The 125,929-nt window shown below is 34.5% G+C and overlaps 1 protein-coding gene, 2 long non-coding RNA genes and 1 pseudogene across 12 annotated transcripts; 1 reads left to right on the top strand and 3 right to left on the bottom strand.

Annotated features, from left to right (window-relative positions):
• Window positions 1-257: 257 nt before the first annotated feature.
• LOC129924412 (uncharacterized) lies at window positions 258-11,132 on the bottom strand. 3 transcript variants are annotated; one of them, XR_008776334.1, is made up of 9 exons: window positions 10,460-11,132; window positions 8,291-8,471; window positions 6,517-6,645; window positions 5,115-5,232; window positions 4,583-4,721; window positions 4,257-4,346; window positions 3,517-3,605; window positions 2,913-3,053; window positions 258-2,172 (listed from the first exon to the last, which is right to left on the bottom strand). It is a non-coding gene; the product is annotated as an uncharacterized LOC129924412 (long non-coding RNA). The 3 variants fall into 3 exon arrangements; XR_008776333.1 differs by lacking the exon at window positions 5,115-5,232 and having other exon boundaries at window positions 10,460-11,115; XR_008776335.1 differs by lacking the exons at window positions 5,115-5,232; window positions 6,517-6,645 and having other exon boundaries at window positions 10,460-11,105.
• Window positions 11,133-22,785: 11,653 nt separating this feature from the next.
• LOC129924413 (uncharacterized) lies at window positions 22,786-35,988 on the top strand. The gene is made up of 6 exons (XR_008776336.1): window positions 22,786-23,116; window positions 26,576-26,771; window positions 28,159-28,311; window positions 28,865-29,040; window positions 29,792-29,920; window positions 34,805-35,988. It is a non-coding gene; the product is annotated as an uncharacterized LOC129924413 (long non-coding RNA).
• A 3,959-nt stretch (window positions 35,989-39,947) lies between these two features.
• Window positions 39,948-65,328, bottom strand: LOC106077034 (uncharacterized; annotated as a pseudogene).
• A 5,038-nt stretch (window positions 65,329-70,366) lies between these two features.
• On the bottom strand, window positions 70,367-102,208 carry LOC129924414 (uncharacterized). Of its 8 annotated transcripts, XR_008776342.1 has the most exons (15): window positions 90,034-90,135; window positions 89,830-89,938; window positions 89,100-89,216; window positions 88,870-88,928; window positions 88,698-88,761; window positions 88,479-88,607; window positions 83,389-83,507; window positions 82,580-82,655; window positions 82,370-82,450; window positions 80,341-80,403; window positions 78,337-78,388; window positions 75,178-75,287; window positions 74,647-74,741; window positions 73,026-73,134; window positions 72,361-72,393 (listed from the first exon to the last, which is right to left on the bottom strand). XR_008776342.1 is itself a non-coding variant. In XM_056018645.1 (14 exons), the coding sequence occupies exons 6-14, from the start codon at window positions 88,494-88,496 to the stop codon at window positions 72,323-72,325; spliced, it is 699 nt and encodes a 232-aa protein (XP_055874620.1). In that variant the 5' UTR covers window positions 88,497-88,607; window positions 88,698-88,761; window positions 88,870-88,928; window positions 89,100-89,216; window positions 89,830-89,938; window positions 90,034-90,135; the 3' UTR covers window positions 70,367-72,322. The 8 variants fall into 8 exon arrangements, 2 of the variants coding, with proteins under 2 accessions (XP_055874620.1, XP_055874621.1); XM_056018645.1 differs by lacking the exon at window positions 74,647-74,741 and having other exon boundaries at window positions 70,367-72,393; XM_056018646.1 differs by lacking the exons at window positions 72,361-72,393; window positions 73,026-73,134; window positions 74,647-74,741; ... (1 more) ...; window positions 78,337-78,388; window positions 80,341-80,403 and adding exons at window positions 80,625-81,024; window positions 90,259-90,280.
• Window positions 102,209-125,929: the final 23,721 nt, after the last annotated feature.

Below are 125,929 nucleotides of genomic sequence, written 5' to 3' on the forward strand. Positions count from 1 at the left end.
CCATTCTCAATCTAATCATTGACACTAAGACATTACCATTCTCAATCTAATCATTGACACTAAGACATTACCATTTTCAATATAATCATTGACACTAAGACATTACCATTCTCAATCTAACCATTTGTAGTGTCTTGAATGGTGTGAATGTTGATTGAATGGTATTAAGGCCTCTTCTGGCCTTGATGTAGTGTTCTTGTATTCTTAATTAAACACATCACATATTATGGATAAAAAAATAATCACAAACACCTCTCTGTCAGACAAATATTTATTACATCAAATAATAGTTCAGAAAGTAGGCAATCTCAGCCATAAAATAGCATCACGAATTATTTCATATCAAATACAAACTACATCCATAGAAAAAGCTCCAATTAGGTACTCATATTATTTAATCCAATTTCATAAAACAGAGACACCTCCGTCTCTTGATACATCATGGCGCTAACTTACTAAAAAAAAAGTGGTCGTGTGATCAAAAATGGTACCTCTTTGCTTGACAATGTGTAAGACCCATTTTCACGTGAACTGAAATCATCTCGTCCATCTCACTCTAATCATAGTGTTACACCATTGACACTAAGACATTACCATCCTCAATCTAATGATTGTCTCACTGTTATCATTGGCACTAAGACATTACCATTCTCAATGTAATCATTGACACTAATACATTACCATTCTCCATCTAGACAAAATTTACATGGTCACAGTTTAAAAGTGAGGAAAGCAACAAACAACAATTAAATTTAAGAATCTATATTCATTACCCAGCTCAAATACAAACAGATGCTTAGATAATAATAAATAATTAATAATATAAATAAAAAATTAGTATAAAAAATATCAATAGTGCAACAACTTGTATTTTTTTTTTTTTTTTGCATTTGCATAGTAACAGAACTGGTATAATAGAAAAATACAAAAGACATAAATGTGGGAGCCAACGCTGAGCCAAAGTAAAAACACAGCATATTTGTATTTTTTTAAGCATTGTTCACCCCAGCAGTAAATCTCTACATGGCAAAATAACAAAGCAAAATTTGAGTAATGGTTTAATAATAATAATGATGCTGAAGATAAAAGATGAGTGCAGTGTTTTCAGAAACCCTATTACAACCTACTTTCCTCTATGGCAAAAAGGTGCCTGAGTTAATCTTTATAGTGCTTACAGGAGCACCCCGTTATGCCATCCTTGAAGATACCATTTGGCATGCAGTCGCCCCCCATGTGGGATAATTATCCAACTCATCACAGCTGTTGAATGATAAGTATTTCTTCTATACTACCCACACCAGCCTCCAGCAGAACATTTTTTTTTAAGGTAGTTCTGCCAGCGTATGAAAGTTTGGTGAGAACTACTGCTTGGATATATATATATATATATTTAATTGTGAAACTTGAAAAATCTTCTTTTTATGAAACAAAACTAAATATAACTTTTATTACAACATAACACTAACCCTAATACTAACCTAGATGAAATGAAATAAATCTAGTAGCAATAACATAAAATGGTATTTTAAACAAAATCTAACTCACTACAAAAAACCTGTCTGTACAGTTTCAGATCCCTGGGTAATTTGCATTACACTAGACCATTTTTGTAATTTCACCATCCTCACTGCATATCCACCAACCAATCGCTAATTTCTCAACGTTACCTTGGAAACACCCACACACACACTCCATAACACTGCTATACACATTTTTATGAACATACAAAACATAAACATTGTATAATTATGTCTTTATATAACTTTTGTTTTATAATTATTTTATCTAAGTAATTGACTAAGTAATTGTAATCCTCGTCCTAAATATAATTTTGAGATCTTGTTTTCTAGTCTTAACATTACGAAAGATAACAATCTAAAAGGTTAATAGTTATGGTTCTACAATGCTAAATTTCAGCACATGGAAAGCTTAATGTCTAATTAGAAAAATAAATGTGAAGGTGGTTCTGTACCACACACAGTACCAGAGTGGCAAGGAATTAACTGCAACATGGCAGACGTGCGTTTGAGTTTTGAAGAGCGGAAGCAGATAATTATCAAAATCATCCAAGCCATAACTGTCTGCGCCAATAGCTGCAAAGCCAGCTGCTGGAGATGTGGGAATTGTTGCATTGAACAGAACACCATCAAAAGCTCCAAGTGCATTTGTACCCTAAAAAATAAAAATAATTACATCTTATTTATATACCACAGCTTTAATCATTAAAAGATTCCTTCCAAAAAGTTTCAAAGAGAAATGTTTAGGATTCTGAGCAACACAGAGTAAGCTTAGTTTTTTTAAGTATCAGTCTAATTCATTTTATATAATGTTTTCTCAAGCTCAGTTTACTAACAGAAAGTATTTTGATAGGTTAGTTTTAAAATTGCAGGAGATAATAAGAACAGTTTCATTACATTTTTGGTTCTCTGCAGTGGCAATGGACAAAAATATTCACAATGAAAAGCCAATTTCATTCAAGGAATAATTATGTTGGACTAAGTTCAACTCTAATTGCCTTTTTCAACAGCTCTGTGTACATAAAAGTTTTGGGAATTCATCTATCAACATGTGACATCAGCATAATGTCATAAACTCTTCTAATATTTTTTTTCATGACATAAGAGATGGCAGATGATATAAAGGTTATCTGTTTCTGTGGCCTACGGTTAACAAGGGTGTCATGTGGCCAGCACAATGACCAACCGCCTTTACTTTTCCCCAACTTATATCAGGTACCCATCAGAGCTGTGTGGACTCAGAGGCGCCCAAAGATCCAGAAATTAAAAATCTTAGTCTTTACCAGGATTTGTACCCAGGACCCATGGTTTGGAAGCCAAGCTCTTTACTGTTTAACCATGGCGCCTCCATTTTTAAATTTTTTTTTTGTGATTTTTTTCTCAAAAATTGTATACCTTCAAAGTCATCAAGATAAGGCAGAGAAAATGGTTGGGAGGGAGGGGGTCAGAACATGATCCTTTTTGTCCAGTAGATATAGTGGTCAGTTTGTAGACTTCATCAAGCCCTAACTTGAGAACTGCTAGGTCAGACACAAACTGTGAAAGATGGAATGTGATAATATGAATATATATATGAATACAATATTAAAGTGCTGACTTATTTATTACTAAAGCATCTCCAGATTTTCTTTTGCTAAGTCTTTCTTTTAACCAACTGGTGTGGCACAGCAGTAGGCTCTTTTTTTTTTCATTGCAAGTCTATGGTTATTTTTTAAAAATCTTTTTGTCTACCAACACTCTTTAAACTATTTCCCAGGTGGATTCCCTACTTTAAATTTCTGTCTGTTAACATTTCAGCAAAGGTACAAGATATGAATACATTGCTTATGTCCTGAGAATGTTCTGCATTAGACACTTTAGGCCTACTCTGCTACTCTATCACCTAAATAAATTAAGTTATGCTTCTTTTCCTTGGTCTTTGTTTCACTGCCAAGTTTGATTAGTAATACAAAAAGAATTCATCAGATTAATTTAATATTTAAAAATAGAATTAACTCACCATTAGCTGTCCCAATGAATGAACCATAATGTCAGGTTGACCATTAACCCTATCTTACTGTACCAGACATTCATGCTTGTTAGTTTAGCCTAAAGATAACAATGGTAGTGATATTTAGCTGCAAACATTTTACTAAATTTATATAACTGGTAATAAATTATTGTTAAAACAAAAGAAAGTCCATAGAAAATAGATACAAATAAAACATAAAACAGTCTAATTTAAAACTAAATAAAATAATTAATTAACACATTCTTTTTAAGACTGGATGGCTGTCTGGTTGTGCAGTATGCACACTGGATTATCTTTCATAATGGTGGGAAGCGTGGTCGAGAGGCCAAGTGCGCTTGAACTTGGCTTGGCTTGGCTACCTAGAAGGGGGCTCGAGGTTCGACACCCGACTCGGGCAGAGATGTGTTTACTGAGCGCCCAAAGGCAGCACGGAAAACCAACTCCTAGATACCCCCTCCCCCCCACCGGTCCACAAATGAGATTGGACCAAAAAGCGCTCTGAGCATGCTATAAGCATGAAAGTAGCGCTATATAAAAGCTATAATAATAATAATAATGGTGCCAGGTTCATATTCTGCCAGCTGACATCAAACTTTTGAATTCATTTGTCAGTAATTATATTTTCTTTTTTTTTTTTTAAATACAAGCCTCATGCAATAGCAGTCTTTAACTTTTTCTTTATTGTTATAAATTATTTTAAGCAGAAGAATCTAATGAAATATACTTACAAAACTTCCTTTAAGATTTCAAGTTAAAAGTTGTGGGTGAACATCATCCCAGGGTATACCAGGACCTATACAGATAGAGTGGTCATGAGTCTGAAATACAAATAAAGTGATTGTGTCTGAAAAACTTTTTTCTTTTATTAATCAGAGTTAATATGTCATCTAGGTATGTCAAATAGATAAGTTTTCCAACCTGTAGGTATGTCTGACAGATATGTCATAAAGAGTCTTACAGTCTAGTAATGTAACATGCTGACAAATTTTTTCTTTAGAATCTTAAGGGGAGGGGAGGGAGGTAAGAAGAGTGCTTTTAAGAAATTATTACTCACTATGGTTTCAATTACAATGGTCAGGTCAGTTCATCAGGGCTGATCAATCCAACATAAGATCCACTATTTGGTAATTTACCTATGCCACTGTCATGCTTTAAATATTTCCAGCCAATAGAAGTAAATTGAGTTGTATGTGCTGAGAAAGGAAGACAAAAAAATGTTCGTAAAATGTTTCACATATCTTAGTTGTTCCTTCAGAGTTGAAGATAATTTACTTCCTAGTCCTAACTTCCAGCAGGATGACAGCAGGCAGGGTATTAACCCAGGACCATCGAGAAGTCCAAATAATATACCACATGACCAGGCAGCCAGCCTGTATGTATTATAAGTGTGATTCAATATGTTATAAATCTATATTTTATATATGTTATAAGTGTGATTCAATTTGTTTAAAACTACAAAATTCATTTTTTTAGGTTTACTGTTTTTGACAGTCAAAATAGTGGTTTACATTTTTTTCCCACCATTTAAGAATTCCGATTACAATACAAAATTTAAAAAAAATAGAAAAAAAAAAACACATACACACATACAAAAGATTTGTAAAAAGCCTTGGCAGTCACATCAAACATTTTTTCAAAACCAACAACATGCATATCCTTGATACAAAACACACACACTGGTCATTTTAGCCATAAGAGATGTACCTGTTACCAGATGTACCAGTAAGGTTGATTGGCTGTATTGTTAAAGATTAAAAGCAAACCATTATCCATACAGATCTAGTTTCACTAGAGAAAAGATTTTTTTTCTTGGTATCCAAATTCTTATGTATAAGATTTCTATAATGTGTCTTCTTTCTACTATAACATGCTCAGTACACTTTTATTGTATAAATACGGTAAGGGTTATATGATTTGGCTCTAAATGAAAGATTTACCTGCTTTCCATATGAAGGGAGGGAGGGGGGGGGGGGCAAACATTATAGTTTCGGTTCTAATGCAGTCATAAGACCATATCTAGTATGACAGTCGACAGTAGAAACTTGCAATTAGATTCCATTATAGTTTCGGTTCTAATGCAGTCATAAGACCATATCTAGTATGACAGTTGACAGTAGAAACTTGCAATTAGATTCCAAGCAATAGTTCTACAAGTATATAGTGAATTTAAGATGTAGCACATAAATTATAATTTCCAAAATCTAAACATAATTTTTCTATTGCACAAAGTTATCCAGCTAGAGCTAAATTTTAAAGTAAGAGGCAATTCACAGTTGGAAACATATGAAAATATAAAGTAAAAATATTAATGTCCATCATGCATCAGGTTTAATTACAAAATGAGGATACTGAACACTTCAAGAACTTTAAATATTTCCTTTTCCACAACCAAGGTAACCAATCGAGCCTAGAAGGAAGCGTGGTCAAGAGGCCAACTACGCTTGAACTTGGCTTAGCTTGGCTGCCTATGAAGGGGGCAAGAGGTTCGACACACAACTCGAGTTGAGCTGTGTTTACTGAGTGCTTTAAGGCAGTTAGAAAACCTACTCCCACTGGTCCACAAATGAGATTGGACCATAGTGCTCTGAGCATGCTATAAGCATGAAAGTAGCACTATATGAAAGCAATAATTTATTTATATAGTAAATATTTAGGGTTAGAAACATGCTTACAATTCAAGTAGATTTCCTTATTGAATGACACTACAAAATGTAATCATGTATAATCTGGATATTCTTCTTTGTTTTTATTATTCATTAACTTCAACAGACCTACTTTTTTTTCAGTGTCAGAGCAGAAGCACCAACAAATGTTTCATTTTTTAAAATCTTTTTAAAAAAAAAGACTCACAACATAGCAAGTAAACTGCTTTACTATCGAAGTTAGTGGAATTAATTTAGGTGAATAGATAGTTCCAAACAGGATGCATGCCATAGTTTTACTTCTTCTAGACTTAAGCATTATTTCAATTTATCAGACAATATTTACCCAGATAACGATCCTGACTGCCAGGTCGTGCAGTTTGCGCGCTGGACTGTCGATCGGATTTATCGATGGTCTCTAGTTCAAACCCTGCCTGCTCCCATCCCCGTCACCCTGCGGGAGGTTTGGACATGTCTGAAGGGACATCCGAAACATGTAAAACAATTTACAAACATTCCAAAGATAAATACATGTTAAATTAGTTATAACTTATGAAGACATATAGCTATTGACATAGTTTTGATTTAAATTTGAGGATAAAATGTAAAAACAAAAAAACCTTAATTAAAATTATAACAAATAGATAGTTGTATATTCTATAGCCCCATTTTCTAAAAGATCAATAGCAAATATTCTTTTTTTATGCTTTGTTTAAGCCTGCTTAGCATACTTTATAAAAGTGCATAATTTGACTATAGTAAGTATTGCTTATAATATTAGCCTTTTCTTGCATCAAAGTAAATCAGAAATATTATTTTAAAATCAATTGTTGATTTAACATAATCATCAATTTAGTGGCTCAGAAAAGAAAAAATGTCTGAAAAAATGATTATAATTTTTAGAATAGTTGCGGATTAAAATGTAATAAGAATGCCTTTTAAAACTTGCAATCTATAGGGCTTGCTAATAAAAATACCAAAGAGTGGAGATCTATCACAATGTGAGAAATGGCGAGGCATCACTTTGCTGTCAGTACCAAGCAAGATTTTTAGCAGAATCCTACTAAACAGAATAAAGGGAGCATGTGATGAACACCTAAGGGAAGAACAGGCCGGATTCAGAAAAGGGAGATCTTGTGCTGACCAAATAGCTACACTCAGGATAATTGTAGAACAATGTGTCGAATGGCAATCTCCTCTATATGCAACTTTTGTTGACTTTGAAAAAGCTTTTGATAGTGTCGACAGAGAATCTATTTGGACTGTAATGAGACATTATGGGATCCCCAATAAAATAATAACCATAATCAAGAACCTTTATGATGGTTTCACCTGCCAAGTAACCCACTGTGGCAAGCTGTCAGAGGAATTTCCAGTCACAACAGGAGTCAAACAGGGATGTCTTCTTTCACCACTCCTGTTCCTTCTAGTAATGGATTGGGTCACAAAAGAAGCCTACTCTAACGCAGGGAAAGGAATCCAATGGACTCTCATACAAAAGCTGGAAGATCTGGAATTCGCTGATGACATAGCCCTATTATCACACAGACTACAGGATATGCAAGAAAAGGTCACAGCTTTAAGCGAAGTAGGAAAAAGAGTAGGCCTCAAAATAAACCACCAAAAAACTTAAGTACTTAAAGTAAACAATAAACAAAGTGGAGACATAGTATTGAATTCTCAGACAATAGACCAAGTAGAAAATTTTATATACCTTGGGAGTGTAGTCAGTATATCAGGTGGAACAGATGAAGACATTAAACGCCATATAAATCTAGCACGTCAGACATTTACACAGCTAAAACCAACCTGGAAATCTCCTTACATCTCAAACAAGACTAAACTAAGAATCTTTAATATTTGACATCTTTATCTCGTGCACTTCTAAATACACAGGCCAATGTTTTCATTCAATAATTGGATCTAGATATCTAGGTCGTATAGCTATTTTTAATCTCCATTCCTAATATTTTTATAATCTTGAATTAATGCATTCGCTTTACTTATATAATTATTATTTTCTTGAATTGTTTTTAATGCACTATATCAATATGTTTCGAATTATTATTACTATTATTATTATTATTATAATGTTGCCAATGGTAACTCTTACAACTCACCTTTAAGGATGTTTTCCTTTTTAACTTCTCTGCTTCCCTTTTCGTGGAAAAAGGAAATGATAACTTTCGGCCCGTGATCAGGATAATCATATCCTGTACATCTGGACGATCCCCTTTCACTTCTCTCAGGACATAGTTACTGGTTAAGCCTAGTGCCTCACTAGTATAAGTGACTTCATACCTGCACAGTAAAAAGTGTTGTTAGCATATATATATCTAATAATTTAAAGATGAAATGTAAATTTGGTTTATAGGAAATTCTCAAAGTTACAAAATAAAAATTTACTATATTGTGGTTTTTGTTTGTCGAATCCTCTTATTGGCTTTCAACACTAGCGGACCCAGAACATTTGAGTTGGAGGGGAGCGATTTTTTACAATATATATATGCATATATCAGTCCTTAGATTCTATGGGTATAGCCAAGAGGGGTTTGTGTTTAATTAAAACCTCTCCCGAGGGCTTTAAGCTAAAACCCCATGCAATGGGTTTTGAGTTAAAAAAAAAACCTCCAGCTGGGTTTTAAGCTAAAAACCAACCCTTCAATAGAAAACAAGGTTACAAAGACAGTTTGTGTGGTGCCCCAACAGTCCAGCAGACCAAGGCATTGTTGAAAGTGAAGGCGAAGTTAAATATGAGCCTGGTCTAACTGATGTCATATAATGATTAACTAATTAATCTAATTGTTTGTAAAGAGCCAATCTCTTATTCAAAGCCTCACGAAAAAAAACATTCCCGTAAAAACTAATGTCCTTTAGTTATCTGTTGTATTTATATGATGGTAGGATATTTTTCACGCGATAATTTGAAAAATCTACTTTTTAATTGCTGTTTTAATTTATGTTCCACTTTTATGCATACTTAATGGATTCTTTATCTTAAAAAATGTAGTAGTTAGTATGACAGAAATTACTGTATTTAGCAAAACAATTGTAAAAATACATTTTTTTACAAAAAAACTAAAACCGTTTGCATAAATTTGTTAACAATATAGTAAATAGTGATATCCCTTATTAAATGGCCTCCCATGTTTGTTACTATGTTTGTTACTAATGTCAAGGCTGTCCTACTGTATGGTTCTGAAACATGGAGAACAACTGAAGCCACAACAAAAAAAAAATACAGACCTTCATCAACAGATGCCTGAGAAATATCCTAAAAATACACTGGTATGACAAAGTAAAAAACACCAAACTGTGGGAGACGAGTGGACAGAAAAATATAGAAGTGCAGATCTTAGAGAGGAAGTGGAGATGGATTGGTCACACCCTTAGAAAAGATACCAGCAACAGAGCTAGGCAGACCTTAGAGTGGAACCCCCAGGGAACAAGACGCAGAGGAAGACCAAAAAGAACATGGTGACGCAGTGTACTTGAAGAAGCAGAGAAGACCGGGAAGAGCTGGGACACCATCAAAAAGCTAGCAAGAGACCGTGGAGAGTGACGTGTTTTTGTCGAGGCCCTATGTTCCATGAGGAACTCAAAGGAGTGATGATGAAGACAAGGTGACTCACTAACTTGCATGCTTTTCAATTTGACACTGGAGAGTTATAAGAAATATACACATAAACACGAGGGGAAATATTACTAACTTTTTAAATACTTCAGGAGTGAAAATATGGGTCCACAACCAACAGGGACGATATACAGATAACCTCTACAATACCTTGCTTATGCCAATGACATTGCCTTATTGGGTAAAGAAACCTCTGACATTGCTAGTTTTTTCACACAACTAGAAGAAGCATCTCGACCAGCAGGACTTGAGGTCAATGACAGTAAACCCAAGTACATCGTAATGACAAGAGACAATCAAAAAGATAGGACCATATATTAAAATCATAAATCACAAATTTGAAAATGTCAAAGCATTCAAATATCTAGGAAGTACAATTGATTTAAAAAATGACCTACTAACAGAAATAAAGGAAAGAATAGCAGGAGGCAACAGAGCATTTTATAGCACCCATCATTTACTTAAGAACAAAACAATATCAAGAGAAACCAAGAAAATAATATACAAAACCATAAGACCAGCTGCAGTGTATGCAAGTGAGACCTGAACGCTGACAAAGACAACCGAAAATATACTAAATACTTGGGAATGAAAAATTCTTAGAAAAATCTATGGTGCTATACAAGATGAAACAGGGTGGAGGACATGTACTTACCATGAGATATATCAACTGTATGAAGACCCACAGATAGTGACAGAGATAAAAGGCTAAGGAGAGATCTGAATGGAGGGATGTGTTGAAGCCAGCTAAAGCCCTCCATGGGCTGTAGTGCCATTGGGATGGATGGATGGACAGTGTTTCCTGCAAAATGACTGAAAAATAATGACATTAAAACAACAAAAAAAATTTGCTCTATTCATATTTTACGATGTCTTTTAACAGTATTTCTTTCAAAATAACTATTTTGTATTAAATAGGTTAAATAAGATCTAGATGTAGTGATAAATTTCATCATCTTGACATCATATGTGATAAATATACATGACTTGATCATCATATACATAAATCATACAGGAATGGACTGGATTTCTGGATGCACTAAGATTCTAAATCATGCAACAATACAGGATTACAGGCAGCACTTTGGCTTTCTTACTGTCACTAATACCGTAGTCTTACTGTAATACTTGATCTAGATTCCGATCTAGACTCTAGTAGACTGTCCCTTAGTTTACTCATAGTCATAGTCACCATATAGATCTAGATATCATAGTTTGGTCAGACATGAAGACCTCCCGCAGGAGTGGGCATGGTTTGAGCCCATGACCATCAATAAATTCAAATGACAGTCGAGTGCGCAAACCGCACGACCAGGCAGTCATCCACAAATACTAGATCTAGAGATATAAATATATATATAGAGAGAGATAGATATAGAAACTAGAATCTATATACTAATAATGTAATATAGATCTAATATAATATCTAGAGTAATTTATTTAATCCGGACATTACATGAATTCAGACACTAGCTGTTTTTGTGGTCATTAAATCTTTTTTTTGATATTTAATATGAAACTAGCATGTCCATTTCCAATGATTCTGACCCAATTTCCTTCCATTTAGTTGTCTTTTTATGTAAAAGAAAAAAGAATTTCAAATGTCTACATCAGGTTTTTGTTTTTTCCTATGTTACCCGGATGACTTTACCTCTTCCTAGGGTTAAGACTATATTTTTTGGTTGGCTAAGTCTAAGCTAATGAGCCCGGCAATACTTATTCTGTTTTTTGGAGCTGTTTTATTTGATTCATAAGCCAAGTTGTTTGATTTTATACAACAAAAATAATAGGGTGTTTGAATTAAATTACGATTTTCTTACCAAAATTTATTTCAGACAGCCAGTTTTGGACATCAATGTTAATGATCTTATATTATATTTGTTTGTTTGTTTTTTTCATAGAGAATAAATGGGCAAATGTTTGTAGTGAGCTTGGTACATTGAATGTAGTTAAATGCCTAGATCTAGACCTACTTTTTTACCTTTACCTATCCCTTAGTCTGTTGGACCGTTGGGGCACCAGGCAAGATTTGTCGACTGTCTTTCTCCATTCCTCCCTTTTTTTTGCCTTGTTTAAAACCTCTCTCAATGGCAGGCCTGTCCATTCTTTAATGTTGTCCTCCCATCGCTTTTTCTGTCTGCCTCTTCTTCTTTTCCCTGGCACTGTTCCCTGAAGGAAGGTCTTTGCGAGCCCCGTAGATCTTGTAATGTGGCCAAAGGTTTTAAGCTTTCGTCTTTTCACAATAGTTAGCAGGTCATCATGGGCTCCGATCGCTACAGTAACCCTGTCTCTGATTTCTTGGTTTGTGATGCGGTCTTTGAATGTGATGCCTAGGATCCTTCTGTAGCATCTCAATTCCATTGCTAGGATCCTCCTCTCAAGCTCTGCATTCAACGTCCATGACTCGCAAGCATATAAAAATGTGGCCATGACCAGAGAGCGCATCAGTCTGATTTTGGTGCTGAGGGCTAAGTCCTTATCTTTCCATATTATTTTAAGTTTCGAAAGGGCTGCTGTGGACTGTGCTATTCGGGCCAATAATTCGGGTTTTGTTCCCTCATCTGAGACAATAGCTCTGAGGTATTTGAAGCTGTTAACACTGGTTAGCTTTTCACCTCCAATACTGAGCCTCTTTTAAAGCCCTGATGGCTATTGGCCATAATTTGAGTTTTTTCTGCATTTATTTGCATGCCATATGCTGCGGCAGTCTTGTCAATGCGCATCACCAGGACAGCTAGTTTTTCTTCTGTCCCTGCTAGGCAGTCAATGTCATCTGCGAAGCGCAAGTTAGTAATTCTTCTTCCTCCAATGCTAACAGTACCTTCATAGCCCTCGAGGGCATCTTCCATTATCCTTTCAAGAAAGATATTGAAGAGTGTTGGTGACAGTAGGCAGCCTTGTCTTACTCCAACTGTGGTTTTGAACCAGTCCCCAATATTATTGTTGAAGTACACCGCACTGGTGGCATCCTTGTAGAGGTTCTGGATAACTTTGATTATGTTTTTATTAATGTTGTACTTTTCCATTGTCGCCCAGAGTGCTCCGTGCCATACTTGATCGAAAGCTTTCTTGAAATCAATAAAGACATGGAAAAGATTCTCTTGGTGTTGGAGATATTTCTCACAGAGTATTCTGAGGTTTAGGATTGGCTCTGTTGTGCTGTGACCTTGTCTAAAACCTGCTTGTTCCTCTGATATGATGTTGTCTGCTATCAGTTTTAGCCGGTTTAATATGATTTTTAACAGTACTTTGCTGGGATGACTTATGAGGCTGATGGTGCGATAGTTTTGACAGTTGTAAGTTGCCTTTCTTTGGAAGGGTTATTATGAGTGATTGGGTCCAGGGTTTGGGCCAATCTCCAGATTGCCAGATCTTGTTGCAAATCATATAGAGTGCGTTTATCATAGTTTTTCCTCCCGCCTGAAGAAGTTCGCCAGGAATGTTGTCAACTCCGGCTGATTTTCCCTTTTTCAGGGTTTTTACTGCTGCTGCTACTTCTGAGCGAAGAATCAGATAGTCATCAATGTTGGAAACTGCCGGGACATTTAGTATCTATGGATCTCCTGAGATTTCAAAGTTATACAACTCTGAACAGTATTCCTAGGTCGACTCTATTGTATTTTTTTCTATTATAAAAAGAATGTTTTTGACATTTTTGTTAGGTTTTATTAGATCTAATTAGTTTTTTCCTGTGAAATTAGTCATAAAATTGATTTTTTAAAATAACTGATACAGAGTTATATATCCCTTCTCTAAGCCTGTCTTTGGTGATAGATAGTTTCTGACAACTGTTTAGTGGTGAAAGGATTACTATAGACTAGATCTATTATATAATAATATATAGATCTCTAGAGATAGATTAGATTGATTAGATCTAGATCTATAGAAATCTATACTAAACTGACTAAACGGTATAATTATAATACTATTATAATGTGTATAACTATATAGATCTACTGACTAGATGACTACATTGTCTAGATCTATAACTAGTTAGTAGTGTAACTATAATTTAATAAAGTATAGACTCTATAATATAAAAATATAGTATAAATAATATTAATGGACCTCATTCACCAATCGTAAATAAACACATTTAGCCATGGCATAATATTGATAAAACAATAAAAAATATGTATCACGTGACAGCCACTATGGATGGCATACTTTGTATAGAGGATATAGATAATCACGTGGCTAAATGTTGTTTGTTTACGATTGGTGAATGAGGTCCATTAACTATATTATAATTTTATTTAGTATGAAAAAATATAGTATAAAATAGTAGTATTTTAATTAAGTATAGTCAAGTGACAATAGTGATGGTATAGTCAGACAAATAGTATAGACAGATACTCAGATAGTGTGAGATAGTCATACTATTTTTGTATTATAATTAAGTATAGTCTAGTGACTATACTCAGACTAATAGTATAGACAGATAGTGTGAGATAGTCATAGTATAATGATTATGATAATAATGACTATTGTGATTGTCTAGATCTATAGAATAGTAATATATTCTATTTTATATAAATAATAATAAATTATAATAGATCTTTTATAAACTAGATCTAGAGTAGTTTATATATGCTATTTGGACAACTATAGGCTAAAATTTCAAAGTTTGACTTTGACAGCGCATTATTTGACAATGTTTCGACATAGAAAAGAAATAAGTATCAAAATCTTCTTTAGTTTAAGTTTAAGGAGAATAAGGATGACTACCTATATTTGTACCCCTAACCTATATTTGTTATATTTAAGGGCAAAGAGGCCATGTGTTTTCATTTCATCATCATCATCATCACTCCTTTGAGTTCCTCATGGAACATAGGGCCTCGACAAAAACACGCCACTCTCCACGGTCTCTTGCTAGCTTTTTGATGGTGTCCCAGCTCTTCCCGGTCTTCTCTGCTTCTTCAAGTACACTGCGTCGCCATGTTCTTTTTGGTCTTCCTCTGCGTCTTGTTCCCTGGGGGTTCCACTCTAAGGCCTGCCTAGCTCTGTTGCTGGTATCTTTTCTAAGGGTGTGACCAATCCATCTCCACTTCCTCTCTAACTCCGATTTTAATTCTATATTAACATTAACTAAATTTTTGTTTTTTGTTTATTAAATTAATTTAATAAATTTCTAATACAGATGATCTTTTGTAGTATAGTACAGGTTAGGATAGTCATTCTTGCCTAAATAGCTGAATCCTCTATATTCTCTCTCTATAAATCTATCTAGTAGGTGGATGGACTTCATCATGGATGTAACTGGCAGTGGTGTGCTACTAGGTGGTGAGTGTGGTGACATGATAGTCAGATGGATGGCTGCCTGGTCGTGCGGTCTGCGCGCTGGATTGTCGTTTGGATTTATCTATGGTCCCGCGTTCAAACCCTGCCCGCTCCCTCCCCCGTCGTCCAGCCGGAGGTTTGGACTAGGAAGTAACTATCTTCAACTCTGAAGGAACATCGGGAACATGTAAAACAAACAAAACATACACTGATGATGCAGAGGCAGGGAGCAGTAGTGGTGTAGTTAAGATGTATTGGATGATACACTAACTTTGACACCTGGCAGCATCGCAGAGCTCAAGAAGTAGATGTGGCTGCGGTGTGACATGATTGTCATACACACTAATGTGGCAGCAACAGACAGGGATGTAATTTAATACTTTTACAGATTCTGCCACTATCATTGAGGGCAAGCAAAATAGTTCATATTGATTGGAAAATTATTTTCGACCTGGTGACTTATTACATTTACTTACTGTTGCCACAGTTCTATAACCAAAAAAAGTTTTGTGCTAACTTCAATCTCAGGTTTCAAAATAATGAAAAGAACAACACAATTAAATTCATGCATTTGTGCTGAAAACTGTATTCATATATCTCTGAAAATTAAAAAAATTACAGCCTTTTTAACAGAAAAAAAAGTACTTTTTCTGTCTTTTTTTTTTACACGTGGTGCCTCGTCATGAAGTGTAAAATATTTTCTTGGACTTCTATGTATAATTTAAAGGTAAAATAAGTAGTAACAGGTAATCAAGCATCTCTGTTTAAAATTGTATTCAATTATCTCTTATGGTTCAAAAGTTACAGTCTTTGAAATGTGAAAAAGTACTTCTTCGTCGATCGTTTCTTTTTTACAAGTAACCTCACTTTAAAAATTAATAAGAAAATTTCGTCAAAGTCTATCCCTTGTTTGAAAGTAAAATAAATATCAGGACATAATCATGCATTTCTTGTGAAATTTTCATGCAAATAACTCAAATAGTTTATAAGTTACAGCATTTTTATTGCAAAATTTCCCTTTTTCGGTCACGAAATATTTTTAAAAATATAGGCAAAATTTTCGCCACTAAAATTGCTATAACTTCTGTTCTAATTATCTTATCAATAAATTCAGTTTAAAGAGCTCTATCTAACTATATCAGTTTCATTACAATATATTGAGTTTGAAATTTTTATCAAAGTACCTAGTCTAGATCTAGTCTAGACCCTGAGTAGACACCTAGCTTAGTCCCGAGACCTAGAATAAATTGAAATTCTAAATTAAGTTTAAATAATTTTAAATACAAACTTGATTTGGCGGTAATAGTTTAGATACGCAGATACCTTTGCCGACCACCATGTTGTTTGTTAAGCATATTTATCTCCCTTACCTATATTGAACTTTCAATAACTTTTTTTAAAGAGAGTTTTTGTTCTTATGCTGTCAACTTATGATTTTTTAAGTGTATTTACTGAAATGAAGGTCTAAATAAAATGTTATTAATAAATTGATGAACTTGTTGTTTCTTCTTCTTTTTTCTACTTATGAAATTATTAATTTAAAAATATATGTTAACAATTAGATCTATAATTAATATATTAACTCACCAAGCAAAGCGAAATAATGATAAAATAAAAAACAAATATGCATGAATAAAATGAAATGAAACACGCATCTATATCTACATGTTATGTTTAATTATTATTATTTTTTGAACAAAACTATACATTATGACTTAGTGATCTATTTAGAGCAATGACAATAAATGATATAGATCTAGTACGGGAAACTTATTACTATAAGAAAAAATACTTTTATTTTTATCTATTGATGATTAAGACTACAGTTAGATCTATACATTTCTAACGAATTTAAAGCGCTCTCTATTTTCGTAAAATCTCTTTCGCCGTGAGGTCTTCTGAGTGGAGTCTACTGTCTACCAGAGATTGTTTGGCGTGTGTTTTATGATCAAATAGGACTAATGTCTGTGATTATAATTTTTACAACTACCTCTGGCTCCACCTCTCTTGGAGGGAGGATAGGTCGAGTGTAACTAGATCAAGAAAGTCTTTGTTAAACGTAACATAGCACCTGTTAAACTATTATGTTCCACAATCTGAAATTTACTTTGGGTAGGGTGGGGATCAAAAGCCAATGTATAAAGAAACAGATAAGAAGCATATACACTACTATTTAGATAATTTATGCATCTTTACTTTCGGAGTTCATTAAGAAAAAAAACAACTCCTCACCTATTACACTAAATTTGTTTAAGATGTGTAGTTGGGGGGGGGGGGGTAGCGACTCCACCTACCAACCCTTCTCTTCACGTGGATCCACTAGCGCCCATGTATTACATTCCGTTACGGAGTCCAAAGCAAGTTTTTCTCTCCCGCCGTACCGTACAGGTGGCGATTTTCTCCGTTTATTCTTACGTACCTTTAAACCCTCGCTGCGCCGGCCGTCACACGCGATCTTTGTCTTTACGGCAGAACTAGGTGTGATGTAATCACCTTCCCCTGTTCGGAGCTTCGCCGGCGCCGTGGTCATATTAGGTCATCTACTGCTAGGATCGCTGGTATGCTCATAAAGGGAGAAGGGCAAGGTACGGTGTTTTATTTGGTCAAAATTTATCCTTCTTTGTTTTCTTTGTCGGTTCGTTTCACCGACATGAAGTTAAACTAAGGTCTACGTCGGATGAGACTAAGACTGAAACGTGACGCAACATAAACGATGTCACGATCAAAACTCTCTTGGTTGTATCCTATAATGTCGGCCAGCTTCTACAGATAGTTATGTACGACAAAAACTCCCGTGGTTGGATCATATCGGTGGTTGGATCATATCGTGTCGGCGGGCAGTCTATAAGTAGTTACATCAAGAAGTAGTTACGTATGACAAATACACTCTGATTGTCATAGAGTCTAGTCCCCCTCCCCTATTTGGTCCACAGAAGTAGTGACCTATTATTTGATCTTGAAGCTCTTTCATCTCATTAAAGAGATTTGATAAAGTCTTTGATTTTCATCGCCCCATCCCTATTTGGAGCCATCACAAGGTTACTAACTGTGATGCCATTGTAACATTTCCCGAATCTGTTATAAAAGGAGTTCCCTTCCACTCTTCAGTCCTATCATTACTTTCTCTACCTTGTTGTAGATATTGCTTATTCTTATATTGTGCATTGTTTTTCATTCAATAGTTCTACTATTTCTTTTTGTTCAATTACGGTTTGTGTGTAGTTGCGGTTTGTGTGTGTCAGGCTTACCGGTATATCTATTTAACTCTGTGCATTAAGCAGTCATTTAAAGATAGACATATTTTATTTATTATTATAAAAACAACGAAGATTAAATTACATTATGGCTACATCATGTCAAGATTGTGTTTATCCGCTTCAAGATTTCTTAAATATGTGTGACGATGAAAATTCATTAAAAAATTTTTTATATAGCCATGGTGTTTTAAGTGAAAAAATGCTTTGTAGGAGGTGCAATGCTGAAATGACCCTAGACAGCAAAACAAACACCTTTAGGTGTACTAAAAGAATTAAAAAAATTAATCCTAATAGGAAACGTGTTTGTGTTCCATGTAACTTTAAAGTATCACAAAACACTGGATCTTGGTTTGAAAAAGTCAAGATACCAAAAAACATAGTTTGTAAATTTGTTGCATTTTGGGTAACCATGCCATTTCCTCGTGTAGACTTTCTTCAACTTGAACTGAGACTGTCAAGGAAAACCATCATAGACTGGTCTTCTTTTTTAAGGGAAGTGTGCGAACACTATGTTCACACTAACTTTGAAATGCTAGGAGGTGAGGGGAAAATTGTTGAAATTGACGAAGCAAAGTTCGGAAGAAGCAAGAATAATAAAGGTCGCTTTTTAAGAGGTACGTGGGTCTTTGGAGGCATCGAGCGAGATTCAAAAAAGTGTTTCGTTATACCTGTGAAAGACAGAACAAAGGAAACTCTTTTACAAATCATAAAAGAGAGAATTTTACCCGGAACGACCATCATGAGTGACTGCTGGCGTTCTTACGACTGCCTGAGCAGCGAAGGGTATCGCCACCTAACTGTAAACCACTCTTACAATTTTGTGAATCCAGAGACAAAAGCTCATACTCAACATATTGAGAGGCTCTGGAGAGAAGTTAGGTGGAATATACCGAAAGCTGGCAACAAAAGGCATCACATGTCTGGACACTTGATGGAGTTTTTATTTCGGTTTAAGAACTCTATCTATCAAAAAAGGTTTCATGAAATCTTCAAAAACATTGGTACTTTATACAGGCCAATATCAACTGACTATGATCCAAAAACAGCACAAGAAACTACACCACCTGAAACAGAGCCTGTTGGTATAAGAGAAACAATGCCTCAAACTACCATCACAACCCACTCACTAGTTGAACCCATTATGACAGCAAAAGAAAGTATGTCAATGTCACAAATCACCACCATCACAAAACACCCTGATATGACACCATCATTAGAGATTACATCTATCCCCACAACATTATTGCCCATAACATTTCCACAACTGGAAAAGGAAATGATTAAACAAAAAAGGATGATCATTAAAATAGCTGCTGATGGCAACTGTTTTTTTAGGGCAATTAGTCAAATTATCTTTTTAACTCAGGACCAACATAGGAATATGAGAAAACAAGTCACTTCCTTTATGATCACTCATGAAAAAAATTTTGAGATGTTTGTGGATGGTGACTTCAAGGTAAGCAGCTATTGATTTTTGCTTCAAAAAAACAACAACAAAATTAATTAGTATATAATATTTATTACTAACATTTTAGTTTACAATATGATTATAAGTTACATAATAAGAGAAGGATAAAGAACTTGTACTTATAGCTACCATATTTTTTTTTAACAGCAGCATATGGAGCTGATGAAAAAAGATACAACATGGGCCACAACTGCAGAAATACTTGCAGCTGCTACACTACTGCAAAGAGATATCTACACATTCTCACCAAACCACAAAAAAACGAAATACTCATGGTTGTTATTAGAACCTTTATTTCATGATGCAAACACATACATACTATCTCACACAGACAACCATATATGCTGCAACATAACACTATTGCATACAAATGGTAATCACTTTGATGTGGTTGTACCACAAGAGGCCACATGTAACTGTTTTTTGCCAAATCCACAGCTTGGAGTATGATGCTTTAGCCTAAATTTTTAAGTTTTGATTAATATTTCATCTTACAATATGTACATATTAGATCTATTTGACTATTTGATTTTTTTCTTGCATGCTTTTTAATATCTTAAATAACATTTAATGTCTATTATTTTTATGTATTTAAATGCCTATTTATTTACTGTCAATTTTTAAATTGCCAATAAAGATATTTAATTAAGTATAGAGGTTTGTATATTTAATGGGGTATATGTTTTTAACTTAAAATTTATTAATTAAATTCTTTTTTCTTGCCTTTGTATTTTATTACATAAAAAATACAAATATACCAATTTTTTAAAAAGATACTACATTTTTCTTTTGCATGTCATTAATTTCATCATTAAATAATTTTTATGTCCATTATTTTCATGTATTTAAAGTCAGGGTACCAGTATCTATTTATTTAATTACTTTTATTTTGCCAATAAAAGATATTTTGTTAAGCTTAGAGTTATTTTTATATTTTTCTATTTGTCTGTTGTTATTACTTTAACTACATGATTTTAATTTCGATTTTTAGTTATTTTTCAAAGTACAAAAGATTGTTTGCATTTTAAATGAATTTTAATATTAGATCTAGACTTAATAGCTGCTAGAAAGAAAGACAAAACAGCAACAGAAAAAAGTTGGCAAGTAATTCAAGGGAGATAGTCTAGTACTAAGCCTTAAGATCAAAATGGCGTATTTCCAATGACAATATATGGTAATAAGAATTAAAACTTAAAAATATATATTTTAAAAACTATTTATCTCCGAGGAAATCAAATTACATATTTGTAATCTGCATTTTTTTCTGCATATTCTGAAAATATAACAGAAACCTAATTTAGCGTTTCTAGTGTCGTATACTAATACCCTTAAACTTAATTTATTATTGTTTCTGTTTAATTAGATCTAGAACTTGTTGATGCAAATAAAGCGTTCCTTTCAATGTGTCAGTTTATTTCTAGACTCCAAACTTAAACTTATTTTATTATTGTTTCTGTTTAGTTTAGTTCTAATTCATTGACATTGAATGATTGATTGAGTTAATTGAGTATGATTGAGTCACATTCGTGATAAATTCGTGGTATCTGACGGTTTGTTTCTGTTTAATTAGATCTAGAACTTGTTGATGCAAATAAAGCGTTCCTTTCAATGTGTCAGTTTATTTCTAGACTCCAAACTTAAACTTATTTTATTATTGTTTCTGTTTAGTTTAGTTCTAATTCATTGACATTGAATGATTGATTGAGTTAATTGAGTATGATTGAGTCACATTCGTGATAAATTCGTGGTATCTGACAATTCAGACATGCTCTCATCTCTCTTGTTCCATGTCAACTGATGTTAGGTCAAAACCCCACAAAAAAAATATCATAACTTTCTGTTAAACTTACAGACATAATTTATACATCATTGGAAAGTTCTGTTAAAGTATTTTAATGATGTACTAACAAAATATTGTTTTTTCAAAGATAATTTTTTTTTCTCATCCCTACTATTAGTGTCACTCTATCAGAAGCTTCTTTTGTCATACCATACATCCTAATGCTCCCCTCCCCAAGCCATGAATTTTAGTATCCCATGCCTCCACATGCAACAAAATTTAAAAGCCCTATAATGGACTACATACATTTCATTTTGTTTTTAATAATTAGTTATGACTCAGTGGTATATATATACAATTTAAAATTCTTGGTCCTGACCACAAATGCATTCACTCATTAAATCAATAATTCTCACACTTGCAGTGGATGATAAAATACAAATATTTAACCTATTCTTTTTAACTGAAGCCTTAGACAACTTTTTACTATTGTCTAGATTGAAACTGCAGCTGTTAAATTTACCATAAAAATTTATTTGCAATTTCTACAAGCTTATCTATATTTGAGAGCCAGCATTTTAAACTTTTTTTTGTTTTGTTTTTCTAATCTGTATGAAAGCATGTGTGTGTAAAAAAAACTTTATTCTAAGGAAAAAATTTAAAGTCCTAAAAATTGTCACAGTGAATATAAGGGCATGTTAAAAGTGTAAAGGTGTATGTGTTTGGTGGGTGGGTGGTATAACATAGTTTGTAAAGATGGGTTATTCTAAATAAGGTGCCTCTCTAGATCCAGATCTATGACAAAATAAAAATCAATAAGTAAAGAGTTGACTAAGTAGCAAATAAAGAAATGATTGTAGTACTGGTTGTTCCACTGAATATACAAGGGCCAAAAAGTGTAGTGTTGGGGGAAGGGGGGTTTCTTTAAAAATATTATAATATGTGTGTTTGGGGGCATTTTAATGTAGGTAGATAAGACTACAAATGATGAACTTATGAGTTTTCAGTTTTCAGGCCATTTGATTGAATGATCAAAGAGACAAAAAATAAAGGTGACTTAGAAATCCAAAGGCTACAAAGTTGTGTTAGTTGTGGGGTAGCATTGTTATGCAGGCTTTATTATTGGTGGATTCAAAAGTAGTGAATTAAAAAAATTCTTTTTGTGTGTGTGTGAGGTTTTTATTGTAATGGGAAAAAAATGAGCAGGCCAAATCTACACTTATCTTGTAGTTAGTTAAGCACCACTAGTGATCTGCTGAGTAGTTCTATTCATTTCTTTTATATTCCTGCTATCTCCCCTCCTTTGTTAGCCATCCATTCTTGAAATTCTTTTGTTTTGATCTCTTGCTATGTCTTGCTTTGTCACAAGATTATAAGAAGTTATTTGCGGCAACTGAACTAGATACTTTTATGTTTGTTTTTAGGTACATCTTATGGTGAAGAGTAGTTCAGGCAAGACCAGTATGTGGTCCATAATACTTGCTAATTGTATTGCAAGGGACACAAGAAGAATAGGTGCAACAAGTAAGTTCTACCTCACACTCATACACACTTAATACTAATGTTTTCATGGTTTGCCAAAGGTTAGGCCATAGAGGCAGTTAAAATTGTTCATATATCTTGTTAAATCAATTGCCTGGCTGGCAACTATTTCTTGGATAACTTAAAAAAAAAATCATTATTATTATTTTATTATTATTAAAGATTTTATATAGCGCTACTTTCATGCTTATAGCATGCTCAGAGCGATTTTGGTCCAATCTCATTTGTGGACCAGTGGGAGGAGGGGGTATCTAGGAGTTGGTTTTCCGTGCTGCCTTTAGGCACTCAGTAAACACAACTCTGCCCGAGTCGGGTGTCGAACCTCGAGCCCCCTTCTAGGTAGCCAAGCCAAGCCAAGTTCAAGCGCACTTGGCCTCTCAACCATGCTTCCCACCCATTAAAACATTTGACTATAACAATTTCACAGTTTTATCTCCTTTTATCATCCTTTTTCTACTATAATAGTAAAGATATACTGAGTAACTCTATATTACAAACAGTATACCTATGCTATATATATTAGGGGTGCACCGGATAGTACTTTTTGATATCCGGCCGGAGCTGGATATGACCGGATAGTAAAATTTGATATTTGGCCGGGGCCGGAGCCGAATACCTAAGTGTCTTGTAAATAGCTTGTATTGCTTAACATTTTATGAAACTGTTAAATAACATACCTATATTTGTTGGTATTATTTTTTTCCTTTTATTTACCTTATTCTTTTAAACTCTGTTACTGATTGATTTATTAAAGCTTAACAGTATTTATAAAAAAAAATTAATCTGTGTAGCATGAGCGTCTCTCTGTGTATGTACGAGGCCACCAACTATAAAGGTTGTGTGTTGAAGGGTCAATGTAAAATATGTTAGTAAATATTTAACTAGTTACTAATGTAAATCTCTCATATGGCTTGTATGGTGGTTGGATGTATGTGTTCAAGAATTTCTGACCAACAACTGGTCATCAGACTTGTAATTTTAAGTTCAAAGACTGCTTCTGGTTATGGCTTCAAGGGCTTAATACTGATAGCTGTTAGTTAATAGTTGGAATCTGAAGCATAGTAGGTCATATATTTATTAATCCATTTGCGGCAAACGATATTTTATTAACAGCAGGAACATCTATTATACCTACTCATAGCCAGAGCCTTAAATGTTGCGAAGCATAGATTTAATTGTAGTCTGTATGCCTATTATTGATATCTATGTTTAGATCTACTGTTATATAGATCTAAGAGAATTAGGAAAACCAACTATAGAAGAAAAAAAAATCACCCACACCCTCCTTACCAAAATAAAACACAACATAAATAGACTTTATGTTCGACTGATTGTAACAACCTGGTCAGATAGACGTAGTGAGCCTACACATGTAGTCCTAATGTAGTGTGTATAGATGATTGTGTTGACCTTCACACGTTTTTTTTTACCTTGGGCTAAGGCAATAGTGTTTAGTGTGCAGGCAACAAAAGATAACACATTGGCATGGTCAGTCAAGCATATAGATAAATTATATCTGTACCTTAGTTACAGAGGTCAAGTGTTCCTTTATGTTCCAGCATATTTTTTCTTTGTTTGCTAGATCTAATTGTGGTGCTTTAGATCAATTTATTTTCTGCAATGTTAAATTTTACTGTAAGGTTTTCCTTTGTATAATCAATAGAATTAAACAATGAAATTAGTTTTCTTTCTAAAGGTTTTAATACAAGGGGGAACAATACATACACACACATATACACATATTTGTTTTTTTTTATTGCGCAATGAACATGTGTTCAGCTCCCTAAATGACATTTCTTTCCAAGTAAACAAACTTAGTCTCATCATCTAGTCACCTCTAGACATTGTCAATATTTCTCAACAATCTGCGTTAATCCATTCTGGCTTAAGAATGGTCAATGTCTATCAATACATTGTCATGGATTAAACAAATAAGAAGTTGGGGGTGTTGAGTCTCTTGAGCCCTCCCTTTAAAGATACCCTTGGTCAGTGTCTTTTTGGCTTGTAGTCCAGCCTCCTAATTGAGACTTAAAGTAAACAAACTTATTGTCCCGGAAAATAGTATAAAAGGTGTGGCTTGTGGTCCAGACCCTTGATTGACAACCTATCTCATAATAAACAAACTCATACCAGATTAACCTTATAGAGATTTGGCTTGTAGTCCCGCCCCTAATAAAAATTCATCTCCAAGTTAACAAACTCAGTTCCCTCATAAGAAGTGGCCTCTAGACAGTGTCAACACGTTGACATCTGGCCTAATGTGGTCAGCTGCCTATCTGTGAACTCAATGTTATGGACTAAACAAACAAAAGGAGGTGGGGGTTGCTCATCTCTACCTCTAGAGATATACCCACACATCTAGACAGATTATCAGCGTGTCGTATTTAAGGAATATTACATGTTTACTAGACCAATCAAGGGTCAAGACAAGCTTTTAAAATGTGCCAGACATCGCTGCTACGTATGTAATGCGAATTTATAATGTAAAGTCTTATTTCTATTTAGATTAACACGCCTTGTCTTTGAACTAAAAAATATTTGATGCATAGTCATAGTTTATAGTTTTAAAAACAAATTCTTTTATTTGAAACAAAAACGTTAATGTATTTCAGAACTGACATTATTGAATCATGTCCACTTTATGAGTATTGGTATATTTTATTAACATGGAGATTTAGTTTAAACTTCTTGTTGGACATCGTTTATCAGCGTCAACTATTGTTTGCCTTTCGCCTGTATTGTTTCCATATTTAAGTGTTACCTCCGTTTGGCGTATCTGGAAAAGACAGCACGGAGGCGCATAACAATATTAATAGAAATATAGGTGTAGCTTTTACTATCCGGTTTACTATCCGGTAGTGATATCCGACTGGAGCCGGATAGTACCGGATAGTAAAAAAGTGCTGAATATTCTGCAGAAGCCGGAGCGACTATCCGGTGCACCCCTAATATATATACATTTTGAAGTAGGACTGAGAACTCCTGAAATCTTTTTGTTGTTGTTGACTCTATCTCTCTTCTACTACCTCCATTGATATCTAAGTAGATTGCTTTGCAACCTTCTCCTCGGCCATCTTCTTTTTTAATCCTTCAATCATTTTCTTCCCTTTAATTATTGACATTTTAAACTAAGAACCACCATCACAGTCTAAAGCCCATATCATTAGGTCTGGGTTGTGGCCACTCATGTTGTGGGCTACCTATATTTTTCTAATAATAAGATTTTTAAGTCTTGACTATACTTTAGTCTGACATTGATGTCTGCAGTTGGTCTATCAGGTTTGCAGACATCAATGTTAGTATGTGGGAGGAAATTGGCTAGGATCAGACAGACTGTGCAGTGCTGGTGAGACCAGCAAGCTTTAAACTTAAGTTTTGAAAAGTACCCTTCAGTTAATACAAAGACCATATTATCCTTATAATCTAATGTTTTTATTTCAGTTTCCTCTTCTTATGATTGGGAAATTCCCTTTGAAAGTATCACAGATCTCCAGTGGCTGGGAAGTGGAGCTCAGGGAGCTGTATTTCTTGGCAAACTCTGTAATGAAGAAGTAGCAGTCAAGAAGGTCAGAGATGTTAAAGAGACAGACATTTGGAACTTAAGGAAACTGAATCACCCAAACATTATATCCTTCAAGTAGGTTCTATTCTAGTATTTTTGCATTTTCCATTGTCTTTTTACTCATTGACTGCAGTGTTTTTTTGTTTTGTTTTTGTAAAGATACTTTTTTAGACAATGTTTTTTTCCTAACATGACTAAAACAAAAATTTGTAATATAAGTACTAGCAATAACAATCGACACCAGTACTAAATCTGTTAGACTTCTTTTTTAATTTAAAACAATAAGTTTTAGACATTCCTGCTAAAAAAAAACATTTACTGTTCCCTGGATGTGATCAGTGACAGCTGGGTTTAAAGTCAATTTAAAATTTATCTTTTTAAAAATGTATGCAAAGCAGCAAGTTATAATTTTCATTATATATTAAAAAATCTCTTAGCAGTATATTTATCTCTGTACATCATCCTCACCTGTCCCTTAGTATATCCAGTTTTTTTTTTGCCTTTTGCCTTGAATAGAATCTTTTCAGTGACAGACCCATCCATTCTTTAATGTTGTCTTCCCATCACTTTCTCCTTCTGCCTCTTCCTTTTTTCTGGTACTGTTCCTTGAAGAGAGAGTCTTTGCAAACCCTGAGAACCTTGTAATTGTTCATTAAGTTTTAGTACCCATTTTTTTGACAGTAGTCAGCAGGTCATTGTGAGTGTGATCCAGTTTTGAATCTTCTCATAGAAAATAGTTTGTTTTTTATTGTGTTATAAACCAAGGGAGGTGATGGGGCAGACAGGAAATTAGCAAAATAACTGTAGAGGATAGACACAAGACATCAGTAAACATTGTCAGATGTAAAATGAGAATATTTTACTTTCTGAAGTTTTGAATAATTAAGCAGCAGTAAGGACTCACATAAGATTGAAATCTTGATTAGATTGTATCACATTCTTAGCTGTATGGCTTGATAATTTTATTTGCACAACTACACATGCTCTGTTTTTTTTATCTTAATCCTCTAAATCTGTTTATTTGAATCTATCTCCAAACCTTTATATTATATTATAAAAGATGTAATAGTAATAGCAATAAGTTTCCTATGCTGAAAACTAAGTTTATTTTGTTACAAAAACATATTGTTATATTAATTGTCCTATGCAGGAACGTAAACAGATTATATACTACAGTAGCTATGTTCCTTTGTCAGAGATTATCATTCATACTTGAAAGTACAGAGAGAAACATCCTTCTTGTTTTAGAAATTCTTCAAATTCTTTAATGATGTAGTGGTAAATTGTTTTCTTAGTTTCACCTGAAACTGGGTTTTTCTCTTGGTGCAATTAGCTAGAACTAATATGTGTGTTTCTACCTACTTTTGGAATGCTCTCTCTACCAACCTCTCAGCAATCATTTTGTGATTATGTTTAAAAAGAATTATTTCAAAAATTTTTTTTTTCTTTTTTTTGTCTGCAGTGTTCTTGTGGCATCCAATGATATTGTCAGGAACCAGCTGAGAGTGGAATGAAAAAAAAAGCACTAAAATGTCATTTACTGGCACTGTGGCCTGAATGGCATCAGAAGTCATTTGAAATAAAATGTGCAGTGAAATGAAAAAGTAGACATTTGGTAAGTAGCCTGGTGCGATTTCTCCTGCCTAAAAAAATAATTTACCTGTATTTTATGATATGACTTTATGGTCTTAGCATAATCACAACAAATTTCCATAAGGATCAATAAAGCAGTCTTAGTCTTAGTTTTAGTATTGATATGCAAAATATGATTCCTTAAGTTTACATCATTTCTTGTGTGTTGTTGTTGCTGTAATTTCTTTTTTTAGATAAAGATGTATATATAATTTCAATGACATTGTTATAAAGCCAGTCAGAATAAACATTATAATTGACATTTTAGAACCAAAAATGAGAAATAATATTTTTAAGATGACCCAAAAATGATCTATTTAACCAGCAGACACAGCTGTACATTAGTTTTCATGTCTGAAATCTTTGTCATGTGTGATACTTTTATGCAAACAAGGTTTACTACTATTAATTGACTAAAATATGTGCAATATTTACCACACACTCTATATAAATGAAATTTATAAAATCATCAACACACTCCATAAAAAAAAAAGACCATCACCAAAGAATAGTAAATATCTTTCTCTTTTTTTCAGGAGTGCAAAGCTCAAAAATAGACCATCATTTAGACAAATTCTCATGCACCTTAAGATTGCCTCTGCTAAATTACTTTGGTTCAGTCGGGAGGACTTTTCTGAATCTCAATGAAGTCCTTAACTGAAAGACACAGATTCTGTCATTATCATCAAGATATTCTAAGAAAGGATCTGAGGTATTCTCATTTTCTAATTACAATATATGGATAAAAAAACTGCAAACAACAACACAGCCTATCGATAATGCTCTAACCTCTAGACCATTGGAATGTCCAAAAAACATTCTTTTGGTCCAGAGTCATTCGCCTATATGCAAATTACCACCCCAGTGGTCAATTGTCACTGGTTCGATCCTTGGTCGGCGCAGTCCCTTTTTTCGTCACATTTAATTCACTACTTTCTCTCATTTAAAAACTCGGTCCCATGTGCTGCTGTTTATTTATGTATGTATCATTAAATGTATCCAAATAAGTGTTTCCCAAATTTTTGTAATAACAAATTTTTGCACATAGGAAAAATTTAGCTTAACATTTATCTTGTTTTTAAAGGTAGAATGTTCCTCACGTGTAACACATTTGAAACACATTTTCTATTTTGTATTAGAATTTATGTTTAGCATAAACTTTGTTGTTATAATCAAAATATTGAAAAAAAATGACTTTATGACTTTGGGTCCTTGAAGTGCATACCCGGTATCTTATGTAAATTAGACCCAGCAGTGGTAAGTTCAATGCTAACAAATGGCTTTTGAACCCAAGAACCCAAGTTATGTGAAATAATTTTAGATCTTTTCACCTCTTCATTCATAAGTTTAAATACCCTCTAACCTGACCCTTACTTATTTATGATGTTGATGTTTTATTTTCTGTATGATTATTTTGTATCATGGCAAACATTCAATTTTAATCATGAATTTTTTTTTATCAGGTGAGAACAATTACTGACTATGTACAATAATAGTAGAAAGAGTATAATTCGTCCAATCATAAAAGTTCTAGAAAAGCTAGATCGACTTGGTAAAAAACTGACACATAGGTCGGAGTCTGAAGTCACCATGTAAGTAAATTTTCTTGTTGTGTGAGTGTATCTTTATTTCCACAATCTATAGCTCACACTCCACTATCATACCATAAGGGATCCTTGGCCATGTAGACATAAAGAGAAATGAAAAGATAGACTTACAAAAGGAAATAAGGAGGCGGACTTTTAGGCTAAAAGTCAATGACAAGGTAGACATAATGTCAAAGTAAGGGTCCTCAATTGAGGAACTGATAAGACTTGTAATTTACTACACTGTTAAGTAAATATTAACTAGCAATCATAAAGAAAATCTTTATCCATCCATCCATCCCAGTGGCGCTACAGCCCATGGAGGGCTCTGGCCTGCTTCAACACATCCTTCCATTCAGATCTCTTCTGGGCCTTTTGTCTCCACGCCCTAACCCCAAGCTATTGCAGATCTGCCTCCACATCATCAATCCATTGCATTCGGGGTCTACCTTTTGGTTTTTGTCTGTAAACGATTTTCGCTCCTCTGTTATCTGACATTCTTTCAAGGTGACCTGCCCAACGTAGTCTGTTCTTTTTTATTTCTGTCACTATTGGTGGGTCTTCATACAATTGATATATCTCATGGTTAGTGCATGTCCTCCACCCTGTTTCATCCTGTATGGCACCATAGATTTTCCTAAGAATTTTCCTTTCCCAAGTATTAAGTAAATTTTCAGATGTTTTAGTCAGTGTCCAGGTCTCACTTCCATACATTGCTGCTGGTCTTATTATGGTTTTGTATATTATTTTATTGGTTTTCCTTGAAATCGTTTAGCTCTTAAGTAAATGGTGGGTGCTATAAAATGCCCTGTTGCCTCCTGCTATTCTTTCCTTTATTTCTGTTAGTAGGTCATTTTTTAAATTAATAGTACTTCCTAGATATTTGAAAGTTTGGACATTTTCAAATTTGTGGTCTTTGATTTTGATTTGCTGTCCCTCTGTTTGATTGTCTCTTGTCATTGCGATGTACTTGGTTTTACTGTCATTGACCTCAAGTCCTGCTGGTCAAGATGATTCTTCTAGTTGTATGAAGGCTCTAGCGATGTCAGAGGTTTCTTTACCCAATAAGGCAATGTCATCGGCATAAGCAAGGTATTGTACAGGTTGGCTGTATATTGTCCCTGTTGGTTGTGGACCCGTGTTTTCTCTCCTGAAGTAGTTAGTAATAGTTCCCCTTGTGTTTATGTGTATATTTCTAATAACTCTCTCCAGTGTTAAATTGAAAAGCATGCAGGAAAGTGCATCTCCTTGTCTTAATCCTCGTTTAATCCTAAATTCCTGTGAGTGTTCTCCTTGTATTATGACTTTGCTTTTTGAGTTGTTTAATGTCATATGTATAAGTCTTGTCAGCTTGTTGGGTATTCCAAAATCCTGTAGAGTGTCATATAGGTATTTCCTTCTGATACTGTCATAAGCCATTTTATAGTCTATAGTCTATAAAGAGTTGGTGTATTGGTATGTTGTATTCTTGGCATTTTTCTAGTATACATCTTAGTGTGAAGATGTGATTGGTTGTGGATTTGTTGGGTCTGAAACCACATTGGTAGTCACCTAAGATTTCTTCTGAATATTTTCCAAGCCTTTTAGTTATAAGCCTAGACAGTATGTTATAAGCCACATTTAGTAGAGAGATTCCTCTGTAATTACAGCACTTTAACTTGGATCCTTTTTTGTGTATTGGGGTTATAAGAGCCTTTCCCATTCTGTTGGTATTACTTCTTCTTCCCAAATTCTTGTTATTAGTGTGTGTATTTGGGAATGTAAGTCTTTCCCTCCATATTTAATTAGTTCTGCTGTGATTTGGTCCTCTCTTGGTGCTTTGTGATTCATCATGGTCCTAATTATTTCTGATGTTTCAATGAGTGTTGGAGGGTTCACTAAGGGATCTGGTCCCCCATGTGGCAGTTCATATTCTCCATTGTCTGAATCTTCTGTGGTATTTAGGATCTCCTCAAAGTATTCAGTCCATCTTTCAATTACCCTGTTGTTTTCTGTAATAAGTTGACCATCTTTGTTCTCACATGTGTGATCTAGCTTGAAATCCGTTCTTTTCATCTTTAATTTTCATATACATTCCTCTCATGTCTCCCTCCTTTGCTAGTTCCTCAATTTGAATAATCTTGGACTTTTCCCATTCCCGTTTTTTCTTTCTCACAACTTTTGTGGCCCTTCTTCTTGCTTCATTGTATTGCTGTCTAGTGTTTCTGGTTTCTCTCTGTAGCATTATCTTCCGAGCATTGTTTTTCTCTTCTATATATATTCATCATCATACCACCCCATTCTCTCGTTCTTTTGTTTGTCCAACTACCTCTTCTGCTGTTCTTTTGATAGCATGCTTTATTATTTCCCAATGCTCATTTATGTTTTTTTCGCTGTCCTTTTCTAATGTTGTTAGTTTCGTTTGGAGTGCCATTCTATAAGTTTCTGCAACAAGTGGATCCTTTGTGAGTTTTTGACTATCATATTGCTGTGCTCTCTGTCTTTGGTAATTGTGTATGGTACTTATTAAGCTATCAAAGGCTGGTTCATCTATGGAACAACCAGATAGACCTGTTGACTACCTCACCCTAAGGTCAATGTTAGTCAACAATCACAAAGAGGAGTGGCTCAACCAATGGGCATCAGGAAACACAGGCAGAGCCATGTACAAAGAAATGACTACGCCTAACAAACTGGACAGTATTAACTTCCTCCCCCGCAAAGAACAATCTACAATCTTCCAACTAAGAACAGGACAACACTTCTATTAAATTACCACCTGAACAAAATAAACTCTACACAACTCCCCCTTTGCAGACACTGCGCCCACCCCTTTGAAACCGTAAACCATATCCTCTTTGAATGCCCCTCCCTAATCCACCTTAGGCAGACCCTACTTCCACTACAGCCCAACATAACCAACACCCTGTACGGCAGTGCTGAACAACTGAAGAAAATAGCACACTTTTTTTCCTTTGCACAGTCTGCAAAAGAGCTCACAGCTCAGCAGCAATAAAGCTGGCTAGAAGAAAAAGAAGAAGAAGAATGGTACTTATTCTTTGTCTAAGTTTAGCTTTTACTATTAGGTGGTCTGAGTCAGCATTTACTCCTCTGAAACTTCTTACATCTAGTATATCTGATCTATGTCTCTTATCTAGGAGTATATGATCTATTTGATTCTGGGTGTTGCCATCAGGTGAGATCCAGGTAACTTTATGAATATTCTTATGTTGGAATTTTGTGCTGCTGATAGACATTCCTTTTCCTGATGCAAAATCCACTAATCTTATGCCATTATTTTTGGTCTCTTCATGTAAGCTTTCTTTGCCAATTATTGGTCTGAATGCTGGTTCCTTTCCAATTTTTGCATTGAAATCTCCTAGGATTTATTTTGATGTCATGCTTTGGTGCTTCATCATAAATTCTTTCCAGTCCATCATAGAAGGCTTCTTTTGTATTATCATCTGCATCTTCAGTAGGGGTATGGACATTGATAAATGATATGTTGAAGAATTTTCTTCTCAAACGTAGTGAGCGGAGTCTATCACTTACAGGTTTAAATCCAATGACATTACCTTTTTAACAGCAAAACCTGTACCTAAGTTGTTAGTGCTTCCACCACTATAAAATATAGTATACTCCCTGGTTCTGAGAATGTTTGAGTCTTTCCACCTGATTTCCTGTAGGGCTACAAGGGGTATCCTATATTTCTTTAACACTTCAGTAAGTTGGGCTAGCGCACCTGCTCTATAAAGGCTTTGCACGTTCCATGTTGCAAAACAAAAATCATGTCCTTTTCCAGGCCTAGGTTGTTTTCAGTTGAGATCTGTCCGGGTTTTCTTGTGTGTATTAGCTTTCGTAACAGTATTTTTTTATATGACAGAGTTGTTAGCCCTGCCCCCTTTCAGCTCTCTGGATAGCTGCCTTTATTTTTGGGTAAGGTGCCCTAGCCTTTGTGGATCCCTCCACTTCCTACAAGGCTGCAGGTTTGATTTTGGTCCACCATGGGTATTTATATTTCCCCTGTACCCACCATATCTGGACGGCATTCCCCTATCTGCCACCTGGGGAGGCGCTCGATGGGAGATAAAAAAAACTCCACACGAGAAGGAAAATCTTCACCAAATGATATTAGGATGCACAGGCTGAGTTATGTACAGATAAATGGCCTGCCATTAGACCTATAAATGTTTGACTTATTAAATATGTATGTGACAAAATATAACAATGGTATTCCTTTACCTATCCCTTAGTCTGTTGGATCATTGGGGCACCAAGCAAGACTTTTCGACAGCTTTCTCCATTCCTCCCTGTCTTTTGCCTTCTTTAAAACCTCTTTCAATGGTAGCCCTGCCCATTCTTTTATGTTGTCCTCCCATCGCTTTCTCTGTCTGCCTCTTCTTCTTTTTCCTGGTACTGTTCCTTGAAGGAAGGTCTTTGAAGATCTTGTTATATGGCCATAGATTTTAAGCTTGCGTTTTTTTTATAATAGTTAGCAGGTCATCATGGGGTTTGATCGCTGCAGTAACCCTGTCTCAAATCTCGTGGTTTGTGATGTGGTCTTTGAATGTGATAACTAGGATCCTTCTGTTGCATCTCAGTTTCATTGCTAGGATCCTCCTCTCTAGCTCTGCAGTCAGCGTCCAAGATTCGCAAGCATATAAAAATGTGGCCATGACCAGGGAGCACATCAGTCTGATTTTGGTGCCGAGGGCTAAGCCCTTGGTTTTCCATATTATTTTAAGTTTTGAAAGGGCTGCTGTGGACTGTGCTATTAGGACCAATAGTTTGGTATTCAGAAAAAGGAAAAGAAATGAATTTTAGAATGTTATACATCTAGTCTTTTTTTTTAACAGATAGAGATGAGACAACAAAAATAAAGACACTTTTTTTTTTCTCTTTTGACTTTAGGCCTGACTCTATAAAAAAAACACAGAAGGGAGCATGACAACCAGGTCATAGCTGGTACCACCCCCTCCTACGAAAATGCGTGCCAGGAAGTCTCGTCATCGTCGCAATAACAGCAGAGGGTCTATGAAAGACATTACCTCTCGGCTCAAATCTCAATCTACATATGAAGCTTCACTGGACACCCAAACATCAGACAAACTAAACCCTGCAGAGCTTCATCCTACTGACCTATGCTAAGACATTAAACTTTTTGGGACCTGCCACTGCAATCAGGGAGTATCAAAGTGAAGATGAAGCTGATGGGCAAGAGACTAGGTTAACAACATTAAAAAATGTCAAGTTCGTTGTAGCAAAAACTCATCCACTTCTGCCGCTAGGCACTCGCCAATCTCAAAACTTTCTCCTGTAAGTAAAAGCAGAACTCATCCTATCACGACAATAACTTTAATGATGTTAGCTTTGGCTGTAATGGTGGCTGCATTGATGCTACTTGTAGCAACAAATGCTCATCCCAGGTCAGTGCTGATGTGGAGAGCATATGTGACCTATCCCCTCTGCCCAGCCCAAAACAGAACATGAGTGAAAAATCCTCTCCGGATATTGACCTCTCATCCCGACCTGAAACCTTTATTTCAATGCTGACATAACAAACAGATGGTTTGGTTATTGTTGTATTTGAAAAACACAAATGTCTACCAAAATTGAGGCCCACTTTCTTCAATTTTTTACAAAGGTAACCAGCTAATCATTAATATGTTAAAAGGATGAATTTTGTGATAGGCTTCTTAAAAAGTTGGTTCCAATAAAAATTAAACTGAGTTAATTCATAAGTATCAATTTTAACCAGGTGTAATAGTTTGTATTTCAAATGTCTAATAAGTCCACTTGGGCATTGTTTGTTTATTGGGAGCACTGTTTGATTAGCCAGTGCCCTAGGAATTTAGTCTCTTTCCTAAAAATGAGCATTTTAAAAAATTTCCTTAAAACTTAAAGATGATACATTTTCAAAAGCTAATTGCATTCAAGGCTTGGGTGGCAGATTATCTTAGCCAATACGCAAGGAACTACTGCATATTGGTAATAAGCTAATGCACAGGAAAATAGTATTTATTGACTATTGCTAACAACCAATATAAAAAGGATTTTCAGCCAGTGCATGTTTTCAAGAGGGTAAAATTCCTCTTTTGTATGCAGTTTTCTTTGCTTCTTTTCTCCTCATTTTTATCTCTGCTAATGACACTTTTATTTGTTTGATTTTATCAAATCTTTGAAATATAAAAAATAATTTGAAACTAACATATCACATTTTTTAAAACTGTTTTGTTATGTATCTTAGAACATGGTAACCACTATTGGCAATCCGAGATAATAATAAAAATAGATGCATATTTTTTTCATGTCTTTTTTTTTGCATTCTTAAAAAGAATGTATGCATCCAAAACAGTGTTACCCAACCTAGAGCCTGCAGGCCATATCTGACCCATGATGCAGTGCAGTTTTGCTTTTGAAGCTTCTGCTCATGGTGCAGAGACTAATTTCATTGGACTTGCCTTTTTTTTTGTGTGGCCCATGACATGTATAAGAAATTCAGCCTTAAGGCTGGAAAAGGTTGGGCAGCACTGACCTAAATCATCCCTTTTGAGTTTTGTCCACATCAATACATGATTTTATTTCCTGTCCAATTTTTCATAGACCTAAAAAACTTGTTGGATTTTTTAAATGTTGATAGAACAGAAAGAAAAAAAATATTTCTTTTTCAGGGTGGGGTGCTCTGTAACCTTAAGTTTTTGGACTAGTATTTAAAAATAGTATTCAGTCCTACAAAAAGATTAGTTTATTGAGACTTAAAATTGTTTTGTTGTTTTATAAGGTCAATTTAAAAATGTCATCACCTCCAACTTGAATTATTCTCAATATGAAAAACAAAGTGTGAATTATTTTGTCATAGAAACATTTATTACAACATAAACTGAAAAAAAAAAGTTAAATATTATATAAATATTGTATATTACAATAGCTCATGATTTTTACTAACGAGTTTCACTTCAGTTTCTCTGTGGCTAATTACTCTTATTTCATACATTTATAAGTGTATATTTGTTTGTATAGATCTTTATTTATTTTAACACATATATATCTTCTTTTCTCTAGAACTGTTCTTAAAGTTTACCAGTGACATTTGTATTAGATGTCCAGATGATACTTGTTTTTATTTGACCACATAAATTTGTCATTATTCCATTCATTAGACAAACTGCAAAAGTTTTGCTGGATAAAACTTGCTTCATCAAAACATTGGTTTTGCTGGCTGGACTATCACCTTGATTCTACCTTTTATTGAAAAGAGTTCATCTTAGTTTATGCTTTTGTTTAACTTTTGCACTCTCAAATCTACAAAACGTTAATCATAGAAAAGTACTGAAACATTTTTTTTTTCTTAGCCATGTCTACTACCATTGTTAAAATAGATACAATTGTGAGGGAGTTTTAAAAATGTAATTAGCTAGATTACTAGCACAACCATTCGTTGAAATTCATTTTAGTGGAAAGGGGAGGAGGGGGGGACAAAAAGTGTTTTCTATGTTGTTGTTTTGTTGTATGCTTTATTTTAATTGTCATTTATTTTTTCTTGCTATTCATTCTCTAAGTACCAGTATGAAGAAACCAAACAAGCTGCTGAGGGAACATCTGATTAATACTTTTTTATATATATAAATTGTATTTGGTAGCATTTTTTTAGCTTTTTTTTTCTAAAGCAGGGGTTCTCAACCTGTGGGTCGCGACCCCCTTGGGGGTCGATTGACGATTTGCCAGGGGTCGCCAAAGACCATAGAAAAATGGATTGTTTCTGTCTATTCTTCTATTGCTGTGTGTGTTTACTGGGGGGGGGTGTCGGGGCAGAGTGGGGGATTGTAAAAAGGGGTCGCCGAGCATAAAAGGTTGAGAACCACTGTTCTAAAGCCTTTATTGTTGACTTAAGTTAAAATATTCTTTTATCTCAGATTTGTGATTAGTACATTAAAACAAAACAGTTTTGTAATATGATATATTATTATTCATCACTGTTACTAATCCATATTTTTTTTTTTTTACATTTAAACACCTTGTATATTGACAGAAGAACTCTTTTGTGTTCTCCTGATTCCTACAATCATTCTAGTGGCAGCCATTTTATTTCTTGTCATTTGTAGAACTATGATTCAGTTGTTGTTGTGAATTAGTTCTGCCAATGGTTATTATGTATTTATATGGTTTAACAGTTTTTTAAATTATTGTAAAGACAATCTAAGTAATGCCTGTCCTGTCCTGTCAGGACTTTATTTATGATTAGATTTTTAAATGTCTAGGTAATTAAGTAAAATTTTAATTGCAATATGTGTGTGTATTAAAGAATAAATGTTATCTTTTGCTATGATGATTATACATAGTCTCGAAGTTCAGCCCAACAGACATACCATACACACTCAGCTTGTTCATAAAATAATAAACAGTATGTATGATAAGTTAAAATAAAATATGAATTTAATAGAATAATATTTATACAATAATATCGAAAGGAATAATGTGAATGATAATTTTTTTCACAAAAAATATAAAGATAAAAAGTCATAAATTCATTGTAAGTAATAACTTAAAAAAGCATAAATAAAGTAAGCACCAATATGTTGCTTGAAAACACTGACTTCAATATCACAGTTTCATATCGTATGCCAAAGATTCGTCTCTGTAATAAGTTCTGTATAAACTGCCAACAGACATCATTAACTTCTGACCAACAATACAAAGATGATGACGACAATGTCCAGGGTAATACCAAAAACCCACAGCATTGAATCAACAATGAAATAATTAACTGAAACCCTTTCAAAATAACAGACAATTTCTAAAGTTTAAAGAATATCGTTACAATATAAAATACAACTCACCCTAAACAGAGGTCAAATAGTCCTAACAAGAATTAATCCAAGGCAATATGGTAAGACTGACCAGTAGTATAATACCAAGATTCATTCAGGACCTCAAAAAGTACATCTTTTCTATCAATTACAATAAGGCGAAAATGCCCCCAAAATAAGAGCTGATAAATTAGGTCACTCATGACAATGGGACAAGGAATAAAATGTTGCACAAAATATTAATAGCATGAATGATGTCATCGCCTACAGAAGAAAGTGGCGCTATTTGATAGTGTACATTTTTACAAATATACTCAACAACATTACTAACTGCGACAAGCTTAATTTGGGCAGTCTTAACTACATTGAATCACATATGTGTATGAACAAATGTACATAAGTGTTTATAGTGTATATGGTCTTATCAAGTAGATCTGTAATGAAACTTGTAGAAGGTAGATATCTCCACAAAAGCTAGGTGTAGGTTCTCCTGGCTCCACTAACACAAATGTTATCAGTAGGTTCTATACTTCTTCTTTGTTCTCATTTTATGTTAAAGCGTTCAGATGACTAGACCAATACATGTGATGAACTGCGCTGTGGTTTCCAAATCAGGGATCTCTCCGTATAGTTTTCTTTCTATTGAGGTGTTATGGGGCCAGTGTCTAGTACGGGCCTCTTGGTAAAGAGAGCAGTTTTGGAGGATATGGTGGGCATTATCTGGTGACACTCCACATGGGCAGATTTCACTGGTTCCAATTTTGAGCTTCCAGGCTCTATGTTTTTATTCTAGACATTTGTATTGTGCTAGCATTTTAAACATTATTTTATTGTGCATTAATGTTTATGTAAGAAACATTTTCCTTATTACTGATTTTATTATGGATAAATATTTGTACAAAGTTAAAAGAATAAGATCAAACTGTAGGCATACAGTTGAATAATTATATCTAGGCCTATATAGGTCAAATTCAACCCCCCCCCCCCTCCAATACAAAAGTTATGAAAAGTTTGTTTGGTTAACTATATTTTGAAATTCATGATAAAATTTTAGTTTAATAACTACTTTATTTTAGTTGAACACTTTAGTGCAATCAAACTTGTTATAATAAAAATTAAACTATTTTGTTTTTAAAGCCATAATTCAAATAATATTCTCAGCCTGTACCCAATTCATAATTTGAAAAAACTGGAATTCTTAACATTCATAATCATTGGCTGTACAGATAAAAATAACAAGGGTGAGGTACAATTCAGTATTTAATCACAGTATTAAGTTACAAAATTTCAAATCTAGAATTAACAGAATTCACTGATCTTTATGACAATTGAAGAAAGCCACAATACAAAGTTGACACTGTGAAAAGTCTTCTAAGAAAAAACTGTCATGCTGTGAAAATCACTCTTTTTCATATTGGCTGAAAGAAAAAAAAAAAAATTTTATTTAGCTTTTTTATTTTAAACATTAGAATACATTGAATACCAAAGCATGCTATAGCTGGAGTATATTAAATGAAGATGTGATGCTCTGTTGAGTTTATAAAAGTTTAGGGCTAGTAGCGGATTCTTTGTCCTCACATGAAATGTATCATGTAATGATAATGCAAAGAACAATTCACAAGTTGTAATTTGTACACTGTAATTTAAAGAAATTTAAAAAAAAAAGGTTTAAAAAAAAATACTGCAGGTTATGTGATGCTGTCTTTTCCAAACAGAATGAGAATTTGTAACCAAAAGTATGTTAAGAACTTACATAATAATTTGTATCAAATCATATACTATCAAATATCTTAGTTTATGAGAACTGATCTGGTTTTCGAAGTTGACTATAACAATGGAATCTCTAATTGCAGGGGGGCGGTTGCCCCACTGGCTACCCCCTAAGGCCACTACTGTTTTAATTGAATGTATTGAAATATAGCCAATCAGAATAATCTTCATTTACATGAAACATTTTATGAGACATTGCCAAATATTTATAAAGATATTTAAAATTAGTTTTAATTTATTTGCATTTTTATATGTATATATTGTGGACACACCTGATTTCTGTATGTGTCCGCAGACCGCATATTCTTACGGGCCGCATGTGGCCTGCAGCCCATAATTTGCTAACCCTGCTATAGACTATAGTCTAGGTCTAATATTTAATTTAAGTCATTGGTTAATATGCATGACTGAATGCAAGACGCATGGGATGTAATCATCTTCTTTTTTGAAGTAACGTCTGTATTATAGAAGAAGAAGAAGAGCAATCCCTTTTCTCCATTTCAAGACTTGTCTGTTTCAACCACAAGTGAATATTTTTACAGAAAAAAAAACCAAGCATTAATCTAGAACAAAAAAGTGCTAAAAAGAAAGAGTTAGGCAAGATACTTACCGCTCCAGTTCACTTTTGAGTCTCTGGGAAAAAAAAAAGGTTTTTAATCTTATTTCTCTGACACCTTTAAGAAAAAAAAATGTATTGTCTAAAAATTTTCATAGCTTTTTTTATTCTTACCTGGATTTCTTTGTCTTTCTGTCTGGTTATGTAGTTGTATTTCTGAAGAGAAAAACAAATATTTGTTAATCAGATTCATTTTCTTATTCTATTCTTATCACAATTTTACTTACAGACTTTGTATCAAATAAAAAGGTAATTAGGTCCTACGCCTTTCAAACTAGTCATGCATGTTAATCAATGACTTTTTGCTAAGTCCTCGGTTTTCCTGGATGATTTGAGCAACCCTTTCCATTTTCTAATGGCACTAGGGAAGAAGGAGAACTTGCAGGAATTTGTTTAAGCATATGGAATAAGGGGTGGTGGTGGATGAGGGGTTAAGCGCTTGGCTTCTGAAACTGGGGTCCTGGGTTGGAATCTTAGGGAAGACTGGGAATTTAAATTTCGGGATTTTTAGGGCGCCCCTGAGTCCACCCAACTCTAATGGGTACCTGACTTTAGTTGGGCAAAGTAAAGGTGGTTGGTCATTGTGCTGGCCACATGGCATCCTGCTATTTGACCGTTGGCAATAGAAACAGATGGCCTTAACATCATCTGCGCCATAGATCTCAAGGTCTGAAAGGGAAACTTTACTTTTTTTTTCTGTATGGTCCTTAAGATCAACTTTGATTGTAAAAGATATAACTTACTGATCTAAATTGTGTCAGCTGTTTCACTAGCATGATTTTTTCACGCTCCACATCCTGAAAAGAGAGCAATTTAAAATATACACAAATTGTCTTGAAAGATATAAGCTACATCCTAATAGCATTTCCCAAGACAAATTTTTAAATCAATTTCTCTAAGACTGATAAATTTGAAGAAATTAAAGAGTTTACCAAAAATTAACCATTTGATATTGAACATTGTATAAATCCTACCCCCGATTACCTTTATAATCTTAAGCAAAGAGAAGCAGGTCACATTTTTGTATTTAATATAAAAATACAAACTACAGCTAGAAAAATAGAGATTATAACTGAAAATAAGGTATAAAGATTCTTCCTTTTAATGAAAAATAAAATCAGTTTTCTCCATAATGATTTGTAATTAACCTAGCAATGAGACTGAAGAAATATTTAATTTAAAAAGTTTCAAATATTGAAAAGGGGTTTTAGGAACATCTGATAAAAACAGTATAGGACTAAAACGTTCTGGACAGCAGAAGTGGCTAATGGGTTTAAATGTTGTTTTGTTTGTTTATTTATAAAAAAAAACCTGTTATGTAAGGTCATCTGTTTCTGTGGCCAAAGGTTAACAAAGGTGTCATGTGGCCAGCACAACAAACAACCACCTTTAATTATCCTCAACTAATGCTAGGAACACATTCAACTTGGGTTGACTCAGTGTCCTAGAAATCACAAAAATTAAAATCCATCTTCATCAGGACTTGAACCCATGACCCCTTGGTTCAGAAGTCAAGTCCTTTACCACTCAGCCACTATGTTATTTGTTCACCTTGGGTAAAAAAGGTGATAGCATGAGAAAAACCTCAAAGAAGAAGAGGAAGTGATTATTACTTAACTCAATTTAAGTCAGTTGTCTTTGGTACTCGGAGCAGTACACATGTATTGAAGTGGCCAGTTGTTACCCACTATGATGGCTAAGTACGTGAGCAAACATGGCTCTCAGTGAGCTACCACTGTATGCTCTAGCGAGTGTACCTTCACGTGGTGGGGATGTGAGAAAGGCTTGCTAACCAGTTCAAAACCCACCGCTGTTACCCCTATGGGTGGTGAAGATCCCCCTCATGGGTGCAGGTTAGGGTACTAATTGATTAATTTTTTTAATTGATTCTTGTGTTTTCAGGTAAAAGAAATAATTGTGCGAATTTCAGCTTAAGATTGGGTGTCAGAGAAATATTGTGTACAAACTTTTGGACAGACAGACAGACAGAGTTGATACTATCAACCTTGACTTTATGTTACTAACTTCATTGCTTGTGTTTCTCAAGTTCTCTTCACTCCTAGCTATAACATAGAGATGTAGTTTTATTAGTCTTTTTCTAAGGCAACAAAAATTACAATTGTAAACAGTTAACCGAGAATTAATATATTTATATATATGACTGCTTGTCTTGACCATTACTTGTTTTTTTTTCAAAAATATTTCAAGATAAGTATAAATGAATAATTCAATAAATGATGGCTTACACGGAATGGCTGCTTGGTTGTTCATGGTCTATTGGCTGCCATCCCACGTCTTCCTGCAGGAAAATTGAACTGTCTCTTGTAAAATATTAAATGTGCAAAGAAGTTAGATACTGATTTATCCATTCAAGATTAAAAAAAAAAAAATATTTCTTTCTAATTGTTTAGCTTTATTTATTTTCTTTCTGAATTCAGTAAGCTTAAATTGCTTTTTTTCCTTTTGTTGTTTCAGAATGTGAGTAAATATAAACAAAAAGATACACCATACAAGTAATGCTAGAGCAGACAATGTACAGAACATAGGGTAATAAAAAGACTGGAATATACTAGTCAGATCTGCTTCATGTAATTTCACAAAGTTGAGAAACAAAATAATATATTTGATAAAATACTTGTAATTTTAATCAACACTCACAGATCTATTTCAGCGCTGTCAGAGTCGCTCAAATGTTCACATTGTTTGTTTTGCTCTTTGACCTGTGCAAAAAACAACATATGTATGTGGTAAGTTGAAGAAGAAGCAGAAAGCATTATCAGAGTCAGAATTGGAATATGTTTTTTTTTGTAAAATGTTTTACATCAGAGTTGAAGATAGTTTACTTAGTCCAGACCTCCTGCAGAATGATGGGGTATTATATGGGGTGTTCATTTTGCAGCTCAATGTATTTCTAAAATACCAACAGGAGCCATAATAATTTTTAAAAATAAATTTCAAAGAGAGTTTGTGTTTTCACATAAGATCAGAGGGAGCCCTCCACTAGATCCACCTAGACAGGTAAAAAAGAAATATCAATAGGTATAAACTATCAACAACCACAATCCTATCTCCTTCTATACAAAGTAGATGTGTGCAGGAGAAAGTATTTTGTTTGGCTGACTGCTGAGGTATTATTATTGTTATTACATTCTTAATATTTATAATGGGGCGCAGTGGCTGAGTGGTTGAGAACTTGGTTTCCAAATCTGGGATCCTGGGTTCAAATCTGGGATTTTTATGGCGCCCCTGAGTCCAACCAACTCTAATGGGTACCTGACATTAGTTGGGGAAAGTAAAAGCAGTTGGTCATTTTGCTGGCCAAATAACCATCCATCCTTCCCAGTGGCCCTACAGCCTGCTCATTAACCATTGGTTTAAGAAGTAGATGACCTAAGATCATCTGCCCCATAGATCACAAGGTCTGAAAGGTAAACGTTACTTTTTTGTTTTGGTAACTTTTTAATATTAATAACAGGGTTTGGTAGTCGAGCTCTTGGCTTCTGAACTGAGGGTATCTAGATTACCTGACATGTTTTTTTCAGTGAACTGATTGTTATGAGGATAAAGTTCAGTATGAGCCTAACCTAATGATTGTACTTTTCTGAATTACATTCTTATTGTTTAAAACTTATAGCATAAAATAATGTTTTTGTATGTTGAAAAGAATGCACACAAGACTAAGACTAAGACTGCTTTATTGATCCTTACGGAAACTTGTTGTGATTACAAGGACTCTTTTCTCATATAAAGACAACACAACAGAAAAATACACATAATTACAACAGACACAACAAAAAGAGTTAATTCAGCGACTACACACATGTATCTTGGTGCATTTCATGTTCCCTGATCAATGAGTGGCAGTGATAGAGTCTGACCGAGTGAAGTACGAACGAGTTTTTGTACCGCTCTGTTCTTGTTTTGATTGACAGCAGTTGCCCACTTCGCGATGACCTGACGTAGTTCTGATGGGTTAGGGTGGCCGTTGTCTTCCAAGATTTTTTCGATTTTTCTTAGGCACTTTTGTTCAAAAAGTTCCTTTAAATGTGGTAATGTTGTGAGTGTAATTTTTGATGCTTTTTTAATGATGTTTTCTAGACGTCGCACCTTGCCAACAACTTATTCCGTATGTTAGCAGATTTTGTACTGTCGCGCCGTAAAATGTGTCAAGGATCTTATTGTTTAGTTTAAAGCTATTGAGTTAGTATAGAAAAAAGAGCCGCTGGGCTGTTTTCTTTGTCAGAGTTCCAAGGTGGTCTTCCCATGAAAGCTTGTTGTTGATGATAATGCCTAGATATTTATATGCCTTTACTTGCTCTATAGATGTAGTGTTTATTTGCAGTTCACGTATAGTTTGTTTTTTCTTTCTAAAATCTATTATAAGTTCTTTAATTTTTGTGACATTCAGTTCTAGAAAGTTGTAGGTGCACCAGTTTGTAAACTCTTCTATTGAGCTTCGATACTGAGTTTCGTCTCCTGAAATAAGACCGACTATGGCAGTATCATCAGCAAATTTAATGAGTTTAACTGAGTCATAGATGCTTCTTATGTCATTAGTGTAAAGAATGTATAGTACAGGAGAAAGTACACAACCTTGTGGAGCACCCGCACATAGTACTCGAGTTGACGATTTGGTGTTGTTGACTTTAACATACTGGATTAAAAAGTTTAGAACCCATGCTTGTAAGTAAGGGCTTACATTTAAGTTACTCAGTTTGTTTATCATTAGATGTGGCTGTATGGTATTGAAAGCCGAGGAGAAATCTACGAAGAGGACTCGTGCATATGTTTTGGGTATATCGAGATGCTTATAAAGCTGGTCCAAAAGCAATAGAATGGCATCCTCAGTTCCTCCAGCTGCTTTGAATGCAAATTGATCAGGATTAAGGCTGTTCTTGACTTTTGCTACAAGTTGTTTAAGCATATATTTTTCAAAACATTTCATAACAATAGGTGTTTTCCTAGGCAACTTCCTGACTAGACAACCGACACAAAGAACCTTGCTGAACCATTACTCTAGGGGGATCAAGCCAAGTTCTCGTCTAAAATATTATATTCTTCCTTTTCCACTTAGATGGAATTCCAGTTGCTCCAGTTCATATACAGTGATCTAATAGTGCACTGTTGCGCCTTGTGCATGCAGAATGACAACAATACATAATTTTGAAAACAAAATGGTGCGCTTGCTTTCAGAACAGAAAATGTAGCCTTTGCAAAATATCATGAAATGGGATTTTCAAAAGCTTTTCAAATTTTAAGACCTACATATGATAGACAGACAGACCACATTAAACTAATAGTATCCTTAAAACAAGGCTTTTTGATGCAGTAGTCATTTTGGCGCTAAGTATTGTCGACAGATATTTTATTACCTAATCCATGTGCTGCGCTATACTTGAAATAGTTGTTACTATATGTTTATTTATCCTTTAAATTGAAGACAGGAGTAATACAAGGCTGTCCCTACACAATAAAATCTGAAAGCAGTTCTTTGGCACAAAGACTTGAACATTAACAACTAAGAATACAGACAAGCTCCAGATATTTACCAATGAATGATGTTTATAATGATCTAGAAGGGTAGGATAAGAAAGTTAAATTCTTTAAAAAAATAAAAAAAACTAACATGCTGATGGGTAACGTTAAAAATGTTCAAAATAAGTTTCTGGCGTTGGTGCTTCTATCAAAATAAAAATCAAAGCACTCACTTTAAAAAATAGCTTAATAAAAATACATTCTACCAGTGAATATGAATATCATTTGACATGCACTTCTCATTATTGCTTTTATTACAAGGAAAATTAAGGTGTCAAGTGTCAATAAACTATACCTTTGTTGGCTCATTGTTTTCTTGATTTTTCTTGTCACACAGCTGGATTTTCTGGTTGGTATTTGTGTGATTGCTTTCTTCCACTAGTTAGGCAATTAGCTCCTCAAGAGCAGCAAGTTCCTGACATTGAAACATAAAACTGATCAATGCAATACCAATTTTATAGAAAGACATCAGTTCAATTTATATATTATAAGATAAGATAAGATAATTTTATTGATCCAATCAAATGGAAATTCAGTTTGACTACAAATGACAACATCAGCATAACTACTGTACATTAACAGTATAGATGAGGAATTCGAACAACATTCACACACGAAACACATACACATTCCCAACCAGCGCTTTATGAATTTGAACTTCTATGTACTTCTCGATGACGACAGCTGATCTTGTAACACTCTGACCGAAAGTGGGATAAAGAAGTTTTTAAATCTTTCTGTTCTAATGGAAAGGAGATGACCACTTCTTTCAGATATTATGTAACAGTGGTTTAATGGGTGCAGGTTGTCCTTAAGAAGCGAGAGTGTTTTGGAAAGGCATCTTTCATGAAAAAGCTCTTCAAGAGATGGTAGCTTTATTTGAGTGATGTGCGATGCTTTTTTAATTAGTCTATTTAGTCTAAGTCTTTGTGCCAGTGAAGTGTTACCATACCAGCAGGTGATGGCAAAGTTAATTAGACTGCTGATGGTTGCTGTATAAAAAGGTGAAATAATGGTTTTGACGATGTTAAATTTTATCTTTCTAAGGTAAAAGAGTCGCTGGTGAATTTTTGTGTAGAGGTTTTGACATTGTTCACTCCATTTCAGTTTGTTGTTGTTAGTTGTTCCTAGATATTTATATTCTTGTATTTGTTCTATGGTTTGATTGTTCATCTGAATTTCTGCAATATGGCCTTAATTTTTCCTAAAGTCAATAATCATTTCTTTAGTTTTCTGAACATTTAAAATTAGAAACTTGTCTATACACCATTGGTAAAAGGTGTCAATTATTGAATGGTACTGATTTTCGTCACCTGAAATAAGGCCAATGATTGCTTTGTCGTCAGCAAATTTTATGATGGGAGTGTCAGCTGATAGGCTCTGAATGTCATTTGTGTATATGGTATACAATACTGGTAACAGGAAGCACCCCTGCAGCGCTCCAGTGCTAAGCTCTCTTGTGCCTTACACATGCCATTCACATTTACATATTGTGGGCATTTGATAAGAAAGTTTAGAATCCAAGCTTGTATGTTTTTGCTAACATTCAATTTAGATAGTTTTTGTATCATGCGAGGTGGTTGGATGGTGTTGAATGCAGATGAAAAATCTACGAATAATACTCTGGCATAGTGTCTCTGAGTATCAAGATGATGGTATAGACCAGTGATGCTCAAACTACGGCCCGCGGGCCAGATCCGGGGGACGTGGTTTGGACCGGCCCGCCAAAACATCTACACAAAATGTAGGGAAAAAAGGTTGAAAAATGAATTTTTTTCTGTTAGGACTCTAGCTTTTCTTCGATGGACTTCATTCTATTTTCTTGTACTATTCATGTTAATTTGTTTTCTATAAGAACACTAGTTTTTTTTTCGGCGACAAGAATTGACAGTTGTTTTACAGTCTTGGACAATACCGCGGCTGTATAGAGCTAGCCGTGTCCTTGACATTTCATGTGTGTAACACTGCACATCTTTTCTGCATCATTTTGGTTCGTGTACTTTTGACAGCAACATGATTGGTGCCGTATCGTATAACATTTGCACGTTAATGAAATGGGAGAGCTGAAGAAACGAAAATTGGATGTTGAAACTTTCAGGTAAAGTTCACAGATCTTTTTTTTTGTTGGTGGAACATAATAAGCCAACATGTTTGATCTGTAAAATGTGTTTTAAGGAACATAGCATAAACAGCATTCTAAAACAAACCATTACAAAAATATGGTGGCATTGTTGGTTTGAGTCACCAAGAAAAGATCGCAAAGTTACGTCTAGAGTTGAGTGATTGACAAAAATATTTACCAAGAAGTCAAGAAATGAGTATACTGTAATGGAGGCTACAGAGTTGCTCACATTAACAAGAGAAATGAAGCATAAAAAGGTGCTTGCTAGCAGTGATGGAATAAAATCGGCCTGAAAAAAAAATGAAGCTGTCAGCCTTTCTGGCATGACAATAGCAAAATGAGTCGAGTAGACGGTGTTGGTGAAAATCTCTTCTCTTCAAAACTAAATGACAGAGCAGCAGATTTTGAAATAATTACTACTGCCGCTGAGGAGTGACAGCAACCGAAAAACGGCCAGCTCCTCTACCACCGAAGCAAAAGCCACCTTAACCTGCGCTATCTGTGGACGGGAGTGTCTCTCTAAAATAGGGCTCCACAGCCACATGAGGAAGTGTGCTCTGAGATGAACCATAGTCGTCCTACAACTGAAGGAGGCCAATGACACTATTGCCGCTGAGGAGTGACACCAACTGGAACTGATTGACTTACAAATCCAGCTTGAGAAATTTCGAACAATAAGGACAATAGATTTCTACGCCGTGTTGTCTACATAAGCCTTGCACATTTCCGAACAAAAATTGATGGTATGATCACAATGTTTACAAGTACTTATTTTAGTAGAAAACTTTTTCAGGTATAAGACAACTGAAACCCTTGTTACGTAACTTAATTATGGTGTAAGTAGGCCCATTGGAGCCACAAATTTGTAATATTAACTATTTAAAATGATTTATTCTCTATTTCATTTTTTGGTATCTTTTTGTTAAAGTGGCCCGTGACACGAGTGTTAGAAATTAAAATGGCCCGCAGGCCGTATAAGGTTGGGCATCACTGGTATAGACAATTCAGCATGAATAGTATTGCATCTTCTATACTTCTTGACGGTTTGTAAGCGAACTGTTGCGGTCAAGACCTGTTTCGACTTCTTTCAGTAGATGTTTTAAAATCATTTTCTCCAGGCACTTCATTGGAATTGATGTAAGTGCTACTGGCATAGGTCGATGTTTGGAAACAATGATCTTCTTTTTAGGTACTGGAATTATTTCAGATGTCTTCCAAATGGAAGACATTTTGTGCATTTGCCAGGACTTGTTGAATATAGCACAAAAGATATAAGCCAGTTATTCCGCACATAGCTTTACAAGTTACTTTGTCGGGTCCCGAGGCTTTGGCGGTGTTTACTTGTTTAAATATCTTTAGTCACTTCTTGTTTATTGAACAGTTCTTGAGACTGGTTTTTTATTACTGTTTTCAAATGATGCCAATAAATCATGGTGGTCTTTCTCAAGCAGTCAAATCGGCAGTAGAAATCATTTAATTCATTGACAAATTTGTTATTGTCAGCGACGCACGTTGTTTTGCGCTTTGGTACGTAGCCAGTAATTTGTTTCAAGCCACTCCAACAAGCTTTAGAGTTATTTTTTTTGAAAGAGCTTTCAATTTTTTCCTTGAATCTCTCTTTTCCTTCAAATAATTTCTTTTTAAGGGCTCTTTTGGCTGAGATGAATTCAGAAGAACTGCTCTTGAACATTCTTTTTTTGTATAGAATCGCTTCCTTTATTTCTTTGGTCATCCAGGGTCAATTATTACTGAATGTTTTAATTTTCTTCTTTGGTACAATCTTGTTTTCACAAAACTGGATATACAAATTAATGGTTGTGGTAAGTTCATCTATGTCAGGGCAGTTGTTTACAAACATGTCCCAATCTGTTTGCTCCAGACAACTTTGTAGCTGTAAAACAGCGTCGTCAGACCATGACTGGATGGACTGTACTACAGGTTTTGTTGTTTTTTAAAACTGGTTTGTACTTGGGTGTAAGATGGACTATTGTGTGGTCCAACCTTCCGAGAAATAACTATAGAGATGTGTAGGCCATTTTTATGTTGCTATAACAAGGTTTTATCGAGCTTTGTAGGACAATTAACATATTGACATGTTGTTTTTTTATAACAATAAGCTATAATGTCAGTAGTCATAGATTTGACAAAGACAAAGAAATAAATGTTATTTCTAGTTTACTAAATTCTTACATCTTTGAGTTTTTTTTTCTCTTCTTGAAGACTTTTAATCTTAGAACTCAACTTTGACTTCTCTGTGTAATGATTATCAAGTATTTTTTGAAGCCTGAAATTAAAGAAAGGTTAACATTCCTAGTGAATCACTAGAGTTATAAAAATCTAGATCCGTCATCAACCTTTTTTTTTTCACTCTTTTATATAATAAGCACACTTCTGTCATGCAAACATTTTGGGAATTATGTAACAAGGATTCAACTGCCTTGTTTTCATTGATCCTTTACATAATGTTAAGTTATACTTTACAATCAATATAGTAATATAGTATTGTCTCTGAACAATTATGTTGGAGTGTGGTTTTATATGTGGTTACACATACCAGTGATGGGAATAGACTTCACAATAATTTTAGGAAATTTTGGTCCAATTCCCCCCCCCCCTCCTTTTGTAAACTGATGTTGCAGAAATTTAAAATATTTTCCTAGCATGTAACTAATGTTCTTATATATAGGTTATATAAGTTACTGCAGAGTTCAGCGACAATGAAAACATTTCCATCTACAGCTGACAATCCCTCAAGGCCAATGTAGAATCAGTCCTCTTCAAAGTGAATTTGTTTCAACTTAAGTTCATCAAAAAATAATGAGAACACTCACTGAGCTTCAATACTTTCTTTCTCCTGGAGTAGATTCTTAAATTTGGCATCCAGCTCTCTGTTTCTCTGCTGCTCCTGTTTCACCTCATGCTCTTTTTCTTTCAATGAACTTTCTAGAGACTTGACCCTGAGATCAAGAAAAAAAATTGAAACTAAATAGAAACTTCTGATGCCTAGGCAATAAACTTTTAGTTGACATTTCTGGCAAAGCCTATTACAGTTGAAATATAGGGTTGGGACGTACTGGTTTCATTTTAAACATTGTCAATTTAAAAAAATGAATTAGAAATAAAGTGTTTAGTTGAATCATTTAGAAAACTGAAATGAAACTATCCAAAAGTGAATGTTGACTAAAATTTTTTTTTTCTTTTTTTTAAAGTTAAAAAAAAAACAGCTTCTGAGATCAACACAGATACACAAATAAGACAAATGTCCTCAAGCATAAAAAAGACTATTAATGTTAAGGCATGATCGCAAAAGTCGAGAGAATTTCAACCACTCAGACATAAAGTCACATTTGCGGAGTTACTTTGAAATGACTTCATGCTGTCACATCTCATGAAACAGTATACATTTTTAAAAGGTCCTACTAAAAAGGTGAAGGATGCCTTTTATTTAAAATATTTTAATTTATTGAAGCAACGGTAAGAATCACATTTTTTGTGTGTGTGTGTTAATATTCAAACATGGAGTGATAACTTTAATGACATTCAAACTTTTATTTTGCTTCTAAAATTTTATTGACTGCCCCGTCCCCCTTTGTCAGGACCTTTAAGCCCCTCTCCCTTTCCCCAGTATGAGAAACACTGGAATTTAAATACAGAAATGTGGCGGTTGTACTTTTCTCAGCTCTCCTTCACCTACAAAACTCTCTCTACTGATTGTCCAGATCTTGTCAAAATATTTAACAAATGCTCCTTCTTCCCTAGTGCTATTAGAGCATGGAATGGGTTGCCTGAGCTAGCCAGGAAAACCAGTGACTTGGCAGAATTTAAGTCATTGGTTAATATGCACGACTAAATGCATGACGCGTAGGACGTAATCATCTTCTTTTTTGAAGTAACGTCTGTATTATATAAGAAGAAGAAATCTCATTTTTCTATTGTTGCAGTGCCTTCTAAGACATTTTCATAGGCATTAAAAAGATCATGAGTTGGTCTCACTCTTGACTAAGGTGTATATGTTTATAGTAGGCTAATGCTAATCTTTTTCTAGTATCTTCAACCTTTTCTACTAAAGCTGACAATAATTGGATCATCTGATAAGCTTTTTTTTTTTAAAAAAAAAAATTATTTTAATTTCACTTTTTATGTATTTCAAGCTAAGTCTGTCTGAATAAGTCAATAAATGAAAGCCTACATTTTTTTGATGAGTGTGCTAAGAGGATATAGACTGACTTTACCATTAAAAAAATATTTGCCAAAATGTTTTGCTTTATATATTATGATGTTCCTTACATTGTTTTCATAATACATTCACTAAGTTAATTGTTTTTTTTTTCCTTTTACTGTTTCAGAAAGAGAGTAAATATTTAAAAAGCTTTGTTCTTGTTTTTTGCTAATTCTAGGATATTATTTTGTACATAACAATGTCTAACAGTGTCATCCATTGGTATTAGTAGGAAATTGCAACTCTTAAGTTTAGGAAGTTATCTTATTTAGACATCCTATTATAATTTATGTCCAAAATGCACATTAGCTTGGGCAATGTAATTTTAAATCTTAAAGTAGACAATGTACAGAACAAAAAGAGGGTAATAAAAAGGCTCTTTAATTAAGATATTGTTCTATTCATATAGAATTGAGAACCCTGTTTTATTTGTCTCACATTTTAAGTAAGAAAAAAACATATTCATATATTTGATAAAAACATGGTAAAAAAATAAGTAAATAAATATATTTTTCAAGACTCACAGATTGTCAGTTGTTATATCCAGTTTCTTTACTTCACGCATTCTCTTCCTAAGGTTTTCTTTAGTTCTTTTTTGCTCCTCTAGTTCAACCTGTCAAAACAAACAGCAACTACTACTCTCGAATGAACTTAAGAAAAAAAAAGTGTAATTTAGACTTTCTCTCCTAATTAAGAATAACATAGTTGATTCAAGTGAAAGAATACAATGAGCCCTGCATTCTAAAGTTCAAGCATCAGAAAATGGTGACAAAGTTTTTTACAAGTGTGAAGGCAAAGAAAGATGGTTGGGACCTGGTCTTTCAAGATGGAAAAGTTTTTTGTGAGACATGGCAGTGTATTTGTCAGAGTGGCACTAAACAGACTTAATATAGCGAGCCTGGGTGAGGAAGAGAGAGTACAGAAGATAATGAGGAGAACACAGAAACTATTGAAGACGTCGTCAAGAGTGGTGTAAGCGAAATATTTGATGGAGATTGTGAACTTATTAGAGATCAAAGTGACACAAGGACAGACATTCATTTTGTAGCTTGTTTGAAGCCAAATGAACAAACAGAATACAGAATGGAAGCCTTTTATAAAAAAAAAAGTTTTGTGAATACAATGAACAGTTGAAAATCTGGGCAGAGACCAGTAACATTCTGTACAATCATAGCTCAAGTAGGAAGAAAACAATTTTTGTCATGGTACAAGAAATAATGTTAAGTGCCTTAATTCCAAGAATAAGTTAACTAGTCAAGTGGACTAAAAGTGGAGTCTGTGAGTGAACCACAAGGTTAATAGGTCATTCTTTTAGATGACCTTGAAGAGATGTTTAGGTAAACATGCATGAGTAGTCAGGAATAGGTAGAAGACTAAGAATTATGTAGCAAGAAAGGCCAGGCAACACGAAGCTTCCTAAATATCATTGTTCAGTGGTCATTATTCAACTAGTAGTTTATGTACTTCAGTTATTTGACAATATTGTAAGATAGCCAGCTATTTCATAAAAGTGATTCATGTTAATTTTTGTATTGTTGGATAGCTTATTTGATTGAATCAAGTTTGAAGAAATTAAACTCAAGAAAGATACATTCTAATTAGATTTCTTCAGTGTGATTGAATAGAGACAATGCTACTCTGCAAAAGAGCTCATGACAGTGAGGACAAATACAATATATGCTTGAATCTTACATCAAATTTTTCTATTGCAGATTCCAATAGATGAATATGTTTTGTGTTGTTATCAACTACTTCTTCAAATAAATAGTCAGCTCTTTAGTGGGTGGAGGCGCGGTGGCTGAGCGGTAAAGTGCTTGGCTTCCAAACTGGGGACTGGGGTTCGAATCCTGGTGAAGACTGGGATTTTTAATTTCGGGATCCTCGGGCGCCTCTGAGTCCACCCAGCTCTAATGGGTACCTGACAGACATTAGTTAGGGAAAATGTAAAGGCGGTTGGTCGTTGTGCTGGACACATGACACCCTTGTTAACCCTAGGCCACAGAAACAGATGACATTTACATCATCTGCCCTATAGACCACAAGGTCTGAAAGGGGAACTTTACTTTACTTTTCTTTAGTGGGTGCACTGCACTTGATAGGTCTCTTACAGCTGGCGGTATCTTTGGTGGGTTGACAGGAGTAGGTCTGTAAAGAAGCTCTTGGAAATGATCGACCAGTCTCTTCTTTTGTCCTCTTCGTCTGTTATCAAGTCACCATTTTTGTCCTTTACTGGCCTCTCTGACATGGCAAATTTTCCAGATATATTTTTGATGACTGGTTACAGTTCTTTGGTACTGTTCTGAAGAGCTGCTTCTTTTGCTAGTGCTTCAATGTAGTTTTGCCTGTCTGTTCTGATGCTATGCTTGATACTCCTATCTATTTCAGCATATTCTTTTTTGTGCTTTTCCTTTTGCTGTTCTTGTTTTACTGTTGTTCATGCCTTCTTCTTTCTCTCTTCTTTCCTTGATCTTCTGAAGAGTTTCTGCTGAACTCCACTCCTTGTGGGTTATGACTTGAGACCCAGTACTTCTTGGCATGTGAAGGTTACTGGGTTTTTTTTTCAGTTTCTGCCATGTCTGTTCTACTGTCTCCTCTTCTAGGAGCTGGAACTTGTTTGATAAGGTTATCTTCAACTCTTCCTGTTTTGTGCAGTCTTTCAGTGCAATGGTATTGTAATGTTGAAATTGGCTGGACTCACTTGTTCAAGTCTTCTTCAGCTAGCACATTGACCTCCAGCTTTTTGCCTTCATTCCGAACCTGGTGAGTCAGGTACAGTGGCTACTAAGCTTGCCATATTTCCAACAAGCTGGGACAGAGCTGCGTGGCTATTTTACATTGGTCGTGGCCATGAAACCACAACCAAAAAAAAAAAACAGTTCTTCTTGACCACCCCAGGGCAACCACAATGAGGTGGGGGCTGGAATCACACTAACCAGAACTGTGTATAAATTCCATAATAATATACTAAATATCTCTACCATTCTAAAAAAGTCTATAAAGTATATATTAAATACAGACTACAGCTAGAAACTAATCTAGATTACTACTACTAGACTAAATGATAGAATATAGAGACTCTGACCAAGTTAAGATCTAAATTCAGAGTAGTTCTTATAGTATTGGATCTTCTTATAATTTTAGATCTTACCTAGATTCTAAAAATCTTTATCAATTTTTAGTATCATCTACTCTTTCACTATGTAAAGTCTAAATCTAGATTAATCTAGATTTTCCAGATCTAGACATCTAGCGTAATCGTGACGCTAGTCTAGATGACTAGATCTAAATTAATGATAGAATGATTAGATCCTAAAATTTACTAGATTTAGTAATTAGTATAAAATTTAGATTAAATTATAATCTAATATTTGTTGATCTAGAACAGTGATGGCAAATGGGGTTGTTCCAAATTTCTTCTGAGTCACATGGTTATGTTTACATCACATGGTTGTGTTTACGTCTTATGCTCTGCTTACTTTTGTTAATTTATAGTGGGAAGCTGAAGCATTTTAGAACAATAATTGGTGGTTTTAATTAATTAATTAGTGCCAAACTATAATTTGTCAATAATAGGAGAACTTAGATGTTTATCTTTTTTATAGATTCAACTTAAAACAGACAGTTAAACATTTGACAGATGGTTCGGAAGCGTTGGCCTATATAATAGATTCTATAGTCTGCAGAACTGAGATCTAGATTTCTTGACTTACACATTTACAGTTATCTGCTCAGAGCATCTGGGTAATCAACCCTAGAAAAAAAAAAGTAACACTTTCATCTACAGCCCTTCCTCTCTGCCCTAAAATAAACAGGCTAGAACACTAAATGTTGGACAGTAGACCATAAATGTGTGTTGTATTGGTCTATTGGTCAGATAGGTCTAGTGATTCTAGTCTAGTCGATTATTTGCTTTAAATGATGAAAAGACTGCCAGGTGTTTTTCCTTGTGTATAATAGGGTTGAGTTGTCTAGCAAACAAATAACACATCTGATAGTCAAGGATAAATCTAGATATACTTTTACACAGTTCATATGTGTTTTATCCAGGACTAGATTTAGGAAGTAGAGCAAAAGGTTAATAGAAGACTTCTTTGCAGCTCTTGAGTCAGGTCGGCTTTAGTTTCTGAAGTAGTAGATGTTTAGATAATACAACATTTAACAGTTATCTTCATTATGTATTAAACTTCTTGTTCGACATTGTTCATCAGCATTAACTGCCTTAATATTTTTGGCCTTACACCTGTGTTATTTCCTTATTATAGTGTTACCTCTGATTAGACTTATCTATACAAGACAAAGAGAAGAGGTGCCTAGAAATTAAGATGCAGTCCTTAATATAAGAATTACATTCTATAATTTAGCACATCATATGTGTAAGCTACCTTGAGTATTAAAAGAGGGTAAAGCTCTTCGCTCACATGAAAATCAATAGAAAAATCAAGAAAAAGAATTGAATGAAGGCCTACAAGCGAAAGGTCATAGAAAAACCTTAGTAAGTGAATGTGTTTTGAGTGGCTGGTAGTGCAGTGTGTGTGTGCCTGTGTAAGAAATGACCAGTTGATCTTCATTGTAAATGGTTGAGTGAACAGCAAAGAAAGTGTGTAAGTCAGGACTGTGTGTAAAAGTGGGTCAGACTCATAACAAGATGCTGGAGTAAAGGAGACGAATGGAAGACTAAAAAAATTCAATGTGTTAATTGAGACTCTTGTTGTTATAGTCTATTACAAAACCTTTCACCTTTCACAAAGTAAAAGACCTTCTTCTTGAATTCATAGCAATGTAATAGGGGAGCACCGGATAGTCGCTCCGGCTTCTGTCGAATATTTGGCCTTTTTTCCCCATTCTGCCATATTTGGCTCCGGTCAAATATCACTGCCAGGTAGTTGGCCGAATAGTAAAAGTACACCTATTTAATATGCACAAAGTGGACCTCCTTCCATCAATGTCTGTTATAGAATGTATTAATGTTAATATTAAAACATGATAATGTGCTTAAAAATAGAACCTACATGAATATGTACCAAACATCAAATATGAAAATATGAAAATGACAATGCTGTAAACATATAAGACAGACTCATGCCAAAGGGAAGGACAAAACAACTTAAATGCACCTTAAACGTAGGTCCATGTCCTGGTATGATAAAGTCAGCCATCTCCAATATGGTATATCTTGATTGCACCTGGAGATGTGGTTGCTCACTTTTTTTTAGCCAAAGGGAGGGGGAGAAAAGGTCACCTTCACAATAAAATAAATCCCCTGTGAAACACAAAATTGAAAAAACATTAAACATCAGTTTGAAAATAAACACGAGGCCCAATGGCTGAACAGTAAAGCCCTTGGCTTCCGAACCAGGGGGCCACAGAAACATATGACCTTTACATCATCTTGCGTTTGATTGCAAGGTTGGAAAGAGAACTTTAACCATACTTTTTAAAGCTGGATAGTACAATCCTTCAACATGATTTTCTGTGTCAAGCAGAAGGTTGTACTTTTCTCACACCACCTAACAACAACAACAAAAAAACAACTAACCAACCACTGCTAATACTCCAAGATTAGCCTTCTTCACCACCACCGACACATCATTTCCTGTATGACCAGGTGTTGGCCATATTTCTACATCCTCATCTATGTTGAAGGGCATCCCCTGCAGGAAGAACAAATAAGACCTGCAGTATCAAGAATAAATAAAGAAAAGTTTATCCATAATGTGCAGTAACATAGGGAAGGACTCAGAAAGATATTTGTAAAAAAGTAAACATGAGATATTCACTTAACTGATGGCTTCTTCAAGCTATTTCAAGATTGAAATGATGTTTTTATTCAAACAAAATGATTTGTATTTTTATTTATTAAGAAATTAATTTGTTCTGATTTTTTATACTAAGTTCTATTTTTTTTTATACTAAGAAATTAGCACATAGAAAGGATCTGACATATACATTCATCATACTCTGTGTTGCCCCCGAACTTAAAGGAAAGGATAATGATGACACTCTATGTAGTTCAGCAGGCAAAGATATTTAAAGAAATTAAACATTGTATGCAATTATTAATGACAAATGAAAAGTAGTTGATAAAACAAGCCAATTGCTTTGTTTACTAACAAATGAAGGAAATAGGGAAAAATTACTTAGCTATATTTAAACAGTCAGTGTAACAATGAAGTTTTCTATTTCTTATCTTGTTTTACACAAAAATAACTCAAGGATATAAGAAGTAAACATCATCAATACAAATACATAAACATGTTCAAAATGCAAGCCAGTCAACTAACAAAACTTCAACTTCAGCATGTCAAAAACTAAAAATGTCTAAATCAGGCTACATCATAATGCCATGGTATAGCAGAAGAGGAATTTAAATGGAATGTGATGAGTTGGATAGTTTGATTCTGTTTGAGAACTGCCTTAAGATTTGAGAACATTTATGAATGTTTGAGTGTTTAAGAATAAATTTGTAGAACAATCACATTTTCTGTCTACATTAAGATGTCTGTCCAATCTTCCCATAGAAAAGTTACATTTAAGACCTGATTTGAATAATCTCTGAGTTTGACAAAGAGCTCTTCAAATGGCCCAGCGACTGATGAACTTTTACTTCACCAGCTATATGGATATTAAGATAGCAAAGGGAAGCTTCGCTAGTTGCATTATTATGTCTACAAAATCTTTATCTATGCAACTACTACAATCAAAGGGGAGCAATACAAAGAATTTAAACTGTGCCTGCACAAAACACTAAAAACAAAAAATATTAGTCTGTAGATACCTCTTTCAACTCATGCAGTAAGTACTGATCATGTTGACAAATATCATAGCCTACACAATGGACAGCTCCAGAGAAGAGGTTGAGGTTGCCAATCTGTTTTATGTGTCCATTTAAGCAAATAACATAGTGGATGTCTTCAGGTTTCAAACCCTGGTCACTCAAAGCTGCAGAGCATACACAGATTCTAAATAGTAAAAAAAGATCTTAACTCTTATTTTATGTAAGTCAGATCTTATGTATGTGAATTATGTTGGAGAAAGTTATTTTAGGTTGTCAAAATGCAGGCCAGATGACTAGTCGCAAGAAAATGATGTACTGGAATTGTCTCATGAATGGCTTGGCCTCAAAGAGAAGAGTACTTGTCTTAAACTAAAGAGTACTTGGCCTAAAAAGAAAAGGGTACTTGGCCTCAAAGACAAATGCACTTGACCTTAAAGAAAAAAAAGTATGTGGCCTCAAAGGGAAGAGTACAGTATTTAAATGTTTTAAAGTAGTAACAATATGAAGACAAATATAAATTGTGTCTAAACATCTGTTTTAGTTCAAAAAACAACAACATTATTTGTACTGTGACAAGTGTTTTGAAGTTGATTCCTTCTCATGGTGCCCTATTGATTACTGATAAAACCATAAACAATGTATGGTCATGTTACAACATCATTTGTCCTTCATCTGGTGAATTATAAAGGGGGAAAGTATCGAGCAAGGAGTGGACAGAACTGACTCTGTGACTGTCATTCTGAGTGCAGAGAGGGATGCAAGCAACTAGTCGACAGAAGAGATGGCTGCCTAGTTATTTTGGTATGTGTTTTAGAATGTCACCACTATGGTCCAAAGTTAGAACCAGACTGCTTCTATCCCTGCAAGAGGTTTTGGCTAGGACAGTATTTCTCAAACTGTGGGGAGTGACAATTTGAAAAAATGTGAAAGGGGGGGCGGAAGAAAAACAGCGAGTCAATGAACATTTAATACCGATACATAAATTTGGATTCTATACATATTGTAAATATTTATCATAAAAAAAATCAGAATATTGTTTTATAATAATATGTCTTCTTTTTCATTACATTCTAAAAGCCTTCATTGTAAAAGCCTACAGCGCTAAAAAATTCTCCAGCCAACTTAAGGCGGCACAAATGAAATTCTTATTGTTTTCAACCAGCAAATATTTGAGAAATACTTGGTTTGGAGATGAAAACTGATCTTAAAGGCTAAGCAAGAATTCTAGTCCCAAGAAGAAATAGGTAGGGTACCTAACTTTAGTTGGGAAAAGTAAAGGCAGTTGGTCATTGTGCTGGCCACATAATCATCTGCACAATAGATTGCAAGGTTCGAAACAGGAACTAGTGAAAGATTAAAGCATGTTAATCATTTTTTTCAATTATGGTCTAATACTTTAAGTGCCTTTCTTTCTGAGAAATAGTTCAAATAGACATAAAATATCTGTCTGAATTAGCCAAAATGAAACACTAAACATCTGTAAAAATGTTAAGAAATGCATGAGTCCAAGTATCAGTATTATATAAGAAAAGATTTTACTGGATGAAAGACAGATTTATAGACAATTAGCAATACAAAGCTATTTAGATGGAAAATATTGGATCGAAGCAATCCTACATGTATTCAGTAGGTGACCAAAGAAGTTCAGATACAAATCTAGTCTGGCCTATATAAAGTTCGGATACAAATCTAGTCTGGCCTATATAAGGTTCGGACACAAATCTATTCACAAAGATGTGCAGATCATCTAGAGGTAAATATATCCTAAAAAAGGGAAAATAAAAAATGAAAGTAAAATTAAAGTTTACCTTTGAGAAGTAAGTCCCTTTCCCCAAGGGTTCCCGGTATTAACAATAATGTTGCGGTGGGGACCTTTTAGTAAGTGTGACAGTGCTACATGATCTAACAGTTCCTTCAAAGTAAACCATATATTAACATCATTGTAGATTTTGAAAAAAAAAAAAAATATGTATTATACAGCAAATTTCATAATATTAAAGTAGGAGAATAAATTGGTCTAAAATTTTATAAATCAAAGGAATAAATATTTTCTTATTCATTGGTTGTTGTTGTTTTTTGTTTTTTTTAAATGTTGCTCAAGTATAAAAAAAAAATATGTGTTACCACATCTTTTCAAATTGAATCAAATTATGAACTTTATTTATGATGAAGCCTTTTAAAAGTAGATTATAGAATACAATAGCACTAATTATCAATAATAACACCATTTGTATGCAATTATAATGATTTGACATCTAGCTTAATTACAATAGCTTATGTGAAGATTTGGGGGGGGGGGGGGGGTTAACAAGGGAAAGAAGGGGGGGGGGGGGCAAATCAAACCCAGAATAAATCATTGAAGTCATCATATCACATATAGATCTTGCAGTTAGATCTAGATCAACTAGGACAGAGAGAGAGAGAGAGAGTGCATGTAGGTCCCAATAGTATGTCAGAATATGTAAGGATAGATAACTGCCAACTTATTGAGCTGAGAAGCCATGGTCTCTAAATTAAAAGTTTTACCATCTATTGGCAAATACAGAATAGGTTTTAAAAAACAAAAAAACAGAACCTTTAAATCCAAGGGTTTCAGTAATATTTAAACATTAAAAAAATGTCAATGGGTTAAAAAGTTATAAATGATTAATACCATTAAGTCCTTAAGTATTCTTGAATAAAAAAAAAATGATTTCAAGAAAACAAAGAAAAAAAATAAAGTCTATACCTTTTGAGTCCAGCTGGGTGTAACCTTCTGTTAGAACAATAATGTCAAACATTTTACAGCATTTCTATATTTATTTATACAGAATGATTTTAAAGTCAACAAGCTGATTCAAAGATCTGTAGGTAGAGAAAACAAAACGTTAATAAATAACAGCCATTTCATAACAAAAACATTTTAGACCAGTCACTTGCAGAGTAAGACTCATCCAAAAATTGGAGTAAAACGTTAAAAATTATTAGAGTAGTTTATGCTATTTGGACACCTACAGGCCAAAATTTCAAAGTTTGACTTTGACAGCGCATTATTTGATAATTGTTTGACATAGAAACGAAAATGAAGTACCAAAATGTTCTTTAATTTAAGAAGAAAAGGTTGTCTACTTATTTGTGTACCCCTATCCTATATTTTTTATTATATTTAAGGTCAAAAGAGACCATGTGTCATTATTTAATTCGGACAGATTTGTCACAGTTTATTTGATTTCGGACACCATAATTTATTTCAGGCTTCAATAAACTCAGATTTTAATTTTATATTAATATTAACTAAATTCTAAGATACCCCATGCATTTCCAATAAGACAATATAGATTTATTTTTAATTTCAAAGTAGTTTTGTCATACTAAAATCAGTTTATATTGTATGACTGAATAGACTTAAATGATGAAGATTGTAGCCTATATTAATTTGTAGTTTATTTTATGTTTGCATGTTTTATTGAGAGCTTTACTTTAATTTGGACTTTTTATTTTATGTTGTGTGTATTAATTTTTCACTATTCTTATTAATATATAATTTTAAATTAGGTTTTATTTTTTTTTAATTTTTTTGTTTTGTGGTTTCTGAGCATGAACATGTTATTAATATTATTTACTTTCACCAAAAAGTAAAAAAAAAAAAAAAATTAAAGAAAAAAAAAAAAACAAAGATTTTTTTACAGGCTTAGAAAGATTTATATACAGCTGTATTCAAATTTATATATTTACAATTTCAATATTATTCACAATTGGTGAAAATAAATAAAAATAAAATTAAAGTGACCATCTTTAACTTTTTAACAATAATATCACAATAACAATAATTATGAATGCTATAATATAGCATGAAATAATGAAAGTGTGAAAAGAAGAGTGAAAAAAATATTATAGGCTAAGACTAGATTAGAAATAGGAAAAAAAATTATTTAGTAAATAGAAAAATCTCATAGACTATCAAAAGAAAATAGACTAGGTCTGGTTCATAGAAGCATAAAAAAAAATATTAATTTTGGCTATTTTTTTTGGTCATTTTTTATTCTTGGAGAGTTGTCCGAAATAAATTTTCCATTGCTTTTTAAAATCTGAATCCCAACACCGCTTTAAGATTTTAATGACACATCTTTGAAGCACAGTCAATGTAACAAGTGATGCTCTGTCTATAAATGAAGCACAGTCAATGTAACAAGTGATGCTCTGTCTATAAATGAAGCACAGTCAATGTAACAACTGATGCTCTGTCTATTAATGAAGCACAGTCAATGTAACAAGTGAAGCTCTGTCTATAAATGAAGCACAGTCAATGTAACAAGTGATGCTCTGTCTATAAATGAAGCACAGTCAATGTAACAAGTGATGCTCTGTCTATAAATGAAGCACAGTCAATGTAACAAGTGATGCTCTGTCTATAAATGAAGCACAGTCAATGTAACAAGTGATGCTCTGTCTATAAATGAAGCACAGTCAATGTAACAAGTGATGCTCTGTCTATAAATGAAGCACAGTCAATGTAACAACTGATGCTCTGTCTATTAATGAAGCACAGTCAATGTAACAAGTGATGCTCTGTCTATAAATGAAGCACAGTCAATGTAACAAGTGATGCTCTGTCTATAAATGAAGCACAGTCAATGTAACAAGTGATGCTCTGTCTATAAATGAAGCACAGTCAATGTAACAAGTGATGCTCTGTCTATAAATGAAGCACAGTCAATGTAACAAGTAATGCTCTGTCTATAAATGAAGCACAGTCAATGTAACAAGTGATGCCCTGTCTATAAATGAAGCACAGTCAATGTAACAAGTGATGCTCTGTCTATAAATGAACGTAATTATCAATTTTGAAAGTGCACAACATTTAACAGGAACCAAAAAAAAACTTTTCATCCGGAAGCTAGCTAAGTTTATCCAGGTGACAGAAATAAAAATGGCTTACCATGCAACTTTAAAAATGATGTATACTGTCTGGAAAATATTGAAAACGAACGAAAGTGACATAGAATTGATTGAAAATGGACATGCACAGTGCACAAACCCTCACTTTTGCAAATTAATCGCGTCAAAACGAGGTAAAATCAACACTTCAAGTTGTCCAAAATTCATGTAATGTCCGGAATAAATAAACTACTCTATCTAAAGTTCAATAAGCACTACTAGATTTAAATATTGTAACATCTGTCTATATTCAGACACAAATAAATACTCTGCACAATGCATCATTGAGAACTCAAAGAGCTTGAGAAGTCATGGCTCCAAATAATGTGTAAAGTAACTAATGACTAATAAATCACAGCCAATACTGAACCACTGACAACATGTAACAATGAATGTACAAATGCTTCAAAGTAGATAACCATACTGATGTACCAAACTCTACTGGCCTCTTCACCTCATCCCAGGCTCGAACTGGATTCAACTGTTCTGTACCACCTTCACACTGGACTCACTGTACTGAACTTGACTTTGTCTCGTACTTGTGAAGTGTCCTCACTTTGAATCCAAACCAAACCATTTTGACTGTCACCTTCTCTCTTTACATAGGTTCCCTGAAAGCCTTCTCAAAACCGATAGAGCTTCACTTGTCCTTTCTGGATGTCACAGAACCCATCCTATGTGACTGGCCTCAGTACTGTTTACAACACAAATCTATGCTGAATAGTTGCCAAGCACTTGCCACTGTTATCTGTGTCAGCTGATTCTGTCAGAGATGGAGTGACCTCTCCATTGCTGGGGGAAAGCCTGGGCGGTCGGCTGATTACACGCACACAATTCCCTTATCTGCATTGCCTCCACAGTTATAACAATATCAAGACTTCAAAATTAGATCTCTAGGCCAAAAGCATGTATACTATATAATATATATCATATATATATATATCTAAAAAGACACTTCCTGGCATTGACGCCTTGATCTTAATATTTAATTTTTTTTTTTCTTTAGAGGGAGATACTTCTGACACCGTCAAGCCGGTAAACTTGTGACCTGATTACTGAAGCAATAGGCAGCGTGGCGCTGAAACTTGCATAACATTCTTCAAAAGGGTCCTTCGATGGGAAGTTTTACCACATGATTGTGCATATCTAGTCATGTAAACTAATACTTTGATATATAATTACTAAATTAGATAGAGACTTAAATTAAGTTATTAGTTAATTTATATCATATCTAGATCTACACAAAAACTTCAAAAAGCACTCACTCGGTGTCAGTCGCTCACTGCACTGTCACTAAGTCTAAACCCCTGCTCTAGTCACGCCTAGTGTCACAAAACGCACTGTCCCTGGCATGGGCGTGACTGGGACACTGTCACTGGTCCTAATAACTAGAGTCTAACTAGACTAGTAACTTATTATCTTATATAACTATTATAAGTATTATTTAGTACTAAGACTAAGTTTTAAGTAGTCGAGTATTAATTAACTGACTGAGTTAAGTATAGTAAATAGTATATAAAGTATACTTCCTAATACTATAGATCATTAGATCTAGACTAGATTGCTGATTGATTTAGTCTTTTGACTCTTTTTTATTTTTAGAATAGTCGATAGATCGATCTAGTATCTACTACTACTACTACTACTAGAATCACCATTTAGACTTAGACGCCTTAGCAATAGATCTTCAGTCAGACGATCTAGACTGCTACTACTTACTACTAGACTAGTCCATAGTTACTCATAACTCATACTCATAGTATGGCATAGTATTACTATTACTAGTATAAGTATAAGTATATAACATAAGTATTAGTAAGTATCATGATTATCATGGTTTCTAGTCTAGTCTAATCTATAGATGCGGCAACCACTGAACCAGTCATCTAAGATTCTAGATAATAATAAGAATAAAAATAAAGAATAATAATAGATTCTAATCCTAGATAGATCTAGATGTCAGTCTAGATTTAGATCTTAGCCAAAATAGAATCAGCGGTAAAACTAATCAGCTATCTAGGTACTTAGATCTAATTACTTTACTTAGTTATGCCTAAGGCTAAGGCCCATTTAATTAAAAATCATGTAAAAATTGTAACAACGAAAAAATCTTATTTTGTTTAACAGAAGAGCTCATTACTACCCAGACGAAAACCGTGTCAAATAACCCCCTTTTTTTTTTCTCTCTGATGTTGATCCGAAACGAATACCCATGTTTGAAATGAAAAAAAAAGATTATACGAAACATTTTAAAAGTATTTTTTACTGACAGTACCATAGATTATATATAGTCTATGACAGTACTTATATCTATATGTCTATACTAACTGAACATGCTATATCAGATAAATGACCTCCACGTTATTTTCTTTGTTATAATAATAAGACTAGTCTTTGAGTCCGAAGATTATATCTTATTTTATATAATTATATAATACAGGAATGCAGTATTTCGTGTGGCTGCGCAGTCCCAGCTGTGACCTACTTATTTTGCCACATCCAGGGTAAGCATAACCATTGTCCGCAGGTGGTCGATTGAGATTTTCTTTTCGCCGTCTGCGTTTGTCCTAGGGAGCAGATTTTCATTTGGTCTCAAATGTGTATCTCGCGGCCTTCGTGAGTGACCTCCAGCTGTCTTGTTCTGAGGCCGCATGCAACCAGGTACTCTCTTCTATGTCAGCCAAAGAAAGTTGACGCCTAAGCTGGTCTTTGACTTGTTTCCGTGGGGCGCTTCTGTTACGTCGATCACCTTTTAGTTCACAAAAAAAAAAAAAAAAGACTGCCTTTGGCATACGTTCGTCTCCCATTATTATAGCTTTTATATAGCGCTACTTTCATGCTTATAACATGCTCAGAGCGCGTTTGGTCCAATCTCATTTGTGGACCAGTGGGAGGAGGGGGTATCTAGGAGTTGGTTTTCCATGCTGCCTTTAGGCGCTCAGTAAACACAACTCTGCCCGAGTCGGGTGTCGAACCTCGATCCCCCTTCTAGGTAGCCAAGCCAAGCCTCTCGACCACGCTTCCCACGGGATACGTGCCCTACCCAGCGCAACTGTCGCACCAAAAAAAGTCCCTCTATACTGTCCATACCGGCGTTCGCAAGGACATTGCTGTTTGTAGTGCGGTCTTGCCATCGTATATCCATGATGGAGCGCAAGCATCTTTGTTGGAAGCGCTCAAGAAGTCTTAGATGTTTCCTATATAGTGTCCATGTCTCAGAGCCATACAGAAGGGTTGAGAGAACCACCAACTGGTAGACACAAATTTTTGTAGGCAGGCGGAGCGATCTGTTCCGCCAAACTCTCGCCTGAAGGCGTCCAAAAGCGCTACTGGTCCTGGCGAGACGGTTATCAACTTCCCTTGAAAGTGAGGCGTCATTTGACATTATACTACCTAGATATGTGAAGTGGTCTACCACATTAAGGGGCTGTCCGTTTACGGTGATCCTTGGGGCTGAGTATGTTTTATTGGGCGACTTCTGGAACATGAATTCTGTTTTCCCGAGGTTAGGGTTAGGCGGCAGCGTATGTAAATTCGTTTACCGCGTTCTGGAGGTCATGTTTATTGTGAGCTAGCAGGGCGCAATCATCGGCATAGAGAAGCTCCGTTATGACCATCTCCTTTGTTTTCGTATGGAATAGTAGACGTCGAAGATTGAACACATTGCCGGTAGAACGAAGCCGGATATAGATGCCTTCGTGCAATCGCTGCCTCAATGGACCCATCTGTCGCGTAGTATAGACAAGTGTCTTTTTCTTTCTCCTAACTCTGTTTTTTTTAAATTTCCTCTACTGGTAGTACGTGTACGGGGCGAGAGTGTCTTGTATTTTTTTTGTTGTGAATTGTTTTGCTACGTCAGAAAGTCCGGTGACATCTATGGGTCTTTTTTTGTCATGAGGCAGTTCACCCTCTAGTTTGGTTGTAGCGGACGGTGTGTTGGCTCGTAAAACGTTATTTGTCTGTACCAGTTTCTCGGACTTATTATTCAGTTGGATTTTTGGGACCCCTGTTTAGGGTGAGTTATTCGTTTGTGATATCTATTATTGTATGTTGTATGAGGTTGTCACTATTTCTATTTTTAGTGTAGAAGTTGAGAGTATTGTGTTTATTTCGTTATAGGGTGCCAGTGTTGGAGTTGTGGGCGTCGCTTGCCGTCTCAGAAATACATATTGCAGTTTTTTTCATTGTCATTGTCAAACTTTACTATTACCAAGGTTGGCAGTGTGTGACGCCAGTCGGTCAGAGTCTGGTGGACCATAAAGCCAGGGTGACAAGTTAATAGCCGTAGCAAAGGTGCTTAAATTAATTATTGTATAATATCTTTATATATACCTATTATATATATATATATATATATATATATATATATATATATATATATATATATATCTAATATATATACTGTCTATTTGTCATCCTCATTGTACATACACATATATGTTTCATACAATTAAATTCATTTATTTGTGTTGTTATTTAAACTATTCACCTAGTTGTTTACTGTATGTACGACTGTGTGTGAGTGATGTTCTTGTCAGGTTGAACCCCGGGACCTTAACAGTATACAGCTAGTTAAAAACGCAAATAAATCCTAAACCTGACACCATCATTATCGAAAGAATCGCTTGCAAATGTCCCCCAGAAAACTATGAGAGAGGAGCTCGACGACCTACCGACATCTGAGGAAATTGAGACAGCAATATCTAAACTAAAAAAAAACACAAGGGACCTGGCTCTGATGGACGCTGAAATATTTAAAATGGGTGGTGTCGCCCTAACCGAGAGACTAACAGACTTGTTCGCTCTACGCTGGGAGAAGTGCGTGGTCCTACCTGAACTTCGAGACTCCGTAATCATATCCCTATACAAAAAAGGGTGACAAGTCTATCTGCTCAAACCTTAAAACTATCGAGGCATTACACTTCTGTGAGTAGCAGGAAAGATCTTTGCTCGAGTGTTGCTCGACCGACTAACCCACTCTTTAGTGGACTAGATCTTATCTGAAAGCCAGTGTGACACAGAGGTGCCCTTTCTGATCACTTTCCAATAGAAAATGGCGTAAAGCAGGGCTGTGTACTTGCTCCTACTCTATTCGCTATCTTCTTTCTTAGTTATAATGCATTTATCACTTACTTGATCTATATTATTAAAATAGAATGGCACCCTCCTTCAAATTCTTTGGAGTGAAAATACAAATCTAAAACATAGAACATGTTATATCCTCATGTTTACTTTCACTAACAAGAAAAGTACGTTTGTAGAATATACATCATGCTCAGTTGTTTGCCTTTATTCCCAGTTCCCACTTACTTCAAATTTAGCATATTCCACAGCCTTTAGGTCTATATTATCTCTCCTTATTAATATTTTATACATTTAAAGTTTACTTGAAATTATATAATCATTTTCATTGGTCTAATCTAAATTTTGAACAAATTTAAAGAAATGTTGAGCTTTTTTTTTTTTTCCAATTATTTCAAATCTTGAGCTAAAAGTCAAATGTGATGAACAGAGCAACCAGATCAACATGACACTGAGTCAGAACTAGAGAACTATAAGGTGTGGTTTGGTATTTAAAGTATAGAAGCCACTTGATGACCCTATTTATATATCCCAATAAAATTTGTGTGATGCTTCTTACTCTGTTGTAAATTCTGCCAAGTAAAAGAAAAATTGATGAAACTTGAAAACAAGATTAGAAAACAAATAACTTTATTTTCACTCATTAGAACATTTTGTTCAGCAAGGCATCTGTTGTGGTGTAATGACAAATGTTATGAAAAGTAACAGAACCAATTCTTGTTAATCCATGAAAGCAATAAAATATCAGCTAATATAAATCACATATTACAATATCACTAAGCTAATTTGAAGATCTAATAGTGCTAGGGGCCTTTAACAAAAAAATTGATTGCTATAATTATAAATAACAACTACTACTCGTAGCATAGTCATTGTAGGGTCACATTTCTGTGGCTTAATGTTAAAAATTACACCTTATTCTATTTAAGATATTGATTCTAACTAATGGCAGTTAAACTTGAGTACGGAATGTTTTTATGTACAAACTTCTGCAATTAAGTAAGTAAGTAAAGTTCCCCTTTCAGACCTTGTGGTCTATAGGGCAGATGATGTAAAGGTCATCTGATTCTGTGGCCTACAGTTAACGAGGGTATCATGTAGCCAGCACAATGACCAACCGCCTTTACTTTTCCTCAACTAATGCCAGGTACCCTTTAGAGCTGGGTGGACTCAGAGGGCCCAAACTTCTGCAATTACGTGATAGATAAATAGTTACATATCTACCAGGCAGTGGCCTCGAAGCACTTCATTATGGCTCTCAGATTTGGCAGCTACATGCAAAGCATTTAAGGGTGCTAGAAGGATTGAACCAAAGGAGTCTGGGTTCAATTATGGGCATAAAATGGCAAGAATACACTAAATATAAATACAGACTGCCACAATGAAACAAAGATGACCCAAAGAAAAACTGAAAGACCAGACAGACAGTTATAATAGAGCTCATGGTCTGTGTTGATACATAAACAAAACTTCCAACTTCCTTAAACTTAAGACTGTCATAATAAACAGCAATAGAAATTATCTGATATGAATATTTACAAACACATTATACAAGTAGTTTAACATATAAGTTATTCAGAAAAATCAAAACACCAACAAAAAAAAAAAAAAAAAGGATTCAAGACAATACATGAAGATCAAATAGCTATTTCTAATAACTAATTCTTTATGTACAGTACATATTTACAATAGGACAGCTTATTTATGTATTAATACAGTTGTAGTTGTGTAAAATACAACCATGCCTAAATAGCCTACCTTTAAATTCAACCTTGCGAGCTCCTACAAAAATGGTTATATTATTTTTCTTAATTTGTGTCAAAATAGGAGAAATATTTGAGCTTTATTTTTGTTCTTTCTAGAAAAAGATAAATGTGGATGCTCTTTCTCTTTGCTCAATTTAGGAAACCTTGAGGCCTAGTTACATTATTTGTACATCAACAGAGATGACAAATTTATCCAAAAGTAGTCAATTTTATTTAAGGCCTCTAGTTCATAACTTATGAAAACTTAAACTACTTGAGTGAAACACCTCTTGTTCATTTTATTACAAGTATTGACATGAAACATATTCCAATAAAGCATACTTTTAAGCAGAGGATATTCTATATATATATATATATTCATAAATATTAGATATAGAAGCACATGTAACAGACATTTTCAATTCCAGAATTTTTATGAGAAACAAATGGCTAGTGAAATGAAAGACAATTTCCATAAACATCTTTTTAAATTCCATTGTAGAACTTATTGACTAAAAGAGTGTAGTAGCTTGAACTTAAGAAAAATCTTAACAAAAATATCTTGACATATTTCTTTTACAGTCAAACTGTGTATAAACACAATTTGTCTAGAGTCAATGCCAATCTTGGGCTTCAAACTAAAATATATGTTTATTCAAATACTGGTAGGATTCAACCAATCATTGACATGCTTACAAGTACTGTATCTCTTGTACTGGATTTTTTAAGAAGAATGAAGTGGCTTTCATTTGAATTATAACCATTGATTGGTATAAAAAAAAACAACTTTATACTGCTTTTACAAAAACAGTGACTCTTTAAAAGGATGTTATTAGTTCATTCACTTTTTTTTACTTCTCCAAGATTGTTCATTTATTTCTGGCATTTTTGTTTCTTTTATTAGAGTTCTTCCTGAAAAATGTAACCGTAAAATAGAATCAAAAAAATACTTAAATATTTTTAATGAAGATCTATGTACTTACTACTTTATCTATACTAATAGCTACTAAACTGTAACAAATAAATACATTTTATACATTCATTGCCCAGTTCACTTCAACACAGTGCTAGGAGTTAAAATCTAAAGTTGGATTTCATTCAATAATTTGCTATGGAAACACAAAGAGTGTTTGATTCTGTTTTTGTGATCAGTGTCTTTATAATTGTCCATGTGATAGTAAATGTTAAAATTGTGACCCAGAGGGTGTTTATCTTTAAAATCTTTATAATTTTCTTAATGTTTTCCTCAAATAAGTATCCAAGTATGGTTTGTGTTAAATGCCAATGATTGTACTTTTAAGGGCGTATTAAGTTTATTTTTAATGTTCAGATTACAAAACAAGGCAGATATTGAAAATTAAAATATTACAGATGAGAGCATAGTACATTGACAATATTTTTTGTAATGCATAATAAGGACATTGTTTTGGTAGTCTTAATCTTTGTTGTCCATGTTTGGTGATATAATTGGGTGATATAATCTGTGTGTGTAGTGAAATATAAATATATAAAGTGTAAAGCATTACTATTCTGGGCATAATTACCTCTAACCGAGCCATTTTTTTCTGAAGATGACTTTCTCTCTCCAGGCTCACCAATAGCACCTCCTTGCATAGGCACAGCACTCTGAAATTCAGCACCCATTTTATTGCACTAAAAAAAAAAGATAAATAACAATAAAGTGTAAAATAATTGTGTTGATATGAAAACAAGAAGAATATGTTCTTACAAGTCAGTGGCATAAACTACTTGGCTACAAGGAGGCTTCAGTTCGAAACCCAACTAAGTTGTTTGCTGACCGCCTAAATCAGCACAGAAAACCTTAACCCATATACCCCTCCCCCTACATTTCCACACAAAAAAAAACCTTAGAGCAATGATCATGTTCTAAGCATTAAAAAGATACTATGCAAAAATGTTAAAAATATATAGAATGTATATAGTCTATATCCTTTCAGTAATTTTGAGTACGAGAACAAACACATTCAATGATCCTAACCCTTATCAATAGTGCTAACATGGCCAAATTCAAATTTAACTTTCCATCAGGACAATCAGTAACAAATGTGGTATGGACTGAGCAATGCAACTCATGTTTCCAAGCCTGTAACATACTTTTTACTTTTCCTGTTTTCTACATCAGGAATTCCACGTGTCTTTTAACCTCTTAACATGACGTGAACATTAAATCAGGCAATGTCAACTGAGACTGTGACAATCATGACCATCTAACGACAGTCCAGAGCACAAAGCACACGATCTGGCAGCCATCCAAGAAGCAACATAGACTCAACTGAAGGGAGTTGCCCAGAACAGACACCCATGGAGTGGTACTGTTAAAGCCCTATGCCCTTCTGGGAGTCAAAAGGAATAAGTCAAGTAAGTCAACATTGTGACCATCTAATGACAATTAGACAAGGTAGACATCCCTGTGTTAAAATGAATCATTAGAAAAAAGTAAAAGATTATTAATACCTTAAAAATAGTGTTTTAATTAGCATCATTGACTTGAGGAAATTAATACAAGTTACAAAATGTCTTTAAAATCTATTCAATCTATTGTTTTCATGAGCAGGAGTTTTTCTACTTATAAACGTGATGTTCAGCTGAATGGCAAAAGCTGCATGGCTAGCCATCAAGAGTGGGAAGTGTTTGAATTGTGTGCATGTTCTCAATGTTTCAATGAAGTTTGAAAAGATTCCACAGAACAGCACTAAAATGTAAGGACAAAAATTGAAAAGACAGAAAGGAATGAGTCAAAGTAGATTTTGTTGAGTAGAGCCTAATGTTAAGGCTTGTGATACTATAGTTATAATGTTTTTTGTTTGGTGTAATGCACAAATTGTAAGACAAATTTCCTTACGGATAATAAAGATTATTATTATTATTATTATATTATTATAAAAAGTCTCCTTCTCAACTGGTTGGGCATGATGCATTTGTTAAGATTTAAGGGTGTGTCATTGAATTTAAGCTGTGAGGGGATCAACATAATCAAAGGTGAGTCCCAGAATTCACCAGTTTCTTAAATGAACAGATGGCATTGTAAAGAAAAAAAAAAGGCTTAATATAGGAGAAGGGAGTGTCTTAGTAATCCCTAGTTTGCTTGATGAATCAATTGTAAAGTGAAGGGGGAAAACAATGCAAAATACAAAATATACTTACATTCCTGTCTTTTAAAACAGATGCATGTGTTTCCCTGGCAAGGTGAAGTTCCTCTTTTAATTTTGCTACTTCAAATAATAACTCAGCTACTTTTTCTGATTGAAAATAAAACATGTATAGTTACAATAATTGCATGCAATATTTAAATGATATTGATCACAAGGTGGTGTAGCTGAGATATTCAGTTACAAGTGTTCAAAGGAAATACAATGACCATTAAAAGAATGATAAATTAGAATTTCTTAAACCTTGCAAGAATAACATATCAGTAAAAGGGTTAAGTAAACTTGACTCATAAAAACAGATTACAATCTAAACAAGTAAAATTAAACATAATCAATGCTGAGTCCTTAAATTGGTGAAGAATCATTGTATTAATTAAGAAAAAGGCAGGGTTTGTAAAAAAAAAAAAAAAGGCATAGGAATTTTTTTTTAATGTTACAGTTTCCTCAACTATACATGTTTTATTTTCAATCAGAAAAAGTAGCTGAGTTATTATTTGAACAGTTAGACAGTATCTTTGATACTTACATCTTTGCCAAAGATTGACCTCTCGAACTCTTCCATCTTGCGGCTATAGGCTAATTCAATTTTCTTAATAACTTGAAAATTTGGCACTTCAGGAGCTTTCTGCTCACAAACTATTGAACACAAAAAAATTAGAATAATTTTACTCCAGAAAAGTCAAAATTATACAATTATTCTAGCTTGATCATTTGAATTTGGTAAAGACCAATGACCTTACAAACTACAGAGCTAAATAAATAAACACAGAAGAAGCTTTTTTATTTCATTCATCCATCCATCCATCCCAGTGGCGCTACAGCCCATGGAGGGCTCTGGCCTGCTTTAGCACATCCTTCCATTCAGATCTCTCCTGGGCCTTTCGTCTCCACGCCCTAACCCCAAGCTGCTTCAGATCTGCTTCCACGTCATCTATCCATCGCATTCGGGGTCTGCCTTTGGGTCGCCTGCCTTTTGGTTTTTGCCTGTATACGATTTTCGCCCCTCTGTTGTCTGACATTCTTTCAAGGTGACCTGCCCAACGTAGTCTGTTCTTTTTTATTTCGTTCACTATTGGTGGGTCTTCATATAATTGATATAACTCATGGTTAGTGCGTGTCCTCCACCCTGTTTCATCCTGTATGGCACCATAGATTTTCCTAAGGATTTTTCTTTCCCAAGTGTTAAGCAAATTTTCTGATGTCTTTGTCAGTGTCCAGGTCTCACTTCCATACATTGCTGCTGGTCTTATTATAGTTTTGTATATTATTTTCTTGGTTTTACTTGAAATCATTTTGCTCTTAAGTAGATGGTGGGTGCTATAAAATGCCCTGTTGCCTGCTGCTATTCTTTCTTTTATTTCTGTTAGTAGGTCATTTTGAAATTAATAGTACTTCCTAGATATTTGAAAGTTTGGACGTTTTCAAATTCGTGGTCTTTGATTTGGATATTTTGACCCTCTGTTTGATTGTCTCTTGTCATTGTGATGTACTTGGTTTTACTGTCATTGACCTCAAGTCCTGCTGGTCGAGATGCTTCTTCTAGTTGTATGAAGGCTCTAGCGATGTCAGAGGTTTCTTTACCCAATAAGGCAATGTCATCGGCATAAGCAAGGTATTGTAGAGGTTGGCTGTATATCGTCCCTGTTGGTTGTGGACCCATGTTTTCTCTCCTGAAGTAGTTAGTAATAGTTCCCCTTGTGTTTATGTTTATATTTCTTATAACTCTCTCCAGTGTTAAATTGAAAAGCATGCAGGAAAGTGCGTCTCCTTGTCTTAATCCTCGTTTAATCCTAAATTCCCGTGAGTGTTCTCCTTGTATTATGACTTTGCTTTTTGAGTTGTTTAATGTCATATGTATAAGTCTTGTCAGCTTATTGGGTATTCCAAAATCCTGTAGTGTGTCATATAGGTATTTCCTTCTGATACTGTCATAAGCCATTTTATAGTCTATAAAGAGTTGGTGGATTGGTATGTTGTATTCATGGCATTTTTCTAGTATACATCTTAGTGTGAAGATGTGGTCGGTTGTGGATTTGTTGGGTCTGAAACCACATTGGTAGTCACCTAAGATTTCTTCTGAATATTTTCCAAGTCTCTTAGTTATAAGCCTAGACAGTATCTTATAAGTCACATTTAGTAGAGAGATTCCTCTGTAATTACAGCACTTTAACTTGGATCCTTTTTTGTGTATTGGGGTTATAAGAGCCGTTTCCCATTCTGTTGGTATTACTTCTTCTTCCCAAATTCTTGATATTAGTCTGTGTATTTGGGAATGTAAGTCTTTCCCTCCATATTTAATTAGTTCTGCTGTGATTTGGTCCTCTCCTGGTGCTTTGTGATTCTTCATGGTCCTAATTATTTCTGATGTTTCAATGAGTGTTGGAGGGTTCACTAAGGGATCTGGTCCCCCATGCGGCAGTTCATATTCTCCATTGTCTCCATCTTCAGTGGTATTTAGGATCTCCTCAAAGTATTCAGCCCATCTCTCAATGACCCTGCTGTTTTCTGTAATAAGCTGACCATCTTTGTTCTCACACATGTGTGATCTAGCTTGAAATCCGTTCTTTTCATCTTTAATTTTCATATACATTCCTCTCATGTCTCCCTCCTTTGCTAGTTCCTCAATTTGAGTAATCTTGGACTTTTCCCATTCCCGTTTTTTCTTTCTTACAACTTTTGTGGCCCTTCTTCTTGCTTCATTGTATTGCTGTCTAGTGTTCCTGGTTTCTCTCTGTAGCATTATCATTCGGGCATTGTTCTTCTCTTCTATAGTTTGTCTGCATTCATCATCATACCACCCTATTTTCTCGTTCTTTTGTTTAAATCCAACTACCTCTTCTGCTGTTCTTTTGATAGCATGCTTTATTATTTTGCAGTTTTCTTGTTTCAATGTATTAAATAAAAAAAAAAAGTCATGATACTAAAAAAGAATTGAAATAAAGTAGCAAAGCTAATAGGTTAGAGCCATTAATGCATTTGTTTATGTTTTTGTCATGTTCAGTTTTTTCCTTGACAGAATTTGTCCATTTTGAGATGATCTCACATAGTTGTAGTGGGTCAAAATTATCTATCTTGTTTAGTGATGCTCATTTAATAAGACTATAAATGTTTGTTTTACATGTTTCGGATGTTCCTTCAGAGTTGAAGATAGTTTACTTCTTAGTCCAAACCTCCCGCAGGACGACGGGGGATGGGAGCGGGCAGGATTTGAACCCTCGACCATCGATAAATCCGAACGACAGTCTAGCGCGCAAACCTCACAACCAGGCAGCCATCCTTATACAACTATACAAGTACAAGTGTCATAAATTGTATTTTCTTTTGAACTTTTAAAGTGTTTAATTCATACAAGAAAAATAATGTGACTTCCCTTTCCTAGGTTTTTCAGATAGTTTTCCCCTCAAAAAAGCCTACTGCCTACAATGACAACTAGGTATGGATGGGCTACCTGGTCCTTTTGACTTTTTTACTTATATAATTTACTTTTCATGAGCAAGCATAACAAATACCACATACATCTATTTACAAACCAAAGTAATAACCTTCTGACATTGTTAATGGCAAGGGACTATCATGAGAACCTGAGCTAGAAATTTCCTATTATCAGAATGCAATGTCAAACAACTAAGCAAATTTATTTCTGAAAGTTACAATCAAATATTTGTTAGTAATAGGGCAGTCTTACCTTCTGTGTGCTTCAACATAGCTTGTAAAACTTTGTTGTCTTTTTCAAATTTCTAGAAATCAAAATGAAAGGTTTTTTTTAACCAATTATAATTTTTTAAATAAGGTTTATTGTACATCCACTCCCCTCATTAAAGTATTTTAAAAATTTGCCCTTCCATCTAGACCAGGGGTGGGCAAATTATGGCCAGCAGGCCACATGCAGCCCACCGGAGCATTTTATGCCGCCTGCTGACACCCAAAAACATTATATATGTCCACATAATGTGTAAAAATATAATGATTTTAAAAATCTATTTAAATTATTGAAACTTCTGATTCTTATGACGAAGACGCTAAAGAAACATTTCTTTATATGCCATTCTAATAAGTTTAAAGTAAAGGAGGATTTTTGTAATTGGTAATATGTCAAAACATTTAGTCAAAGACACAAACTCAGGCCATTTTTGTATTCAGTACTATAAAGAACTAGTTGAAAGTGTTGGGTTGGCATGGAACAAGATGGCGAGTTTAACAACATGGTGTCCGAGCTTTGACTGAGAAAAACACGCACAAAGCTTTCCTAATAAAATAAAGAACAATATCCCAACCATAAACTCTGACCTCTACACTGGAAAGTTTGTGCAAAGCTGCATTGAATATTAGACATGTTATTGACCCAATTATCCCAGAGCTCAAAGTTATCAGAGCTAGGGGTCTTGATCACAGGCAGTTCAGAGAACTACTTGGATATTTGGAAACCTATCATTCCCATGTTCAGTACTACAGTGTTATCCGCTAGCTTAGCATGTTCAAGGTAATGAGAAAAACTTGAGATCTCAAGGAAGAAATTGTTTTGTTCCTGTGACTTTGTAACTAATATTTCTAAGGAAGAGTGAAAGATAGCCTTTATGTTTGCCATCAACAATGTCGCAGCGGCAACTGGTTATTTGCACATGAAATGTATGTGCATGTTAAATCTTTTCAAACAAAGTCATCCCATTTCTCCAGGCAAGCAAGTAAAGACAGGTTTTGACATTTGCTGAAATGTGAAACTATTTCTAGCAAAAGGGTTGAAAAGTACAAGACTTATTCTTTGATTGTGGAATTTGAAAGCAAATTTTAAGAAGTCAAGAACTAAGAAACAGTTTTCAATATCATCAGTTCACCAATTAGCTGATTCCACTCTAGAGGACACACCTCCAAGCAAATAATGACCTGAAAGAGAAGTTCAAGTAAGTTCTTCCACAGGAGTTTTATGGGTCTTTTCTAGAAACTGCATTTCCAAACTTAAAAAACATTGCTGTTAAAGTTTCCCATTATTAGGGTCCACATACATCTTTGAAAATATGATTGAAAATAAACAAGTGTAAGTAGTCAAGAGGATAACAACCAGTAAGCTAGTTCCACAGTTCAGGAACATTATGCACAAATGTAAACAGTTAAATACTTCATATTGACAACAACTATAATATTAATGTCTTCGATTCCGAAGATTAAGGATGATTACAGTGTTTCACATGACTTCACAAACCCAGTTGCAACCTGCATATTTTCCCGCATTTCGTTCAGACAAAGCCATTGTGGTGAAATGTTATAATGTTGGAGGCCACTATGAAGAGATTGTTAGTAAAATTAATTTAATTTACAACTCTTGTTGTAACTTTTCAATACTGAGTGTAAAAAATTAAAGTAAATGTATATTACAGTACATATAAGAATTAAAAGATATACATAGTTAGTTATCATTTTTTTCTAAGTTGTAAGTACACATATATACATATGTATAAGTGCGGAACCCCATCCCCAATTTTTTTTTAAATGCGGCCCTGGATGAAAAAATGTTGCCCACTCCTGATCTAGACAAACATTGTTCCTTAAGGTACCCTTTCTTTCAAGTTAACTATTCAAAGCTTTAGAGGAAAATATTTTGTATTTGTTTTCATACTTATTTTTCTTGTTTTTTCTGTGTTTAAAAACTACTGACATAGACTTTTTTTTAGGATCATTCACTCCAGAAATTCACCTGAAGAGTCATGTTCACTCTTTGCAGTTCTTCTTCTTTGGCTGTCAGCTGAGATTCATGATTCTGAGGAATAAAAAATATTTTGTTTACTCCATTTGTAACTTAGTTTGCATATTTTCTATTTTTTACACTTTGACTTCTGTATCAACCTTTATTATACTGCAATGTTCTGAACTTAGGGCTAGTCAAGCTTTCATTGTGTTTATTTCCTCCTCCATCTTGTCTTGTAGTGACTGGTTCTAAAAATAAATCTGTCTGTATTTCCTGTTCAAACATCTCTGGGCTTATCACCAGGAGTTTCTCCTCAAGCTCACGGACCTTACTTTCCAATAGTTTTTTCTCTATGTCTGTTTTACTATCCCTTTGTCATGACAGCGATTTCTATTTAGAGAACAATTCATCCAGCTTATCTTTTAAAAGTTCTTCTTCACGTTTCGGCTGGTCATTATTCTGTTGAACACATTTCTCTTGTTTCACTAGGTCCATGCTTTTCCTATCTTGACTGATTTCAAGCTTATCCATCGCACATTTTCTTATCTCATCTAAACCATTTGCAGTGTTCATGTCCGTCTGGATATCAATGTCTCTTTTTTCAGTTGTTAAAGATAAATTGCTTTCCTCCTCCTCTTCTCCTTCACTGATGCAGTCTACTGCTGGGGGCTTGGAGCAGCTGTGGTCCTTAAACTTAATAAAAAAAATTAAGCATTATCAATAGATAATTTTAAAGAAAACTCTTGTATTTGTTACCTAAAAAATTGAAAACAATGCAACATCTTTTAAGTTTGAGAGAGTGGTGTGAGACAATCATCACTTGAAATCATCTTTCTTTACATCTTTATCAGGTGGACTTTAACCATTTTAACGTTTAAATAGAAAAGTTTACAAAGTGGGATTCTTTTAATAGGTAACGTAAATGGTGTTTGAAGCTTAAATGTTAAACAAATAAAAAAGTATTGTCAGTAAAGTTCCCCTTAGTGAAATATAGGGTTATCTGTTTCTGTGGCCCACAGTTAACAAGAGTGTCACAAGGCCTGCATGATGACTAACAGCCTTTACTTTTCGCCACTTAATGTCAGGTACCAATTAAGGCGCCCAAAGATCCTGAAATGAAAAATTCCAGTCTTCACCAAGAGTTGAACCCGGGACCCCCGGCTTGGAGGGCTAGCATTTACCAGGCCTCCTAAAACAAATGAAACATGACATATAACATAAGCACAATAATTGCTGGCAGAAAAAAGTGAACAAAATCTGGTGAAACAAAGATAGGCTCTGACATTACCCTGGGTAACAATACAGGTCTACAGACCAAAATAACTCTACTGGCTTGGAAGCTTTTTTTTCTGGGGGGACCTGTATGGCACAGTCAGATGTTAGCTTAGTACCTGGTCAATGTTGGCAGTTCAGAACTCAATGATTTAAGAGCTTATGCTTCACCAAATGTTATTAACTTTATACTTAAGTACCCTAGTGCTGCTTTGATTTGTTAAATGTCATTTGTTTATTTATCCATTTTAAAAGCTGCTGCGCCAACAAAGAACTCATTTTAAGTCTATTGTTATCCCATATGGGAGACAAACATATGCCAAAGACAGTCTTTTTTGGTGAGCTAAAAGGTAACAAAGGCGCCCTACAAAAATGCTTCAAAGACCAGCTTAGGGGTCAACTTTCCTTAGCTGACATAGAACAGAGCACCTGGTTACATGCGGCCTCAGAATGAGACAGCTGGAGGTCACTCACAAAGGCCGCAGGATACACATTTGAGACCAAAAGAAAATCCGCTGCCGAGGACAAACACAGACGGCGAAAAGAAAATCCAAATCGACCACCTGCAAACAATGGTTATGCTTGCCATGGATGTGGCAAAATATTTAAATCACAGCTGGGGCTGAGGAGCCACGGGAAATACTGCATTCCTTACTAATCTTTGGACTCGAAGACAAGCCTTATTATTATCGTACAATACATAAATATTGGTTTTATAAAACTTTAAATGAAAAGTGCTAATTTATTTTAGCTATCACTAACAAACCTCTAAGTGATTCATAAAGTTCAACTTTTCCAGCAAGTTTTGATTTTCTTGTTGAAGTTTACTAATGACAGCATACAATTTCTGTTAATAAATAAAAATAGACAGTTTTTCACCGACCCCTAATTCAATTAAAAAAAAAATGTATATACATGATATCTTATATCTTATTTTCACTTTATGAGCACAGGTTTTTTTTCAAGTTCAACCTACCTTAAATGAATCCTCCTGTAAAAAGATTTTTTGATAATCTTTGAAAGAAAGATTCAAATCCTCTATTTTTGGAGATCTGAAGTAAAAAGGTAAAAATTGATTATGTAAAACATATTTAACTTACTAGCAGAGATTTAGACTTGTTAGAGTGCATGAGTTTGGCCTATTGTATAGTACACATATGGTCTTTTAATGAGCATATATATGTTTCAGAGAAGCAAAAAACAAAAGTTATATTTAATGTTAACATAAGTTTGTTTAATTTTTAGACAGATGGTTAGGTCTAGTACGAGGCACAGGTTCAAATATTTCTTGCCATAATTATTTTCAACATCTGATGGAATTATTAACTTGGCATGTTCATCATTCACTAGCCTGTTATGATTTCACTTCAATAACCTTTTTGTTATTAAAAAAATGTTATGAATGGTAAAGAATTAAGGAGAAATGTAAGTCCTTTTTAATAAAATTAAATAATCATTAAAGGACCAAAAGTTATTTTAGTTTCAGATAACAAAATAAAAAATGAAAACTCTCCTACTATGGAAAAGTTAAATCTAGATTTAGAGACTAGTCTCTAGATCTAGAATATATTTTATGATCCAGATTTAATAAGAATTATCTTATCTTACTTATCTTATATAATACAGAAGTTACTTCAAAAAAGAAGATGATTACATCCAATGCGTCATGCATTTAGTCATGCATATTAACCAATGACTTAAATTGTCTTAAATTCTGCCAAGTCACTGGTTTTCCTGGCTAGCTCAGAATTCTTTTGTATTATAATTATACATATTTACACAAACCTTATAAATAACACCTTTAAAACAGTGGAAACAGCAATCTTGAGATTATTATCCAATGTTCCACCTATCAGAAAAAGCAGAAGAAGAAAATGTAAGCTCCTTGCTTCAAAGACCTCAAACTTGGTAAAACATGGTGAAAGAAACAAATCCTGATGTTTAACAAAGGGAAACTATTCAACATTCATTTGTAAGTTATTGAAACGTATATCTTCTTATCTTATATGATACAGATGCTACTTCAAAACCGAATATGATTATACAGGAGGAAGAATAAAGAAAAATTAGTTTCAAAATATTAATGATGGGAAAGTTGATCCAACAAAAAAAAATGCTGTTACTAAAGGATGATGGAAGTGTCATTCTGGAGAAAACATGTAGAAAGTAAGGCAAGGGTTTATTCTAGAGCTAAGAGATTGAGTCCAGTGGAGAACATAGCATGAAAATTGTCCACTGCTTACAGAAAGAGCACATGCATAAGTCAAAAATACAAAATTTGTTAAAGTCTGTTGGCTGGAGGGCAGTATGCTGGCTGGTGGAGACAATTTCACAAGTGATAAGTACACATTTAAATGTTTGTTGATTTTTATTTGGGAAAACAATGGTTTTTTAAAAATATTTCAATGAAAAGAAATGAAAAAAATCAAAAGAAAAAAAAATGCTCACAATAAATCCTAAAAAAGACATACATAGCTTCTAATTTTCTTGACTTTTATATACAATATGATAGTTGTAAAGAAGATGATTATGTCCGACGCGTTATGCATTCAGTCATGCATATTAACCAATGACTTAAATTCTGCCAAGTCACTGGTTTTCATGGCTAACTCAGGCAACCCATTCAGTGCTCTAATAGCACTAGGGAAGAAGGAGCATTTGCACAAATTTGTCCTGGCATATGGGATGAGGAATGTGCCTTTATCTTTGTGTCTTTCTGAGTATTTTATTAAATTTTGTTTTTGTCTTTGAAGATTATGGTTTAGCGTTTTATGTATAATTGCTACTTTACTTTTGAGTCTTTTATCCTGAAGGCTTTCTAAATTTAGTGATTTTACTAAAGGTGTTACTCTAGTCAAATGTGAATATTCGTTTGTTATGAATCTCACTGCTCTATTTTGTGTCTGTTCCAGTTTCTTAATGTTTTCTTGAGATAAGGGGTCCCAAACAGAGGATGCATATTCTATTATTGGTCTAACAAAGGTTAAGTAATATTTTAGTTTTATGTTCTTATTTGATTTATAGAAATTTCTTTTAATAAACCCTAATGCTTTGTTTGATTTTTTTTATAGTTTCATCAATATGGAGATTCCATGACAGTTCTTCATTTATTATAACACCTAGTATTTTGCATTTTTAGTCAGTGTTACTGGTTTATCATGAATAAGAAAAGTGGAATTAAATTGTTTTAGTTTTTTTGTTTCTCTTAATAACTGACATTTTTCTGGGTGGAAAGACATGCTCCAATTTGATTCCCATTTCTGTAATTCAACTAATTCTCTTTGTAAAATTTCTGTATCTTGTGTTTTTATTGTTCTATATACTATGCAATCATTTGCAAATAATCTGACTTTTGTTCCTGAACTAATGCAATTTGGTAAATCGTTTATGTAAGGCCCATTCTAGCTGCACTGTCCGAAATGATGCTTATCTTCTCTTGTATCTGCTGTTGTGTGTGAGAAAGAAGTGCCAGGTCATCTGCAATGTCAAGGTCGTCTAGCTTCTTCCAGTGTCCACTGTATACTATTCCACTTCTGAACAGCAACTTCTGCCAGTCATCCCCTAATATGACTTCCGGATGATATTTGTAATTTTTTCAGGCACTCCATACTGTCTCAGTAATCTCCAGAGGGTCTGCCTGTCCATGCTGTCAAACATCTTCTCATAGTCTACAGAACTGACAGAGAGAGGGGAGTTCCATTTCATGGACTGTTCCAGAATGATTTGTAGCGTCGCTACCTGATCTGTGCATGATCTCTCCTTACAAAATCCAGCTTTCATTCAGTTAAGCAGAATGCAGTTAAACACTTTACCTGGCATGGACAGCAGTATTATCCCTTGATAGTTGGAGCAGGAACTAAAATCACATTTCTTGGGGAGTTTGATGAGGTAGCTCTCCTTCCACTCTGGTGGCACTTCTTTTTCCCATATCTTGACGAAGAGGGGTATGGTTACTTCACATTGGGATGCTGTCAGGTCCTGCAGATCTGTCATTCTTCAATTGCTTGATTGCGCTGCAAATCTCTTTCTTAGTGGGTGCACTGCACTTGATAGGCAGGCCTCTTGCAGCTGGTGGTATCTCTGTGGTGAGTTTGCATGAGTAGATCTGTTAAGTAGCCTCCTGGAAATCCTCGATCCATCTCTTTGTGATATCACTTCACCATTCTTGCCATTTACTTGTCTCTCTGGCTTAGCAAATTTTCCAGATTTTGATGACTTAGTACAGGTCATTGGTACTGTTCTGAAGGGCTGTTTGGTACTGTTCTGAAGGGCTGTTTCTTCTGCTTTTGCCATGCTTCATTGTAGTTCCTCCTGTCTGTTCTTATGCTATGCTTGGCATTCCTATCTATTTCAGCATATTCTTTTTTGTGCTTTTCCTTTTGCTGCTCTTGTTTTACTGTTGTTCATGCCTGCTTTCTTCTCTCTTCTTTCTTTTATCATCTGAAGAGTTTCTGTTGAAATCCACTCCTTGTGTGTTTATGACTTGGACTCTAGTACTTCTTGGCATGTACACTTTCTGCCACGTCTATTTTCTACTGTTTCCTCTTCAAGCAGCTCTTTTAGGAGCTGGAACTTATTTGATAAAATGACCTTGAACTCTTACCATTTTCGCAGTCTTTCAGAACAATGGTGTTGTAGTGTTGGCATTGGCTGGACACTCCAGTCCAACTCTTCTTCAGCTTCAGTCTCACTCTGGCGATCAGAAGATGATGATCTGAAGCAACAACTGCTCCTATCACCAAGTTGCTTGTGGCACCAGGGGTGCCACCCATGAGACCAAGTAAACCCTGAAACCAGAATTTCCAAATTTTACAAACCCTGAAATCATAAACCCCAAACTTTACCAACCCTGAAACGTACCGCATATAAAATTTAAGCACCAAAATTTTACGAAAGAAGAACAGTATTAAATTACTACCTAGATCTGTATCATAATATGCCCCCCCATGTTTTAAATATGTAATTAGTAAGCTTATCATTATAATAAATAGAGTTTGTGTGTATTTATTGATAAAGCTTGTAATACAAGTTAAGAGGATTTAGTACAATTTTATATTAACAATGTTTGTAACCCCCCCCCCCCCAACACACAGTTATTTTAAATGATGTTTCTCTCTTAACATTTTTTCCCTCATTATTCTTTTGAAGCAGCCTACTTTAATCAACATTGATAAAACTGATTCCATCAATGTACACGCATGGACCTGTAAATCTATTGCAACAAGATAAAATTGATTTTGAGATTTAGTACAGATCTACTCCAAAATGAACATTAAGATTTAGTTTCTAATATTTAAATGTAGACCTAGATGGCTAGAATGTGCTGGACTGCCTATACATAATTATAATTTATTTGTATAAAAAAAAAACTATAAATCTATTGACCAATCAATCTATTTTTTCTAGCCTTCAGGCGAATGCAAACTTACTAATTTAATTCTTCAATCATTGATTCTAGTTCTGATCTAAAAACGATATAAATATCCTAAATCTAGATCCTACTTCTATAATACTGTAGACATAGGCTAAGGCTCTATGTCTATATGGAACCTATACAAATTTTAAAATATAAAACACGGGAAAAAAAAAAATTTTCTCACTCGTGAATTTTTTTTTCTTTCTATTTCTAGATCTAGGACTAGCCGCTAGGTACGCGAGTAGATCTAGACTATTCTAGACTATATCTATACTAAATACAAGACTTTACAGTATAGATCAGATCTAGATTGATCATAGAAATAGATCTAGACTCTAAATCGAGCCGATTCGAGGCGCGTTCCGTAGATCTAGAAATTCTCTATAGATCTAGAATGTTTACACTTTTTTGTCACTTAAAAAAAAAAATACTGTACCGGTAAATAAAGCTTAGTGCGCATGCAAAGTGAAAGTCTCGCGAATAGCGAGATATGAGACTGGTCGATTTTGTTTAAAAATGGCGGCTCGCGCGATCGGAACTAACAAACTAAAATTAACGGGGGAAAATGACCAGAAATTTCGAAAAAATCTAAATCAACTAAAACCCTGGATTTTTACAAAATTGTAGAAGGCAAACCCGGAGGGGGGGAAAATCGGACCCATCAAAACCCGGATATCTTCAAATCTTTCTCCATTTTTGTTCCACCTAGTCTATGCTTTCACATGATCTACTTATATCCTATGAGAGCATTGAAGTCACCCATTATGATGAGGATGTTCTTTTCAGGTCTGTCATATATGATCGTAGTCTGCCTGTTGTAAAAATTATCCTTCTCCTCCTCTTTACTGGGGGTGTAGCATTGGACAATATCTAAGGTCTAAGTTAATTCTCTTCTTCACTGTGTGGAAAGAGGTTATTATTCGTGGCCCATGCGCATCCCAACCAATAAATGCTTTCTGAGCTCACTGAGAAAGCATCAGGGCTACTTCCTGAGTGTGTGTAGCCTCCCACTCATGCCCTGAGTATAAAAGTAGCTCACCCAAAATCAGTAATTTCTGCCTGGAACCAGTCCATCGTGACTCGCTGATTCCTACAATGGTGAGGTTGAACCTTTTCATTTCAGCCGCCACTTGCACTATCTTCCCAGTCTCATACATGGTCCGGACGTTTCAAGGACCGATGGTGGTGGTGGTCCTGGTAGAGATGATGGTCTTTGGCCTGTCAGCTTCCTGGTGTCTCTGGACTTCCAGCTGGAGGTCCATCTTTTCCCAGGTCCATGACTTCTGTTGATTTGCTATTTTGTGTTTCTATAGTTAGTGGTTGTTTTAAAAGGGTAGGGTAGCTAGCCCTATGCCCAACCCTCTTCCTTTCTCAAATGGGCTATGGATCGTCCTATGGTAGAGTTTTTGAAAAAAGTAAAAATAGCACTTAATAAATATGAAATAGAAGAACAGTTTACCTGGTGCGGTAACAACATTCGGTCTTATCTCTGGCCCAGGTGAACTGTGCATAGTTTCGATTAGTTGTTTTGACTAATTTCAATTTGAAGTTCTTGATTATTGCTGTGAATGTCTTTAATTACAACAGCCTGATGCATGGAATTGCATAATTCATTTATCAATTGAATACATTCTATTCACTTCACAGTAAAAAAAAATAGATCTGATTAAAGTCATACCTTATTTTTCTTTTGTTTGGCACTTTTGGCAAACTTTCAAGTGTATAATGTTTCTAGACAACACCTGCACAATTAAATATAGATGTAAGTATGTGTATATGAGATTAGGAAAAAGAAAGTAAACAAAACTATTGAGCAATATTAGAGTCATTAGTACTTCTACTTGAACTACCTGGAGTCTGGATGAACACAGGCTATCATTCTTGTCTTTGTTTTTCCACCAATTGAATCCTATACAAAAAGTTTATTCTGAGTTAGTGACATGAAAATATAGTCTAACATCATTAACAGCCTCTTAGTTTTGAAATCCAGAAGGTGTTGTTTCTTTTTTTTTATAAAACACTTATAACAATGTAAACATATATTCATCAAACAAACTAAATTCATTGAGCCAGCACTAACCCTCAACAAAAATGTTAATTTGGAGTTTCTGTAAGGGATGTGACGTTTTTTTCCATAGCTCAGAGACATGATGACATTCCCTAAGACAGAGAGGGACTTATTGATGTTTCTAGCCTCCTGTGTTTTAAGATAAAATAAAATAATAAAATATTTGAGTAAATTTTTTTTTCAGTATACTTCTTGACCAATTCAACCTCTTTTTAAATATTTAAGTTTTGAAGCATCTAATTAAAATAACAAGAAATGTATTATTAAAAATTTTAAAATATTAGTACCTGATTTTAAAAAATGTGTATCCCTAAAGGAATTTGAAAGATTACAGCTTACACCCAAGCTCATTTTGGTTTGATTGCATTACTTTAACACTTTTAAGACTAGAACGAATTAATTATCTAGTAAATTTATTATTTTCATAGGCTAGTAGCAAGTCAAAAATGTACATTTAATATATAAAATTAATTTTATGCTCAATTATTACTTGCATGATTTTTATTATCAAAGTTAAGAAACTATACTTTTTTTTTCGTTTATCTCTATTGAAACATTTAAACTTAGCTTACCAAACATTTCCTTTGTAAAATTTCACAGAATATAAGTAACTTTAGCAAAAACATAAAATTCAGCTAGAATCCATTTTGACATTAGTTTTCTATCATAGACTATTTCATGAGCAATTATCAGAAATTAATATTATAACTTTCTTCTACTCCTAAAGAAAATGAAGAATTACTTTGAGCCAAGTGCTGTCAGTGTTGGTAGCTTTCTGTCTCTCTGATCCTGCCAGATCAATTAGATTTATCTGTGATATATTGCTTTTTTTGGAAACAACCTACTTCCTCCTAGTAGTTAAACACAGACAAAATAAATGTCTATTTGTACATTAAGTGTACATGTTTTAATTAACATTAACATTTAATTGAAATAAAAACTATACCTTTGACTCTATTTTAACTGTAAAAACAGCATGAGAGCCCGAACCCTCTCTGTTCATGGAAGTAGGAGCTACTCTACGATTCAACCAGCCCTTGATTATTAACTGAAGACAACAAAGTATGTTCCATTCCTTTAAAACTCAATTCAGGCATATTATTATCAAGAAAAATCTTACAAAAAACAAAAATGTGTAAAACTAGAATTAACTCAATGATGGCTTTAATACCTGATAAGCATCTCTTGGGTTGCAGATAACTTGCTCAATGAGTCCATCTACAAAGACACCTTTGTTCATATTCTCACATAAGCAAATACCTTGTGAAGCTGTATCCAAAGATCAAAGATTTGCTCTTGATAGATTTCTAAAAAGGAGCAGCGACACAAAAACTGTTTTTTACTGCCATGCTGTGAAGAGAATTAAAAAAATGTTATGATTCGTGTTTTAAACAAAAGTGGGGCAGAAAAAAAAAAGGAAACATTTAAATCTAATGGTTTCATTACACCAGTTAAACCTTATAAAAACAATTGTATACAATAAAAGAAAGTTACATCTTGTTGGTGAGCTATTACACTAAAGAGATACTCCAAACTTCAGGGAATCACACCACGAAGCTGAGAGCTTTCCAAGTTCTCAGAGGGACCTTTAATAAAAAAAAAAAGATTTAAAATAAATTTCTCTGTTAAATGTTTTTCTTAAACATGCAATTTTTACTAGATCAATATATTCAAATATAGATATTTATAACTACAATTAAAATATAACTAATATTTTGTCCTTTGAAAAAAAGCTTTCCCTTTTGTATGCATGTCATGTCTCCCTACTTGAGAAATGCTGGCCAAAGAACTCATAAAATCTAATTCCCCTTTAAGACCTTGTGGTCTATAGGGCAGATGATGTAAAGGTCATCTGATTCTGTGGCCTATAGTTATTTAGGGTGTCATCCGGCCAGCACAATGACCAATCACATTTACTTTTCCCAACTAATGTTGGATACCCATTAGAGCTGGGTGGACGCCTGAAGATCCCAAAATTAAAAATCCCAGTCTTCACCAGGATTTGAACACTTGTTTGGAAGCCAAGCACTTTACCGCTTAGCCACCGTGCCTCCTTCAGAAAATCTATTTAATTTAAGGTCATTTTTTAAATTAATATTCGTTGTAACAAAAAAAATAATACAATATCATAAATGCCAAGATTTATTTTTTTTTAATGATGAAAGAACACTTACCAAACATAGTAAAACTTTTTCCTGAGCCAGTCTGGCCACTAAGAAAGTGCAAAACAAATAAAATGTTAACAATAGAGAGAGTGAAATGTAAGTGTACAGTGTACAAACCTCTACCACTGCCCCTGACAGAGTCTTTGTATAAAAAAAAAATTATTGAAGCTTAAGAGGAAAGAGCTAAGACTTGACAAACACTACTAGACAATGATGTATTTATCACTCCATCTTCTAAATACCTTCAATAAATTAGATTTCATGACTTACTAAGCTAATATGGATCCATTGTAGCCATTTAAACAATCTTCAATAATCTTTTTACCAACTAGTGAAAACATAGCTTCCTGGAAATGAAAAAGAAATGTTTGAATAATATCTTGAATTTTATCTTCAAATCTAAAAGATAAAATTAATAAGCAATAACCTAACCAATTGGATACAGGTACCCTAGAATCAATAGAAAGCTATCCAAAAATAGCTATCCACATATACACTTCATTCTTCAAAGCCATTATAAATGATGGTCTTAAGTGTCCTCCAGGTCTTTCCCGAAATAAACACTTTAGGATAAATGTAAAATGTGGAAAGCATTGGTCAAATATTGAAGCTGAAATGGATGCAATCTCTATAGCTTTCCAGACAGTAAGAAACAAAGTCTATAACAACTATCACTATCAGAGATTATTGTCTTAACAGACTCATCTAGCCCAAGAAATCTTGATAACCTATACAGTACAGTAGTTACGCTGAGGATGTCAATTGTAGTCAAACTGAATTTCCATTAGATTGGATCAATAAACATTATCTTATCTTATATAATGTTGAATTTTAACATCACTGTGACATTACAATAGATCTTTGGTAACATAGGCATCATGGGAAATGAATATCCATGGAAAAACCCAACAGACCATTTAATTGCCACACTCAAAACTCAATGTTAGCAAGCAATTGCATGACCATGCAAAAACAAACTTTATCTAAACAGTATCAATTTCCTCCCCTTAAAACAGCTATCTACTTTCTTTCAACTTAGAACAGGACACAAAGCTTTACATTTTCACCATAACAGAATAAACCAGACCCACCAACCCCTCCGCAAACATTGCGCCCTCTTGAAACTGTCAATCATATCTTCTTTGAATGCTCCAATCTAATTCACCTTCGGCAGACAATATTACAACAACCTCTCATAACCAACACTCAGTATGGCAGTGTGGAACAGCTAAAAAAAACATTCTAATTTTTCCTTGGCACAGATCGCAAAAGAGCTTACAGCTCAGCAACAAAAAGCTGGCTAGAAGAAGAAGGAAATCTTCAATTCTTCAAAACTAAACCTATTCTATTTGTCTACTGTAAATCATATCTCTTGTGTATATATAAATATACACATTTTCATCATACATGATTTTTTCCTGCTTGCAACACTGAATTATATAGATAGACTTATTAAGACAGCTCAGAAATTTTGATAGAATTGTTGCAAATAAAAATTTAATAGAGTGAACATTTGTTTTTAATTGTATAAACTAAGTTGCTCTACTACTGTCTGGACCAAGCATTCACACAATTTAAATTTTTCACATTAAAAAGGAATATTAAAGGAAAAGTAGTTTCTAACATCAAAAACTTAGATAAAACATTCTAATTCATTTCTTTTTTTTTTTGTTAAAGGTTAAAGGTTAAGGATAAAATTTCATTCTTTACTGTGACCAACCTGTGTGGTGTCAGCATCTGCTACATTGTCAAGGCTGAAAATTTTGGGCTCTGGCTTTGTGTGAAGAATAATGGCATTGTCTGCAGTGTTAACATCCAGAACTCATGGTGCAAAGTCTTTTTCACTTGGATCAGGAGGGCAAACTCTTAGCAATATTTGAATTGAATCTCTTTGTAAAGATGTAGACAAAGAAAGCAGGTTTACAAATATTTAAACTTAATATATTTCATAAGCTATTAAGCTAAAAAGCACTTAGCTTCTAAACAGAGGGATCTTAGGTTCCAATCTGATTGATTTTGAATTTCAGGAATTTAAGGATGCACCTGAGTTCACTCATCTCTAATGGTTACCTGAAATTTTTTGGGGAAAGTAAAGACAGTGGGCCATTGTGCTAGCAGCATGACACCCTAATCAGCCAAAGAAACAAATGACATGTACATCATCTGTTCCATGTATTGCCAAGGTCTGAAACTAGGTACTATTGAAATGCTTAAAAAAATAAATTTAAAAAAAACATGACTCTTCAACACTTAATGACTAGCACTGCAACCATGCATGTGTTGAGTTACTATTGATCTTAATGTTAAAATTGTAAAAACAAAAATGGTTTGAAAAAAAAAAGCTTAAACGAAGTGTAATTGTATCAATTAGTTTGGATCAGTCATGTAATCAAATTTCTAATAGATTATAATTATAATAAATTATAATAAGAAATTATTGTAATATTGAACAACAACAATAAATCTGTACGTTTAATAATAAATTTACCAATGTTTTTTTTTAGAATTATTTCATGCTTTTAGCTTTCTCAGTATGCTATGACACTTATCTGGACCAGGGTGGATGTTACTGTCATTGATTTTTAAAGGCATTTAAAAAAAAAAGGGAATGACCTGAATTCAAACTAGTATCCAGGCTCATGCCTCCTTGGGCTGAGGTGCTAACCAGTCTGCTAGTGAGGTACTTATGACTGGAAGATTGTATGTTTGTTTCCATTTAGAGGGGCAACCTATAAAGGGGACATTCAATTTATACCACCACTTCAGTCAAGTAACGGAACAATTTCTTTCCCTCATTCAAGATATGAAACAAAATAATAAATTACCAATAGTTATTTTACTAAATTTGTTAAATTTTTTTTTTGATTGTTGTATTATCAGGTAAAAGAAATAATTGTGAAAAAGTTCAGCTTAATCCAAGATCGGGTGTCAGACATAACATACAGGCAGATATAAGCTTTGTAAAAAGGTTCAACACCTAATGTATCTGGCATAAGTATCACTTATGTTATAAGAAATAAACAAGTTAAATAAGTAAATAAAGGTAAACAAAGATTATCAATTATGCTTAATGTTTTGTTATAAATTACAGGTTAATTTTTTTAAATACCGGTACATTAAAAATAATTTACAATTATGAAAAACAGTATGAAATATTGTGCTTTAAAGAAAATAATTAAATAAAATAAAAATGCTTAACCTGATTGATGGATCCATATATATTGCAGCTGTAAATTTAAAAAAATATATTGTTAATGTGTTGTTCTATCCAAAAACAAAAAATGTGTTCTATAAACATTGAAGTATAATTAAATACATAAATATTTAAAACAAAGCATAATCATTTTTATGTAACAGTACATCAGAGCTATTAGTATTCAGAGAAAAAAAGAAAAACAAAGATTATATTAAGCATCTATAGCTGTATCAATAAGTTTGGATCAGTCATGTAATTAAATTTTCAAATAGATCTACACCAGCATTTCCTAAACTTTTAACATATGCATACCTAGCCCCCCCAACCGAGATGACAGATCATCTGTTCCTGGTTGTTAATTTTAATCTGAGACACTGTGCCACATCTGTTCCTATTTTTTCAATTTAATGCTGAAAAAGTAACGTTATATAAATATTAATTTTGAAAAGGCAAGATATATTTCAGAACTTTTTCTTTTAAAACCGGATACACATTTGTAGCCTTTGAAAAAGTCAATTAGGAAATCAGAGTGCTTGTAATGCTCTCCATTATTCATTTGACTGTTAGAAAGTATTTCTCTTAAGGCCAGATATGGATCAAAATCTCTTCAACCCAAGTCTTGTCTCAAGGTTCCTCAAAGGCAGCAACCATTTTTAGATTGGGTTGTGCCACATACATAGTGTCCAGACTCCGGTCATGAGCCCACTTACTACAAGCGGGCAAAGGCTGTGCTAACCACAGGTTATTTCTTCATATACCTATTTTGTAACTACAAAAGCTCTGTAAGTACCTCTATTCTGTGTCCTTAATTTGAAAAACGAAGTGTCGGACTTGCTGGGTTGTCAGGTCTCTCTTTCTGTTGGTGATATGAAATGATTATTTTATTATTGTAGACAAACAATATTAATTTTAATAAGACTCTTAATCTCATACACTAACTGTAACTAAATCTCCATAGTGACCTTAGACTACCTCTACTAAATCTCTAGGATCTAGGATATTCTATATTATAACAATATTAATTATAAAATGGTACTATAAATGTAGACCACTTCACATATCTAGGTAGTATTATGTCAAATAACACCTCACTTTCAAGGGAAGTTGATAACCGTCTGGCCAGGGCCAGTAGCGCTTTTGGATGCCTTCAGGCAAGAGTTTGGCGGAACAAATTGCTCCACCTGCCTACAAATATCAATGTCTACCAGGCGGTGGTTCTCTCAACCCTTCTGTATGACTCTGAGACATGGACACTATACAGAAAACAACTAAGACTTCTTGAGCGCTTTCACCAAAGATGCTTGTGCTCCATCATGGACATACGGTGTTAAGACTGCACTACAAACAGTGATGTCCTTGTAAACGCCAGTATAGACAGTATAGAGGGACTTCTTATGGTCTGACAGTTACGCTGGGCAGGGCACGTATCCCGTATGGGAGATGAACGTATGACAAAGGCAGTCTTTTTTAATGAAGTAAAAGGTGGTCAACGTAACAGAGGTGCTCCACGGAAACGCTTCAAACACCAGCTTAAGTGTCAACTTTCCTTAGCTGACATAGAAGAGAGCACCTGGTTGCAGGCGGCCTCAGAACGAGACAGCTAGAAGTCTATCACGAAGGCCACGGGATACACATTTGAGACAAAAATAAAATCCGCTGCCAAGGACAAATGCAGATGGCAAAAAAAAAATCTAAATCAACCACCTGCAGACAATGGTTATGCTTGCCCTGGATGTGGCAAAATATATAGGTCACAGCTGGGGTTGCACAGTCATGGGAAATACAAGCATTCCTCTCTAATCTTGGGACTCAAAGACAAGCCTTATAATGTATAATAAACTACTACTACTACTGGAGATTTCAACAACCTAAATATTGACAACACACTGTCAAACTATTGCCAGTATGTCTCCCTCCCCACAAGGCAGGGCAGAACGCTCGACAAATGCTACGTAAACATTAAGCAGGCTTACAAATGTAAAAGTTTGTTCCCACTTGGAGAATCTGACCATGTATTACTCCATCTTATACCAAATTACAAACCTACTCTTAAAACTACAAAGAGAGTTATAAAAACGGTCAAGATGTGGTCTGAAGAGGCTGTAGAAAAACTACGAGGATGCGTTGAGAAAACTAACTGGGAAATCTTTATTGAGAACTGTCCAGACATAAACGAACTAACAGAAACTGTTACCTCATATCTATCATTCTGCGAGGAGTTAACAATTCCAACAAAAACAATACAAGTCTATGGAAACAATAAGCCCTGGATGACCAAAAAAATCAAACACCTTATTACTGAAAAGAAAACAAAGTATAAGGCTAGCAACGAAGAGTTTATAAATGCTAAAAATAAACTGAGAAAAGCAATAATTGAAGGGAAAAAAACATACAAAGAAAAAATTGAGAATTTCTTTGCAAAGAACAACTCAAAACAATGCTGGGAGGGATTAAAGAAAATAACAGGCTGCGCCTCAAAACGAAAACAAATTTTAGTGGCTGATGATGAGAAATTCGCCAACGAACTAAATTATTTCTATTCTCGTTTTGACAAAGAAGATTTTGTTGAACTACACAAAGAACTTTTCAACACTCTGTCCAAAGGAAAACAAGAGCCCTACGTCAATTTTGTAACGGAGGATGAAGTGACATTGTTATTTAAGAGAGTAGACGTAACAAAAGCTTCTGGACCGGACAAAATTAGTGGCAAGCTGATCAAGCTATGTGCGGAGCAAATTTCTTCTATCTTCTGTCATATCTTTAACCAGTCATTGCAAACGTGCGTAATTCCAAACATCTGGAAAACTTCAGAAATCATACCAGTGCCTAAGAAACCAAAAATAGATTGCTTAAATGATTTCCGCCCAGTAGCACTAACACCTATTGTTATGAAATGTTTTGAAAAATATATTCTTAAACAACTTGTAGCAAAAGTCAATAACAGCCTAGACCCTCACCAATTTGCATACAAAGCAGCTAGAGGAACTGAGGATGCCATTCTATTGCTTTTGGACCAGCTTTATAAGCATCTCGATATACCCAAAACATATGCACGAGTCCTCTTCGTAGATTTCTCCTCGGCTTTCAATACCATACAGCCACATCTAATGATAAACAAACTGAGTAACTTAAATGTAAGCCCTTACTTGCAAGCATGGGTTCTAAACTTTTTAACCCAACGGCCCCAGTATGTTAAAGTCAACAACACCAAATCGTCAACTCGAGTACTATGTACGGGTGCTCCACAAGGTTGTGTACTTTCTCCTGTGCTATACACTCTTTACACTAATGACATAAGAAGCATCTATGACTCAGTTAAACTCATTAAATTCGCTGATGATACTGCCATAGTCGGTCTTATTTCAGGAGACGAAACTCAGTATCGAAGCTCGATAGAAGAGTTTACAAACTGGTGCACCGACAACTTTCTAGAACTGAATGTAACAAAAACTAAAGAACTTATAATAGATTTTAGAAAGAAAAAACAAACTATACGTGAACTGCAAATAAACACTACATCTATAGAACAAGTAAAGGCATATAAATATCTAGGCATTATCATCAACAACAAGCTTTCATGGGAAGACCACCTTGGAACTCTGACAAAGAAAACAGCCCAGCGACTCTTTTTTCTATACAAACTCAACAGTTTTAAATTAAACAAGAAGATCCTTGAGACATTTTACGGCGCGACAGTACAAAATCTGCTAACATACGGAATAAGTTGTTGGCAAGGCAACGCCTCATCTAAACTGTTGCAACGTCTAGAAAACATCATTAAAAAAGCATCAAAAATTACACTCACAACATTACCACATTTAAAGGAACTTTTTGAACAAACGTGCCTAAGAAAAATCGAAAAAATCTTGGAAGACAACGGCCACCCGCTCCATCAGAACTACGCCAGGTCGTCGCGAAGTGGGCGACTGCTGTCAATCAAAACAAGAACGGAGCGGTACAAAAACTCGTTCGTACCTCACTCGGTCAGACTCTATCACCGCCACTCATTGATCAGGGAACATGAAATGCACCAAGATACCTGTGTGTAGTCGCTGAATGAACTCTTTATGTTGTCTGTTGTATTTATGTGTATTTTTCTGTTGTGTTGTCTTTATATGAGAAACGAGTCCTTGTAATCACAACAAATTTCTGTAAGGATCAATAAAGCAGTCTTAGTCTTAGTCTTAGTCTTAGTCTTAACTAGATCTAGATCTAGATCAAGTCAATCTAACTAGTTAGTTCTACATAGGTATGTTACAAAATTGTGTAAAAATATTTTTTTTAAATTTGGATAATATTTTATTAAAGATCTTGTTCTGAGCTTTCCAATGAGGTATAGAATGTTAGTATGAGTCCAATAGATAAAAAAATAAATAAAATTTTGGCGCGTTTTCACTTAACATTGAAGCAATGGGAAACCATGGCACAACATTTTATGAAAAAATGAACAAAAATGAGTACCATTTCGTTAATTTTTATCACTTTGCTATAATCTATATATCAAAATAAAGCTTAAGGTGTGCTTAATAAAAGTATTTTATTGTTTTATACAGTTTATATATATATATTTATATATTTTTTATTTTTTTTATTTTAACCAACTCAATATGAGGTTATCATTTTTTATTTTTGTAATAAAATGTTCTTATATTTCTATTTTAACAAAATGTTGATAACAGATAAGTGAAGCACTTGTCCTCAGCTTTCCAGTTATATATAGATTATTTCTATATGCCAAATGGCTAATTTTTTACAAATTTTTTAAACGCATTTTCACTCAACACTAAGTGAGGTTTTATGAAATCAATAAAGCATACTATCTCACTCATTTTTATATCACATCTAAAAACAACACCAAGATAAAGATAAAACTTTAGATGTGATGAACAAATATATCTTTAGCTACATGTATATTATTTTTGTATATTTAAAGAAAAAAAGAATAAAAACTTTAAATCATTTTGCATAGAAAAAAAAATTAATTACTTACATAAATGTTTCTTGACAATTGATAATATGATGTTAATTTTGAAGTATAGCATGGTAAGATGGCAAGGCATAAATGATTGCTGGATTGTGCTGATAACGTAGAAGATGAATGTGATAACATAGAAATTAAGTTCGACCAACTGATGATGAAGCCAATGGTGGTTTGTTAGTGACGTAGGGACTCGATGACATGCAAATTAGTCAGTGATGAATGACGATAAAGTAAATGGTGGCTTCTTTGTGTTAGAAGCGTAGCAAAGCAGATATCATGCAAGTAAGCAGCATAGAATGATGATGAAGTCAATGGTGGTTAATTTGTTGGTGCCGTAGTGACTCTGATGTCATGCAAGTTAGTATGTGCTGGATGATGAATAAGTAAATGGAGCCAAGTGACTCTGATGACATGCAAGTTAGTATGTACTGGATGATGATTAAGTAAATGTTGCCGAAGGGACTCTGATGACATGCAAGGAGTTGAAGGACACCATCATGAAAGTATAAGGCACATGTGGGAATTTAGACACCATCATGAAAGTATAAGGCACATGTGGGAATTTAGACACCATCATGAAAGTATAAGGCACATATGAATTTATGAAAAGTTTAATGTTTAATTTAATGAAGGGTTAATAATAAATGGATTTGAAAAAAAAGTTTTTTTTATGAGAGTTTAATGTTTGATTGATGAAAGGTTAATAGGATATATGATGATTTGTGTTTGAAAAAACTTAATTTTTAATGGTACACATAAATATAAAAAGGAAAGTTTACATATCTTTACAGTCACAAACTTGAAGTGAAGACAATTTTATAAAACTAATAATATTGTTTATAAAAATTATTAAATATTTTAATTTTAAAGTTATGGCTTTACATTAAACATAATTTAAATTAATTCTTTATGAACTATCAATAAAATAAATTTTAACAAGGAACGTTATATAAAAAGTGATGATGTACCACATATCATTAGTGATAGTAAAAATAGCTAAGAAAAATAGTTAATTAGCTTTTTTTTTATTAGATGATATAAAACAAAATAGTGTGCTAGAAAAAAAAAATAAACGCAATATTAAAAATGGGAATGACAAGTAGTACACAACAACTGGTGTTATTTCAGATCTACTGGGAGGACTAGAGAAACACTTAGTATGTTAGTAAGTCATGATCATTATTCATTTTAAACTTTGCTGTATTACATGTGATGCAATGGGAAAACAATTGTAAACAATATGTAGGTTTAATCATTTCAAAAGTTATAGTTACATGAAGGAAATGAATAATAATCAAATTAACAAAAACAATCCCAACACAAATGTTTTGTTATAAAATTACAGAAAGAGGGGCTTTACTTTTCTGTTAAAAAAAAAATTTTCAATGATCATTCTTTATAATTCGATAGTTTTATTTACATCTTTTTTTATTAAGGTACTATTTTATTTTAAATATTTTATATTTTAAAGCTTAAAACATATAGTAGAAAAAGGTTAGGGCTATGGTTACCTCTAGTGAATTTTATAATAGTATATAATATGTTTAAAATTAATGACATAAACTTTTAGTTTACTATTCTTTACAGTTTGAAAATTTTATAAAAGTATTTATTTTATTGAAATGTATTAGTCACTAATGATTAGCTAACAGATTTACCCCCCCCCCTATTGTTTTTCCACCCTATTATAAAGAATCCCTGTTTGTCAGACAGAAGTGAAACTGGAACATTTTTGTCAATGGGTAGGGAAAAATCCTTGATGTTAACAAATACTATTCTACAGTAATGTCAAGTCTTTGAACAGTATGTCACAGGCAAGCTGATACTTGCTCATGTCATAGTCAACCCCTCTACTCTGGTCATCATCATCCAGCCAATATTTTACCAAATATACATCTTTCATTCCTTTTTTCAGTCCCTTTACCCTGCCTCTATATAATACAGGGCCTGGACTGTACCAATAGTGGCATATCAACCTGTCTATAACATTTCCAGATAACAATTCCTGCACATCCATCCAAGTCTGTTCAGTCAAGTTAGTAATCAGTTCCTTAATCTTGTCAATGTAATTGTCTTGTCTTAAAAGTTTTTCAATTTTCTTTCTTTCTTTCTGTTCTGTCTCCTGTTTTTTTTGCTCCGCCCTCAGAGCAATCTCCTTAGTCACCTCTGACGTCCTCACTCGATTAGCCTGCCTCCTACTGCGAGAGACACCAATGGCCCAAGTCACCCTTTCAGTCATATCTGAGGCACTCAGAGAATCTAGATAGGCTACAGTTCTGTTCTTTAGGGAACGGATTCTAGAGGACATGTAGCACATCGTTGCATTAGGTGCTTTTTTCTTGGCTGCACTAAACATGCCAATCGCCTCTTCAGAATCCATGTTATGTAGCCTAGCAGATTCTGTCTGTGTGCTCATCAGCTCAGACACATTCATACAAAGATACCTTTTAAACTGCCTATTGATAGTTTCTGCAATAGAAGACAAACTAGCTTTTATCATGTTTTCAACTTCCTTATCTTGAGGGCAGAGCAAAAGAACCTCCAGTATGGGATCATTAACATCAAGGATTTCACCAAAGAAGTCTAGGTTTCTTGTGAAAATAATGAAGGAATTATTAAGGCATTGATCTACTTGGGCTAGAACTTCTTTAATGACTGTGATAGCCCCAAGATGAGAAACAGCTTGCGCACCAGGCGCAATGTAAAATTTTTTCATCCAAGGGCTTGTCAGCAGTTTCCCTACCATACCCATAACAAAAAGTTGTTTCTTCCCAGTTTCACTATTGAATTCACTGTGCAGGCAACTTATCAGCGATCCAGAGGAAAGGGCAGGGGATTTTAAAAATGGTAATATTTGGTCATAATGAAGGACCAATATTCCACAAGTATGGAAAAACACATGCAAACGATTTCCCCTATACTGTGGAATAAGGCCCTTCTGTAAATTTTCATTAAGTAGAAAGGAAATAAAATTTTTGGGGTCACCCTTTCCATCTCAATACCTGAGTTTGTCTATTTGTAAGACAATGTTGCCTGCTATGCAGTCACTCCCAATAAGGCTGCTCCTTTCTGTCTGCAGGGACTTAAGTGCCAACCTGCAGCCTTTTGAAATACTATCAAGTGGGTGCAGGTGGCAATTAAGTTCATTTAAGGTTTTACCCCATAATGCATTTAATTTAACTATGGAAGCATGATTCACTGATGCCCGGTCTGACATAGTGTTGGAAATATTTTTGATAATTTCATTATGACAAGTGGAAAACTCTATCTTATGAAAATCTGAGTAAGCATATGCTAAATTTTTTATTGATTCAATTAAGTGTTTTTCATAGTCCTCAGCCCTCCCACCACTCAACTGATCTAAAGCTATAACAAAAGTATCAGTTGGAGTGGTGAGATGTACTGAATTGACAAGTACACCCTCTTGGGTTGTGGAATCAAACCCAAGAGTTAGATGGCTGCCTGGTCGTGCGGTTTGCGCGCTGGACTGTCGTTCACATTTATCGATGGTCGAGGGTTCAAACCCTGCCCGCTCCCATCCCCCGTCGTCCTGCGGGAGGTTTGGACTAGGAAGTAATTATCTTCAACTCTGAAGGAACATCCGAAACATGTAAAACAAACATGTGGTGTTTTCATGGCAACTTCAGCGGCTTGTAGGTCTGAAATAACACCAAGTTCTCTTACAAAGTTGTCTACTGAGGTTCTGTGAGGGACGCAATCAAGAAGAACACCCAATCTCTGTGATAAACTACTAACTATAGGGGAGATGGAAGAGGTTGGGGCCTGGTATAAAAGACAATTAAAAAACATTAACCTTGTCATAACATCATATGTTTTATTATTTTTTTTAAGGGACCTAGCTTTATTTTCTTTTAGTTCTTTAAGTTCATCTTCAAGAAGTAGTTTATCACTTTGAAGAGATGTTATGATAGCGTCCTTCACAGCCAATTCTTTATTAAATGATGATTTCATTTTCTTTAATACCTCTTGATGCTTTTTTGTTTGCCAAATACATTTTTTACATTTTAAAAAACGTTTGCCAGAAGCAATTTCATATTTGTGCAATTTTTTTAACAACTTATTAATCCTCTCATTTTTTCGGTGAACAGACCGTCTAAGATTTTTAATAAGGTTAGGCTGAGAGTTAATTTGAGATTTTAATAAACATATTTTTTTCCTATATTTATTCGTCTTCACTTCTTGCCTGGGACACAAAAGAAAGTCGTCTTTTTAAATGTCTTCTACGAGGGGTTAATTCATCATTGCTTCTTAAATTTGATGAAACAGGATTTATTTCAGTAACAGGATTTATTTCAGTTGGTTGTATAGCTTTTGTTGGAGTTAAATCAGAGTTAGGAGCAGTTGTGCTAGGTAACTGGTAAAATATTTGATAGCAAATGTTTTGAATTTCTCACAAATATTTTGTTACATTACTTTTATACTTTGCAATGGTGCATTCAGTTAAATAATGAGCTTTTGAAATTAAACATGGATTAAATGGGAATCCAAAAGTTGAAGCAACAATTTCTGCTGTGGATGTTTGGGAGGACTGATTTTGCAGATAAATTAGGAGGACATGTCCTTTTAAGCATAGTTTCTTATTGTCATCTGGTGAAAGTTCAGAATAATTAAAATTTTCATAAAGGAATTTGTACAAAATAGTGTCTTCAACATTTGTACAGGATGAAAGCTTTCTTTTTCTTTGTCTTGGCATGATATCAGATAAAAGAATGTGGGTGCATAAGTGAATAATCCAATGGAAAATCTAAAATAATTCTTGAGAAATAATTGATAGTAGATTGTAATGTAGATCTAGTAATTAGATAAACATTGAAGTAGATATTCTATTGTAGATCTAGACAATCTAGTAATTAGATAAATTAGATAAACATTGAATTAGAATATATTTTTAATAGTAATTATATAAAATGTAAGTAGCCTAGATTCATCATAGAATTAAATAAAGGACTACATAGCAATGGTCTGGGCACTCTGGGCTGCATGATGATCATGATGTTCTGTCATATCAGCATTTTAATCCTACTCATAAAGCATGAGTATGATAATAATGATAGCAATCAGCATGATTAGCAGCTTTACTTTCATGAGATTGAAATACCCCATCTCATTAAACTTAAACCAAAAAAAAAAAAGCTATCTAGATCTATTTTTCTATATAATATAGACATAGATATATAGTAGAGTCATGATCTAATTATAAATATGAATGTTAATCAAGCTAACAAAATAAATCAATCAAACTGATCTAAATCTAATGTATGTACATCTAGTTTTATGTAGTCTAGATATAGTCACTAGTATAGAATTCTGCATCCAGTAACTTTTTAATACATAAATACTAGATCTAGATCTATACACAATACACACACTATTAGTTAATACAGTAGTTGAGTAGTCTAAAATATAAATATAGTTTGGATTCTAATATGGTGTTATAGACTATAGTCAGAGTAGATATACTTGATAAACTAGAGTTTACTAACTAGTATTAGTAACTAGAGACTAGAGGTAGAGTCAGTAGACTGGAATATAGTAGAATCTACTATGATAGATCTATATAGTCAGTGTCTTAGTTCTAGTACTTGACTAGATCTATATTTTATATTAATAATAATATTATATATAGATCTAGAATCTAACTAAATGTTGTCTAAGAGTACTAAGACTCAGAGTCTAACTCTAAAACTACTAAAAGTCTAAGTCGACTAAGTCAAGTCAGGCACTGAAACTTTCAGTGAAGGAGTTAATGAATTAGATCTAGATAATTAGATCAAGTATTATCAAGATTAATCAAGATCATTTAGATCAAGATCTAGATCTAAAATTCAGATATAGATCTAGATATACAGTTTCAAGAGTTGCTCAGTTTCCCTTCGATGTAGATCTAGACATTCTATAATAAATAGACTAATAAATGTTTACACTTGACTACAGACAAAATAGTCTAAAAATACTACATTGCTGTCACGTGACAGTCACGTGACAGTAATGATAAATTGATTTTTTTTCGCCTTTTAACATGTAACATGCTTAACCAAAATGCTATTAGAGAAGTCATCTAGCTCTCTATAGAAAACAGAATAGCTAAAATTGGTAGAAGAATGCACGTTTTACATGAATAAATTAAAAACTTTATAAAAAAAATGTTTTTTGGATCTAGTCTATTGCCAAAACTGAAGGACCTCGAGGTCTGATCCATTCCCGCCATTTTTTAAACAAGTCACATTTGTTGCCTCACAAGAATTTAGACAAAAATCGCCTCGATTATCATATTACAATGAAATTTGCTCAACTTACGGCCATTTAAATTATCTTCAAGAATAACCAAACTTTTTCAACGTATAAACAACCTGAAGCACGAAATAGATCTACAAAATAACGAACTTTTTACGAAAGTTCGGCCAAATAAAAATTAACACTTTTTTTTTAATTTCATTTTTTTTTTTTTGTAAAAAAAATATTCACAAATAAAAAAAAAATTCTAAGGTGCTTCATATATTGACTGGTTCTTCATTCTTTGCTTTAAATCAATAGCACCCATACTTAAATAAATATAAAAATGAAAAATGGCGGCGCCACTTTTCCCGCGAGTTGAAATTGTGGTCTGCGCTGCTGAATGTTCAAGACTCAAAAGTGGCCGAGTTTTATTTTTGAAGTGTTAGGGGAACGAAACAATTACTTAAGTTTATATTTTTACCACAGACATAAAGGCATATATGTCTGCTTTTTTTTTTACCTGTAAAGTACAGTTTCTAAGGACAATATCAAAGTAACAGAACAATATTTGTTATGGGAGATTGCATACAATCAATCAGGATGGCTGCCTGGTCGTGCGGTTTGCGCGCTGGGCTGTCGTTCGGATTTATCGACGGTCGAGGGTTCAAACCCTGCCCGCTCCCATCCCCCGTCGTCCTGCGGGAGGTTTGGACTAAACTATCTTCAACGATGAATGAACATCCGAAACATGTAAAACATTTTACAATTTAGGCCTATTTCGAAAGTAAAATTTGTAAGAAAGAAAATGCTTGATGACTGCTTGGTGGTTTGGCTTCCTAACCGATGAGTCTCGGGTTCGAATCTCGGTGAAGAGTGGGTTAGGAATTTCTGGATTTTTAGGGTGCTCCTGAGTCCATCCAGCTCTAATGGTGCCTGACATAAGTTAGCGAACGTAAAAGCGGTTGGTCGTTGTGCTAGCCACATGACATTCTAGTCAACTGCCTTATGGATTGCAAGGTCTAAAATAGGTGCTCTACTCTATATATTGTGATGTTGATTGTTCAGGCTGTCTTGAGGTCAACTATGGATGACTGTTGAATTTCAACCAATTACTCTGCAAGCGTTTGGGTGTTATTGTTCGGGTGTATTCCGTGTAGTTGATCAACAATCCAGACAAAACAAACACATCGGTTTTAACTAGTAAAGAGATGTAGTCAACGCTGAAGAACAATGTAACATGTATTTATTCTAAGAAAAGGCCACAGTAAACGTCTCTGTCACTAAACACGTCGTTACCCTGGAGGATTATATCGCTAACTGATTTTCCGGTCTCTAACCCAACATATCCCAAACGTCACTAGTCCCGTTCAATATGCGTTTTCTATGGTGCGTCGCTAAATAACTAAACTATAAATAAGGTGTCTAAAAATATCTGTCTGTCTGTTAGGGGTGGACTGGGTATCAAAGTCGGCCCAGGCATTTAAATACCATCCGGCCCATAAATTGTATATTATATGATGGACATCCAGATCTAGGTCTACCTAACGTCATAATCATTATGTTAAATTTGATAATGTATCGAAAGCTGTACACATGCTTACAGTGAACACTGTGTCCTTATAAGGAATAAAGGCTTTATATTGCTTTTTAATCGCAAAGTGTATAAAAGGATGAAGCTCTATGGATGTAGGCTATTACATTATTTCGGAAAATATGATATATTAAATTAAAAAAAAAACAACTACTTCGCTCAGGGGCCACTTCCCCTGAAAAAAGAATATTATAAAACATTTAACAATTTAATAGTCCTACCGGCTACCGGCCCATTTGGATACCGGCCCACTAGAGTAAGCATCTTCTTTTTTTTAAATCACGTCTGTATTTTATAAGATAAGGGCCGCATGGATGCCACTATTAAATTGTTAAATGTTTTATAATATTCTTTTTTCAGGGGAAGTGGCCCATGAGCGAAGTAGTTGTTTTTTTTTTTTAATATACTCTACTAAAGCCTAATGTCCATATAGCCAGCCACCCCTGTTGTCTGTCTATCTATCTATCCATAACCCCTAAATCTATCTATCTATTTATCTATCTATTTATCTATCTATCTATCTATCAACACGTAACCTGACATTAGTTAGGGAAAGTAAGAGTGGTTGGTCGTTGTGCTGGCCACATGACACTTTCGTTAACAGTAGGCCATAGCAACAGATGATCTTTACACTATCTGCCTTATAGATTGCAAGGTCAAAAAGGGGTGCTTACTTTATTTATGGCTGTCTGGTGACGTGGTAAGAGCGCTGGGCTATTGTCTCATTGGTACCGGGTTCAAACCCTGCCCTTTGCTTTACACACGTTGTTCTGGCGAAGGTTTCTAGGATGTATGCATCTTCTATTCTGATGGAACATCCGAAACATATGAAAGGAAATTAAAACAAGTTAATACTCAAAGCCGACCATTGACTAAGAAAACTATTTTTAGAAAGATAAACTGCTCTAAATGACCTGAACTACTCTCCAGGAGTTCAATAGAGAACTCGTTAAGCCAGTGCTATGTGTACAACATTTCTATCCCATGGTCTCACTTGACTTGGTAGACAGGCCTGAGGGCATGCATGTTGATTTCCACGACATGTCTTTTTCATGTTCTTTCTTTCTTTCTTTCTATCTATCTATCTATCTATCTATCTATCTATCTATCTATCTATCTATCTATCTATCTATCTATCTATCTATCTATCTATCTATCTATCTATCTATCTATCTATCTATCTATCTATCTATCTATCTATCTATCTATCTATCTATCTATCTATCTATCTATCTATCTATCTATCTATCTATCTATCTATCTATCTATCTATCTATCTATCTATCTATCTATCTATCTATCTATCTATCTATCTATCTATCTATCTATCTATCTATCTATCTATCTATCTATCTATCTATCTATCTATCTATCTATCTATCTATCTATCTATCTATCTATCTATCTATCTATCTATCTATCTATCTATCTATCTATCTATCTATCTATCTATCTATCTATCTATCTATCTATCTATCTATCTATCTATCTATCTATCTATCTATCTATCTATCTATCTATCTATCTATCTATCTATCTATCTATCTATCTATCTATCTATCTATCTATCTATCTATCTATCTATCTATCTATCTATCTATCTATCTATCTATCTATCTATCTATCTATCTATCTATCTATCTATCTATCTATCTATCTATCTATCTATCTATCTATCTATCTATCTATCTATCTATCTATCTATCTATCTATCTATCTATCTATCTATCTATCTATCTATCTATCTATCTATCTATCTATCTATCTATCCGTCTGTTTGTAGGCCAGTATATTTCTATAAGCTCTCTCTCTCTCTCCCAGCAAGAGCGTTTCATGGGATATCAAATGTGGACATTTGGTTGTCAGGTTTTGTGTTATGCGCTCTGTTGTCTCATACGTGCATAGTTTGAACCTCGCCCGCCACCCCACCAACGCCGTAGGATGTAATACACTTCATATTGAAAAGAACATCCGAAACTTGTAAAACATACACCTCTATACATTATATGTGTTTTGAAAGTCATTTATTGTCAGTTGTTACTGTCTATGCAAGATAGTTGATCCAGCACAGACAATTTAACGATTTCTTTTTAAAAATAGGCCTACTATGTGGCCGTGGGGGATGAGTGGTCTCAGGTTCGAATCTCGGTGAAGGCTTGGTTTTTGAATTTCGGAATTTTTTTAGGACACCTCTTGTTCTGTTGTCACAGATTAATAATAAATTACTGTAGACGTTACTAATTAATAATGATAATAACGAGACTGTCTTTATCAAGGTAGACATATATAACTAACTTTTATTTCCGTCCGATTCTTTGCTTTCGCATAAAACATAAACAACAAACAATGACGTAATATCTTCTAATATTAGCACACCTATGAGTCCATCCAACTATAATAGGTACCTGACATTTGCTGGGATAAATTAAGGCTGTTGATCGTTTGTCAGCCACATGACACCCTCATTCGTTCGTTAACCGTTTGTCAAAGAAAAATAATCTCTATATCATCTGCCATGTAGACCGCAAAGTCTAAAAGTGGGTAGTTAATCGAGTCCAATCGTTATAGAAGACCTCAACCTTGACCTGCTTCGTCACAACCTTTGTTTTTGCCTTGGATAAAATCTCTTTCAATGACAAGCACGTCCATTCTTTGATGTTGCCTTCTTCTTTCTCCATCTGTTTCTTCTTTTTTTTTTACCTGGTACTTTTTCCTGAAGGAAGGCATTTACAAGCCCTGAGGATATTGTGATATGGCCATAGAGTTTTAGTTTGCGTTTTATTGAAAGTAGTTAGCAAGTTATCGTGGGGTCCAATCGCAGTGCTAATCCTGTCTCTAATCTCTTCATTTGTCATGAGGTATTTGTATGTGATACCTAGGATCTTTTAGTAGCATCTCAATTCCATTGCTAGGATCCTTCCCTCTAGCTCTGCATTCAGAGTCCACCCAACTCTAATGACTCTAGTTGAGGGAAGTAGAGGCTGATCGTTTTGCTGGCCACATGACACTCTCGTAAACCGTTGGCTTAAGATATAGATGACCTGAACATCATCTTCCCTATAAACCGCATGGTCTGAATGGGTAACTACTTTTTACTTTTTAGTAGTATGGCTGGTTAACTAAGTTATTATAGCGTCATGCTACAGCGTGTGGGTTCGATCCTCGTACTGCCTAATTATTTTTCTCTTTAGAATGAAAGAAAAGAAGAAAAAAAGAAAAATTAAAAATGCATGACATTTATAAAATTTCTGAATTTTGTTTTTATTTAAACAATAATTATTAACAGTTACTGTACAATGTGTCATCTAGACATCAATAGCAACATGATTTGAAACAAAATTATTCTAAAATTGAGACTCTCTTAAACATGTTGATCTTCAAACGATGGAGATTAGTTAAACACTGTAAATAGACAGGGTAAATAATCCACGAATTATGGATTGATCCTAGTATCCTCCCTTCGCTTCTACAATCCTTTTTTTTTTGGGGGGGGGGGGGGGGAATTATAAATATATGTATATTACATTTCTTTTTCTTATTCAAAAAATAAAAATTGCATTACTACAAGAATAATTTTTTTTTTGAACAATTTCATTATGTGATTTGTTTCGTCGCTAAGCACAAGTGCTACCGAAGCAGTCAATTAAAATATAAAACATCAATATACACATGATCAATATTAAGATAAATGAAAAGTAATCTATATATAGATATATGGGAAAGGACCAATGGCGAACGCTTTTGTGCCAGTTTTTAGTTTAGAATTTTTAACTCCGCAATGGTTAAACTTATTTAAAAAATGAAAACATCTGCGGACTCCTCAGCTATTGGGCGATAAAACTAAATTTGACTCTTTTTTACATATCAGCTATTAAATTTATAATTCAAGTCAACTTACGGTAGGGGTCGGACCTAATCAGCGAACGCAATTTTCGCGGGAGTCATAATGAGCGAAAGGCCGTAAAAAATAGCGAAATAGCATGTTAAAATATAGGAAATTATGCTTCAATTAGTTCTATCATCTAACTTCTTCCATGAAGCATTATAACCATTGTCCTCCTTGTGGCATTAGGCCTAAATTTGTTTTCACGTTTCTTGTGCTCCACATCTCCTTTCTCTGCTTGGAACTGATGTCTATATAGCCTACGAAACTTGCGATCAAATATTTTTTTTAAAGAAAGAAACTACAAAATTCTATCTTGCCTCCTCCCTATAGGCTTGTCCACGTCTCCATTTTACAAACTCTCGTTACTGCGACTATTTTTTTTTTAAAGAACACATGTTCAGTGCACTTAATCACCATCAACTCGATCTCCCCCCCGCCTCCACACACACGCGCGCTGATTGACCCAAAGGCAGATCCCGAATGCGATGGATTGATGATGTATGGGGGCAAGATCTACAACATCTTGGGTTTCGGGCATGGAGACGAAAGGCTCAGGAGAGATCTTGTAATTTTATACATGTATATTATATGATAACTCTTATATTTATTACTAAATATATAGTTCGTCTTTTTTCCGCTCCTGAAATCGAATATTTTCTGGAAAACTCTTGGAAATCTCCTGAAATCCTAATCTCAGAATGGTGGGGGAACGCTGTGAAAATGAATTGTGATCTTTTAAATATTTATACACATATTAATATCATTAATTAGTAACAAGAGGTTAACCAGCTAGTTAAAAAAAGGAGGACGGCAAAACAGAGCTCCCCCCCACCCCACCCCGTATAAGCCATATATGCCTAAGCGCTGTTAAGATCAACTGAAGCGTCATTTCACCCTCACTGGCATAGAGGAAAGTAGCTGCCAGCATATGACCTCTGAGAGACTGTTGGAGATCTGCGAGTCAAACATTTTAGACGTAAAGAAAATGCCGGAAAATATGCTGTTCGCAACTGGGCATAGTCATGTGAAACACGTAGTGATGCACTCATCCTTAATCTTCGAAATCGAAGACGTTGGGTTAAGGTTAAAAATAGGCCTATTATTTTAATATTTCAATTTACAAACAATAACAATAGATAAGACAAAAAGAAAAACAGATTAAATCAGTCACTAAATTACCATTAAATGGCTTTTTTAAGCTTATTATAGGGGCTTTCGCTGAATAGGTTTTCAGTTAAAAAGGTCATTTTGAGCGAACACCCCATAATATATTTTTTTCAACGGAATAAATAGCCTTTGCTATTATAGCTAACTATTTCCTCATCTATTTAGAAGTACAATATGCAATTTTTTTTCGGCCGATGTCTATTGATGCTTTAAAATCGCCTTAAGTTCGGACCTATTCTCGTTTATCCGGAAACGTTTTGAGAATGAAATTTCCATACATGTCAACTTTGACCTTCAGCTACGTTTTATTGTATGAGGGAAAACGAAAGTGAATATGTGGAAAATGTAGAAAAATGGAGCCTTTGTAATACCAATTTATTAGTTCTGCAGTTACTTTCGAGATAAATTAGAATGGATAAAATTACGGGGAGGTGTTCGCTTTATATGCCATTTCGCTGATGGGCCTTTCCTATATATAATTCTCCTCTTCCCTCAATAGTATAAAAGTAAAGGAAAGATCACTCTCTTATCTCTGCGGATATTCTACGAGAAAACAATTGGGGGGGTGGGGGTTAACACGTTGTCACAAAATAGCAGAGCCGGACCGTTGAAATATCACTTTTGTTTTTATTTCTACCTCACGTTAAAAAAAAAAGATGTGTGGGAAAAGGGGGGGGGGGGTAATCTACTCTGTAGTAACTATCGAGGCGACACGGAGCACGCTCAAGAGTTTGGACACCATGGAAAGATCACTCTTTTATTTTTGCAAGTCGGACGGAGGGAGTTATCCTAGAGTCTAGAGGCAAAAAAAAAAAAAAGAGAGGGGGAGGGTGAAGTACTATTCATCCGTCTCTAAATAGCAGAACCGGACTTAACAATTGTAGAGCCCTATGCGAAACGGATTTCGCGGGGCCAAGTTTGGGTAGGGATACGGATAGTAAGTGAAAATTAAGAGTTTGTATTAGAAAATAAATTCGTCTTTGCATTTTTATTCATTCTTTACTACGTACAGAATTACTTTACGAGCCTTGCGTGTAGCGAAGTCATATACAGTCTATCATAAAAATTCTATTTCCTACATAGATCACGCTCAATAGCAAGAATTACCAAATGTTTCAACCTATCTACGAGAATTGTTGATCTCAAGTAATTCTTCATTAGTTTGAGGCGCGAGAAGCTTATTTCACTAGATTCCACAATTGCGGGTATTGCATAATGCCGTTTTTTTTTATCGTGCGTAGGATTGGCTTTTTCCATATTGAATGACACCACAAAATGACAATATTCGTCTATATATTACATGAGATTTGTTTAAGTTTTCAAAAGATTTTAATAATTTCAGGATATTTCCAGGACTTTTTCGTAGGTATATTTTGCAATTTCAGAATATTTCCAGGACCTCCTGTTAAATCGACAGGAGGCCGCGAGAAATCTGTTATAAGTTATAAAATGGTTTAATTTAATAATTTATACACCTAAAATTAGCGCGGGTCCTATAAAAGTGCGTGTCCCACTGTGGTCGCATAGGTTGCAGTGGCCTAAACTCGGCCCTGCAAAATAGTGAAATAGTCATCTAGAACCAAATTACATTCTAAGCCATAGACATAGCAACACACAATATGAGAATAATGATGTCAATAATTTAATAAACGTATATATTAAAATAACAATATAACATTCTATAGTAGGATTTTGCTTCTGAAAAAGGCAGAATTAACTTTATGAATAAACCAATATTTTTTTTTTTAAGTTTTTTTTTTACAGATTTAGAATTTAACAGTTCAGCTAATTTTTCAACATTGGACCTGGAATAATATTTTCTTTTTTTACCAACCTTAGTCTGTGTTGTTTAAAATGCTCACACACCAGCAGGTAATGAAAAGAATCACCTATTTTTGGTGTACGAAATGGACACATTCTATCTTTATAATTCGTCATATTGCAACGGTCTAGTTCTATTGGAAGATGGTATTACAACTTCTAATCTTTAAAAAAAAGTAATTAAAACATGGTAATTTATTTCAAAAAGGTGGGCAGTCTTCAGAGACGGCGTTAGCATTGGATGAGGCCTGTGCGAGTGTCTTTAGGGGCACAAATATTTGTAGGATGGGCTGAATATGACGAAAGATTCTCTTTGTGGTGGGGCTCCAATCTCTTTCTCTCTTTTTCTCTCAATCTTTCTCTTTCTATCTCTATTTTTCTCTTTCACTCTCTTTCTTTAAAATAATGATACACTCATTAGCCTAATAAAGCACTTAAGAACACTGCACGCTGGATACACCAGACTCTTTCATAACACACTCTCTAAAACACAGGTTACACACAACACAGTATGAACTTTCTTACCATGGGGACTAACTCTTCATACAAACACATACACATAAATACAATGTCAACAAGTCTATCTTTTTATCTCTTTCTTTCTCTCTCTCTCCTTCTCTCTCCCTCTCGTCGAGTATCATCGGGGCTCCAATCTCTCTTTCTCTCTCTCATTTTTTCTGTTTTCCCCTCTATATTTTTCTCTTTCCCTCTCATGTTAGCTTAACTAATAATAATAATAATAATAAGGCTTGTTTTGGAGTCCGAAGATTAATGAGGAATGCAACATTTCTCGTGGCTATGCAGTCCTGCATATTTTACTACATCCAGGGCAAGCATAACCATTGTCCGCCGGTGGTCGATTAAGATGTTCTATACCTGCGACGCTAACTGTGACCTCCGTGTCGAAGGTGCCGCGCTAACACTAGACGCTGGGTACATGCACACTCTTTAATAACACACGTAACACACACAACAATAGGAGCTTTCTTACCAAGGGGAATAACTCTACATACAAACACATACACATCAACACAATGTCATCTCTTTTTCTTTCTCTCTTTGTGTTTCTCTTCCTCTCTCTCGTCGTTTGGTTATGCTTTGATTCTAGTATCCTCCCTTTGTTTCTACAAAACTGTATTTAAAAAAAATTGAAGATAGCATTAGGGGCACGAATATTTGTACAATGGGCTGAAGGGGACGAAAGATTCTCTTTGTGGCGGGGCTCTTTAGGCACTGGAAAACACTGAAAAAAAATATCATAACAAAAACATAAAAAAAAAACATTTAAAAAAAACACCAACCCCCCCCCCCCCCCCCCAAATAACAACGATACAAAAAACTGACAGAAGCGAGGCTCACTACCCGCTGTTCGCCTATCTGCTTCCGCTAACATTTCTACCAAGGCGCCACTTAAGGCCGTGGGGATTCGAAAATTAACTCGGTTGTCATTGAACCAGCTGTCTCTGTACTATTTGTCGTGGCGCCTTTATTGACTTCCACCTATCCCTTGGTCTGTTAGCCCGTTGGGGCACCACTCATGATCGCTCAACCGTCTTCCTCCATCCCTGTCTATCCTTTGCTTTGAATAGAATCTCTTTCAAAGACAGGCCCCTTCCATTCTTTAAAGTTGTTTTCTAATCGCTTTCTCTGTCTGCCTCTTCTTTTTCCTGGTACTGTTCTCTGAAGAAAGGACTTTGCAAGTACTGAGGACTTGTGGTCAGCAGGCATTCATTAACCTATTATAATGACTTGAATTAATTTCCTTATTTCCGACCCAGTGCAGTCTTGCCAATGTTGGCATTATTTTGACGAGAAACTCGTGCGCTAATTGACACACGCGATGGCTGTGTTGAAGCACGGAGATACTTTTGGGCTGTATGACACGTTGCGGGGTTGACTGCAGACGCTTGGTACTAGATTGACACGTGATATGACGTAATTATTTTCCTTTTTGAAGTAACGTTTATAATATGTAAGATAACTTTATTGATCCAATCAAATGGAAATTCAGTTTGACTACAACTGACACCCTCAGCGTAACTCCTGTACAATAACAATATAGATGCACATACGAACAACATTCACACACGAAAAACACATACACACTCATAACCATCGCTTTATAAATAGACTTCTATGAATTCTCGATGACAGAATGTTTTTTTTTTTTATGTTAGTCATCCAGGGTCTATTATTACTGAATGTTTTAATTTTTTTCTTTGATATAATTATAGTTTCCACAGAACTGGATGTACGAATTAACAGTTGTGGTAAGTTCATCTGTCTGGGCAGTTGTTTACAAACATGTCCCAATCTGTTTGCTCCAGACAACTTTGTGGCTGTAAAACAGCGTCGTCAGACCATGACTGGATGGACTGTACTTCGGGTTTTGTTGTTTTTAAAACCGATTTGTACACGGGTGTAAGTGTGGTCCGACTCTTCGAGGGGAAATAACGATCGAGATGTGTAGGCCATTTTTATGTTGCTATAACACATGTCCAAGGTTTTATCTTGCCTTGTGGGACTTATTGGCACGAGTCGCCGTGGTCTATATTAAATCACGATGTTTTGCACTGAGCCGACTTCTGCACTGATCGCGAAGGACCCGCTCGGGAAAGACAGCCTTATGAACTCTCCGTGACTTGCGCCTTCTTCGATGTAGCGCAACCAGAAAAAAAAAAAATCTCAAGCAGAGAAGATTACGTCATAAACCAGCGGTTCTCAATCTTCTATGCTCGGCGACCCCTTTTTACAATCTCCCACTCTGATGCGACCCCCCCCCCTTTTCCAACACACACATATAGCAATAGAAGAGTAGACAATAACAATCCATATTTTCGATGGTCTTAGGCGACCCCCTGGCAAATCGTCGATCGCCCCCCCCCCAATGGGGTGTCGCGACCCACAGGTTGAGAACCCCTGCCATAGACGGTTGTGATGGTAGACTGGCAGACGTCTGTGGCGCGGGACGAAATGTGAGACTAACACGGAGCTGTTCGATGAGTCAACCGAACTGGACACTTCGTAACAGTATAAATGTCAGTTGGTGGACACAGGGGAACGTGGGTGGGTGCGCTATGAGCTACCACCCCCAACTCCATTTTGTTTTATCCGCTCTAAAAACTCCAAGGGGGGATAAGTACCTGTGTGGTGAAGCACTTGGCTTCCAAGGGTTCTCAGCAAGAATGTCTAAAGACTGGTATTTTTAAGTTCGTGATAATTATGACGCCTGTGTCTACACTACTCTAATGCTACTAATGGGTACCTGGTGGGAATTTAGGAAATTTAGGCACCGGATATTTAGGCACCCCGTATTTACGGATATTTAGGCACCGGATATTTAGGCACCCGGAAATTTAGGCACCCGGATATTTAGGCACCCGAAAATGTAGGCACCCGGATAATTAGGCACCCGGAAATTTAGGCACCGGATAATTAGGCACTTTTTGACAAGGCGGAAAATTAGGCACCGGATAATTAGGCACTCTTTATTAGCGACCTTAATTTTGAAAGTAGTTTTTATAATTGTATAAGGTAGGCCTACTGAACACAAAAGGAATGGAGGAATCATACCTTCTCGACAATTGTAGTAAATATATTTGGTTTATGATAGAGAAGGCGGGGTTAAATTGGAACATCAACAATCTTCTATAAGCAGAATAAGTATTAATAAGAGACCAATATTCAAAAAAAAAATTATATTTAAATTTTTAACTCATCTGTCTTTTCCATAAACTTTTTTTAAATTTTCAAAACATTATATTTTATCGTAATTTCTAGCCGTTTTGCGATTTCCATTGCTATTTATATAAATATTATATTACATAAATTTACATATAGGCCTATATTCAATAAAAGTTAATTACCACATTTGAAGGACGTAACACACCTATACACTCACACAATAGATCTTCCTAAAGGGGTTACCCATTAACAATATAAAAGAAGGAGTGTTGATAATAGATATTAATGGTATTATAAAATATGTATACTACTTTAGTTTATCAACATATTTAATTCCTATAAGTAACGCGCGCAAATCCACCCTGCTCATTTCAATTCCCACTATAAGAAGACAATTTTCTCCAGATTTTAGCAGTTATGTTCAATGCTGTACCCTGCCCTGTTCTCCAGTGTGTAGCCTTGAGACTCAATGCGTTATTTTCACGACCTAGTTCAACATCTACCCGCCACAAATCCTCTCCTTTAGTGGGAGTGCGTAAAGGGGGAAGGGCTAAGGTCAGGAAGCAATGAGAAGAGAATCAACTCTACCCCCCCCCCTTCCCTGAATACTGTGAGGTCTATATTTTATAATGACTATTAATCCGGAGTCATTTTTTCCACACATACTCACGATTGTCATTTTTTTCCTCGTTTTGTCAGTTTTTCTTTTATATCATGAAAATTCAGTTAGAATCGTTATAAATGCTATTTTTTTGATAACGTCACCAATAGCCCATAGCCTAAGGATAACATATACGTTAACATTTTAAAACTACTTTCAAAATTAAGGTCGCTAATTAAAGAGTGCCTAATTGTCCGGTGCCTAATTTTCCGCCTTGTCAAAAAGTGCCTAATTATCCGGTGCATAAATTTCCGGGTGCCTAATTATCCGGGTGCCTAAATTTCCGGGTGCCTAAATATCCGGGTGCCTAAATTTCCGGGTGCCTAAATATCCGGTGCCTAAATATCCGGTGCCTAAATTTCCAGATACCACCTGGTGGGGAGGTTGGTCGCTGTGCTGGCCACATGGCACTATCGTTAAGCGTCGGCTATTGAAATAGACAGGGCCGGATTTAAAATATGTGTAGGCCCCGGGGCAGGATTTTGTTAAGGCACCTACACTTTTTCGAAAACCTTTAAAAAGACCCACTTATGATTAATATAAATAACTACCGGTACTTTTATATCCAAAAGGATGCCATATTTTAGAAGAAAGAAATAGTAGACCTACTTTTACATTTAATCTCATTTTAAAAACCATTTTTTTAAAACGCATATTTTAGTTTTAAAAAGTGTAGGCCCATAGTCTTGAGTTTGTGGACGGTAAGGCTTTTGGTAGTCGCACTGCCGTAAATTCGGAGCTACTTGTACATATTATGAGGGATATTATTATTATTAATGACTCATGAGCATGCGACAAGACAAGAGAGAGAGAGAGAAATAGAATTTTTTAAAAATCTTCATGAGTATTCACTATTCACTGTGCACAGATAACGAACATAGTCAATATTTGATGGAATGATAATTTACGATGGGGGATTATTTACGAGGATGGCTGCCCGGTCGTGCGGTATGCGCGCTGGGCTGTCGTTCGCACTTCTCGATGGTCCCGTGTTCAAACCCCGCCAGCTCCCGTCTTCCTGGCTAAGGAAGTAAATTATCTTCTACTCTGAAGGAACATCCGAAACATGTAAAAAAAATTAGAATAATTGAGTGACATAAGTCATGTTATTACGCAACACTTTGCGATTTAATCATCGAATATGTCGTCACACCTGGGAAGCGTGGTCGAGAGGCTAAGTAACGCTTGAACTTATCTTGGCTACCTATGAAGGGGGCTCGAGGTTCGACACCCGACTCGAGTAGGGTTGTGTTTACAAGCATGAAGGTAGCACTATATAAAAGCTACATTTATTATTATCTCTTCACACAACTTCCAATCTACACGGCCAACATAAATTCAACACACCTTGGCAAGTCTAGCGAATCACTCAGCAAAATATTGAACCTGGTCGAATCATTAGCTCACACCTTAAAGGTAGATCTCGTTCCTAGTTGAAAGGGGCAACAAAGGTACAATACCACAAACAGCCTCTGTGCCATGCTGAACAATCGTCCATCGGTAGCCAAGGACGCTAAGAGATGACGTAAACACAGTCTTTGACAACAGCACACAGGCAAAGAGACACTGTTGCTCGGATGTGCCGCGTAGTGCGCAGAGAATAAAACAACACAAATTAAACCCTAGCCGGCCAAGTCCTGATTATGTGATTGCTAAATATGTTTTGGGGCTCTATATAATAATAATAATTTTATTTATAAAGCGCTGTTAATTAACAAACAAAAAATGTAGGCTCAAGGCGCTGTGATAACATTACAAACATAAAATGACAAACTAATCTAAAAAAGTTTTAAACAGATAGGTCTTAATGTTCTTCTTGAATGTAGTGTACCGAAGCAGGTTGTCTGAGATCAATGGGAAGTGAGTTCAAAATTTTTAGGCCATGCACAGAAAAAGCCCGCAGACCGTAGCTTTTGAGGGTTAGGGACGGCTAACCCTAATCCTAACATGTGTTGCCTATAGGCTAGGTAAATCCGGCCCTGGTATAATACTAAGTTTTAGGCCCCCCCAACCTAAGACAAAGGTAGCGGTTGGCGCGAGATTGTACTTTTAAACCTAATTATTGCAATAAAAATGTCTTCAGGGCTGCTAACTCTGATCAAACTTCAATTTTGTATTGTTTATATATCTCTCTTTTGGATGACGAGTTTGGCGACCACTGGTTAGTAGATTGTGTGTATGTGTATTGAGGGGTCACGGGTCAGAGTAATTTAAGCGATCTATAGTTTCATAGCAACTAAACGTCAAAGTGTGTACCGTGTAGGTCTATCTAGTTCCGGATGTAACAAGCTATTTCACGCCTCGGAAAAATTGACCAATCGGTCATCTTTTAGATCTAATCAAATCAAGTTTTGGCACAGATGCCTATGATCATATGATGGGTCACTGCCGTGGTCAAGTGAACAGAGCTCAGTCACGTGTGGCGCATTCAAACGGTACGCTCCTATTTATCTAGTTCTATCTGTGTCATCTCGTTTCCAGTGTCATCCAACTATTATAGATCTCATACCATCGTATTATCTAGTCAATATTTATTTGCTTTGGCAACAAACTATTTTCTTTACTTTATGATATGGTAATAAATTTTGTCAAAGATTCAATAACTTTTATAATATGATAGACTAGATCTAGAATTCTAGATTGTCTGGAATCTAGATAATAGATATATTTTATATCTTATCTAGATCTAGATCTATCTATATATTATATATAGATCTATTCTATAACTAGTATAACTATACTAGAGTTACTAGTAATTTAATAGTATAGCTTACTAGATCTATTATCGTCTATAAATAATACTATAATAATAGTTAATAGGCATTAATTAAGGCCTTTTATTTTTAGATAAAGTCACAAAAGTAGAATAATTAATAATTTTATAATTAGGGTAACCAGCTCATCTGTAGTCTAGATCTAGATCTCTACTAGTTACTAGATACTACTATTACTAGATCTTTATCTCTAGTGTCTAGTGGTCTTCTCTATCATATATATATTAATATGGATGCCTGGCCTATGCTATCCTATGGCGGCTATGGCTATGCTATATATATAGAATATAGATCTAGATCTATTATATCTAGATCTAACTCTATTACAGTAAACTAGATTTATCATGACTACATAGTCATAGGACCTCTCTACATTAGTCTCATTAGAATCTAGATTAGATCTAGATGTATTATTATTAATCATCAAGACTCTAGAACTCTAGATCTAGACTAGCTCTAGATAAGATTGGCTTAGATCTAGTCCTAGAAATAGCTGTCAGCACAACTTATCAAAAATGTAATCCTTAAGGGGCGTTGTTGCCATTGTAACTATAGATCTAGTTGAATAATCAATTTTTGGGCTTAAACTTAAACCAGCTCAGAGATTATGCAAAACTTGGACATTTCTTTTTCATTCCTTGTTAGGCTTGCTGACCTGTAGATTTAGAATAATTTAGATTATATCTAGATCTAGTCTTGCTAGATCTTGTATAGCTTACAAACAACATTCTAGATCTAGGTCTTAATGATAAATGTGTAAACGAACAAAAAAAGATACTGTAAAGCGTAACTATTTGCAAAAAGGAAAAATGCAGCCTTAATAACATAACTAGATCTAGTAAAATCTAGTTACTTAAGATTTTAGGTCTTAAGTTGTTCCTAACTATTTGTGAAAAGAAAAATGCTGCCTTAATAACATAACTAGTTACTTAGTTTAGATTTTAGGTCTTAAGTTGTCCATTTGTGGCAAAATATGCATTGACAACTTGGTCTGCATAGTCATGTGAAATACCGAAGGCTACACATTCATAACATTTGTATTAAAGATGGTGTCACTCATCCATAACCTTTGTATTTTAGATGGTGTCACTCATCCATAACCTACGTATTAAAGATGGTGTCACTCATCCATAACCTACGTATTAAAGATGGTGTCACTCATCCATAACCTACGTATTAAAGATGGTGTCACTTATCCACAACCTATGTATTAAAGATGGTGTCACTCATCCACAACCTATGTATTAAAGATGGTGTCACTCATCCATAAGCTACATATTAAAGATGGTGTCACTCATCCACAACCTATGTATTAAAGATGGTGTCACTCATCCATAACATACGTTTTAAAGATGGTGTCACTCATCCATAAGCTACATATTAAAGATGGTGTCACTCATCCATAAGCTACATATTAAAGATGGTGTCACTCATCCACAACCTATGTATTAAAGATGGTGTCACTCATCTACAACCTACATATTAAAGATGGTGTCACTCATCCATAACCTACGTATTAAAGATGGTGTCACTCATCCACAACCTACGTATTAAAGATGGTGTCACTCATCCACAACCTACATTTTAAAGATGGTGTCACTCATCCATAATCTACATATTAAAGATGGTGTCACTCATCCATAACCTTTGTATTAAAGATGGTGTCAGTTATCCATAACCTTTGTATTAAAGATGGTGCCTACACATCCATAGTCTTTGTATTAAAGATGGTGCCTACACATCCATAACCTTTGTATTAAAGATGGTGTCTACACATCCATAACCTTTGTATTAAAGATGGTGTCACTCATCCATAACCTTTGTATTAAAGATAGTGTCACTCATCCACAACCTACGTATTAAAGATGGTGTCACTCATCCACAACCTACATATTAAAGATGGTGTCACTCATCCATAACCTACATATTAAAGATGGTGTCACTTATCCATAAGCTTTGTTTAAAAGAAAGTGCCTACACATCCATAGTCTTTGTATTAAAGACTGTGTCTACTTATCCATAACCTTTGTATTAAAGACTGTGTCTACTCATCCATAACCTACATATTAAAGATCCATGGTGTCACTTATCCATAAGCTTTGTTTAAAAGAAAGTGCCTACACATCCATAACCTTTGTATTAAAGACTGTGTCTACTTATCCATAACTTTTGTATTAAAGACTGTGTCTGCTTATCCATAATCTTCACAGTCCTTTGTATTAAAGATGGTGCCTACACATCCATAACCTTTGTATTAAAGACTGTCTACTTATCCATTACCCTCACAGTCCTTTGTATTAAAGATGGTGCCTTGTTATGCTAGAAATATAAGTTAGATCTAAAAAAATTTACCAAACCAATTATATTTTAAACAGGAGTGTTGCAATAAATAATTTTTAACTGTCCAGATTTTTTTTTCTGTCAGATCAAAACGCAGATCTCTTCTTTGTAATATACAATGGGAACATCATAAAGATTGCTGGTAATTATTACCTTTGAGAAACAGACAAGAAATGAAAACACTTGAAAAAAAATGGTGAATCAAGGATGCCGGCATTCTTTAAGGCAAGTAGTCATTCACAAAGCTAGAATTTAACTATTCTAACTTCAATATTATTGTCATAAAAATGTTTTCACTAAGCAAGGGCAAGCGATGAAACCGCTGATCCAGCAAAGCAAGTGTCTTTATAAGTTTCATTCTTTTTGTTTGTTTGTTGCTTTACCTTTTGTGTTATTGCATGCAAATCGAGCATGTTTTTAATTAAAATTATTTTAAGAATAATTGTTAGATAATTAATCATTTAGCTTCATATAAATTTTATAGATCTAGTTTAAAAAAATGGTTTTAATGGTTAAGTTGAAATTTTATCTTCAAACAGACTTAAACTCAACAACTCTGCATAAATGTTTTATGTATTCATTATCATAATTAAATTTTGGAACATTTTCAGGTCAATGTCTAGTTATCAGAGGATTAGAACCTTCACTTGTGAGGAACTGGTCAGAAGTTGAAACATGCTATGCCACAAAGTTGTATTTAAGGCAAGTAATCTATTCAATATAATTTAAATTTTAAATTTAATTTCATAGTTTCTTTTGGTGTATGTTTATTAAGAACAGGAAAGCTGTGGAACACTGATCTAGCAAGGCATGTATTTTTTATTTTTTTTTTTATGTTTCAGTTTTATTTTATTTTTTATTATTTTTTGTGCATGCAATTTGAGAATGTTTTCAATGTTTATATAACATTTAAAGAAATTTTTTTCTGATTTTATAGAACATTTTGTAATTAAAAATATTTGCATAACAATGGTTGAACTTCTTAAGCTTGATGTGCAAGATAGATTTAGGAGTATTATAATTAAAGTTTAACAGCATCTTGAAATAATGAAATAAAACTTTTTTTGTTGTTAGCAGCCAAAGCTTCAACACAAGTTTCATGTCACATTAAACATGTTCAGAACAAGATTGTGTACAGCCTGTGGGTGAAGTGAAGGAGGACAGTCAACAGATCATGTGTGGTGCCCCGACAGTCCAACAAAAGAACAGGTGAGGGTGTTGTGATGGAAAGTAGTGAAGATAAGATGATCAAGTTTTTTTTCTTTTCCAAAGACATTGCTTCAAATGCTATAATTTATGTAATTTAGACTTAAGTTTCTTTTGATGCTTGCTTTATAAAGAATGGGCAGGCAATTGGTATATATAGATATTGAGCAGCACAGTAAGTAATAGTATAGTTTTTTTGACTTTGTACTGCATGCTAATTAAACTTGTTTTTAATATTAACATAACACTTCGTATACTTTTCTGTTATCTTAGTTTTTGGTAACTAGTTTTAAATATATGCATGTTAGAGAAGCCTCCTTACCTTGATGTATTATTTATTGAGATTGGTAAACTCAGGTTTAGCCTTACTAATTTGGTAATAAAGTCAGTATTTTCAAAACAAACTCTTTCTCTTTGCAGCCATAACATTCTATCCACATTCTCATATTTTATAACATTTTCAGTTCCAAATGCAGTTTACAACCGAGTGATTTAGAAATGGAGCATGAATACAGATTATGAGAACTATGAACTATAAAGCACAAATAATCAGAATTGTAGCAAGCTTGTACCAAATTTTTCTTAAGGCAAGTGGTCCTTTCTAATGTTACATTTAACTACTTTTAATTTAAGTTCTTTTCATGTATGTTAAATAAGAACCAGTTTCTTACTACAGATCTATAAAAGCAAGTATATTTTTTCTATGTATTTGTATATTTTAATTACATTTTTTTTTTGTTGCTTTTTTTTGCATGCTAATTGAAAATGTTTAAATATTTTCCTATCAAAATCTCAAAATACATGTTTTCTGTTATCTCTTAGCCTTATGGTAATTAGTTTCAAATGTATACATAACAATAAAACTTATTTTCTTCACTTTAACATTTAGAGAGCTAGATCGATTGGGGATTATCTCATTATGAAGTTTAGTCAAAATCTCACTTAACTAAGACTTGTATTTGTGTTTATCTGCCTGTACACATTTTATTACAACTTTCAGGTTAAGATGCTGAGTACAGCTTAGTGCTCCTCAGATGTAAGTAATGAAAAGAACTACAAGTTATAGGGAACAAGAAAAAGCAGTGTAGCAAGCTTATCCAGAAGTTTTTTTAGTCAAGCCTATTTCATTCTTG

This window comes from Biomphalaria glabrata, chromosome 2, assembly GCF_947242115.1.
Source record: "Biomphalaria glabrata chromosome 2, xgBioGlab47.1, whole genome shotgun sequence".
NCBI classification, from domain to species: Eukaryota; Metazoa; Mollusca; class Gastropoda; family Planorbidae; genus Biomphalaria; species Biomphalaria glabrata.

What these genes read in the sequence shown, in the direction of transcription:
- LOC129924414 (XM_056018645.1), bottom strand. An exon ending in GAGTGAACATGACTCTTCAG is followed by an intron (nt 78,389 to 80,340) that starts GTGAATTTCTGG and finishes TTTGATTTCTAG; the next exon opens with AAATTTGAAAAAGACAACAA. An exon ending in AAAAAATGGCTCGGTTAGAG is followed by an intron (nt 72,394 to 73,025) that starts GTAATTATGCCC and finishes TACATTTTTCAG; the next exon opens with GAAGAACTCTAATAAAAGAA.